At 41.6% G+C, this 144,179-nt stretch overlaps 1 protein-coding gene across 1 annotated transcript; it reads left to right on the forward strand.

The window, feature by feature from the left end:
* The first annotated feature begins 11,823 nt into the window (after nucleotides 1-11,823).
* Nucleotides 11,824-116,179, forward strand: LOC306873194 (uncharacterized protein). The gene is made up of 3 exons (XM_079422303.1): nucleotides 11,824-11,926; nucleotides 111,173-112,266; nucleotides 115,268-116,179. Exons 1-2 carry the CDS (start codon nucleotides 11,854-11,856, stop codon nucleotides 112,261-112,263), a joined length of 1,164 nt encoding a protein of 387 aa, XP_079278429.1. The 5' UTR covers nucleotides 11,824-11,853; the 3' UTR covers nucleotides 112,264-112,266; nucleotides 115,268-116,179.
* The last annotated feature ends 28,000 nt before the right edge of the window (nucleotides 116,180-144,179 follow it).

Raw genomic sequence — 144,179 nt, forward strand, 5'->3', positions numbered from 1 at the left:
TTACTGTGACTGCTCAGTGACGGTCTCAGTTCACCTCACACTGGTCTCTGAGTGTAACTGCTTCCTGGGGCTCTGCTCCATCTGTGTAGACCTGGAGCACAATCAAAGGTGCCGCAGTGCGTGTTACCTCAGAGACCCCCTTCCCACTCACAAACACCACCTACATGGAAATGCATCTGTTCCTCTCCTCTCCACACACACGTACATGACACCCATCTAACCTAGTCTTCTCCAGACAAACACAGCCTGTGAAATTTCAGCTATATGTCTCCATCTTTCACCCTGATCACGAAACCTAGGAGAATATTCTGACATACTGTGTGAACGTGTGAATAGTAACTATACTGTGAGGATCAAAGAGCAGCTTGATCTTATTCAATCCCCCAACAGGCCTTGGCCGCTAACATGGTGTCCTGTGTGCACTAGAGAGCCCAAAAATAGTTGCAAACATGCCCATCTATTGAAAGAGAAACCTGAGTCATGTTTGGTAACTGACATCTAGCATATTGCATCAGATGGTCATTGGACTAAAAACAGAAAGTCTATCGTTAAGCCTCTCAGTCGGGAATCAGCTGCACCGGGACTGTTATGATGTAAAAGGAATGTCCTACAGATAAATCTCTGTTAGATGCCATGGTGTTGTTTTTTTTTTCATTGGAACTTGTGCTACTTGCACAACATGTAATTGTAGCCCTTCACCAATCTTCATTCAAAAAGTTGTATTTTAATGTTATTATGTATATGCAGAAATAAATTGCCTTCAGAAAGTTGTTCACAAAGAGCTGCTGAAGACAGTTTTGTTTTGTTTTGTTTCTGTTATAATTGTATAATTGTGTATGTGACGAATAACAAATCTTGAATCTTGATTTATAAAGTATCATGTTATGATTTAAGAAAGTGCTGCAAATGATTTAGTGTGTGAGTGAACTCTCCAAATGAATCAAACAGAATCACAAACCTTTTTGCAAACTTGTTGAGTGATTAAATTAATTAGCAAAATAATCTTGTTATGAGACCAGGGGTTAATGCATATAATTTTGCAGTAGTTTTTATGTCTTTTCGGGGTTTTGCGGTATACAGGCTTTTCTTGATCACTCAGTGAGCCTCCAAGAAATGGTAAAAATTACTGTTGCGCAATTAATTAAATTGGATGGATGGATGGATGGATGGACGGACGGACGGACGGACGGACGGATTGATTGATTGATTGATTGATTGATTGATTGATTGATTGATTGATTGATTGACTGATCCACCCAGAACATGCAAATTAATTTTTTTAATTCTATCATTTCTTAGAACTCTTATATAATGGCCTTGTGAATGTGACTCTCACTGGCACTCTTGTTCAGTTGTGACAAGCAGTGTTTAAGTGTTGAGTCAGATCACAACTGACTCCCTGTGGTGCTGATTTGGAGCAGCTGAGGTCATGTCATATGACTCAAGGCTAACAGCATGAGAATGACTTCAGCGTTTCTGCTGGACTTCTAATGAACATACTGTCCAAACATGCCCTCAGTATTACTAAAACAACGTCAGACCAACTGCCTGTTCTAACATATATAATGTATGTGGGTTTGAATCTGGGTAGCAACATATCCTGTTCCTACCTCTTTTATCTATTATTTATGTCATCTCTCCACAGTTGTTCACTAATAAAAATACCAAACCATACAGAAAGTAGACATTACTCTTTCATTAATAAATAATTACAGCAGAAACTATTGCAGTTGGCCTCACATACATATTAAATGTTGCATTAGTCTGCATCAGGTAAACAATAACGCCATAAACTAGCCAACAAGGATCTGTTCAGTCAAAGTCAATGAAAAAGATGTCTCAGTATACTGAATAATTTGCTTTTTTAGACAAAAGTTTGTCATATGATAAAAAGATGGGTGCTAATCAGGATTTATTCATATTGCTACTTTCCTAGTTTCCAGTTACTGACTGCCATAAGACTCTGAAAAAGTTTCAAATCTGTGGTTGAAGTCATTATAAACAATCAGATTGAATAACCACATGCAAATTATATGTATATAATAAAGATAAGATGTGTGTTCTAATTATATACAATGGGCAATTTTTTCCAGTTAATCATTTCAGTCTCTGTTTAGTTTGTTTTGCTATTTGCAATATTTATTTAAAAATAAATGATACATAAGACAAATACATAAGTTGTTTTTAATTAATTGTCATTGAATAATTTATGGCCTGCAATGTAATTAGAATCATTAGAATCAGGCTTATTAATGTCATAGGAGTGTTTTATCAATACTATGTTTCACTTGAATTTTGCAATATGCAGAACTGTATAACTTTAATGATATGAATTATTTAAAGAGACTGTTTCTGCCTTTTGCATATTGCATTTGTTAGTTCATTTCATTTAGTTACAAGTGGACCATGACCTTTTATTAATAATTTCAGCAGTAATCAGCAATGCTGTATTTACATTCTGTATTAATATTGTGTGTTCAAGAATACTTGAAAATTACAAGCAGGTGTGTTGAAACAAGGTACAATTCTGCAGGACCATCTGCAGGAGCAGAGTTTGACTCCTCTGCTTTGAAGTGTAGTGCATTTCCTGTAAAGATGTCCCAACTGCATGTGTGTTTCAGTGCAGATGTAGTGTACAGAGAGGCTTTTAGGAATAGCAGACATAATCTAAACACACATCCAGCGATTCCCATCTCAATTGAAACTCATTCAGAGATGGGGGAGCATAATAAACAAAACCATGCATTATCTTTCTCCTTCAGGGCATAAAGTGTAAAATTGCTATTACATTTAATTCAAATTCAACCTTTAGCTTCTCTCTTGCTGGAGTTGCCCTCTAAGTGAAAGCAAGGCTGCCGTCTTCTTTTATTCATTTCTCTCTCTCATGTTTTGACCAAGAGCACTTTAGCCAGCTTTTATAGGGAAAAGAGAAAATCCAGATGGAGAAATTCTTTTGAGATTATGTAAAAGCATCGCTTGCCACTTAAATCAGACTCTACAAAGGCAAGTAGAAGAACAGAAGATAGAAACCTGGAGGTGGAGATGAGCCTTATCATAACGATGAAAATATCTTACTTTTCTCATTTCCTTTACTTCATGTACTCTGTGTTTTTCTTTTAACAAACCAGACACATTTTAATAAGACAGGGATGAGTGGGGATGTTTTGACACTTTTAGCTGTAGTTCCCTATCAGTCGGTCACTCCGAGTCACGTCGGTGACCGACGAATTGGGATCTCGCTTAGAGAGACCAATCCCCTACGAGAGTATCTAAACAAGCCAATGGATATTGGCATGCGATTATTGCATCCAGCTGCCGCTAATCACAATGTGAGTATAAGTAGGCAGCGGGTGCAGCGCATATTCAGCTTTTCGCTTCGGAGCCGAGCGTTCTTCGTTCTGCTCCTGACCAACTCTTCAAAGTGTCTGCAAGTCAGTGTGTTGGTGTGACGGCGCGTCAGCGGTGGTGGTCTCCCTTTGTCGAGTGGGTTGCACACATCGGATTGCACTACCCTCTGATCGTGCTGCAAGCGGCCATCTCCCCTGTGCGCTTCAGCACACTAAAAGAGTGCTTTTCTCTAAAAGAGCATTCACGGGTGGAACGTCTTTTTAAAGACGCGTCTTTTTCAAGATGCCTTTCCACCCGTGCGTTTCTGGATGCGGTCGTTACCTGGCGCCGGGTGATGGTCACGATCGTTGCCTCTCGTGTCTGGGCTTTGATCACGCTGAGGCAGCTTTCGTGGATGAGTCATGCTCTCACTGCGGGAGTATGAACATCGCGGAGTTGCGGACCAGGCTCCGTTTCCTGCAAAGGGGCGGAGTGCCCGTGCCCCTGCCTAGATCTAGGGCTCCCCCTGGCGGCAGCCGAGGGACCACTACCTCTGACAGTGGCCGGACTGGTCTTACGGTGACAGTGAGGAATTCCCCTCAGGGGGGGGTTCTTTTTGCCACCGGCACTTCGCAGCCTGTGGAGCTGCCAAGGGAGCATGCTGGACCCTCTCATGGAGTACCAGCTGTATCCTTTGGTGCTCCCCTCGACGACCAGATGTCAATCGCTGCATCGGAGGGTGAGTCTGACCACTCTGGGGATGATGATTCGGCACCGTTGCCACCCTCTGGGTGGTCAACGGTTCCGGATTCGGATCCAGAGATGGTGGCTATGCTTGCCCGGGCCGCCGAAAGGGTCGGGCTCGAGTGGAATCCTCCACCGCGTCCCGAACCCTCTAGGTTGGACGATTGGTTTCTCAGGGTGGCTCGCGCTGGTTCTCAGGGCCCCACCCCGGTGCCTTTCTTCCCGGAGGTGCATGATGAGCTCACTAGATCATGGAAGGCACCTTTCACTGCCCGAAACCGGTCTGGTGGTTCGTCCTCCCTCACCACCCTTGATGGTGGGGTAGCGCGGGGGTATGCGGGCATCCCGTCAGTGGAGCGGTCAGTTGCGATGCAACTGTGTCCAACTACTGCTACCACTTGGCGTGGGGTTCCGTTGCTACCCTCCCAGGCCTGTAGGCACTCGTCGGCCCTGACCGGCAGTGCGTATACGGCTTGTGGTGAAGCTGCTTCCGCCTTACACGCTATGGCGTTGTTGCAGGTCCATCAGGCTAAGGCACTGAGAGACCTGCACGAGGGTGGTCACGACCCAGAAGTTCTCAGAGAACTTCGTACCGCCACGGACCTCGCGCTACGGGCGACGAAGATTACGGCGCGGTCTCTGGGCCGTGCGATGTCCACTATGGTGGTCCAGGAGCGCCATCTCTGGCTGTGTCTGGCGGACATGAGGGAGGCAGAAAAGAGACAGTTCTTGAATGCCCCTCTGTCCCAGGCCGGCCTTTTCGGTGACACAGTGGAGAACTTTGCCCAGCAGTTCTCCGCTGCACAGAGACAGACTGAGGCCATCAGGCACATCCTGCCCCGGCGTGCAGCTGCTGCCTCCACCCGGCCGCCGGTGGCAGCGCCTCAGCCTGCTCGTCACCGAGGGCGGCCGCCTGCCGCCGCCCCCGCTCCCGCGCTGCAAACGCAGCAGCCTCCAGCAAAGCAGCGCCGTGGAGCCGGCCGCAGGGCAGCCGCCCCGCCCGTCCAGGCCCCCGCCAAACCTGGTGGTAAGCGTAAGAGCAAGCGGCCCTGAGACGGGCGACCCGGAGATGGGGGGGGATGCTCTTCGGGAGATGGTGAACGCACCACTCCCTCCCCCGGAGGAGGGCCGGGCGGAGAATCTTTTGTTTCTTTTTTCCCCGCCACTGACCTCTCGCTGGTGCCACTTGTACGGTTTCTGGGGGCCTGGTTAGGGCTTCCCAGTCTGTCTCGTTGGCTCCGCCAGACCATCAGACTCGGCTATGCGATTCAGTTCGCCCGGCGTCCTCCCAAGTTCAGGGGCGTCCACTGCACGTCAGTGAAAGCGTTAGATGCTCCTGTCTTGCGCGCGGAGATCGCAGTCCTACTGGCGAAGGATGCGATAGAGCCGGTCCCTCCAGCCGATATGAGGTCGGGGTTTTACAGCCCCTACTTCATTGTACCCAAGAAAGGCGGTGGGTTGAGACCGATCTTGGATCTGCGTCTCTTGAACCGGGCTCTTCACAAGCTTCCGTTCAAGATGCTCACGCAGAAACGCATCTTCGGGTGCGTCCGTCCCCGAGATTGGTTTGCAGCGAAGGACGCGTACTTCCATGTGTCGATCCTTCCGCGCCACAGGCCATTCCTGCGGTTTGCGTTCGAAGGACGGGCATATCAGTACAAGGTCCTGCCCTTCGGGCTGTCCCTGTCGCCCCGTGTCTTCACGAAAGTTGCGGAGGCAGCCCTAGTTCCCATGAGAGAACAGGGCGTTCGTATTCTCAACTACCTGGACGACTGGCTCATACTGGCTCAGTCTCAGGACCAGTTGTGCGAACACAGGGATTTGGTGCTCTCACACCTCAGCCAGTTGGGCCTTCGGGTCAACTGGGAAAAGAGCAAACTCTCCCCGACGCAGAGGATCTCTTTTCTCGGTATGGAGTTGGATTCGGTCAGCCAGACAGCACGCCTCACGCAGGAACGTGCTCAGTCGGTGTTGAACTGCTTGAATGCGTTCAAGAGCAGGACAACGGCCCCACTGAAACAATTTCAGAGGCTCCTGGGGCATATGGCAGCTGCAGCGGCAGTCACGCCGCTGGGGCTGCTTCATATGAGGCCGCTTCAACACTGGCTCCATGGCCGAGTCCCGAGGTGGGCGTGGCAGCGCGGCACTCACCGGGTCCAAGTCACACCGGCCTGCCGCCGAACCCTCACCCCGTGGTCAGACCTTTCGTTTCTGCGGGCAGGAGTGCCCCTGGAACAGGTCTCCAGGCATGCTGTGGTTTTCACGGATGCCTCCACCACCGGCTGGGGTGCCACGTTCGACGGGCTTGCAGTGTCGGGGGTTTGGACGGGCCCCCAACTGCACTGGCACATCAATTGCCTAGAGTTGCTAGCGGTACGTCTGGCCTTGATCCGTCTCAGAAGGCGCTTACGAGGCAAACACGTATTGGTCCGCACGGACAACACTGCGACCGTTGCGTACATCAACCGACAAGGTGGTCTGCGCTCCCGTCGCATGTCGCAACTTGCCCGCCACCTCCTCCTCTGGAGTCAGAAGCATCTGAGGTCGCTTCGCGCCATTCATATTCCGGGCTTGCTCAACCGGGCAGCCGACGAGCTGTCACGAGCTGCGCTCCCCGGAGAGTGGAGACTCCATCCCCAGACGGTCCAGCTGATTTGGAGACGTTTCGGACCCGCTCAGGTAGACCTGTTTGCGTCCCTAGAAACCTCTCATTGCCAGTTGTTTTACTCCCTGACCGACGGAACACTCGGCACGGATGCACTGGCACACAGCTGGCCGCGGGGCCTTCGCAAGTATGCGTTTCCCCCAGTGAGCCTTCTCGCACAAACAATATGCAAGATCAGGGAGGACGAGGAGCAGGTCCTGCTCGTGGCGCCGTACTGGCCCACTCGGACTTGGTTCTCAGAGCTAATGCTCCTCGTGACAGCCCCTCCTTGGCAGATTCCTCTGAGGAAGGATCTACTGACTCAGAGACGGGGCACCTTATGGCACCCGCGTCCAGACCTCTGGAAGCTACATGTCTGGTCCCTGGATGGGACGCGGAGGTTCTAGGTGACCTACCCCAAGGGGTAGTTGACACCATCACTTCGGCTAGAGCGCCGTCCACGAGACAGGCCTACGCCTTGAAATGGAACCTGTTCGTCGAGTGGTGTTCTTCTCACCGAGAAAACCCCCGAAAGTGCCCGATCAGAGTCGTGCTTTCCTTTTTGCAGCAGGGGTTGGAGCGAAGGCTGTCTCCCTCCACCCTTAAAGTCTATGTGGCTGCCATTGCTGCCAACCATGACCCCGTGGAAGGGAAGTCGGTGGGTAAGCATGACTTGGTCATCAGGTTCCTTAGGGGGGCAAGAAGGTTAAATCCTCCACGGCCCCCCTCTATACCCTCTTGGGACCTGTCTCTGGTGCTCAAAGCACTACAGCAGGCCCCATTCGAGCCTTTGCAGTCAGTTGAGCTGCAGTTTCTTTCAATGAAGACTCTGCTCCTGCTTGCATTGGCCTCCATCAAGAGGGTAGGGGACCTGCACGCATTTTCGGTCGACGATTCGTGCCTAGAGTTTGGGCCGGCTGACTCCCAGGTAATCCTGAGGCCCCGGCCTGGCTACGTGCCCAAGGTTCCCACTACTCCCTTCAGGGACCAGGTGGTGAGCCTGCGAGCGCTGCCCTCGGTGGAGGCAGACCCAGCCCTTGCTTTGCTTTGTCCCATCCGAGCGCTAAGATGCTACGTTGACAGGACACAAAGCTTCAGGACCTCAGACCAGCTCTTTGTCTGTCACGGAGGTCGGCAGAAGGGGAAGGCCGTCTCCAAGCAGAGGATGGCCCACTGGATAGTGGACGCCATCACCCTGGCTTATCAGGTACAGGGTGTGCCCTGCCCGTTCAGGTTGAGAGCTCACTCTACTAGAGCTGTTGCATCCTCCTGGGCGTTGGCTCGTGGCGCCTCGCTGGCAGATATTTGTAGAGCTGCGGGCTGGGCGACCCCTAACACGTTCGCTAGGTTCTATAGCCTTCGTGTGGAACCGGTTTCCTCCTGTGTTCTCACCTCAAACGGGTAGAAGCACTGAGAGGTTCCGTTTTCGGGTCGGCTTGCTAAAACTGCTCCAGAGAGTCCGTACTGTAGACCCTGTCGAGTTCCTCCGTCCCCTCGGCAGTCAGATGTGGCGGAGCATCTGACGCCAGGCCCTCACTCGCTGAATCCATGAGAACCGGTAGAGGGCTGGGTTCCATATGAAAGGCCTTTTGGACCCCATATGTGTATAGTCCACGGTATAGCCTGAGAGCCCGTGTTTCCCCGGCAGGTCTTCTGCCAATCTCCATGAGGTACAATTTCCTCTATTCTCCATATGCGCCTAAGGTTGATCATATGCGTAATTGCTCCGAACCTCCTACGGGAAGGGCGAGCTTCCGTAGCGTCCGGTTCCAACTAGAACGGGTACGTTTCCCAGTGTTATCCAGTCTTACTGAGTGGGTAGTGCCATGGCAGCAGTAGCTGGTCTTCTGCGGTAGCCCTGACCTGCGCCAAAAAATAGGGGCTCAGGAGGCTTCCACAGGACACTGGAAGGGGCAGTACCCGTGGCCTTTTGGTAGGGATCCCAATTCGTCGGTCACCGACGTGACTCGGAGTGACCGACTGATAGGGAACGTCTCGGTTACGTATGTAACCCTCGTTCCCTGAAGAAGGGAACGGAGACGTCACGTCCCGTCGCCACGGCTGCTGTACCACCGCTGAGCGGCCGGGTCACCGGCTCGGTTCCTCAGCGAAAACCTGAATATGCGCTGCACCCGCTGCCTACTTATACTCACATTGTGATTAGCGGCAGCTGGATGCAATAATCGCATGCCAATATCCATTGGCTTGTTTAGATACTCTCGTAGGGGATTGGTCTCTCTAAGCGAGATCCCAATTCGTCGGTCACCGACGTGACGTCTCCGTTCCCTTCTTCAGGGAACGAGGGTTACATACGTAACCGAGACGTTACGTATGTTTACGAACATCAAGACATTTCCATTAAATGTTTTAAGTTGCTAAATTTCTATGATGGCGTATATAGTGTGCTGATATTTGAACAGCATGACTAGAGTGATAGAGTTAATATATAATGGTTCAATAAACAAGAAGTTGATTCTGAGTAATTTACATTTTAGACACAGTATTCCCAGTCACTTTGTCTGTTTATGACCCATCATAAAAATAATTAAAACAAAGCCACAACACAACTGTTGCGTATCTCTGAGCAACACATTGTGGTGTTTTTTTTTCCTCAATGAATAAGCGAGAATGAATCACAGTAAATTATTCCTTTACTCACTCATAAAGACTTGTTTCATTCCTGAATGTATCAGCATTTTAAATGAATCAGTTGAATATAATGACACTGAAACATGTTTACATGCACTCATTTTGTCAATAAGAATGATTTAAATCTGATTTCAGATTCTGAAAGTCCTGTTTATTTGAACCCTTATGTTGCATTCTGATTCACTTATTTGTTTACATGTGCATTACATGCATTCCCAACAAAACTTCAGAATATTAGTGCCCAATTGCCACAGAACCTGAGAAAGCCACTGCATCAACAGATCTACTGCCAGCATAATTGCCTTTTTTGTCTTAGGACATATCTAAACATAAAGTTACTGTGTATCAGAAGAGGTTTTTAGCACTGAGTTGAGTTAGGTTTTCTTGCTCATTTCAAATGTAAGTTCACTGATCTGCACTTGAACATATTGACCAAAATATACTGTTGCATCAGATGCTGCAGCTCTCAGACTCAGTCTAAACACATTCTTTCCTGCAGGGACTTATTATATCTTATCTTCTTCTGTGTGCAAAAGTACATTATTGTCATGGCTTGTCGTCACACCTAAAGTGCATATATTTTAGCCCTAGCCCCTTATTTTTGAATGTGTCATAGCATTTTTTTTTTTAATGGATCACCAGTGCCTATTTTTAAAAGCATCTCTGGAGGTTTTAAGCAGCCTATGTATAATGAAGTCCTCTTTATACACACACATACAGTTCATTTTCTTTTTATGTTCTTCACTGCCTCTATGCAAACCAAAATGTGCTGTATGACAGCATGGCTCAATAGGGTAATTAAGACAACAGCACTATGGAACTGTGGGTAGCTTAGGTTTCAACAGCAGCCGCATCAAAAGATTGGATCGTGCTAGTGGCAAAAACAGCTGACATGTACACAAAATTAGATATGTAGGGGAAAACACATCTCCCTAACTAATTTCATATAGTTTGGAGACTATGAGTATTATTGGTAAATTCAAATACAAATGATGTAAACCTGTTCACGTAAACAGGAAAGCACACACATCCAATCTGCTAGTTTATAAGACAGAATCCCAATTTACCTTAAACTCTCAACTATGCGTTTTTGTTGGTGGGAATTCTCTCGAGATCTCACAATCTCAGGAAACATCTGTTATTTGTATGTATTCTACTTCATGCTGTTTCAAATCAACACAAAAAGAGAATGTTAGGCAGGTTGTTCTTTTCTGTAAGATGTAAGAAGTCTTCAGTGTGCGCATATTTAATTATAGTGTACTGAAATCAGACACATACGAACCACATTTGGCATCAAGGAAATATGTGTATGTGAATGAAATTTAAGAGCTACCACAGTGGAACATGATATTATATAGTTATATAGTATAGTAGGTTACTATATATATAGTATTTTTTTTTTTTTAATTCGACAAGGATGCGTTAAATTATCCTAAAGTGACAGTACGTAAATACATTTATATTGTTACAAAAATGTATATCTCAAATAAATGTTCTTCTTTTGAACTTTATATTCATTAAAGAATATTTTGGGAAAATGATGGTTTCCACAAATAATATTAACCAGCTGTTTATAACCGTTTTCAACATAAATAATAAGAAATGTTTGATCACCAAATAAGCATATTAGAATGATTTCTGAAGGATCATGTGACAGTGAAGACTGGAGTAATGGCAGCTGAAAAATACATAAATAAATTGAATTTTAACATATATAAATTAGAGAAGAGCTTTTTAATGTAATTATTTTACTGTATTTTTGTTCAAATAAATTCAGCTTTGGTGAGTTTAAGAGACACAAAAACATTTTAAAAAACTTACCCCACATTTGTGAACAGTATATATATTTTTAATAGATCCTTGTTAACGTTTAATTTTTTAATTTAAATGTAAATATAAAGGCAACTGGGACATTCTTCAAAACATCTTTTGTATTCCACAGAAAAAAGTCAGTCACACAGTTTGGAACAACGTAAGTAAACGATGAGATACAAGAGCAATTTCTTTAAATATTGCTGTCCATTGAGGTGGCAGCATGATTACATTCTATTCTGAGCCTGGGATCAGAGGTCAACAGCTGGAGTTTCTCTCAACCCACTCTCTTGATTATTACGTACAGCTGAATGGACTCCTTTGTCCCATGTGTTCCCTGGCAGTTCATAGCAGTATCTATGAGCAGATCTGTGTGTCTAATCTGAGTGTCCATGTACACACATTCAGACTCTCTCCGCTCTTTCTTCCAGTGTCGACACTGATTTTGGCACCGCGTTTAACATGGCTTGACTTCCCCACCTTTCGCTCTGTCAATCAAAGCATTTGATTGCTCAACTGATTGCCTTCACTGCTGCGCTAATGCACTTGGGAACTACAATAGAGTTCAGGAACTGCAGATTACAATTCTGTTTCCGAGGGGAGGCTTTATTATGCACCGACATTTACCTCAGTGGTTACTTGGAAATCAGATGTGTGTGTGTGTGTGTGTGTGAAGAATGAATGTCCACAGGCGCATAGGAGGATGTAGCACTCACCAGGGGGCATCAGTCGGAACACATGGCGGAGGAAGTAAGTGGATTCATAGATTTTTCTAAGAGTTTCTCAATAATGATACAGCAAACATGCAATACACCAGTGGTTCTCAACAGGTGGGAATCAGTTCTGTTTTCACTGGCAGATAGCAGGGAGAAAACAATGTTTGAGGCAAATTATAATTGGTAGCTAACCTAATATAAATATAACAGCCATGCAGCTTTTTAAAAAAGTGCTGCTGATTTGCTAAAAAAGACCTAATATTACCTAATTTGATGATGTCTTTCCATCAAACACTCTAAAACAGATGTAGCAGTAAACATCTGGATCATGTTTACATTTTCTTCTGTTACTGGCCATAAGTCTAACCTTGAAATCAGGATTATGCATAAAATAATGTCTTCAGAATGATTTGTATATGTGGAAATCAGCTGAGAATTGAAACAATAGTTGTAACATAATTCTTATCATCCTCGGAGCTATGTCTTTGTTGCAATTTTTCTGGTGAATAAGGGATAATATAGAGATAATCTTCTTCAACTTACAAATGGTTGTTGAAAGCAAAAATGCCATGAAATGCACATCATATTTTGTGAGAAAATGTGGCATGCTGCAAGAAATACATGGCACTTTTGGAATATGCACCCCAAAATTAGTAAGGCACAAGTATTGTCTTGTAAGGCTTAAAAGGGAGGATGAAATACTGATTTGTTAATATCCAAGACCATGCATTCAGAAAAACTCAGTGATATTTTGGTGTAAATTCCTGTCTCACTTGAAAGAAGCTAAACAAACGAGGCCAACGCCAGCATGAAGTTGCATGAAATGTCCTCCTCCTTAAAAACAATTAGCAAAACAAGGCACAAAAAAAAAAAATGTAAATCAAGTAAACAGATGAGATTAAATTGGGGTTTACTTGCAATGAGCATATTAAATATTAATATTATAATATATATATATATATATGTGTGTGTGTGTGTGTGTGTGTGTGTGTGTGTTTTAAAGACATTTGTGTTTAATTTTATGTGATAGATATTTTTGGTGTAGTGTTGGGTTGCCATTTGGTGTCTAAAGTAAGTTCTGAAGCAACACTACTGCTCTAAAAGTCTCTAAACAGCATAAACATACATGAAACTAAAGTAAATGTAGGGCACTCAGGTTAGAGATGCAAATATCTATGCATGTCTCTTCAATATTGCTTAATCAATACTGATAATAATATGACATGGTGCATGACCCTGTAAAGACTGATTACAAATACAGACTGTAACCTGACAGAACAAATTAACATCCAGTTATCAAGGAGTTTTCACAAGTTAATAACTGACATAAAGTAGGCACAAACAAACATTGCACACTGCGGTCTGACTCACAAGGTCATGTTCAGTTATGATCAGCCATACTGGAACACATGTGAAAAGCTTACTATTAATATATAGCCTATAAAGTTAATAACTTTCACAACATGGAAGTTCATAAAAGTCTGTATATACTTGCCTGGCTATGTTGGAAAAATGAAAGTACAAAGAGAAACTGTTAGGAGACTACTTTAACCAAATGGAAACACTTTTTTATATAAAGAGATTTGTTTTTCTAAAGAAAATGGCATAATTTCTGAGTGTTTTTTTTTTTTTTTGTATTGCTCTAGTTGCTGCTAAATTAATAAATGTGAATGTAATTGTAAAATGTAAATTAATGAAGGATATTGACCTCTATTCATTTGTAAGCATTTATAGAGTTGGCGTAAAGAGTGATTCACAAAAAATCTAGACCTGATGAACTTCTGTCATTATGACGTCTTTGCTCTTTTGTGTTTTACTGTATCATTTGTCTCACTAATGTTTTTAAGTGGGCCCACACAGATAGAGGTTAGCGATATCCCTTACCTTTGTCGAGTAGAGGTGAAACCACCACATACATGCATTAACATTAAAAGCACTTTAACAGACTTACAACTGAAATATCTAGATCAACACATAATCATTTTGTCTCAATAATGTTGAAGCAAGCATAATATGAAACTCTTGTTTGACACACAGATATATATTTATTTCAGTCACTTGAGACACTCCAACTGGTGTCATACATTTGGAGCTTACTTTTTCACAAGCTGGTCTCAATTTTTAAGCCCAGACCACAGCATGTGTGATAAAGTGTGCTACGCTTTTCAAGCCTTTACAGAACCTTTTAAGATCATATAAAAGGATGTCATAAGTGGCCTACTTCTAAAAGTTCAAAGCAGCTGTGGTAAAAGGGACATTTTTGAGAAGCCAACGTGTCTGAAAGGTTAAAATTTTGTGCTTGACATTGAGACACTACCCCAGATCTGATGTTATATTGTGATTTTTAGTTTTATGCATATATTGTGATTGGGTGTCTTTTTGTTGTTGTATGAATAACCAGGCTTTTTAGGGTTTTTTTTTTATATCCATACCGTATTTTATATCCTCCTTCCGTTTCCACTGTAGATTTTGGCAGTTAATTCACACCCCAGCCAGATTAAACAGAATCTAGCTGAGAAGACTAACATCATCTAGGGACAAGTCAGTGCAGAAGAATGACTGAAATCTTTGTGTTAACTTCCTAGCCTTGCCTTTACAAGGTAAAGTGTTCATGATTTCATAATTTAACAAGGTATGTGGAGGAGGGTCAACCAGCAGTCAAAATACTCCATCATCTGAAGCTACAGTTTACATTGGATGGGTGTTTATTATTCATGTGTGGCTGTAGAAAACTGCTAACATCTTAAAAAGAGACGGAACAAATACAGACCTCACTTCTCAGTCTCTCTTCCTGAAATTCCTTTTTTCCCTCTCCCTTTTGTTTTCTGAGGGGAGATTTCATCCTTGGGGTTTTCTGGAATTCCGTTTGAAAGAGTCAATACATCAGCATTTGAAATGACACTTCAGGAGTCTCCTGCCTGCAGAAAATAATAAAAATTTAACGAGTCCTTCATGATAAATTAGTATGGCAACTGTGATTTAACTAACTCTGAGGACAGCATAGATCAGTCTATGCATTAGTTGTGGAGATTTTTTCATTGACACCAGTCAGTTGTTAAGTAGGTTGTCACAAATTATCTTCACGAGTGAATCATTGATGCATTCATTCATCCAATTTGTGCAAAAATGTGGATTAATTTAGAAACAAAAGAAGAGGCTACTTTAATGAAGCAGCAAATGACTGTCTGGTGAGTCACTGAATGATTCAATTAACCGTTTTGTTCAAAAACTCTAAATCATTTGTTTACCAAAACACCACTACTGTGTTATGCAGTGTTCTGCTTTGGCTTTGTTTGGAAATATTTTCACCAATCAAAGTTAGACAAACTGTCCATATTGTTTATAGTATTTGAGTTACTCAATATTAACTTTTTGTTTATTGAACTTTTCTATAAAAGAAGTATCACTGCATCTTTAACTTCTCAGAACCAAACCATGGACAAACATATCTTTTGAACAAGCAAATCACACTCACAAGAATGTGTTGTAGCTATTCAGACAGTGTGATATACCCTCAATTATACTTGTCATAATTCGTAAAATGTATATGGTATGTTTTGTTATGTTAATAGTGATGAAATTAAGATATAAAAGTAACTGGTTTACCAAATTTATTTATGCATCAAAACCAGACCAAATTTGGTCAGTGAATGATATGAGTAATAATTGCTTATATTTTTCCTTATCCTTTTTTTTCCCTTTTTTATTTGCTTTTTACATTTTCTGTTATTAAAGGGACTTAAATCTATAGATCTGACTTACCAGAGATACACGTAATTTGTCTGAAATTAATCACATTAGGAAGTAATTTTATTTATAAATGTGATTCCTCCCCAACCCTACTAAGAAATAAACAAAGCATCTCAGGTTATGTATGTAACCATGGTTCGCCGAAGGGAAGGAGACGCTGCATCGAGACACTTTGGGAACGCCTCCAGTGTGACCGCGCTCTGAATCACATGTGTAATCTGTCCAATGGAAGGGCGAGACATCACGGGCAGGTGACGTATTCGACCAGAAAGCATAAAAGCACGTGCGGTAGAACCAGCGTCAGCTTCTAGGTTGCTTCTAGGAAGCAACCGCTCGCAGGAATGCTGGAAGTATAGCCCCGAGATGCAGCATCTCGTTTCCTTCAGATAACCATGGTTACATACGTAACCTGAGACGTTCCACTTCAGGAACTCGAGCTGTGTCGAGACGCTTTGGGAACGAGGTACCCACACCGCCAGACTGACAAATCCCTGCATAGTGTGGAAGGAGCACAGCTAGGGTGAGAGAAAAGGCTGGGACTGCATCCCAAAGGCCAACTTCTGAGGAGTGAGTCTTGATACCGAAGAGGGGGAGAGCAGAGGACTCGAGGCTATGGAATAGCATTCTGTTCCACCACATAGCATATGCTCTCTGGCCGAAGGCCTCAGCCTCAGGAAACATGTACTTGGGGGTGTCTAACCACTGAAAGGCCACCAAGAAGGGTGCGGTAGGCCGGTATAACCGCCACATAGACCCTCAGGGTAGAGTGGATTAACCCTGTGGAGGAATAGGCCTGCACGAACCCCAGAACTGTACCGATCGGGCAGTTGGCTGGGTCGAGCTGGCAACCTTCGCACCGTGAAGTGAAGAGCTTCCACTTTCGGCATACAGTTTCCTCGTTGATGGCTCTTAGGTCTGGGAGAGGTGTTTGAGTTGATCGAAACACGGCCAGCATCTCCAGGCAGTTGAAGTGCTATGTGAGATGGCGACTACTCCAGACTGCGGGCAGGGTGGCCATCCATGACTGCTCCAACCGGTGAGGGATGAGTCCATCGCTAGCATTACGCAGCGACAAGGAACTCCCAACACCGGTCCCTGAGACAAGAACCAAGATTGTTTCCACATGTATAAGGCACGTAGGCATCGCCGCGTGACCTTGATCATGCGAAGTGGGTTTCCCCCTCGGGGAGAACCCCTTGGTTCCAAGCCACCACTGTAGGGTTCTCATGTACAGCAGGCCAAGAGGTATCAGACCCAGCAGTCTTTGAAACTGCTTGACAGTGAGTGACTGACCTTCTCTCACTCTCTTGACTGACGTGAGGATCGACGCAGTCCAAGCAGGGAACATGTGTGCCTGCATCGTGATCGAATCCCACACCACGCCTAGATAAGTGGTTCCCTGTACTGGAGAGAGCACACTTTTCTTAGCGTTTAGTTCCAACCCCAGCTCTTTCATGTGCGCGAGAATGACATCTTAATGTCGAATCACCAGTTGTTCCGATTGAGCTAGAATCAACCAATCGTTTTTTTAAAACTGCAGGGTGAGAGTGCAATGCCTAAGGCAAGAAACCGATATTGGTAAGCTTTGCCCCCAAAGCAAACCTCAGGGACTGATGAAGGAAGGATGGAGGGGTGGAAGTGTGCGTCCTTAGATCAATCGTGATAGACCAGTCCCTTCTCTCAGACAGATCTGAGACACGACCTGTTTGGAAGCATCTTGAACTTCAGTTGCATGACTGAGCGGTTCAACTGACGCAGATCTAAAATGGGACGCAGCCCTCCATCCTTCTTTGGAACTATGAAGTACAGGCTGCAGAACCCAGACTCCCTTACGTGAGGAGGGACCACCTCGATGGCCTCCTTCCTCAAGAGAGTGTCTACTTCTTGTTCCATAACCAGCACACCATCAAGTGTCTACTGAGGGAACCAGTCTCTCAAGACTGGCCTCTGGTGTACCTAGAGCTGCTAGCTTGGTGGCCTGAAGCAGCGGACCGGCAGGAGATGGTTGAACTAGCTGCTCTAGAGACCCCCAGAGGGGCGGCAAGCTTCTCAGCTCCGCTACGTTTCCGGGCGGAAATAACTGAGAGAAGCGCTCGCTGGAGACCGCTGCATCCTGGAACTCTGGCAGGGTTAGCAGACCGATCTCCCGAGGGCACTGAGAAGAGACGGGCATCGTATAATGCGATGTACACTGCTCCTCCATAGAGGGGCCGGCCCTCAGAAGTCCTGGCCCATGGGTTACAGGACTATCTTAGCTGAAGTCTTCTATTGAAACAACGGTCCTCAGACCCACGTCGACTCCTAGGAAGACTAGACTGGTAAAACCAGAGCCTGCACAGGCAGGGCCCAAAGAGACACACTTGGCAGGGGCTCCTACACGCCAAGTGCCTACTAAGGGAACCAGTCTCTCAAGACTGGCCTCTGGTGTGCTTAGAGCTGCTAGCTCAGTGCCCTGAAGTGGAAGAGCGGCAAAGGACGGCCGCTCTAGCTACTCTAAAGACTCCCAAAGGGGCTGCGAGCCTCTCAGTTCCGCTATGTTTCCGGGCGGAAGTAACTGAGAGAAGCGCTCGCTGGAGACCGCTGCACCCTGGAACACTGGCAGGGTTGGCAGACCGATCTCCTGAGGGCACTGAGGAGAGACTGGCACCGTGTAATGCTGGTGCTCAGAAGTCCTGGGCCATAGGCAGCAGGACGTTTTAGCCAAAGACTATCCAGCGAGAATGACAGTCTGCAGATCCACCTTCTGCTAGAAGCCTTTGGCCCGGGAGCGCCACTCTGACTCCAATATTCTGGGGAATATGAAAAGTGACGCTCCCTAAATAAAGAGCTGGAACACAGTTGGGGCTGCTCTTCCCAGCAGCCCCTCTCTCACTCGAGAATATCCCAAGAGGCTCCTATACACACACACACATATATATATTATATAGACACATATATACACATCTAACTTCTCCTGGATAGATTAAATAGACCATTTAATTCCTCAAAATGAAATGCAGAAAAACAATCAGACAAGTAAACACGGTCTGATATGAAAAGGATTCATAGAATGAATGAGAATGACGTAATGCACATGTCGTCTCGGCAACGCACGCTGCGTTGAGCTTCCAGCCCCGCGTGAGAGAGCTAGATCTGGGTAATGCAGGTGGAGATAGGGCAAACCCGTCTCCAACCCGTCCGCCAGATCCAAGTTGCGATACCCACGATCTCACTCGCTGCCGTGCCTCAGCAGCGGTGGGACCGGAACCACGAGATTATACGGCAAGGAGAAGCACAATCAGCCCCTTATCGCTCTAGAGCTGACAGCGCGAACTCCGTTTCTATGCAGGAACGCTGCTATAATGATATCGTCATTCATAATATGCTTGTGCAAACACTGCAGCTTTACAAAGCAGCTTCTAAGGTTTCAGACACCTTTAGTAAGAGGGTGCGGATCAGTGGTAAAAGGGATAGTTTTCCTTGACTTACTTTGTCCTCCTTATTTTTCAGCAACCTTACATAAAAAAAAGTAAAAACCTGAGAGGCAGGCGTTGTTACAGAGGTGTATTATTTTAGATTAAAGCCAGAAAACAACTGAATTTAAAATAAATGTAATATTGGTTCTATGCTCTGTAGCCTGAATAAGGGAAATTGTAGATTTCCTCTGTTCTTCTTTCTCTTCTGAGAGCTTCCATTTAGCTCAGGAGAACGGATCAATGGAGCTCTTGCGTAGCTTCAGGCTGTGATCACCAGGCAATGGAACAGCATCTATAGTGTGTTCAAGTAGTTATGTGTTTCTGCTATATACATTTGTGTGTGTCCTTTCATGCTTTGCCAGAAACAAAGTACAGATTCCAAGCTGCCTTTTGATGTTAATGCAACATCTGAATGTGAAATGCCAGTAATGACAAATAAACAAAGCGCGAAAGAGGGTTAGAGTGAGCGAGATGGTGGTGTTTACCTTTTTGGTGTTTCCATTTTCTTTATGTTGCTCTTTCATCTGGTCTGACTAAATTACAAACTCTCTCGACTTCCATCACCAGGGTCTTACCACCCACCATCAGCGTAATGAGCCTGCAGGATGTTGGTGGCTGAGTTTTCTCCCTCTGTTGCACTGTGATGTTCCTGCATAGTTTCCTCTGTCTTTGCCCATCCATCCAAAGTTTCTTTTAACTTACTAGTTGAAAGATATGATATTGATGCAGAATGTAAAACAATACCTGTCTAAAAGCCTTTACACCAAGGGAACTTGCATTTTCAATACATGAGAGCAAAAATAGCCAGGGTTAAGTGCAAGCACCATAAATTGGATAAAGCTTATATCAAAGATAAAATCAATCGAAAATGGGAGAGATTTGTGTGCAGTTCTGCAGGTCCAGACCAGTGTAATGTGGTATAAATTGCTACTCTGCAGGATTGCAGAAACCTAAATTGGCTCTTTTAAATTTGATTTTAATACATTTTTGTTACTGTCTTCTTTATGGGCGGTAATAGGCCTAGTGATGCATTTACACAGTATTTGCATTATGAGTATAAAAAACTTTTGCATTGAGAGTAAAAAAAATTAATAATGTACATTTGTAACTTTATACTTGGCATTAAATTACAATATCACAGGTAACTACTGGTATTGGGTATTTTCTCCAGAATGCTAGAACTATATATATATATATATATATATATATATATATATATATATATATATATATATATATATATATATATATATATATATATATATATATATATATGTATACAGTGGTGTGAAAAAGTGTTGGTCCTGATTTTTTATTTTTTTGCATGTTTGTCACACTTTAATGTTTCAGATCATCAAACAAATTTAAATATTAATCAACAATAACACAAGTAAACACAACATGCAGTTTTTAAATGAAGGGGGGGGGGGGGGGGGGGGGGGGGTTTATGAAAGGAAAACAAAATCCAAACCCACATGGTCATGTGTGAAAAAGTGTTTTTGTGTGAAAAAGACGAAAACCGCTGCTGAGCAAAAAGAACATAAAGGCTCATCTCAGTTTTGCCAGAAAACATCTTGATGATCCCCAAAACTTTTGGGAAAATACTCTGTGAACTGACGAGACAAAAGTTTAACTTTTTGTAAGGTGTGTGTCCCATTACATCTGGCATAAAAGTAACACAGCATTTCAGAAAAAGAACATCATACCAACAGTAAAATATGGTGGTGGTAGTGTGATGGTCTGGGGCTGTTTTGCTGTTTTTCATGGAAAATGTTGTGTTTACTTGTGTTATCTTTGATTAATATTTAAATTTGTTTGATGATCTGAAGCATTAAAGTGTGACAAACATGCAAAAAAATAAAGAATTAGGAAGGGGGCCAACACTTTTTCACACCACTGTATATATAGGGATTTCTGGGTAATTTTACATGCCAGCACTTGAGCAAACATTCAAAGAAAGCTGCCTGAACTATTATTTGGACTGTATAATAGCTGAAATGCAAATCCAATACATCGTGATTAAGAAGTGCGATTGTTAATCAAGGAGCTCATATTTCTCTGTCATGGCAGGTTTTGTTGACTGACTGAACATAGCTGAAGGGAGCGCTCGTTATTGAGTTAGAACATACTCTCTCAGTCATCTGATAATTGCGTGGGCTGTACAAAGACTTATTGCAATTATGTTGTTATCATCTTTTAATCATAATAACCTTAAAATACATTGCTTTTGCCATGACATGCTCCAAGACTTCTTGTTAATTTACTGCTTTTCAGTCTTCAAAAAAAAAAGAAAAAGAAAACTGAAAAAGCGGTTTATTTATTATCTTTTCAACTGGATGTCACATGTTCCACTAAAGCAGATTATCAACAAATAAAAGAAAGGTTTTCAACAAAGAAAGTACAGTTTTTATATCCTAGTCATTATTTCATGAGACAATAAAGCAACTATCGCCATTTTCTCTGCATTCTGTCTGTCTGATTATTGATTCAGGGTACAACACGACCACATATTGAATACTATAGTGACAAAAAATGTTCTATTGCTTCACAAACGCAGAACTAGATGGTCGTTTGTAATGCTGAAAGTACTGAATTATACAGGCAGGCAGAATGGCCCAGAAGAGCAGTGTGTGTGTATGTGTGTATGATATCAGCAAGAAGCAGCTGCAACATCAATGAAACTGTAAACTTGCTCAAGGCTCTGCACATACTCAGTGTGTGTGTGTTTGGCCGAGTTGAGATCTGCTATGGCTTAAAATGTTAGCTATTCAGTCATTTTTACTTTAGTATTTCCTTTCGTACAATGACAGTATCTTTTATTGGGATGAAGGCAAACATGAGAATTTTGTATAAAGCATTTGGAACCTCTAGAGTATCTGAACCTCAGATTATTTGGAAAAAGAATGAAAGAAAAAAACCCTTGATGAGAGGTAAACAGTGGGACAGTTACAGTGTTATAGTACTGAATATTTGTTTGTTTTGCCTGCCTGATCGAGTCGCTCTTTGGAGAAGAGGAACAGATGCACTTCCATGCAGGAAGTGTGAGGTAGCAAAATCTCTGAGGTAACATACTGGGGGTTCTTGGTCCTCTTCCAAGTCTGTGCAGATGGACCAAAACACTAGGGAGACATCACAATAACAAACCAATCACATGGAGACACGATAACCCAGATCAATCAGTGGCTGTTGTCCTGAAGCAGTGCTTATTGTCATATTACTACTGACAGGTGTATTTTAATTTCACAGTTTCCTCTTCCTAAGATAATCATAACTCAACATACAGTACTGTTTGTTAATTTATTTATTTATTTATTCATACATTTATTGCTAGTTAACAAGTCTTGCTACTGTGTAGTGACATTCCATGTTTCTGGAAATGACCCATACCATAGGTTTTATGGTAGATCTTTTAATGCTTATTGAACATTTTATGTTAACTAAATACTAAATACAGTACCACAGTTCTTTCAGAACCACTATCACCAAAGGTGATTGTTAATGGTATTAATGTTCTGAGGAAAGTTCTTAATGACAATTTAATGTAACAACATAATTCAAGTTAAATGTATGATTCAGTGGATTCAGAGGAATATCAGAAGCCCAATACCTGAATGTGGATGAAAAGATGAGTTGGGGATGGAGCTCCTGAGCAATGCCAATAAGATGTCAGTGAGAAGAGGACAAAATTCACACAATTCAAACCATGCAAATGAAGAGAAAGGTAACAGAATTGAAAAGAATGATTTAATCAATGAAGAGAGAGAATATAGCCTATTTTTTAATGTCCATGATTGCATTTCAAAGTGTATCATTTTTGGTCCCCTGTAGGAGGATGCAACTATCAGTCAGTGCACAGGACACACACATCTAACGAATAACAATCATTTTTAAATACTTGTCTTTGTAGTGCCTTGTTATATCTGTGGTTCACATTTAGGATGCTACTGTTGGTACACAGATGATTCAAACTGTCATAAACGCTAAAGCTTCTAACCGGAGATAACCTTGAACACACTCTGGCACATTAATATTCCTCCACCAACAATTCTTGCACAAACAAATGGTTTCTTTTATTAAACCCCAAAGATTAAGAGCATTATTGAAAACTAAATGTGGCATTCCCTTGCTGTATAATCATATCCACTCTCAGATTTATTGATGAGACACACAAACAATTTAGTTGTTGCGAGGATTCTAAATTATCTTCAAACAGCTATAAAGGGAGAAAGTAGAAACATGTATGCACATGTGGCCTGTATATGTTTAACCTCAATATAGTATAGTCCGTATAGTATAATACTGTATAGTCCATATTTGCATGTTAAAATTAGTAATAGAGCTAATGAATGAAAAGGCAGTCAATAAGCAGATCTAAGTTTGGGTAGAAACTCTCTGACCTAACAGGGAGTCATTAGGGTATTATGAGGTAGGAAGAGTGAATTATACTCAGTGGGTATGTGTAAGTGAATTGATTGCTAAATTCTTAGCAATCGATACAATTATGACAAATTTATCCCAGTGGCTTGTACTCCTGTAGGCGACAGGGGTTCAATTCTCAATTTTAATTTTCTGAGTCTGTGCTTTTTGTTCGTTTGTTTGCTATAAAATACAAACAAGAAGCAAAAGCTAATAGGCTAAGAGAGTTATTTGTGCGTGCACCTTGATAATTTTGGATTGTATATATTTTTATTTAAAGGACAGGCATGCGTTTGTTATTCACTCACCTTTTAAGGTTGTAATGCTGTCAGATTTATGCATTGTTATAAGGAGAATGGATTTTTTTTTTTTCGAACACTCTGAGTGATTGCTAAATGCTACAAAGTGTGCTTGTAAGTGCACAAACGGCTGTTAGCTCTGCATGGTAAGAGGTAATCAGCGGCTTCATCCAGGTGGTAAAATACGTTTTCTTAAAAGCCTCTTTGTGCAAAGACCACTCAGAAAAGCCTGGAATGGACTTTTTTTTAGAATAAAACTCTCTATTGTTAAACATTCAAGGTCATTTTAACATGCACAGAAAATGTTTTGTAGTCTACTATTTTATACTAGCTGTTGGAAATTCTGAAGTTTTAAAGCTGTTTTCAACTTCATATGACGTCAAACAATTTTTAAAGTTTTAATAGATGTTGGTCTTTGCATAAAATATTTAGATATGTACAGGATTAATCCCAAGACTGCCACCTATTCTCAGGAAGTTGATGATATGTGGATGCTTTCATGTAAATAGCAATTTGGTTCCGTTCCGTGGGAACATCGAACTGCATCCTCTAGCGGTCGCTGTGGGGAACGCCTTCGGCGTGACCGGTGTCTGAAGCATACATCTAAACATAACAATGACATTGGCCGGTGACAGCCTATGATGTCATTACCGGCGCACCCACAGTATAAAAGGACCATCATCCTCTTCTTAGTCTTCAAGAGATTTTTTAGTTTGAAGCGTGCATTCCGGTAAGAACGATTATTCTTCTTTACCATGGTGAGCACTAGTAAGGTTTTTAAGAAGTGTGTGGATTCGTGTCCTCATTATTTGCAGGACCTCTCATTCCTCCTGACCTGCGTACACTGAGCTGCTTGAGGTTATGGAACGCGCCATGGCGAGGCTTGACTTGCCGTGAAAGCAGGCCAAGAAAGTGGCACCTTGGGGTCGTCTCAATGAGTGTTATCTTTCTGACCAAAGCTCTCCAGTTCAAGTGAGCCTTCCATTTCTTCCCGATCATTGATCATTACCAGGCTGACCTTCTGAAAGACCTGGACAAGGGTCAGGGTCTATCCCCTCACTGCACCACAGATCTCGCTCTCCGCCACTAAACAGACCACCACTGCCATTCCTAGATCAATGGTGGCCATGGTGGTTAAGGAGAGACATCTGTAGGTGAACCTTACAAATATCGGGACGAAAGAGAATGGCTTTCTCCTTGATGCGCTGGTTTTTGCCTTCTGAGATTTTCGGCACTTCCGTCAAGACAGTGGTTGAAAAGTCTAAAGGCCAAAGTATACTTCGGCCATCCGTGTCTGTGCACCATCTGCATTACGTCATTTTCGTCATCAGGAGGGCTCGCGGACAGCCCGTCCGTGTACAGCCAATTTTTTGAGACTGTGCGGACGGTGCGCGTACAACATCTCATGCGCGAGGAGAATGTTGAGACAGCGCAAGTCAAGTAGGTGGTACTGCGCATGTGTCGAGCTTGTCCGTCCGCACTCATCCGCGGTTGAGTATATTTTCAAAGCTGACGGCATGCGGTTATGCGCGAGACGGAACGGAACGCGGAAAGTGAAGAATACCTGGGTCTTAAGGAGGTGAAGGCACGCTCAGCTGCCTTTAGGTCTTTCATCTGTGAACTTGAGTCATGTGCAGGAGCCGTGGTGGGTGAGTACGATTCATTTCATCTCTCTATTGCTAGGTTTATGTGGACTCACTAACTGGCTTTTCTCCGTACTGGATCCAGGCTGGATGATAGCCCTACATCTTTGGCTTCATGCTTGCTGGATCGTGTAGCCAAGTCGCTAGGCTTCTGCGGGAGCCTCCTTGGTCATCAGGTCCCCAGTATAGCGCTGTAACCTCAGGACTTGCGGGTCCTCCATTCAGGTTGAGCATATCGGAGTGTAATGACGTCCTCCCTGATGTCCTGGCTGGATATTTGCTTCAAGACGCTACCCCGGCTAGGACGCGCTACTCAGGTCTCGCCCTGAGGGGCCTCCTGAGATTTGAGTAATCCGCTCAACCATCATGCACATTCTGAGTTAGAGCTCCTCTCACTGAGGCATTGAGTGGCTTCCTACCTTAACTCTACTCTGCAGGTTTGATAGATGGTTAGGCTCAATTGTACCTCCCTGTCTCACTGCCCTTGTGGTCAAATCAGTGAGTCACCCCTCCAGTGAGTGGGCTTGAGTTCACTGCTTTTCCTAAGGTATGAGTGAGATGTGTTTCTGCGGAAAGCCTTTCTGAGTGCTTCGGCTCTGAGGAGCGGTAGCCCTTCATGCATGAATGGGTTATTGGGTCGCGTTGTTTGTACAGGTTCTTTCGGGTCTGGTTAAATGGGAGAGCTGAGAGAGCTGAGAACTCCATATGCAACCATACCGAGTTGTTAAGCCTGTCTCTGTCATGGTACCCTGTCGTTGTTGGAATGTGTGTTCCCCTTCTAAACTGGATCCCATTTCTGATCTCCTATTTGTGGTCCCTCACTGCGGGAGAGTCTTTTATGAGCTCGCCGCTCCTGGGCAGTTCATGAGAGTCCTCTTCTCTCTAAAGAGCTTAGAACTTTGCCACAGGGCTATTGATCGCTCACCTCGTCGGTGACCCCTTAATAACGGTCTTTCTAGAATCCTTGTTATGGTAAGTGCACACACTAAGCTTCTGTGCACTTTCTAAAACCTACATTGTGGTAAGTGTGCAAGCTAAGCATTCTGCACACTTGAGCAAGCTCATGCAGAGCTGGTGGTAACCCCCTGGGTGACAGGCCAGGGTCCGGTTTTATTGTCCTAGACGCTTAGCCGTATCTCCTTACAGGAATCTCTTTGTTTCTGAGTCCAAGCCTTCAAGCTCTACAGACAACTAGTTGTTCATTCCTGACAGACAGGAAACCAGAATTACGAGTTGAGTAGCCTATATGAAATGTATGACTTATCCACAAACCTCAAGTAATTTCTTGATAAATCTGTGGAAATGCTTTCACCTCCCTTGCCAAAAGCAATGTGAATATTTGACAGATTATCTTGGTGAAAGCGTAATAATAAGAATTGCTAAAACCAAATTGCTATTCCCATGAAAGTATCCACATATCGTCAGCTTTTCTGAATATAGGTGGCAGTCTTGTGATTAATCCAGTACAAATATGATGTGTTTATGCAAAGACCAACATTTATTCCAACTTTAAAAATTGTTTGACATCATTTGAAGTTGAAAACAGCTTTAAATTTCAGAATTTCCAATAGCTAGTATCAAATAAGCAGAAACAGAATATGCAGAAATCCGGTGTCAACAAACACATGGGGAAAAGACTGAACAAATATGAAACTAAATAAATACAAGATTATAATCATATATGATTTGTGCAAGTTCTTCAAGCAGTGTCTGGTATTTTCATAACCATATGTGTACTTATAATGGCGATGGATATCATACATAGCCTTTAGCATTGCATAAAATAGGTTTCTGGCTCATACATTGATCAGAATTCCCATCGGGTTACAATCGTCAGTCTTTTCAGACACTCACTGGTGTCTGAAAGTGAGTTTTGTCATTTGAATTGTTTTAAATGTCCTAAATGTTGATGTTAGCTGGTAGCTTGATATGAAAACATGAGAAATGAACAGTGGTTCTGACCGTTTCAAACTTAGACAAACGGTTTTGTTCATGACCACTCCTCTAGCCCCACTTGGCCCACTTTGACTGAAGGCAATCCTGGCCTTTGGCTCACTTTTGGTCCAACAGTGAAAACGTGGCTATACACTGCTTTTTTTCCTGAAATACCTTTTCATCCACAAGCAAAACTTTGGAGTGTTCCGTTCCTTTGTCCTTAATCTTAACTTCTTTTTGAGAAGACCTCTGCACCGCACCCAAACCACTGTCAATGATTTATTGCTTTGTCCCAACAGGCCCATGCCTGGAAAAAAAAAAAAAAAAGCTTTCATGACCTAGTACCATGGAACACATCCCTTGAGTACCAATACCAGGGTTTCTGACTAGGTTTACATTTCTCATCGTCACATGCTTCTATTCTGATTCTAGTCAGAGCAGGAGTGAGGGCAGTGTATAGGTGCTGCTACATTTCTGTTTGATCTTAAAGATGATGTTGACTGGTCCGTTTGGATGCTATGCTTAACATAAATACCACCCCAGAATTCACACTGTGCTAATGACTTCAGCAGCTGCATGATAAATTTAGCTGGTGTGTCTTGAAATGGTTCATATGCAGCGAAATACATATGCTGAACCTTTTATTCAACTAAAAATGAGGTCTGCAATTCAGTGTGACTCACAATAACCTGAACTTTAATTTAACTGAATTAAATACTAAATTTAATTCACATTAAAGATATGCATTATATTTGAAACAACACACACAATAAAATGCAAAATCTAAAACTCTCACATTAAAATGCTCATTAAATGCTAGGAAGCTTCCTTAAGTTTATGAGTAATTGCTTGCCTGTGTACTTAGTACAATGTGTCTGACTCACGCAGAGAAGAGTTATGTGTTTATTTTTGTTTATTCAAATTGCGGCCCTTAATTTCACCAAGAACAATTATCCTCATGTCATGCACACATTAATTAATTAAGACCTTATTGACATTCACTGTTAAAAGCACTGAAGAAATAAATGGACTTTTACAAAAGAAGTGCCAACAAATGTTAAATGTTATTTACTTTTTTTATGCATTAAAGGGATAGTTCACCCAAAAATGAAAATTATGTCATTAATTACTCAACCCTCATGTTGTTCCAAACCCGTAAGACCTCCGTTCATCTTCGGAATACAAATTAAGATATTTTTGATGGATTCTGACAGCTCTCAGGCCCTCCATAGACAGCAAGGGTCCTTACACGAACAAGGTCCAGAAACGTAACAAGGAGATCGGTAAAATAATCCATGTGACATCAGGGGTTCAATCGTAATTTTACGAAGCTACGAGAGTATTCGTCTCCTCCGTGTCACCCTAGCACCATTTTGGAGAATATTCGCTGAAAGCAAAGTGTGTACTCTTCTGTGTCAGCTGTGCCACATGGATATGTTGTTTTCATTCAAATCAAAGTGTATGTAAAGGAGACGAATTTGAATAAAGTTTTTAAAATATAAACTATATGAAATACACAGGAAGTATAGAGACTTGTATAGGACATATAAAATGGAACAGAGTTACATCCAGAAAGTTTAATCCTTTCATCTTTTTATTTAGTTTTGACACACTTCTGGTTTAGATGCCTGCTTCTACACGAATACAGATACAGAAACAGATAATTTTGTCATTACAGAAGGTAAAGATACTCATAATGGTCAGGATGACATTTCAAAAAGAGGAACTTTATGCAGGAACCAGCAGTTTACTAGAACAATGCTCATAAGTGTTGCTTCCCACTTTGGAACGAGTGGGAAGTATTAAATTGTGCCACTGCATAATGCACTACTATAACTGAATTGGCTAGTGACTTTAACAAGTGTAGTTTGTAAAACTCAAGACAGATTTGGTTGCAATGCCCTTGGACTGAACCCAAACAGATTTTCCTTGCAGTCGGGATCTTAAGAGCTCAATTCAGGCACCTGTAATCACAGCATCTGTTAAAGACCATTTGAGGAAAAATCAATTGAACACATACTGTTTAGCTAAACATCTGCTGATCATGTCTTTACCTGCACAGTATGAACTGAACCAATGCTGGGCTCTACATTTGGCTCCTCACACACACACACACACATCCACATCCCTTCACAGTCCAAACCATCTGTCTGCACATCTGGGACTGAGACCACCTATCCAATTGGCCACCACAAAATTGTTAAAAATCCAATAGTGTGTGTTGGATTTGTACCATGTCAGTAGGACAACCCATCTGTGGAGGTGTATTTTTTTAACCAAAGGATTTGAATGACTTAACAAAGAACACCAAGTCACAAGCACTATGAACACAGACACAGCCAACAAAATTTTGCATTCATGTCATACTCATCACAAATACTCAGGATGAAGTAAAGACAACCAGCTGAAGGTCTTAACACCACTTTAGCCTGTCTTATCTGAAAAATTCATATACAAATGTACTGAAAAATACATCACTCAGACACACACAAAAATACAGGCCTGTTAGGCTTGTCATTATCAGGGATTATTATAGGAACAAGGACAGGGAATGTTTCTATATACTAGGCAGATTAAGAATGACCTGCTTTACATGACAATAGCAATAACATTTTATTTCCAGCCAGATTATTGGATTAAATGCAGGATCTCACTTAGGCCATGCACAATGCTTTGAGAACCCCTGACCTGAAAAGGCTTTAGCTCTCCTGAATACCAATGTGAAACCATCACAGTCCTGTCTCATGTGAGTGAGTCACTGAATCTTTCTGAACAGATTCGTTCAAAAACATTGAATCATTCATGCCTGAAAAGGGTGGATGAGGGAATTTCATATAGACAAACCTTTGACCCCTTGATTTTGACAGAGGAAATGAGTCTATTGACACGTACACTTCAGGCAGTTCCACAAACCATAATGCAACATGATTGTGACATCACAGTGTCAGACTTTTGTCCCCGTGTCTTGTGTTTCCACGTGTTGCCAGTGTTTCCATGTCCTTATTTGGTTAGTTCCTTTTCCTGTCCCCATTCAGTTCATTCAGTCCCAGCCGTGTCTGATCTGTTTCCAGGTGTGTCTTGTTTTCCCTTCGTTAGTTCTGTCTATTTATAGTTTGTTCTGCCCCTTGTTTCCTGTCGGCTGTTATACGTCATGTGCTCTGTGTGTGACTCCTGTCTACCCCGTGTTGGATGAATAAAGTGAATTCTCCTGCGTGTCTACGTTCCTTTCTCCACATTCCCCGCTCCTCACAGTGCTAGTCGTGATACACAGCATGTTGCACTTAATTTAACCCCACACAACTTCAATGTATAATACAGTCATGGCCAAAAATATCGGCACCCTTGGTAAATATGATCAAAAAAGGCTGTGAAAATTATCCTGCATTGTTAATCCTTTTGATATTTTATTTAAAAAATTCACAAAAATCTAACCTGTCATTGGATAATAAGAAATTAAAATGGGGGGGAAATATCATTATGAAATAAATGTTTTTCCCAAATACACGTTGGACACAATTATTGGCACCCGCTAGAAATTTTTATGAGTAAAATATCTCTATCTTCCCATTTATATTCACAATTTTGAGCACTCCAGGGTGATTATGAACATGAAATTATCCAGCCATGGCTTCCTGTTTCACAGAAATATAAAAAGGAAGGGAAAACAAAGCCCAAATTCCCTTAATCATCCATCACAATGAGAAAAAACAAATAATATATTTCTGATGTGCAGCAAAAGATAATTGAGCTTCACAAATTAGTGAAGTGACTTTAAGAAAAGAGCTAGAGCAGTGAAAATTCCCATTTTCACCATCAGGGCAATACTTAAGAATTTCCAATGAAATAATGTTACGAAACTGCCTGGAAGAGGATGTGTGTCTATATCACTCAATGCATGGTGAGAAGGAGAGTTTGAGTAGCTAAAGACTCTCCAAGGACCACAGCTGGAGAATTGCAGAAAATAGTCGAGTCTCAGGGTCAGAAAACCTTAAAAAAAATGTCAAACAGCAGCTACATCACCACATGTTGTTTGGGAGGGATTCAAGAAAAATTATTCTAGCTCATCCAAAAACAATCTCCAGCATATTCAGTTATCAGACACGACTGGAACTTCAAATGGGACTGGTTTCTATGGTCAGATGAAACTAAAGAATTGCAAACACTCAAGATGGGTTTGGTGACCACAGGGATAAAAAGTACCCCATGTGTACAATGAAATATACTGCAGTATTTTTGATGTTGTGGGCCTATATTTCTGGTGGAGGTGCTGGACATCTTGATTAGACACATGACATCATGGATTCTATCAAATACCAACAGATAAAAAAATCAATAAGTGACTGATTCTGTTAGAAATCTTATAATGGGCCACGTTTGGATCTTCCAACCATACAATAATCCAAACACAAACCTCAAAAACAACACAAAAACGGGTCACTGAGCACAAAACTAAGCTTCTGCTATGGCCATTCCAGTCCTCTGACCTGAACCCTATAGAAAATGAGTGGGGTGAACTGAAGAGAAGAAACACCAACATGCTTCAACATGCTGGAGCTGGGAATTTAAAGGGTCTGGAGTGATTCTGAATGAAGGAATGGTCTCTGATCTCTTGTCAGGTGTTCTCTAACCTCATCAGATATTATAGGAAAAAAATTAGAGCTGTTAAACTGGCAAATGGAAGTTTAAAAAATATTGAATAAAAGGGTGCCATTAATTGTGGCCAGTGTGTATTAGAGAAAAACATTTATTTCATAATGATATTTCCTCCCATTTTGAATTCTTATTATCCAATGAAAGGTTAGATTTTTGTGACTTTTTAAAATAAAAGATCAAAAGGATTAACAATACAGATTAATTTTCACAGCCTTCTTTGATCATATTTACCAAGGGTGTCAATATTTTGGCCATAATTCTATATAAGGCATTTATTTATTATTTTTTAGTTTTAACTTCATGATACATTAAGCACACTTTTGTGAATAATAAATACACTACTTAGTGGATTTCAGGGCTTAAGATATTCTAAATCAGCCTAATGCAAAGGTTCCACCAGTAGTGGATGCTCATGCAGCGTAATAAATGACAAAAAAGCGAGTCAATGAGATAGAGGTAAGTTAGAAAGGAGAAGGCATAAAAAAAGTGAAGTGGGGTGCATCAATAAATGGTCTTAATGGGTAAGTCATTGAATCTTTAATTTGACCGATTTGTTAAAACATTCTGATTCATTCAGGAACAAAAACACCATTACTGCGAATTTAGTATGCCTTGAAGCAGTTGTGTTTGGAGAAAAAACATAACTTTGCAATATTTTGTCATAAATACTCAATATTTAGCTCTTGTTTATTTAACTGGTGTATACAAACAATATCAAAACATGCTACCACTGTGCGAACAGTAACTTTTCTGAAAGTCAGCGTTGCTAATGAAGTTTTAGTAATGGAGACTTGCATACGTTTTGGACAAGGAATCCATGATAAATGTTTTCCTTCATGACTTGTGCATATAGTTACCTATATTATAACAGATTATTTTTCCTTTCTTCACTTAATACAGGCAGTCGGGCAACAGAGATTTTAAACAGTCTTTAGTTGTTTCTTCTTCTTCTTCTTTCCTTGCATTGATAACACATTTTATATTTTATGAGATACAAGCTGTTCCTCTGTGATTGTGCTCGATGTATGCTAAAAGACTTTCAAGGACATTGGCTGTAATGTTGGGCTTTTAAGAGAAGTCACAGAGATCTAGAGTAAATGGTTGTCCTCCTCATCGTCTCAAACACTAGTCCTATCTGAAAGTGTGTGTTTTACGCTGTAATTTCCGCCAAAGGTGCAAAGTGTTTTTTTTTTTTTCTGCCTTATTCTTTTTTTTCTTTTTATCTTAAATTGACCTTAAATGGAGCAGTAAAAAGCATCTCGCGGAGGACATTTCAGTGTCCATGAGCAATACTCTGTGTGCGTTCGGCTGCATAAGTGCATGTAAACATTTACCAATGTCAGTGTGAGTCCATCTTTGAACTCTGAGTCCATCTGTGTGTTAGAGAATAAAACAAATAATACCTTGCACTGAATTGCATCACAAAATCAAAGTTTTCCGAATTACTCAGTTTGTGGTTCCAAAGTTAAGGTTTATTAGAAGGTTTACTTTCTGCTAGCTGGTGTTTCATTATCTTTGCTTAAATTTGACTTCTTATTATTTTGTTTTACAGAGAACAGATCTGTGCTCTATAATCTTTAATATAATGTCATACTCTAATATGAGGTGATGATATCAGTCATAAATTATGAAGAGAGTTGTTGCTGACAGCAAAGTAAAATATTGCTGAAATAAAAGCCCAAAGGAAAATTTCTAGAGAAATTCTCTTTCATTGCTTCTAAGACTTAATGGGGTGACAATAAAATAAACTTCTCCTAAAATTCCTTAAAGGAAATAAAAAATGGGAACAAATGTGAGAGTTGTTGACACATATGATTAGAGAGCTATAAAATGAATGTGAACACCCTAACTCAGAAGTGCTTGAATATGATTTTTGATTGTAGATTTTAGTATCTTAGCAAATTTGTGCACAGAGTGAGACACTGTTTAGATCTCTTCTGAAACTGTAGATGAAATGGGACTTTTCTTCTGAGCTGGAGATTTAAGCAAATATGCCCATTTGATCTCAATTTATTCCCATTTTATGTCTATCAAAGTGATGTTTCTCTTCTTCGAGAGCTCTATGACTAAACTTTTCCGTTGGAGATAAAACACATACAAATCGTCTGGTGTGACTGCATGTTCACATCCGCTAGAATTTCAGAGCTTCTTGGTAGGTCGACCACACCTTCGGTGGAAACAAGCATTCTCCGTCTGACCACAAGGTCTCCATTTATGCTCTGAAGACATTTGGAAGCCACAGCATTTGGCTGGCAGATTAACAGTGCCATGCTTTCATCCAAAGTGGTCGTCTGCTTGGCAGGACAGAGTCTGTCTGCAGGATAGGCTGACCATGACCCTTGGCACAAAAATACAGAGAAAAGAAATGGGAAGAGGGCAAGGAAAAAGTCTGTAAACATTGGCAATAATAGCATAATTTAAATACGTATTTGCAGAGAAGATCAAGAATAGTTGTAAAGAGTCTGTTTATTTATACACATCTTGTCTAATCACACTTGCATCAACAGTATTACTTTAGCAGGATAACAAACATCACATGTGGATTAATGTCAGTTGCTGAGAGCTAAACACTGAGGAAATTGTGTTCAGTCATTATAAGTTACATGGCATTCCTGTGCTTATGTGGAGACAGCTAATAAGTGTGTATGTGTGTGTGTGTGTGTGTGTGTGTGTGTGTGTGCGTGTGCGTGTGCATACCTGTGTGTGTGTGTGAGAGAGAGAGAGAGAGAGAGAGAGAGACTCATACACATTATTTATACTTGTATGTTGTATTTCATCAAATCTGTCCAGACGTCCCTGCCCAAGAATTTCATTATTCACACTGTCTGACTCTAGACGCCTAGACTGACGTTTATTTTTCAATGAAAGAAGAGAAAGAGGGTGAGAGGATGAGAAAGAACAAATGTCTCTCCTCTTTTGTTCATCCAACAGTAAAGGCTGTGACAGTTCATTGGATTTAACAGTGCATTTCATTGTAAAGACATTTAGCAGTTCACTCTTTGAGCAGTCAATAAAGAGCATTGCTGATGTTCCTCCACTCAATATAAAGGAAAGTATATGGTAAGATAGAGAAAGTGGGCCTGACCACTTCCTATGATGAAAATATTGGGTGTGATTTATCAATGTGATAAATAAAAAACATTTTGCTTTCTGTAATGTCACCATCAATATTCTAATACCCATTGCTCAGCCATGTTGAACCGTAATTAACAAAATTAGAGCATCATTAAAAAGATCACTATTTCCTAGACCACTGAGAGAACTGTGCAGGAAATCCATAATGAAGGATTTCCTGCAGTGATGTAGTGGGATTAGCTGTAAATATCTACATGTAACTTAAATATTAGTCCCCACCGCCACCAGTCCAGTTGGAGTAATATGTACGCTTCTTAAATTATTTATATATTTTTATTCATTCAGCTTTTTAAATCTCACTCCACTACCTAAACATACTATGGAGATTTTTTTTTCCCCTTGACATTCACCTTTGGCTGGCTCACTGGGATTGTTTAAATTAATTTCTTTCTATATATATTTTTTTTTAAAACTTGTTTTGAAACAATTTCGGAAAGCACTATACAAAAATGAACTTGACATAAGACCTCATACCAATAAAGGAATTATTCACCCAAATCTCAACATTTACTCACTTTCATGTCATATCAAACCTGTGAACGAAATGGAAGGAGCTATTTTGTCAAATGCAACAGACATTCTTTTCCAGATAAAAAAGAACCAATGATATTGATTGTTTTGATATTGAAGTTCATACATATGGAAAGTGTTGTTATCAAAAATTATATAGTTTATTCACTGTATACATTTTATTTGTCCATGAGTTCCCTGGGAAATTGGACAATGTTGGTGTTGTTAGTGCTACCAGTTGATCTACCACAGGAACATGGCATGTCTTGAGGATATTTGAAATAATACAGACCACTTTTATGTTGCTGTTTGTGTGCTAAAATATTGTCCATTCCCTTTGTTTGAATGTAAAACAGCAGCCATGACATTCTGCCTGTTGATCTCCTTTTGTGTTCCAAGAAAGAAAGGAAGTCATGCAGGTTTGGAACAACATGAGGATGAGTAAATGATGACAAAATGTTCCTGATTTTCCCAAGGAATAAAACAAATATTTATATGTAGTACACAGTCAGAAACAATGTTTCTATTGTTCCAGATTTTCATTACACTACTCAATTTTTCTGTTTTACAAACTTTGTTAATGCCACAGTATAAGTAAACCAAGTCAGATATGAAGTGCTAATGAAAAGTTTCCTACAAGTGCCATTGTTCAAAGTCTTCGACTGAGATCAAACTTTAAGGAGACTCTTGACAGGAATTGGTTAGTGTGAGATACAGACACGCACTTTCTGAATTTCAAACAGACTGTTGGGTTTTTGATATGTGCAGGCTGCTGTTAGTGATGCTGAGGTTTGCAATCAATGAGAGTTTGTCTTTTCTTTTCCCATTTCTTTTGCAATTATTTCTGTCTGCATCATCAAATGAGTGTTTGATTTGTCTGTTTCATAGGTTTGTATCTTAGATGCAGACCTGAGGAGCAGGTGGAATAACAGTCATTATTCACCTCAAGACAGCTTAGGGGTTGTACTGCTAACTGAATTGTCATCCACCCTACTTTCCACTAGCACTGTGCAAAGTTTCAGTTTAGTTTGATAGTTGTCACTGATGGTTTATTTAAATCTGAAATGGCATATGTAGTATTGAAGAGTGTCCCTTAATTTCCTAAAAATCAAATGAAGCAACCCTAGCTGGAATATCAAAGGCTGCAAACAGCTAAACCCATTTCACACTCCAAAAATTGGGCAAGTCTATTGGGCACTGGTAAAGGATCTATAGTGAAAGTGAAGTGACATGTGGCCAAGTATGGTGACCCATACTCAGAATTTGTGCTCTGCATTTAACCCATCCAAGTGCACACAAACAGCAGTAAACACACACACACCCAGAGCAGTGGGCAACCAATGCTGCGGCGCCTGGGAAGCAGTTGGGGGTTTGGTGCATTGCTCAAGGGTATCACCTCAGTCGTAGTATTGAGGGTGGGGAGAGCACTGAGCATTCACTCACCCCACTGACAAGCCCTGCCGGACCTGAGACTCGAACCCACGACCTTTGGGTTATAAGTCCGACTCTCTATCCATTAGGCCATGACTGCCCCAATCTATTATAATAATGAAGCTGTCAATGGAGTTTGCTGAATCGTTATGGGATCTACCAACAGGGGTCCAGTTGTCATTTATCATCATATGATACTGGAACAAGATGAGGGTAAATGATGACAAAACTATCCCTTTTTTATTGTGTAGTTATTTTGTATGTATGAATTTATTTATTTTTTACTTGATTTACTTAATTTTGTGTACAGAAGTTGTAGAAGACATTTAGATAGATGGATAGTTCACTCAAAAATGAAAATGTGCTAAAAACTAGTTTGTTACTTTATCAGAACAGATTTAGTGAAATTTAGAATTACATCGCTTGCTCACCAATGGATCCCCTCAAAGTAAAAACATCTTGATGGACATCTTTATTACAAACAAGCAGCTTTCACTTCACAATACAATAATTGATGAGCTGTACCTTTTAGTATAGTGTATACTCCATTGAGTATAGCAATTAAGATTGTCAATGAGTATTTTTTTAATCTTAATAACATGATTTGCTTATTAATTAATCTAATTAGTCACAAATAATTATTTATCAATATTTGCTGAGAAAAAAACCCTAAATGTCCCAAATAAACAATTAAGTTTAATTATCCTTAGACAGTGATGTTGAATAGACAACACAAAAAAATGGCCTTTCAAAACATTAATATTGTATGTTTTAATTCTATTACTCTCCTCGTTAATTCTTGTATTCTGTCTGGAATATGTTTTAGCCTCTGCATCACATCTTGCTATTCAAAGGAATAGTTCATCCAAAAATGAAAATTCTCTCATCATTTACTCTCATGTTGTCCCAGATGTTTATGACTTTCTACAGATGAACACAATCAAATATTTTTAGGGGACAGGACCACTTCAGAAACCACACAAAGTTAACACGACGGTCAAGTTTAAAATATTGGTATTTGTATTTTTTGTATTTATCCTTTCACTTAAGAAGACACTGATTCATTAACAGGGGTTGTATGAGTTACTGTCCGTCATATTCATTTTTGGAACGTCCCATAAACTTGCATTAAACAACAAGCTTTTTCTAAAACTCTTAGTTTGTGTTCATCTCATAAATGAAAGTCATATATATATTGGATGGCATGAGGGTGGAAAGGATAGATTCCTCTTCAGGAACTCGAGCTGCGTCGACAACGCTTTGGGGAACGCCAACAGCGTAACCGGCTCTGAATACCAATCAAATCTGTCCAGAAATGGGAAGGGACGTCACGGGCGAGGTGACGTAATGACCAGCTGGTATAAAAGCACGTGCGGGGAAACCGGCATCAGCTTTCTGTCATTCAGCTAAGCGCTCTGTGTCTTGTGAGTCATATTTACCGTTGTCTGTCTGTGAATGATGTCCAAACGTGGTTGCAAAACCAAGTATGGGAGAGAGAGTGAGGCGCAATACAGGCTGTGTGTTCCTCCGTGCAAACGCTATTTGTGTGCGGAGGACACACACAGCCTGTGTGTGCTTTGCTTGGGAGCGAGGCACGCGGCGGCAGCCCTCGAGGGGGCTGACTGTCCGCACTGCGAGGGTTTTCCTCTACGTGTGCTTCGCTCCCGAAAGGCTCTTTTCTCAGGAGAAGGGTCTTTCATTAGCTCTCCCCGCGGTGCTGGCCCCGCTTCCGCTGAGGCGGAGCGTAGGCGGCGTTCGTGGGGTTCGCAACGGGATCTGGCAGAGGGATCGGAGACGAGCGAGTCTTTTTCTCCGTCCAAGCACGCCTGGCGGTTTCTTCCCCTCGGGCAGCGGCCGCGGCGCTTCTCTTGTCTTCCTCTGAGGAGGTTGACGTGGGAGGCGCCGAACGTGTCGCACCCCCTCTTTCACCCCAGTATGAGGAGCTTGTGGAGGTGATCACTCGTGCTGTAGCCAAGCTCTGTATTGACTGGCCGGCCGAGCGTTCGGTTGAACCGCAGAGAGGCAATCTAGAGGAGCGTTTCCTGCGGTTCCAGATCTCACCTCCACACCGGAGCCTGCCGTTTTTTCCCGACCTCCACACTGAGGTGTCGAGGTCATGGGGAAAACCATTCTCGGCCCGCCTCTTCACCCCCTCACCTGGTTATTACGGCAGTGTGATGGGGACGAGGGAGCGTGGCTACGGGGCCATGCTGCGTGTGGAGCAGACGCTTGCGAGCTATCTGTCTCCTGACGCGGCATCGTCCCTGAAGGCTCCGACCTTGCCCACCAAGCCGCTGCGTACATCATCGGTGCTGGTGGGCAAGGGGTACGTGGCAGCAGGTCTGGCTGGTTCTTGCCTGCACACCATGGCGGTGTTGCAGGCATACCAGGCGGACCTGCTCAAAGATCTGGACGAGGGCGAGGGAATTTCTGCGGAGGACGTTCGCGAACTCCGCAGAACCGCTGATTTGTCTCTCCGCGCCACCAAGGAGACCGCCCGTGCCATTGGGCGGTCTATGGCAGCCTTGGTGGCGGCGGAGAGGCACTTGTGGTTGACCCTGTCCGACATTAAAGAACGTGACAGGGTCTTCCTCTTGGACGCCCCGCTGTCGCCTGCTGGCCTATTTGGTGATGCTGTTGACTCGGTTGTCAGCAGACACCGGGAGGCCAGGAGGCAGGCGGCGGCGTTCCAGCGGTTTCTCCCTCGCCGCGCTCCGGTTCTCGGGGCTGCTGGGCGAGAGCAGCCCCTGCCGCGTGCTGGCTCCTCACGTAGGGAGGCGCAGAAGGAGAGCGTGGCCACCCGTGCGCCTCCTCATAAGCGGGGGTAGAAGGTAGGGTGCGCGGCCGGGGACCTCTCAGCCTAAGCAGGATCTGAGGACCATGCTTCAGGCGAGGAGGTCTTCGGCCAAGAGGCCCTGATGGTGGTGTGCCAGGGCCTATGAGGGTAGCCCCCGCTGGGGTAGAGCAACGGTCGCTGCAATACACAGCGATCGCCGCCCTCCGGCGCCCTCAGGAGATTGTTCTGCCAACCCTGCCACCTACGGTGCTTCAGGACGCAGCGATCTCCAGCGAGCGCGTGTCTCAGTTTCTTCCGCCCGGGACCGTAGCGGAGCTGAGGTGCTCGCCACCCCTTCGGGGGTCTCTGGAGCCGCTAGTTCGGTTGTTCCCTGCCGGATTACACCAGAGGCCAGTCTCGAGAGACTGGTTCCCTTAGTAGACTATTTCGCAGCGTGGAAACTTCTGCCAAATGTGTCTCGATGGGTCCTGCGCACTGTAGAAAGAGGCTACAGAATCTAGTTTGGTTCTCGTCCACCTCAATTTCACGGGGTGATTTCCACGTCAGTGGGCCCCGAGCAGGCTCTGGTAATGGAACAGGAGGTACATACTCTCTTAAGGAAGGAGGCTATCGAGGTGGTTCCTCCTCTCTCGAGAGAGAGAGTCCGGGTTCTACAACCGGTACTTCATAGTTCCAAAGAAGGATGGAGGTTTGCGTCCTATTTTAGATCTGAGGCATCTGAACCACTCAGTCAACAGACTAAAGTTCAAGATGCTCACGCTCAGGCAGGTCGCGTCTCAAATCAAGTCCGAGGACTGGTTTGTCGCGATCGATCTGAAGGACGCATTCTTCCCTCTCACAGGAGGTTCCTGAGGTTTGCTTTCGGGGGCGAAGCTTACCGGTATCGGGTACTTCCTTTTGGACTAGCACTCTCACCCCGCACTTTCACGAAGTGTGTGGACGCCGCGTTAGCTCCGTTGAGACTTCGGGGCGTCCGCATATTCAATTACATTGATGATTGTTTGATTCTCGCTCGGTCAGAGCGGAGGGCGGTTCAGCATCGAGGTGCTGTTCTCGCCCACATGAAAGTGTTGGGGTTAAGACTAAACGCCAAGAAAATTGTTCTTTCTCCAGTACAGAGAACCAATTATCTGAGGGTGGTGTGGGATTCGACCACGATGCAGGCACGTATGTCCCCTGCTCGGATCGAGTCGATCCTCACAGAAGTCGAGAGAGTGAGAGAAGGCCAGTCACTCACTGTAAAGCAGTTTCAGAGACTGCTGGGTCTGATGGCGGCTGCGTCCAACGTTTTACCTATTGGCCTGCTGTACATGAGACCCCTACAGTGGTGGCTCAAGACCAAGGGGTTCTCCCCGAGGGGAAACACGCTTTGCATGATCAAGGTCACGCAGCGGTGCCTACGTGCCTTGGACATGTGGAGACAACCTTGGTTCTTGTCCCAGGGCCTGGTGTTGGGAGCTCCTTGTCGCCGCATAACGCTAGCGACGGACGCATCCCTCACCGGTTGGGGAGCGGTCATGAGTGGCCACCCTGCCCACGGTCGGTGGAGAGGTCGTCATCTCGCCTGGCACATCAACAGACTCGAGATGTTGGCCGTGTTTCAGGCTTTGAAACACTTTCTCCTAGACTTGAGAGGTCACCATGTGTTAGTTCGCACCGACAACACATCAGTGGTCTCCTACATCAACCACCAAGGAGGTCTGCGGTTCGCGCCCCCTGTACAGGTTGGCACACCAGATCCTTGTGTGGGCCCAGGGCAAACTCCTCTCATGAGAGCTGTATTTTTTTTTTTTTTTTTTCGTGACGTATTGTCAAGTATGGTGACCCATACTCTAAATTGGTGCTCTGCGTTTAACCCATCCAAGTGCACACACACAGCAGTGAGTAGTGAACAAATGCACACACACACACACTGTGAACACACAACCGGAGCAGTGGGCAGCCATGCTGCGGCGCCCGGGGAGCAATTGGGGGTTCGGTGCCTTGCTCAAGGGCACCTCAGTCGTGGTATTGAGGGTGGAGAGAGCGCTGTACATTCACTCCCCCCACCTACAATCCCTGCCGGCCGGGGACTCGAACCCGCAACCTTTCGATTACGAGTCCTCTAACCATTAGGCCACGACTTCCCCCCACGTTTACATCCCTGGGCATCTCAATGTGGGAGCAGACACCCTGTTGAGGCAGGGGCTGTTATCCGGGGAATGGATGCTTCACACCGAGGTGGTGGAGCAGATCTGGGAGTATTTGGCCAGGCTCAGGTGGACCTCTTCGCTACTGACAGCGCAATGTCCCCTCTGGTACTCTCTACGTCGTCCAGCTCCCCTGGGGCTGGATGCCATGGTACAGACGTGGCCGAGGCTGTGTCTGTACGCCTTTCCCCCGATCGCTCTGCTCCCTGGAGTTCTGGAGAGAGTGCGCCGGGACGGACACCGGCTGCTATTGGTAGCCCCGTTCTGGCCGGGCCGAGTATGGTTCTCGGACCTGATTTTCCTCCTCGACGGCTCCCCTTGGGAGATTTCAGTCAGGATGGATCTCCTCTCACAGGCAGGAGGCACCCTTGTGCACCCCTGCCCGGAGTTGTGGAAGCTGTGGGTGTGGCCCCTGAGGGGGCACAGCTGATAGCTTCCGGTCTCTCAACCGAGGTTGTGGAGACCATTCTCCAGTCCAGAGCTCCCTCTACGAGGAAACTGTACGCCCTGAAGTGGAGACTCTTCACTTCATAGTGCGGAGATCGCCAGCTCGACCCAGTTAACTGCCCAGTAGGTACAGTGCTGGAGTTCCTGCAGGCTCGACTCTCCGCAGGGTTAGCCCACTCCACCTTGAAGGTCTATGTGGCGGCAATTTCTGCTTACCACACCCCTCTGGGTGGATCGACAGTAGGCGCACAACCCCTAGTTACACGTTTCCTCCGTGGTGCACTGAGGCTAAGGCCTCCGGTACGGTCCCGGTTCCCACCTTTGGACTTGGCTGTCACACCACAGCCTTTCGTACTGCAGGCCCTTAGTCCTCCTCCCTTTCGGGAGCCTGACCAGCTGAAGCTAAACCGTATGTGTCCAGTGCGAGCACTGGACGCGTACGTCCACAGAGCTGCCATGTGGAGAAGGACGGACCAGTTGCTAGTGTGCTACGGTCCTCCTAAGAGGTGTCTGCCTGCTTCCAAGCAGACCCTCAGTCGGTGGATTGTGGATGCCATTCACATGGCTTATAAGTCCTCTGACCTCCCCTCGCCGATGGGAGTCAGGGCTCATTCCACTAGGAGTGTGGTGGCCTCCAAGGCCTTTCTCGCAGGTGTCCCTTCCAGGACATCTGCAACGCTGCGGGTTGGTCCACGCCTCTGACCTTCGTCAGCTTCTATGGCCTGGACATGCGAGCCACTCCAGGTTCTTCCGTTCTCTTGCCCTAGCTGTGCGTCTTTTTTTGGACACACAGGGCAGGGGTGCGGAAGTCTGGAGCCGTTGGTATCTCGTTCCCCAAAGCGTCGTCGACGCAGCTCGAGTTCCTGAAGAGGAACGTCTTAGGTTACTTGTGTAACCCTAGTTCCTCGAGGGAACGAGACGCTGCGTCACGGAGCCACACTTGCTTCATTCTAGAAGCTGATGCCGGTTTCCCCGCACGTGCTTTTATACCAGCTGGTCATTACGTCACCTCGCCCGTGACGTCCCTTCCCATTTCTGGACAGATTTGATTGGTATTCAGAGCCAGTTACGCTGTTGGCGTTCCCCAAAGCGTCGTTGACGCAGCGTCTCGTTCCCTCGAGGAACTAGGGTTACACAAGTAACCTAAGACGGTTTCCTTTTAATCCCTTTCCCTATATTTGTGTGTGTGTGTGTGTTCCACTGTGCTGCATTTTAAATGTTGTTGTTGCACTAGATGTATGTTTTTGACCTGTGCATTTTGTTTTGTTGTCTCCCTTTAACAGAACTTCTGTAGATCTGTTATAAAAATATGTATATGTACAGCGCTCTCTCCACCCTCAATACCACGACTGAGGTGCCCTTGAGCAAGGCACCGAACCCCCAACTGCTCCCCGGGCGCTGCAGCATGGCTGCCCACTGCTCCGGGTGTGTGTTCACGGTGTGTGTGTGTGCATTTGTTCACTACTCACTGCTGTGTGTGTGCACTTGGATGGGTTAAACGCAGAGCACCAATTTCGAGTATGGGTCACCATACTTGACAATACGTCACGACTTTACTTTACTTTTTAAAAAAAAAGGAATTCTACTTTTTTAATACTTGAGTACAATTTAAAGTTATACTTTTTTACTTTTACTCAAGTATGTTTTTGGCCAAATACTTGTACTTTTAATTTAATAAAATTTTCACTAAGTATCTGTACTTTCACTTGAGTAAAAATTTTGGGTAACACTTTATAATAATGTCCAGTTATAAGTAATTTATAAGTGATTAGTTAATGATTAACTAATCGTTTACAAAACATTCATAAGCAATTAATAAGTGATATGCTAACAATTTGTGTATGTTTTGTTAATTCATTTAAAAGTCATTTACAAGTAATTAGCTAATGATGAACTAATCATTTACAAAACATGACTATGCATTCATAGATGATTAATAATTGATATGTTAATATTTTTATCTATGTTTTGCAAAGCTTTCTGCATCCCCTAATCTAAAGTGTAAACTAATCATCAGTTGTAAATGTTTTACGAACTTTATGGTTTCCAGTCGTGTGTGCGTAAATATATATATATATTCACAAACAACCTGTAACCTGGAAGGTTTGTAAAACATTTACAACTGATGAGTAGTTTACACTTTAGATTAGGGGATGCAGAAAGCTTTGTAAATGATTTATAATGTTTATTGAGATAATAGTACAATGTTGACATTTCAATGATTTATAAGTGATTAATAATATATTAACTAGTAACTATTAACCATTAAGGATGTGTTTAATTATTTCATGATGCTATTTATAAAGATAACTTATGACAGATTTATAAATCGTTAGCATATTACTTAATCATTTGTGAATGTATAGTTATGTTTTGTAAATGATTAGTTCATCATTAGCTAATTACTTGTAAATGACTTTTAAATGAATTAACAAAGCATACACAAATTGTTATCATATCACTTATTAATCGCTTATGAATGTTTTGTAAATGATTAGTTAATCATTAACTAATCACATATAAATGACTTATAACTGGACGTTATTATAAAGTGTTACCAAATTTTGAGTACTTTTTACACGTCTGCTTGTAGTAGGTCGTTCAGGTTTTCTAACGCTACAGAATTGTAGTATGGTAGTATGATTTTTGACAATAGAAACAAGTATGTTTACTAAAACACATGCTGGTTAAAATCTTGTGATAACTATAAATATGCAGTCTGTTCTTACAAAAGGTTGACCTTCAGCATGATTGAAAAAAGGAATTAAGTAGTTAGACGTATTTCCATGTCTCTCACATAAGGAGGGAGCAACAAATATACTTGATTGGATTCAAGTCATTTTGTAATTCCTGTTTGATTTTAGGACGGCCTTAATTAGATCCATGCTCATTTATATGATAATGAGCACTGCAATATGAACACTGATTTCAGCCACTAAGAGCGACCACGATCATTTAACATCAAACAAGGTTTTAGTTTTCCACATTCCAATGGGTTATAAAGGAAATTCAATGCACTTTAGTGCTATAATGGCTTCCTGACTAGCCTTAAAGGTGCTGTATGTGATGTTAACCAATTCACTTCATATCAGGAAACCCAGCCCTTTCAAAATGACTGACAGAGAGCTCAAAATGACTGACAGAACTTCTGATAAACAATGGATTGTTAAACAATAGATTCTCCTGTGCTGTTTACAGAGCCTAGGGCTGTCACAGTGACAGGTCTGATATCTCATGACATCTATTTCAGTGATATCTGTCAGGCTGTAGGGATTTTTTTTCTGAATGATTTTCCATAAAATAATCACAGCACGTTTAAACCAAAGCTCAGATGAGATTCATTTTACTAAACTTGTGTTTATCTCTAATTGTATGCAATCTTATATCTTTTTCTTAATTATTATTATTATTTGAAGAAGAGACAGCTATGAATATTCATTGTGTTTTGGATGTATTCACTTACCAAAGAATATGGTTTAGCCAGCTAGAATGCACATCGCCAGAAGGGAGATTTCATGTTGTACCTGTTTATGATTCCTGGCAGAATGTTTCTCTCACAACCAAAACCTGACATTACAGTGCACGTGTGGAGCTGGAGGGGGCAAGAAAGGTGACACACATCCTCTGACTGGCCTGAACTAATCTGATCCAGAAAGGGCTGAAAGCATTCACTCACTCTTTCTGCCCGCCAGCTGGTATGTGTGAGAGTGAGAGAGTGAAGGAAACACAGAGAGTGCCCAACTGTTAATCCAATCCCACAAAGAGAATTTTTCAACTGAGTCCAGTTCATGCCCTGTGGTGACACACTTACAACCAATAATTACTTTCATCCTGCAAAGTCATTTTTCAAAATGTGCGGTTAATATGTTTCAACTGGCAAAATCGTGTTAGATGATACCAGTACCACTGAATAACAACACGTTATATTATCTTTGACAGACATTTGTACATGTAGCTTGAAGGCCTAGGATATCAATATCTATGGTAATATTTCATTAGTTTGTAGCAGATCAGCACTTTATAATTCCATTACGTTGGATATGCCATGTCTTTAAGGAACAGCTCACCCAAAAATTAAAATTTGCTTAAAATGTAGTCACCCTCAGACCATCCAAAATGTAGATGGGTTTGTTTCTTCAACTAAACAGATTTGGAGAAAAACCATTGCATCACTTTCTCACCAATAATGAATGGGTGCCATCAAAATGCAAATGTACAAAAACAGCTGATAAAAACATCATAAATATTCCAGATTACTTCAGCCCATCAATGAATGTCACATGAAAAGCTGTTTGTAAACAAATCCATCATTAAGGTGTTTTAATTGTAATACATCTGGCAAAAATACTAGTCTATAATCCATAACAACGCTTCCTCCACTGAAAGAGTCCATCCTCTGTTGTCCTCTCTACTCCTCTAGTAGCTAAGATGCTTTTTGTGGTTGTTTTTATATCAATTGTAATGTACTTTCTTTTGTTATAAGTTTATTGGATTGTTGTCATCTCCAGGAAAAAAAAAAAAATCAATTAGAAAAGTAATAGTATCTTTGCTCATTAATATTATTTGCCATGTCGTTCATGTTCGTATAGCACACATTCTATGGAATAACATATTTGGAGGTTTAATACTAATAGTTAGGGGCTTGTTACTGTAAGTATGAGCTCTTGACATTTATAGTCATCTAGTACACAACAGTCTTGTATAATCATAGCACCAACTAGTCTAAGTAGACCAAAATTAAACATAATGGGATTGAAATGGGGCTTTTGTCTCTATTGGCCCTTGACATAAAGAACTTTGAATGCTTAATGCCAGGGGGACCATGCAGCTTTAAGAAAAGTAGTGAGCCTGTAGAGCTTTCAGTTTTATAATGTATTCTCTTGTTAACACTCTTCTTCTAAGAGCTACCCTTCTGACAATTATAATGAGCTCCCAGCGAGTTTATAATATATGTTAAAAACAGATGCAAAGGTGTGCAGCTCTCAATAATCTTTTAATCGCATTAATGCAATTTTGCCTGTATGTTTTACTAATTTTTATGCTTTCTCTCTTTCTATCTTTCTTGCTCTCTCTCTGAAGTTAGCAACCCAGAACGATATGCAGCAAACTTTAACAGGTTTAATAGGACTAAATGCCTTGATCTCGTTAGCATAATTGAGGTTTCTGAAAGGAATTCAAGGATCGTGGCTTGCAGCTCAGGGGCTGTAGGAAAAAATTAATGAGCCATAAACATGGTAATTCAACGAGCCCCTGGAAATGCATATTTTTATGCAAAATGTCCTGCAACAATGTTTATCGCAATTATGTGCTACAGTAAAGAGAGGAAACGGGAATAAGCAGAAATTGCTTTTGCTGTTTGCAAGCTGTTTATTGCTTGTGTCATTAGATTGAAGGAAAAACACAAAAGTGGTGTGAAGGAAAAGCATAAAATAAGTGGATAAACTATAAATGAACAATATGCTTGCCAGTACAAAGGGGCCAATTCACTTAACATTAGACCACAAGTGTTTTTGTAAATAAATAAATACATTTCTAACTTTCTATTTGCAAAATTTAGACTCTAAAACAGCATGTGCAAATAAACAATGTTATCAGTAGGCACAATCCCCCTAGTGAGCGCAATAGATTTTTCCAATCTCATGTGCATCACACAAACAGCAATAAATCACTATTTCTGCCATCTTGTGGCTTTCCACCTTGCCTGTTTAAAGTTTCAACAGCCTTTTATTTTCTTCAAAAGTAGCACAGCACTATAAATCTAAATTTATACACTCAACCAAAATGTTTTATTGTCCTGATGGGTCTCGAGATGTGGTAAAAACCATTCTTGAAAACATTTCAAACTGCTCCAATGTTATCAGAGTGTCACAGGACACTGGATTCGGTCTTTTCATGGCTGTGTGTATGTGTGCGTGTCTCCTCTATCTCTTTGTAAAAGCGAACGGTCTGTGTGTATGTGCTCACCGATAAGGCTTTAGTTCCGCATCCAAATGTTCCATTCTGGCTCCGGTCTGACACCCCATTCATGTCTATTTCAGCCACATGCAGTCAATTAGGCAACAAAGGCGCTGTGCCTTCACCCTGCAGCTGCTAGATGTGCCACTAGTAAAAATCTGCACATCCATTATGGCTCTCTTTGCATGAAGATGTATTTTCCTTTGAATGTGCATCAAGGGATATGTTGCCCCTAGTTTATGCTGCTGTATTCGGAAATGGTTGAAAAAATGATCAAGAGGAGTGCAAATTTACAAATGCATAGTGCATTGTGTGTAATATATACATCCTTCAAAGCAATATTATGCTTTCCTTCTCATTTCTCTCATTTCACTATAGAGAGTTTTTGTTGTTGTTTTGTTTTTTTTGTTGGATTTTTTTTACCAAGGTTGCACAGCATTCGGAATTTCACTAATTCTAAATTTGATCTAAATTTAGTTCCTTAATTTGAATCATATTTAATACATACTGATGTACTGTAGCACATAGGATGCAAAACTGTAGTTAAAATATGAATGTAATGTAAGTGGAATTAAAATGAAAATTCTTGTCTGTCTGACTGACTTACATAATTACTTACTTACTTTCTTTCTTTCAATACAAGCTTTAAATCTTGCCTGGAATTTTTTTAAGTCATTACAGTCTTGAAATGTAAAGGTATATAAGCCTTGAAATAGAAATGTGTATATTTTTATTTTATGATTTATTTATATTATAGGTTTTATGTAGGTTTTTAAATATTTTTATTTATATGTTTTATTCATATTGTATTTATATTGTAGGAATACTTAATTTCCCAGAATGCATTAACTTTACTGAGGTTTTTGTTTTGTTTTGTTTTGTTTTGCTTTTTTTTTTTTTAATTACATTGAATGTTTTTTTTATCCTACACAGCAAAAAAAATATATATATAATATTATATATATAGATAGATAGATAGATAGATAGATAGATAGATAGATAGATAGATAGATAGATAGATAGATAGATAGATAGATAGATAGATAGATAGATAGATAGATAGATAGATAGTAGATTTCCTTTTTTTCAGCTTGGCTTTAGTTTCCCATGAGAGAAACATTTGGCTTTTTCTATTTCTGTCAGAGAGAGTGTTAAATTTGGCTGTTTGACTCCACAGCTGAAAATATCAGTCAGAGGGTTTAAATGGTTGAGGAAAAGAGAGATAGAGAGAGAGGTGGATGAATATGTTTTGCACTGCTGGAGAGTGGAGCAATAACAGTAGTCAGACCTTCAGAAAGGTATGGTTCTCCACACTGCAATTTCAGGAGGCTAAAAAAAAAAAAAAAAAAAAAAAACTCTTAGAATCCAAATGTGAATTATTCGGAAAATGCAACAAAAATTCAGTGATTTATAGGATTTAATGAACTCCAGATCCACACTATTACCCTCTATTGTGTAAATACTATTGCAAATTATTGTTATATATATATATTAAATATTATCATTAAATATTTTTTTATCACATCACACTTTTTAAATATTATATTTACATACAATATACTTTTTAACTTAATAGAATAATAACACACGACAAAGAATTCAAAATAAAAGGCTATGTAACAGATCCTTGAAATCGGAGTACAGAACGAGGGGAGACTGATATCTGTAACCACATGGGAAATGTTCTGTCAGACTGCAGCTCATATGTCAATTCCTGTTGTTACAGATGTTGTATTCAAGGTTGCGGATGAGATGATGGAGGATATTGCACAGGGACATCAAACTCTGTCCAGCAGCACACGCAGAGGTTCAGGGCACAGCAAAATGTTCATAGGGTCTGCCATCTCGACTCTTTAGAGATACGGCACAAGGCTGTCTTAGACAGATCAAATTCATCTTCATGCTCTCCATTCCTTTCACACACACTTGTCTTCACTGACTTATGATTGCAAAATGGACACTCAATTATACTGTCATGTCTCACTTACAGTAAGCTCTTCATGTGCTTAAGAGCTCCTGAGTTATTCTGTGTAGTACGATGAACTCTTGAGGAAAGTGAAAGAACAATCTAAATATCTTGAAACATTATCATACCTGCAGCAATTCTAATTTAACATTTAGCAGTTCTTGACTTTTTACCTTTTTTGCTGTGCTGAAAATCCTTTGCCTACTCTGTTTAATATAGCTTGTAAATCTCTTGTTGTACTGTATTATTGCCAAAACTTGGATTCAATCTTTTTGTCAACATGGTTTTTTTTTCAATTAGCAAAGGCTTTGTATTTCTTTTTGGAACTGGTTGATCATAGGCCTCATTATGGCAAAAAAAAAATCTACAAATAATACTATACATGTTCATATCTGCAATATGTTGTATCACTGAATACCAGCACACGTCTATTAGGTGTGCTTGGCAATTGGTTTAAAACTCCAATCTGAATGAAAATGCTCTATGTGAACACCTAAATTGTAATAAAAATACCCACACTGATTAAAATTTCAATTGGCTTGAGATGGGTGGGATAAATAATTTTCTAATCCAGACATGTAAACTTGATTGGATGGAAAAGTGAAACTGGAAAATGTTGTGCATGTGCATTGATGTACAAATGACTTAATGACGTATCTAGTGCATGGAACGAGTTGATGTTGTTGTTAAATATAATAAATTACATTTGTGTCAATCTAAAATTCTCTTTCCACTCATCGTCTGAGGTGCAGGGTAACATCTGCAGACTGTTATCGGAACAGGAATGGGAATTTTTTACTGCTTGATTCCTATAAGCATCATTACAAAGCTTTGTGTGCTTGTCATCTCCTAATTAGGACCGAAATAGAAAAATATTAAGTCTGCTTTTTAAAAACACAGAAAAAGAGGATGGTTAGTATACTCAGTATATTTGTGCAGTGTATGCAAAGATGCATATCAACCCGATTACTTTATTCAGTGTTCATGTAAACATTACAGTATATTCAGATCCATCCATCTGAATGATTTCAAAGTAATCACAACAAACAAAGAAATTACTAATGGAATTTCTTGACAAAGATTTTGAGAGCTGTTGTGTCTGCATGTTTTTGGTTTTGAGTGTTTCACTCTAGATTTTGTCTTCATGCCTAATGCATGAAATACAAAAACATAGAAATTACGTGTTATTACTCAAAGTGATTCTCCGCTAGCATCTTCACTTTCTTTGTCATACTATAATGCTTTGTAATGGATTTGTACACATACATGCTCATTTGTGATTAATTCCAGGACTGTGCCATGATTAGAGCGTTGCTCTAAATCAACCTCACCCAGTTCCTCACTTCTGTCTCGTTCAATGGAATCACAGGAATATTTAATTAACTCTGGGTTAATTGCCTCCAAGGACACCCGGCTTGCTGTTATGTACTCTGCATGAAATAGTGAGGATATTTTGCCATGGAGATGCTGGTCATTGCTTGTGACTTTGCATTAATGGCAGCAGTGGCTTGTTTGGAATTAATTACTAACAAGAGGGGAGAGCAGATTTGCCCAGATGCTTTGTAATTACACAGAAATGTAAATGATGATCGTCATAGCACCATGATGTTGGGGAGGCTTTGATGTGTGTAACAGTAGACACCACATCAGTCAGGAAGAATTTATTGGAGCTTAAAATGTGTTGAGTTAACGTTCCTTTGAGTAAAGAAGAAGGATGTTTACAGAACGCTGTGTTATCATTCAGGCTCCTGGCATGAATATTGTGCAATCACACTTTTAAAGTGATAGTTCACCCAAAAAAAAAAAAAAAAGACTTGTCATTTATTCAGCGTCATTCCAAACCCATCAAACTTTTGTTCATTTCTGAAACTCAAATAAAGGTATTTTGTATTGAAATCTGAGCGATTTCTGTCCTTCTGTTAAAAATCAATTCACACAAAACTTTGACGCTCTTAAGACAAAAACAAATGCGGAAATAACGCGGACAATTTAATCCAAGTCTTCTGAAGAGAGTCTATTGAAACGATATGATAAACAGATTTAATTTAGACTTAAATTAAATATTGATATATGCAGCACATAAACTGAAGCTCAACCATACTTAAATGTTTAAAAAATATGTTCATTTGTGTTTTGAAGATGAACAAAAGTGAACAAGCAACATGAGGGTGAGTTAATGAAGACAAATGAACATCACTTTAATGCTAGTAAGGATATTTCTCGCTTTTATTTCTTTAGATTTCAAATATATCTGGACTGTTGTATTAGCTATAACGTTTTTTTGAAGGTCATGTTGAAGAATCTGGGAATTAATTAGGTGTTAGAAATTAAAAAGGTCATTTGGGTTTACTAGACATTGGTTTACATGGTATGAGCACTTAATGAGAAGAATTTTTCAATTAATAATGCATTAATAATGCAGTCTGTTTCTGACACAAAAATGAATCATTCCTATGCAGTATATTTTCCTTTATTACAGTTTTTTACAATCACTTTGCTACTATTTTCAGAGCAGGGGCGTAGCCATCATTTCAAAAGTGGGGGGGACGGAATGTCTAGTGTTATACCTGTTTTTTTTTTCAGTTAACCCTTGTCTAATTGACAGGTTTTATTTTTAATCATACCTTTTTGCTTAATATGCTTTATGATTATATTATTATATATGATTAGAAAACAGAAGGAAAGGAAGAGAGAAAAAAAAAAAAAAAGAAATACAACAGCTTGTCACTGGGACAGTACCCTTAAAAGGACATCTTTGTACCTTATTTATCCCAAAAAGTATTGTAGTTGTACATTAGATTCAAGATTTTTATTCGTCACATACACCATTATACAGAGTATAACCAGCAGTGAAATATAAGTCAAACGGTACAAAAGTCATTACGGTACATATTGGTACTCTAAGGTACTAATATGCACCTTTTTGAGTATAAGTTACAAAAATGTCCTTATAAGGGTACTATTATTTACATATTTCAAATTGTATTTTGTGTGTTGTATGTACAGTACATGGCACACAGTAATGGATACTTGCACATTCACATACTCCTTTATTCTGTTCTATTATACATTTGTCACGGTGCACACACGAGGGAGGAACCAGGAACACGCAGACGAGGATATAAACTCAAATAACATACTTTACTGAAGAACATCAAGGCAGGGCAAGACAAGGCAGGACCAAAACACAGACAGGAACACCGGGGAGTAACGAGTAGACCAGACGACACGAAACTGAACAGACAGAACTTAAATACACACGCTAATGAGACGAACACGGCTAGACAAGAATTAACTGATGATTACATATGACAAGGACAGGAAATAAACCAAATATGGGCACAAGGGGCAGGAACACATGACAGACACACAACAGTTCCCTGACATAACTCCCCCCTCCCGAAAGGCTCGTCCCGAGCCTTAACAGTTCCATCGGGGAGGGGGGGTGGGCGCTCTGGAGGCCTCTCAGGACAGACACGGACCACAGGACGGGGACCTCCAGAGCGGAACAGACAGACAGGACCCATGGCGGAGCAGGGAGCTCAGGAGGCCATGGCAGGTGGTAACTGTGGCCATGGCATCCTTCTTCGGCCCACCCACTCCACCCAGAGCTCTACTACCCCCCCCCAAAATTTCCATGGGGAATCCAGGGGGTATCAGGAGCCCTCCGGGGCTAGACAGACAAAACAGTACAAGACACGACAGAAACCCTCCAGGGTCAGACAAACACGACAGGACATCCCACAGGAACCAGAAGCCCTCCTGGGCTGGCTAGGAAGCTGAGGCTTCCTCTGGGCATGACGAGGAGTCAGGGGCCCTCACAGGGTCCCTCAGCGACCTCCTCCACTTCTGCGACAGGGGGGGCAAGCGGCTGCGACTGGCCTCCATGGCCACAACTCAAGGAGCCGCCTGCCCCAGACGAGTCTCCATGGACAAGACATGACATGGTAAGTTAAAATGTTCCTGTGGGCACAACGAGACATACATACGGCACTCCTGGCCGTGACGTGTGGACTTCATCCACGGAGAGGGTCATGGCGGCCGATGGGCATGAGTCAGCGGCAATCCGGCGGGCTTGAGTCAGTGGCAATCCAGTGGGCCTTGAGTCAGAGGCTGGCCGGCGGGCATTGAGTCAGAGGCGGATCGGCGGCGTGCACAGGGGAGCCGCGGACGGCGGCGTGAACAGGGGAGCCGCCGACGGTGGGTGGGCTTTCCCCACGGACGGCGACGTGATCTCCCGCGAACGGCGGGGTCGGTGAGCCGCGGAAAGCGGCGTGATCTCCCGCGAACGGTGGGCTCGGTGAGCCGCGAATGGCGGCGTGACTTGGGGAAGCCGCCGACGGTGGGTTGGCTTTCCCCACGGACGGCGGACTTGGGTGAGCGGCAGGCTGGGAGCCGCGGACGGCGGCGGATATCTCCCACGATCGGCGGGTTGGATGAGCCGCGGACAACGGCGAACTTCTCCCGCGATCGGCTGACAGACTGGTCGGCTCGCGGCCAGCGGACTCGCGGTACTCGCGGCGATCCCGCCGAACTCCCACGACCACTTGACGCGGGCTAAGGCAGGATGACGAGCGGCGACTTCCATGCCGCGAGGGACAGACAAACAGGAACAAACAAAAGACTTTTAAAAAACGGAAAACAAAATGAGGTGAAGGGGCGCCGCTTACTGTTTAGGTCTGGTCTTCTGTCACGGTGCACACACGAGGGAGGAACCAGGAACACGCAGACGAGGATATAAACTCAAATAACATACTTTACTGAAGAACATCAAGGCAGGGCAAGACAAGGCAGGACCAAAACACAGACAGGAACACCGGGGAGTAACGAGTAGACCAGACGACACGAAACTGAACAGACAGAACTTAAATACACACGCTAATGAGACGAACACGGCTAGACAAGAATTAACTGATGATTACATATGACAAGGACAGGAAATAAACCAAATATGGGCACAAGGGGCAGGAACACATGACAGACACACAACAGTTCCCTGACAACATTAGTCTGATTAGTCTATGTTAAAAGAAATATCTTATCATAGACAATGCAGTAAATAATCTTTACCTCTGAAGCGTCACTGAAACCTTCTGCCTCATTCACTCTCAACTGTATTCACTTCTGCCTCCATCTATAGCAAATAAAACAGTGTTTGAAACATGTACATAGAGGGAATAGTGACATGCAGAAGAAAATAACACATTAAGTACACTGCTGGACAATAACCAGTCATTTGTATCCTAAATTATTTTTTAACACTTTAGAATGATAAACACATATTCACTATTAACTATGACTTTTGCCTCAATAAACTCTTCATTTACTGTTTATTAATAGCTTGTAAAGTAGTCGTTGTAGTTGTTAAGTTTAGGTATTAATCAAATCAAATCAAATCAAATCACTTTTATTGTCACATCACCACAGCACGTGTGCCTTCGTGAGTGAAATTCTTGAGAGCGTGCTCCAGACACTGCAGAAACAATTTACATATAGACAATTTACATATAAACAATTTACATATAGACATTACCATACATACGTACAGACTTATACAGATGACAATGTGTAATATACACATACATATACTCAGTACACATAGTGTACTATTAGACAGACATACAGTTACCGATACACATTATACACAGTATGTAGTACACATTCTACGTTATATACACACAGTAATATGCGAAGATGCAGCAGATTATATATAAACCGGATGTGCAAATGCCATGGATGTGCATTGGATGGTATCCAGTGCTGGCAAAAAGATTGTTGTATTTGTGCAGTAGTGTACTGGTAGTCCAGTTTGAACTGTATTGGAATTAAAGTGCAGTGTGTGGTATATTGTAAAGTGGGAGTGTGCTGTAGGGTGTATTAGTTTTTACTGTTCATTAGCCTGATAGCCTGAGGAAAAAAGCTATCCCTCAGTCGGCTAGTGCGGGATCGGATGCTGCGGAGACGTCTTCCTGAGGGCAGCAGAGAGAGCAGTCTGTGGGACGGGTGGCTGGAGTCATTGATGATCCTCCGGGCTTTCTTTATACACCGCCTGGTGTAGATGTCCTGGAGGGAGGGAAGCTCACCTCCAACAATGTGACGGGCAGTTCGCACGACCCTTTGCAGAGCTTTGCGGTTGCCAGCAGTGCTGTTTCCAAACCAGGCGGTGATGCAGCCTGTCAGGATGCTCTCCACAGTGCAGGTGTAGAATGATCTGAGGATGCTGGGGCTCATTCCAAACTTCCTCAGCCGTCTCAGGAAGAAGAGGCGTTGGTGTGTCTTCTTCAGCACTGCATCTGTATGAGCGGACCATGTGAGATCCTCAGTGATGTGAACACCGAGGAATTTGAAGCTATTTACTCGCTCCACAGGTGTCATGTCGATGGTGATGGGTGTGTGTTCTCTGCTCTGTCTCCTGAAATCCACCACCAGCTCCTTGGTCTTGTCGATGTTGAGTGAGAGGTGGTTCTCTTGACACCATTTAGTCAGGGTTCTCACCTCCTCTCTGTAGGCTGTCTCATCGTTGTCAGTGATCAGGCCTATCACCGTTGTGTCGTCAGCAAATTTGACGATGACGTTGGAGCTGTGTGTTGCTGTACAGTCGTGTGTGTACAGGGAGTACAGGAGTGGGCTGAGGACGCAGCCCTGAGGAGCACCAGTGTTGAGGGTCAACGGGGATGAAGTGTTGTTGCCCATTCTGACCACCTGACATCTGCCTGTCAGGAAGTCCAGGATCCAGCTGCACAGAGATCCGTTTAGTCCCAGAGTCTGGAGCTTCTCAACCAGTGTGGCAGGCACTATGGTATTGAATGCTGAGCTGTAGTCCACAAACAGCATTCTCACATAGGTGTTCTTATTTTCCAGGTGGGAGAGAGCAGTGTGCAGGGTGAAGGCAATAGCGTCGTCTGTGGAACGGTTTCTGCGATATGCAAATTGTAGGGGATCCAGTGAGTCAGGCAGCACAGAGCAGATGTAGTCTCTGATGAGTTTCTCAAAGCATTTGCTGAAGATGGGTGTCAGAGCAATGGGCCTCCAGTCATTCAAGCATGTGATTTTATTTTTCTTTGGTATGGGCACAATGGTGGATTTTTTGAAGCATGCGGGAACCACAGACAGAGAGAGGGAAAGGTTAAAAATGTCTGTGAAAACCCCGGCCAGTTGGAATGCGCATGCTCGGAGCACACGGCCTGGGATGCCATCGGGACCCACAGCCTTGCGGATGTTCACCCGTCGGAAGGATCGGGTTACATCTGCGACAGAAAAGGAAAGTGCGCTCGCCTCTTCTGCTACAGCCGCGGGAGCGCGCTCTGTGTGGGCGGTGTTGTGAGCCTCGAAACGAGCATAAAACTGATTAAGTTCGTCCGGTACAGAGGCGGCAATGTTCACAGTAGCTGGTTTATTCCCTCTGAAATCTGTGATGTTATTGATACCCTGCCACATGCTTCTTGCGTTGTTGGTTTTGAATTGTTCTTCAACTTTGTTTTTATATTGTCGTTTGGCAGCTTTGATTGATTTCCTGAGATCGTAACTGGCTTGTTTGTGATCGTCAGAGTTTCCGGATTTAAAGGCAGATGTCCGCGCTGACAAGGCTGCTCGAACATCGCTGTTAATCCACGGTTTTTGGTTTTGGTAGATGCGGATTGTTTTTGTCGGTACTACATCCTCTACACACTTCCTGATGAAACACGTTACAGTATCTGAGTACGCCTCTATGTCGTCATCAGACGCTGCCCGGAACATGTCCCAGTCCACGTGATCAAAACAGTCCTGTAGTATAGCGTCTGATTGGTCCGACCAGCATTGAATTGTCCTGAGGGCGGGTGCTTCTCGTTTCAGTTTTTGCCTATAAGCAGGCAGGAGCAGAACGGAAGTGTGATCCGATTTGCCGAAAGGTGGGCGGGGGAGCGATTTGTAGGCGTCCCGGAATGGAGAGTAGCAGTGGTCAAGTACACGATCACCACGCGTGTTGATGGTGATGTGTTGGAAGTATTTTGGAGCTATTGTTCTGAAGTTGGCTTTGTTGAAGTCCCCCGTAACAATAAACGCTGCGTCTGGGTACGCGGTTTCCTGCTCACTTATATTCCTGTACAGTTCCTTGAGTGCCTGGTCTGTGTTGGCTTGAGGGGGAATGTAAACAGCTGTGATTATGATCGCTGTAAATTCCCTCGGTAGCCAGAATGGTCGACACAGAAGCATATGAAATTCCAGATCAGGGGAGCAGGAGGATTTAATAGAGTGTAGGTTCCGTTCATCACACCACGAGTTGTTGATAAATAAACAGACGCCCCCACCTCTGCTTTTCCCTGTGAGCTCTTTCGTTCTGTCCGAGCGGTGCACGGAGAACCCCGTAAGCTCGATGGCTGAGTCTGGAACCACTGCAGACATCCAGGTTTCTGTGAGGCAAATAATGCAGCAGTCCCTTGTTTCCCGTTGGTATGAGATGCGTGCCCGCAGTTCACAGAGTTTGTTGTCCAGTGACTGAACGTTAGCCAGCAAAATAGTTGGGAGAGGAGGTCGGAGGGGACGGCGTCTGAGTCTGACAAGGACGCCGGCTCTCTTCCCCCTTTTCCGGCGGCGTTTCCTCGGTCGCGATCGTGCGGCCCAGACAAAGGGCTCTGATGCGGTGTCTGTAAACAAGGCGCCGGCGTTCAGGAACTCAAAGTCCGGTTTGCGTTGCGCGACGAAGGAACCAATATTTAAAAGCGTGTGTCTATCGTAGACAGTTATACTGACAACATCTAACACGTGAAACAACAAAATAACAAATAAAACATAAGAAACATAAGAAAAACTGCAGAGTTTTCTTGGAGCTCGCAACACGGCTGCCATGCTCGGCGCCATCTTGGTTATATAACCAAGATAATATAACCTAATATAATTATATTAGGTATAATTATGGGATGCAGAATATGGTCATGAAGAATACAGAATTAATATGTGCTTAAGTACTAATAAACAACCAAATATGCAAGCTAATAATTACATACTGTAGTTAAAAATGATAGCTGAGAAGTTGTTCATCATACTAATGTTATTTTTTATTTTTCTATATTTGACTAATTATTTTCTATGATTGGTCCATATATAATCCTACAAACGCTTGTGTATTAATAGATTTTATACAATATAAAAACAGCCATTTTTTTTATACAAAAAAAAAAAAAAGTGTATCAGTTCTTCTCACCTGTTAAGTTTGTTTTTCTTGTGTGTCGTCCTGATTCTGTCCTAACAAACTAAACCTAGGCTGACTGTTTCTTGTTCATTCTTGACAACACATAAAAACGTCAAATTAGTGCACTAATGACAGAGTACCCCTAAATGAAGATCGATCCTGTATCAGATCAGTGCTTGGATAAGTTATTTGATTGAAATACATCATGTAGATTTGGCAGCGTTAAACATGTCACAATGCTGCAAACGCTGTAAAATCTCAGTTCAACATTATCTTTATTCTTATTTGAAGGGTTCTGATAACATACATACGTGTTAAAATAAAAGACGTTACAAAAGAGTTACGGAAAAATACACTGAAAATAAATAAGTGCAGCTTTTTTCCCCTCCATATAATGAACATCAAAACTTGCTAATTATTCAACAAGAGAAATAGGCAGAGTCACTGAACACCGTGCAACACTATTCGGATCCCACATGACAACTTACGCTGCTTGACTTCTTCGTAAAAAAAGGATTGAAGAGTTTTTTGTCGCTTTGAACTCATCTCGACCTCTAATGAATGATGGATATAGCGCGGGACCGCGGGCGCGAGCCTGGACATGTCGTGACGTCACAAACTGAGTGACTGATTGCCATGGAAACGTAAACGTCATGTATAAATTATCTTGTCTTTTTGAATTTTAAATCATTCTGCATTTATATACATTGCTCCATTAAAACCTCAACATGTCGAGAACACAACTGTCCAATGAAAAAGTGCGGGGGACGACTTTACTTTTTATAAAAAGTGGGGGGGACACATCCCGCGCGTCCCCCGCGTAATCTACGCCCCTGTTTCAGAGCCTTGATGTCATTTTTCACAACTCTAGACACAAAACTCACAACCAATGATCAAAATGCACATTTTTCAAAACTCTAACCATTTTCTCAATTGCTTGGATACAATACACATAAAACTTAGATCATTTGTTCATTCAACAAAAATCACCTGTTCAATATGACACAATTTAACATGAAAGTACTACTATTTCAAAAGGCAATTCACACATTACATTTCAAATGAGTGTCTATTAATTTCCTTATGATCTAACTATCAATTGATACAACTGCTCAAAATGATAAGTAACTGTTGCATTACTCTTAATGCATAGTTGTATGGAAACAGACAAACAATCTTCCCTGTTTAAATCATGAAAGTTTCAAGATACTTTAACGAGATTCATTGTCACCAATTAGCGTGGAGCATGAACCAATTAGACTACAATATCCATGGATGTAGCCTAATATTTTATCATAATGCTTCATCAGACACTGTGTCTATGGTCCCAAATACTGTACCACCTTTTCAGATTATTTACAGTATTGACAGTACTGCACTGTATAGATGCAGGCCCTTGTAATTGCTTGTCCAATTCTGCCAACTCGTTACTGATGATTGAGTGCACATTGTGGAATGAGTATATAAAGAGTTGATTGGGATCCAATTGCAAGAGCATAGTGATACGTAACATGGAGCCAGCAGGTGATCCAGGTCACAATGGAGGTCAAGCAGTGGTGGGAGGAAGATGAGGAAGACGTGTTGGTCAAAGGAATGGCAGGGGACAGGCACCCCTTCTGAGAGGTGGTCGTGGGCCTCGTTTGAGAGGTGTGGGGGAACGTGGTAGAGGACAGGCACCCCTTCTGAGAGGTGGTCGTGGGCCTCGTTTGAGAGGTGTGGGGGAACGTGGTAGAGGACAAGGCCACGGACCAAGACAGCGGCAGCAACAGCATAGAGTGTCCAATGAAATTCGGGCAATAGTTGTAGACCATGTCATTAATCATGGCATGACAATGACTGAGGCGGCTACAATGATACAACCAAACCTCAGAAGGTCAACCGTGGCCTCAATAATCAGAACTTTCCGCAATGAGAACCGTTAAGTTATCAGCATGCACTAAACATTATGCTACTCTCAATTGTCAAATGACTGCATACCAATGTGTATCACAGAATAGGTGATGTGATCAAGTGTCTTCTTACTCTAATGTTCCCTGTAGAATTGTGACCAGGCCAAATAGTGGAGGCAGATGCAAAATTCTAACTGACCAACAAGAGCAGGCTGTGGTCGATTTGGTTCGGGCCAGAAATGATATTCGCCTTACAGAAATTCGCCAGCATATCTTGGACAATGAAGACCTGTTCAACAATGTGGGATCCATAAGTTTGCCGACTATTGCACGCATACTGAAAACATTGTACAGTAATCTCTAAATCTCTTTCTAATTAATTTTTAGAGCGTGATTGAGCTGGATGCTGATGACGACCACCACAAATTCATATATTTGGATGAGGCAGGTTTTAATCTGGCCAACACAAGGAGGAGAGGTCGGAATTTCATTGGCCAGCGGGCAACCATCCAAGTACCTGTACAACGTGGGGCCAACATTACCATGTGTGCGGCTATATCAGAAGATGGTGTGGTAGGACGCAGACCTCATATTGGACCATATAATGCAGCTCTCCTTGTCACCTTTCTTGATGAGCTCGATCAGGTTTGTAGAGCTGAAGGTGTGACCTATGTCATTGTGTGGGACAATGTCAGGTTCCATCATGCTCATGTGGTGCAAGCATGGTTTCAGGCCCATGCACAATTTAGGCATGGATTGTCAGGCCTGGATTGTCACAGATGTTTGGCTAATGAAAACATCCATTGTGACCAAATCCATAACGCAGAGTTGATGACAATGTAGAAGTACAGTAATCACTCCTGTTTTGTTTCTTACAGTACAAGCAAGTTGGGGAACACTGCATTTGATGTTTTACAGTACTGTCTTTTCTATTTCATAGCCAATTACTGTATTTTTGCTTTTGATTCAAATAAGCCTATGTTGTGATTGTACTGTAGTGTTTTGCATCAATATATTACAAACTTTGTAAAATATATTACAAACTTTGTTCAATGATCCCACTGTGTCTGTAGTATTCGCTCTACTACTGCAGTACTTTTACAGAGATGTATTTACTGTCAGTGTTGGGGGTAACGCATTACAAGTAATGCGAGTTACGTAATAATATAACTTTTTTCAAGAAACTAGTAAAGTAACGCATTACTTTTTAATTTACAAGAAAATATCTGAGTTACTTTTTCAAAAAAGTAACGCCAGTTACTTTTTCCCCATTTATTGACTGACAGTGCGCTGTGTGAGCATGCTGTTACTATAGATCTAAATGTGAATGTGCATGAATTCATCCCACTCGCAAAAAACAGATTTAGTATTCATCAAAATGAATTAAAACAGTGAAATGCAAACTCAGAATATTAATTAAATATGTTAAATAACACAAATGTATCTAATCCCATTTTATTAACCAGTGTCTTTGCTGCTGACCTTTGATGATCCAGTTCAACCATACTAATAAACAAAAATGACTTTAGATAAACTAACAATTGTGCTTCATTGTTTTTTATTGCCGAAGAGTGTTAAACCTTCTTATCCTGAGTTTTACTTTACAGACGTGAATTTACTTTTCCTTCACAAGATACAGGGCTTTTACATTTGTATTCATGTAATTTCTTGTATTAAAAACAATCAAGCCCTGCTCATATTTAAAAAGTAACGCAAAAGTAACGTAACGCATTACTTTCCATAAAAAGTAGCTAAGTAACGTAATTAGTTACTTTTTTAGGGAGTAACGCAATATTGTAATGCATTACTTTTAAAAGTAACTTTCCCCAACACTGTTTACTGTACATGTAGTACCATAATGAAACTTATATCACCTATTTTGTTCTACAATATTTAATGATTGTACGAACAATGACACCGTGAAACTATCGGTTGCTTGTGTGTGGGTGATCTATAGTTATGTTTCAATGGTATTTCACAGTAAATTTGTTTTTTGAACCAATGATTGTGCAAGTGCAAGATTTCTTTAAAGATGTGAATGCACAATGCAATGTTTTGAACATTAGACAGCCTGTGTTACAAGTGATAACCGTTTTGAGTTTTGTGTGTAGAGTTGTGAAAAATCACATCAAGATTCTGAAAATAGTAGCAAAGTGATTGTAAAAAACTGTACATATTTTAATTTACTAGATAAAATATTTTATTTTTAAAATATTTAAAATTTTAGATGGAAATCTTGGATGAATTCAATCAGTTTCAAAAAATAGATATATTCTATTGTCACAATATTGTAACCGAATGAAACCTTTAATTGAACATCCCCCGTGTGTGTGTGTGTGTGTGTGTGCATGTTTATGTGGTTTATGAGGACACAAATTTGTATAATGACATGGACACTGCCTATGTCCCCGTAATTCAAAAGGCTTAAAAAACATACTAAATGGTGTTTTTTTGAAAATCTAAAAATGCACAAAGTCTCCTGTGAGGGCTAAGTTTAGGTGTAGGGCAATAGCACACACAGTTTGTTCAGTATAAGAACCATTACGCCTATGGAGAGTCCCCATAAACCACAAAAACCAATGTTTGTGTGTGTGTGTGTGTGTGTGTGCAAAAAACTAAACACTTTTACAATGATACTACTTCATTTTTCCACATTTCAAAGAGTTTCAAAGAAAACATTAATTGTATAGCTTTTGTGTTTGTAAAAGATGTTAAAAAAAATAATAATTTGCTAAAATGCTAGTTGCAGGATTGCAGCTCTTGTCCAGCTCCTCAAATGTGTAAATCGGCATTATGTTATTTAAAACATTGTTTTTAATTATTTTTAATTATATCTTTTAAAACACAAAATACCTTTTAAACGTGTGTGTCCCACAAGAATACTACCAGTAAATTTTGAACATGTGGGAATTTTTGGTCCCCTTGAGGAAACAAGCTTATAAAATACACAGAATATATCAAATACAGTTTATATAGGATTATAATCCTATATATTTATATTCGCCTATTGAGGAGTCTGTACGTTTTTTTGTTTTGTTTTGTTTTTGTTTTTTGACACTGATCAATGTTATTTTGGGCTCAGTGTGTCGGGTGCTGATAAACAGACAGCAGAGCATGAGAGGTGGAGTGCTGTGTCTTAACCTCTCATTGCCCTCTTCTGACATCTAACATTCATTTACTGACACCTTCAAAGAACTTCATCCTGATAACCAAACACAACTAATGAGCCTGCGGAGCATCAAAGCTAATGTCTCCTCCTTGATCAGCTTGCTCTTGTCTCTTTATTTCTTTGTCTTGATCCCCCTCTCACCCCATTTCTCTGTGTGTGTCTATCAGCTAATGCTGCAGGATAAATAGGACTTCCATTCCTGCAGCTGTCATATTTGAGCATTGTGATGCTTCTATTAAAAATACGATTTGCTCTGTATGATGGAACTGCAGAGAGACTGCAGTATATTGAGTGTTATGATTTCTCATTTTCTGCAGTGTATTCATGTATGTACGTTTTAGTGTTGGTTAGTCACCACAGTACAATTAATCAAGAAAATCATTTAAGAAGAAGTTGTTCTATTATAAACAATATTGCTTCTTCGGCTACAAGTGCGTTTTCAGTTTAAAAATAACTGTTAAAGTGAACGTGCTTGAGAGATGTGCTAAATAAATTAAGAAGGATCCAGACGCTAATTAAAATAGTGTTTCATCTCCTCATGTGTTTGCAACTTGACAAGAGAAAAGTTATTTAGGCTCACACTCCTGTTAGCAAATGTTTAGTAAAGGGACATGTTTTTATAATCTGTTTTTTTTACTAAAGCAGGAAGTCAGTTGAAGGAAAGGCACTATTATTTACATCTCAGAAGATTGCATTCGTAAGTGTACACAGCTCATAAGAATCAACAAAATTAAATTGATTGATTTAATACGCAGCATCATACAGAACAGAACTGAAATTTGCTGAAATTCCAGCTTAAAATCCCATCACTTCCTGAAAATTTAATTCCTAAATAATTATTTTTTATACCATATTACAATTTGAAATTCAGTTTTCGTTCAATTTTTCATATTACTCATATGTCGGATATTCGCAGAAACATTACATAGAATAGATTAAATTGTCAGACTTCAATATTTATTTATTTAAAGTTACCGTGGTGGATTTTTTGTGGTGCTGTTTGGCAGAATTACAATTGTTTTGATGGCTGGTTTTATTCAAATATATATATTTATCAATTGTTTCACAATTTTTTTTCACAATTTTCAACAAATCAATTTTTTTTTTGTTAAATCAGGTAAAAATAGACATAATTAGTAATTTTTTTGTTTTTAATTTGTGCCTTATTTGTGTTGTGCCCAATTCAATTTAAACTCAAACTCATTATTTATTTTATTATTTTTATTTATTTTATTTTTTAGACAATTTAAGATTAAATATATGATTAATCCGTGTAATCGTTGTTGATCATGGAGCAACATGTCAATCAATCAGATTTTAGTGTTAGGTTTAGAATTAGGATTAGGGTTTAGTTTTAGGAACCTCAACAGCATTCTTATCGACATGAAAATCATTTACTTCTGATTGTAATTCTAAACTATGATAGATGCAGGACTATGGATGTGTGTTTCATGTCGTACTCGTCTGCAGAAAATTACATATCCATGTGAGTCAGTATGTATAAATGATTTAACAAAGAGGGCAGTGAACATTAATGTAATACAACCTAGAATATGTGTACTGACCTTTTGGGAACATTGAGATCTGTGATTGAGATGTCGAATCTTATTATCCATTCTGCATATTCAAGCAGGCATATAACATTTGGTTAAGGCACATCAAACTCAAGATGGCATGTGTGTGAATTAAACACGAATGCAAATGAGATTTGTGAGCAAGATTATCATTAAACAATGGTCTGTTCTTCATGCAAATGGCTTCAGTAAACAATGACAAAATGTAAAGATTTTTGAGTGAGCTATTTATGTTGGTTACAATAACATGATGTGTACATGCAGCAACTATCCAGTATTAAGGTTTAAATCAGAAATCACCTTAGCCAGGTCAAAGGTCAAGGTTTCTGAGGCTAGTAGAGTGTGAATGTGTGTAGTGTTATTTGTGTATGCATGTTCATGTGTCAGTATGTGTGTTTTAGCCTATTTGTTTACTAGTCCTTATAACACAATCCCTTTTCATCCTCTCAGGGCTGCTTCTAAAACCTGGCGGAGAACTAGGCTTAAGCTGACCGTTCCCTGTTTCGCTTCTCCGATCAATTTTCCAATATGGCTGAAACAGCAAAGCCTCGTCCGAATTCACACGAGGAGAGATTAATCTGTGCCACCTGCTGATATAGAAGCCAGCTTTGCTGGAACTTGTATTTAGTACTTTCTCTATTACATCTCTCAAAGTGTTTTTCATGATAACAGGTGCTTGTAAGATAAGAGAGAGACGGAAAAATAATAATTTGTTCTGAGGAGCTGTCAAATTGCTGGCAAGCGTAAGGGGTTGGTGTTAAAAACACGACTGATATTTTTAGAGCGTGATAAACTAGGCTGATTTAACCACACCATAACAGGCTTTGGCTGAAAGCATAATTACCGATCTGCAGTAGGTTGCAGTGGTTGTTGTTTTTTAGAGTGCTGCCGATTATTTCTGAGATCTGCCATTGTGCCCTTGAGCAAAGCCACTTAAACTCAGGTTGCTCTGGGGGTTTGCCCCTGTAATAAATTCATGGTGTTCTTTTATGGTGACATTGTGTGAAAGTCATGGAAAGGTATTGCACCAGTCCTAGTACACCTCCTATCTGTATAAGAAACTCATGATCATTGGAAATGAGTGACAACAATTCTGCAAAAACTATGTAACTATAATTGACAGAAGTGTCCAGCTAAAAAGAACACTAGAGGCAGTAAAACACTGACAACTTTTATTCCTTTTAACATACAGTACAGTATGATTACTAGGGCAAATTATAATTTTGTTTCATCTTTTTGCACAATACTATGCCATGACCTCAGAACACTTTTACCATAACTCATGATTTGTAAACTAATCAATTTTGAAGTTTGCATCACATAACCAGCTGCATATGTATGGCTCTTCTGATATAGTAAACTTGCTTGGTAGCTCACCTGATTACAAAATCATCTTTATCTCACTGTTTTTGTTAACACTATCAGTTTGATTTAGGGTAGAGTTTTTAGTGTAGGGGGTACGTTATTTTGCAAACAGGACAGAGCATTACATTTTTGGTACTAATCACAGACACTTCTGAACTGCCGTAATATGAATAATAACCAACATAATAAATCATTGCCACAACCACATTTACATTTTCGAGCAAATTGAACTTGCTATTTTATGGCACTGAGTTTAATAAACCTGCATCTGCAATGGAGGGAAAAAAGTACATTATTATAGTATTTATTAATATTTTGATTTAGCATTAGCTTTGATTTTTTTATTTGCATATTTTCTGTTTTTATTTATTTATTTATTGGCCATTAGGGAAAAAAACACTCTTCTCACTCTTACTAATTTAGTTGCAGGTTTTTACAATTGCTTACACACTAAAATTAAAAATAACACACAATTAGTGAAACCTGACACCCAAGGAGCGAAAACCAAATCTGCACAACTATAAGCACATTCTCAGCCAGTGGGGATTTCTTTAAGACTGCAAGGGAAGCTCGGCTTCCCCTATAATGTCAAAAAATTAATGGTCAAATATGTACTATTGTGTTAACATTTTATTGATTAAAAATGCGTTAGAACACGTTCATCTCGAAGACGAGTTCGTTCAGAATCAGCTACATGTAGCAGGTGACTCGATTTCTTTCTCATATATTCCCGTAGCGTCACAGTGTATTTCCCTGTTGAAGCCTAGCGTCCATTGACTTCAATGGGGCTGCTTTGAACAGTTTTTTTCAGTGCTTCGAAACTAGACAGTCATTGGATAAATTCTGCGATTATGTCTGGACTGGACTTATGGCTGGACTCCGGGTTTCTGCGTGATGATTGCAGGGTCTGTCGAAAGACTGCATCTCCTTTTGACTGACAGCGATTTTGTACTATAAGAAGTCGCTGATGCTGAAGCTATTCGAGCTCAGTCCCATAGTGGACTTTGCAAGTGTAGTCAAAAGACAAACTGCTGCAACCTATTTCTTGATATTTGCTTGGCGAAATTGCTAGCCAATTTTCATTATACATTTCACACAATTATACACCACATTCCTTGTTTCAGTTTAACCTAATTCCCACATTTCCTCCGTCAAGTTTAATATCTTTTTTTAGATCGTTTGTTCATTCATTCATTCATTCATACAGTAGGCCAGGCTAGTGTCGTAGGGGTGAACTTGCCAGCTAGCAAACTGCACACATAGGGCAGAATTTACGTATAGATAAATGGACAATTTTTATGATGTAGGCCAAAAAGAGCTTCCCCTCTTTGAAAGACCAGCAGCCGCCACTGTTCTCAGCCTCACACTTTTTGCAAAACACTACACACATTGTTTTGCAAGACACTAAACACACTTCTCAACATTAGACACAGAAATCTAACATGTTGTCACTTCTTTGCCATTTTAAGGCACTGCTTTCCAAAATACTACACATATGAACCAACTGATCAAACACGGCCATCAGGTGTGCAGACATTTAGGTGCTTAACTGTAAACTCAACAATCAAGGGGTAAGCACTATAAAAAGGCAACAGGTGAATTTTTGTCTTCAACAAAAATGAAAGGCAGTGGTGCAGGAAGAGGAAGAGGAATAAGGAGAAACATTTTTGGCCACAGAACTATTTTGAATATCCCGGGTCCATGTGGTGGTAACATCACAATATATTCTGCAATCACGCAGAATGGGGTCCTCCATGGAGGCATGCCAAAATAGCTCCTTACAACACTGACTGTGTACTCACATTTTTAGACAGACTAAGCAGACTAAGTATTGGACAGACAAGGCACCTCCCATAGGTGACCCATACTCGGAATTTGTGCTCTGCATTTAAGTATACACACAGTAGTGAACACACACCCGGAGCAGTGGGCAGCCATTGCTGCGGCGCCCAGGGAGCAGTTGGGGTTTCGGTGCCTCACCTCAGTCGTGGTATTGAGGGTGGAGAGAGTGTTGGTTATTTACTCCCCCACCTACAATCCCTGCCAGACCTGAGACTCGAACCCACAACCTTCGGGTTACAAGTCCAACTCTCTATCCATTTGGCCACGACTGCCTCAGAGAAGTCACATAGAAGATTCTTCCCTTGCTGTTTTGCGAGGGAAGACATTGCCTGTGATGTGGACGAAGTGGCTATATCCAGCTACATGAAGAGATGATGCTAAGGTGTTTTTTTGTTTGTTTGTTTTTTAGTAGTTTATGTATTATATTTAAAGTTTATGCAATATATTGTATTTAGAATATGTTCTGATTTTCAGCCCAATTGTAATGATGAACTGAAGGATTTTACAATGTGGTGAGAAATAAATACTTTCATCAGTGTGCAACACTTGTCTTGAGTATTGTGTTTGGTAAATTCATATTCTTTAACAATATCTCAAAAAAATCAAAATAAAAAAATCAAACCCAGACTGTATCATTAGTACGGAAGTTCTAAGCGGCCATGCATTATTATAATTTTTCTGTCTTGTTTTCTCATGATCACAACTTAATTTTCTCGTGATCACGACATAACGAGTTGTTTTGTCGTAATCACGACTTAATTTTCTTGTGATCTCGACATAACGAAAGTTGTTTTGTCGTTATCATGACTTAATTTTCTTGTGATCTCGACATAAAGTTTTTGATCTCAACGTAAAAAAACGTTTTCTCACGACGTAATTGTCGCTATATTGTCTTCCACGATAAAGTTGCAGACCCGACAGCCTCCTTCTCAAGTGTCGAACACTTATGTGTAAGTCGTCAATCACTGACAGACACATAGCTATTTCAGTTTGAGTGAGTCCCTGATCAAAGTAAAAGCGAATATGATCATCCATGATGCTGCGATGATGCTGCTTCTATAGCATTTTCTCATGCCGAATACACAGAGAAAACTAAGTCGTGATAACAACAAAACATCTTTCGTTATGTCAAGATCACTACAAAATGAAGTCGTGATAACGACAAAACAACTTTCGTTATGTCGAGATCACGACAAAATTAAGTCGTGATAACGACAAAGCAACTTTCGTTATGTCGAGATCACGAGAAAATTAAGTCGTGATCACGAGAAAACAAGACAGAAAAATTATAATAATGCATGGCCGCTTAGAACTTCCATACATTAGAAAGGTAGAAATGTAACAAATGTTTAAAATTGAGCAGAGCAGTGTGTAAGTGGTTCAAACAGAATCTGACTGTATGAATCATGTGTGTATCATATGGTACTGAAACTGGGTTTTGTTAAATTATTGTAAAGATCATTTTGCAAAAGATCTGAGATGTTCTGCTACTTGAGTGTGTAGATGTGTGAACTGTGTGTAGCGTTTTGACAAAATGAGCCTTGTGTTTAAAAGCGTGCCTAAGCAATCGTAAAAAAACTGTAAATTGTCAACTAAAAAGCTGAACAGTGTAAAATAAATAAATAAATAAATGAAATCGAAGCACCTCTTATGGATGTGTCACCTGAAAAGGACAGATTAATGTACCCAGAGTAACGTATCTCAGGTTTTGTAGAAAAGTAGGCAAAGTCACATATTTTTTAGTGAGCCTGGGTTGCATATATAACAGTATGTGACTTCAGTTAAAGGTTAAAGTTTCAAGATTAAATGATTCGCCCAAAAATTACAATTCTCTCATTATTTGTTCATTCTCATGTCATTCCAAACCTGTATTATATTCTTTCTTTCTTTATCTTTCTTTCTTTCTTTCTTTAAACATAAAATAAATTTTTTGACAAATGTGGAATTTTCTAATGTAATTATGATGGATGAGGACAGGTACCTTCAAGGTGGCAAGAGCATCATAAAGTGGTCGATACAACTTGTTCCAAGCATTGTGTGAAAAACATTCAATGGTAATAATCTAATCCATATGCTGTTAACTTTTGTGATCGCTTATTGAGTTTAGCCGCCTGGTTTGTGAACGAACGATTCAGGGGTGTGTTTTCCAAAAGCATCGTTAGTTAATTGTGTTGGTAAGTTCCATTGAACTCTATTGGGAACAACGGAACTTGCGACCAAAGTTGCTTTTGGGAAATACACCCCAGATTAGTTTTATGAACTCAATCAAATGATTTGTTTATGAATAGGACTTTGATTCTATCCTCATGCTACAATGAATTTCAAAATTTTCAATCTTTTTATGTTCCCTTCCAGGAACTTCGAGCTGCGTCGAAAACGCATATGGGAACGCCTTCAGCGTGACCAGACTCTGAATATGATGTGTAATCAGTCAAACAAGGGCGAGGCGTCACGGGCGGGGTGACGTCACGACCAGGAAGCATATAAGCACGTGCGGCGGAGCCGGCTTCAGCTTTTTGTCATTCAGCGAAGCGCTCTGTGTGTGTCAGTCTTATTTACTGTTGTTTGTCCTAGTTTTAAGTGGAAAGCATTCAGTATCATGCCAAAGCCAAGGGCAAGCTCAGGGGTGAAGCTTTCAGAACATGTTTTGAGTCGTGTGTGCATCCTTGCCCTCGCTATATCATGAGCGAGGACACACACGATTTGCGCGTGGTCTGCCTGGGTGCGGAGCACGCAAAATCGGTCTCCGCACCCGGAGGGCTCTCTTCGAGAAGGGAGCCTTCGCGAGCTCCCCACGCGGTGCCGGTCCGCGGCGGCTGCACTCGTGGGGCTCGCAGGCTGATCTGGCTGGCGAGTGTGAGACGGGCATGCCCCTATCTACTCCCGTATCAGCCAGATCTGGCGCCCCGTCTCTCGGTGTGGAAGCTGTCTCTTCCCCCGAGACGAGGGCTCAATGCTTCGTCTCTCTTCCTCTGAGGAGGTTGATGTGACAAGCGTTCACGAGGTTTCGCCGCCTCTGTCACCCCAATATGATATAACTATGAAAGCTTTGTAAGCTGCAGTGTTTGCACAAGCATAAAATGAATAAAGCCGGTCCCGCTTCTGCCTTTAAATCAGAAAAAAAGGCAGAGCGGCGGCTACGCTCGCGGGGCTTGCGGAGAGAAAAAAAAGAGAAAAAGGCTGATCTGGCTGGCGAGAGTCAGACGGGCATGTCCCTATCTCCTCCCGCGCCTGATCTGGCGCCCCGTCTCTCGGTTCGGAAGCGGTCTCTTCCCCCGAGACGAGGGCTTGACGCTGCGTCCTCCGAGGAGGTTGATGTGACGAGCATTGACGAGGTTTCGCCGCCTCTCTCGCCCCAGAGAGCTACTTCTACACAGGAGCCTTCCGTTTTCCCCGATCTCCTCACCGAGGTGTCGAGATCGCGGGTGAAATCTTTTCGTCCCGGCCAGTCGTTCCCGCGGGAACTGAATGAGCGCGGGTATGCGGCAATGATGCCGCGGGTTGAACAGACGCTTGCGAGCTATCTGTCTCCCTCCACGGCATCGCCTTTGAAGGCTCCTGCTCTGCTTACAACATCTTTGGTGGGCAGAGGGTATGCACGCTCTCTAAACTCAGGTGGCTGCTGGGCAGCCTCCTCCACATACCAGCTCCTCGCGCAAAAGGTCCTGACGGGCGAGCCCCAGGACCGCAGAGGGCGACCCCTACTGGGGTGGAGTGGCTTGCACCGCCGCACTCGGTGACCACTTCACCTCGGTGCCCTCCAGGGACTTGTCTGCTGACCCTGCCGCTGTTCCAGGGCACAGCCGGTCCCAGCGAGTATATTTCTCAGGTTTGTCCATCCGGCAGCGCGGAGCCGAGAAACTCGCCTCAGCCGCCAGATTACGCGTCTCATTCCGGTGCGCCGCATCGAGACAGCGGTCTGGCCGCTTCTCTGAACCCAGAGGTTAGTCTCGAGAGACTGATTCCCTTAGAAGATCATTGGGCAGTGAGCTGCTGAATGTGTCTCTTTGGGTCCTGCCTTGCAGGGTCTGGTTCGTTCAGAGGTCCTGACGGGTGAGCCCCAGGACTACGGAGGACGACCCCTACTGGGGTGGAGCGGCTTACACCGCGGCACACGGTGACCGTCTCCCCTCGGTGCCCTCCAGGGACTTGTCTGCTGACCCTGCCGCTGTTCCAGGGCACAGCCGGTCCCAGCGAGTATATTTCTCAGGTTTGTCCGCCCGGCAGCGCGGAGCCGAGAAACTGGCCTCAGCCGCCAGATTACGCGTCTCCTGCCGGTGCGCCGCTTCAAGACAGCGGTCTGGCTGCGCCAGAGGTCAGTCTCGAGAGACTGATTCCCTTAGTAGAGCATTTGACAGCCTGGCAGCGGCTGCCGAATGTGTCTCCTTGGGTCCTGCAGACCGTAGCGAAAGGCTATCGTATTCAGTTCGGCGGGCCACCCCCGCCGTTCTGCGGGGTTGTTATGACTGCGGTCCGCCCCGGGCAGGCTCTGGTTTTGGAACAGGAAGTGGTACTCTGCTGAGGAAGGAAGCCATCGAGTTGGTTCCTCCTCACGAGACCCAGTCCGGTTTCTACAGCCGGTACTTCATTGTTCCGAAGAAGGATGGAGGGCTGAGGCCCATACTGGATCTGCGTCTACTGAACCGCTCAGTCAGAAAGCTGAAGTTCAGGATGCTTACTATCAAGCAGGTCGTGACTCAAATCAGGTCCGAGGACTGGTTTGTCACGATAGATCTCAAAGACGCATATTTCCATGTTTCCATCCTTCCTTCTCACAGGAAGTTCCTGAGGTTCGCCTTTGGGGGCAAAGCATACCAATATCGGGTTCTTCCCTTCGGCCTAGCACTTTCACCCCGCACTTTCACCAAGTGTGTGGATGCGGCACTGGCCCCGTTGCGGCTTCAGGGCATCCGCATACTCAATTATATCGACGAATGGTTGATCCTCGCTCAATCAGAGCGGTTGGCGGTTCGGCATCGAGATGTCGTTCTCGCCCACATGAAAGAACTGGGGTTGAGACTGAACGCCAAGAAAAATGTGCTTTCTCCGGTTCTGAGAATCACTTATCTAGGCGTGGTGTGGGATTCGACCACGATGCAGGCACGATTGTCCCCTGCTCGGATCGAGTCGATCCTTACTACAGTCAGGAGAGTGTGAGAAGGCCAGTCACTCACTGTCAAGCAGTTTCAGAGACTGCTGGGGCTCATGGCAGCTGCGTCCAGCGTGATACCTTCTGGCCTGCTGTACATGAGGCCCCTACAGTGGTGGCTCAAGACCAAGGGGGTCTCCCTGAGGGGAAACTCACTTCGCGCTGTCAAAGTGTCACGCCGTTGTGTCCGTGCCTTCGACATGTGGAGGAATCCTTGGTTCTTGTCCCAGGGCCCGGTGTTGGGAGCTCCTTGTCGCCGCGTCTCGCTAGCGCCGGACGCTTCCCTCACCGGTTGGGGTGCGGTCATGAGTGGCCACCCTGCCCGCGGTCTGTGGAGAGGTTGCCACCTGACGTGGCATATCAATCAGCTAGAGATGTTAGCGGTGTTCCGTGCACTCAAGCACTTCCTCCCAGACCTGAGAGATCACCACGTGCTGGTGCGCACCGACAGCACGGCAGTGGTCTCTTACATCAACCACCAAGGAGGTCTGCGGTCGCGCCCCTTGTACAAGCTGGCACACCAGATCCTTGTGTGGTCCCAGGGCAAGCTCTTATCTCTGAGAGCTATGCACATACCTGGGCATCTCAATGTGGGAGCAGACATCCTGTCGAGGCAGGGGCTGAGGCCCGGGGAATGGAGGCTTCACCCCGAGGTGGTGAAGCAGATTTGGGGTATTTTCGGCCAGGCCCAGGTGGACCTCTTTGCGACTCAAGAGTCAGCACAATGTCCTCTCGGGTTCTCGCTGACCCCTCCAGCTCCTCCGGGACTGGACGCTATGGTACAGACGTGGCCGAGGCTCCGTCTGTACGCCTTCCCCCCGATCGCTCTGCTCCCTGGAGTTCTGGCGAGAGTGCGCCGGGACGAGGTCAGTCTACTGTTAGTAGCACCGTTCTGGCCGGGCCGAGTATGGTTCTCGGACCTGATATCTCTCCTCGACGGCACTCCATGGGAAGTGCCCGTCAGGAGGGACCTCCTCTCACAGGCCGGGGGCACCGAGGTGCACCCTCGCCCGGAGTGATGGAAGCTGTTGGTGTGACCCCTGAGGGGGCACAGCTCATAGCTTCCGGTCTGTCAACCGAGGTTGTCGAGACCATCCTCCAATCCAGAGCTCCCTCTACGAGGAAACTGTACGCCTTGAAGTGGAGGCTCTTCACTTCTTGGTGCGGGGACCGCCAGCTCGACCCAGTCAACTGCCCCGTTGGTGCAGTACTGGAGTCCCTGCAGGCCCATTTCTCCACAGGGGTAACCCATTACACTGTTAAGGTCTACGTGGCAGCTATTTCATCATACCACGCCCTTACCGGTGGCCAGTCAGTGGGTAGACACCCCCTGGTTACACGTTTCCTCCGCGGTGCGCTGAGGCTGAGGCCTCCGGTACGATCTCGTCCCTACGTGGGATCTGGCTGTGGTTCTGGAGGCTCTGTGCAATGCATCTTTCGAGCCCATTCAGGAGATAACTGAGAGACTCCTCACTATCAAGACCGTTTTCTTATTGGCTATCACCTCTCTGAGGAGGGTGAGTGACCTTCAGGCCCTGACTACGGCCTCTATTCACTTTGCGCCCGGTTCGGCGAAAGTATTCCTCTACCCCCGCGTGGGGTATGTTCCGAAGGTCCCATCGGTCGTTCCACAGCCAGTCGTACTGCAGGCCTTCTGTCCTCCTCGCTTCGGGGACCCAGACCAGGAGAAGCACAACCGTATGTGTCCAGTGTGAGCACTAGACGCATACATCCACAGGTCCTCCCTGTGGAAAAAGCGGACCAGCTGCCCGTGTGCTATGGTCCGCCTAAGAGGGGTCTTCCTGCCCTCCTCTTAGTAGGTGGATTGTGGGTGCCATGGCTTTGGCATACGAGGCCTCTGAGCTCCCCCCGCCGGTGGGAGTCAGAGCGCACTCAACCCGAGGTGTGGCGGCCTCCGAGGCCTTCTGGGCAGGTGTTCCATGCAGGACATCTGCAACGCAGCTGGGTGGTCCACGCCCCTGACTTTCGTTAGGTTCTATGACCTCGACATCCGAGCCACTCCCGGCTCCTCTGTCCTTTCGTCCTGACACCAGGCAGGGACTTGTCAGTCTGGCGGCGTTGGTATCTCGTTCCCATATGCGTTTTCGACGCAGCTCGAAGTTCCTGGAAGGGAACGTCTCAGGTTACGTATGTAACCATGGTTCCCTGAAGGGAAAGAGACGCTGCGTCGCGTTGCCACACTTCCGGCATCCCTGCCAGCGCTTGCTTCATGACTTGAAGCTGAAGCCGGCTCCGCCGCACATGCTTATATGCTTCCTGGTCGTGACGTCACCCCGCCCGTGACGCCTCGCCCTTGTTTGACTGATTACACATCATATTCAGAGTCTGGTCACGCTGAAGGCGTTCCCATATGCGTTTTCGACGCAGCGTCTCGTTCCCTTCAGGGAACCATGGTTACATACGTAACCTGAGACGTTTTCCTCACACAAAGCTATATCATGCAAAAGAGCGACTGATACATTCTTCACAATTTCTCTGCTTTTGTTCCATGGAAGAAAGAATGTCAAACACATTTGTAACAACATGAGCATGCAAAAATTATTTTAAGTTTTGGGTGAACAGCTTCATAAAATAGGTTGGAGCTTATATTTTACAGCAATCAGTCCTGTAAATGCTTATGAAGTGTAAGTTATTTAGGTCTGCTGCAAATTTTGCCTCGAGGGTTCTTCCTTTGACAGCTCTCTAAGAGGCTTCCAACAGGTTAAATACTCTACAACACTGCTACCAGGGAGATCACCATGGTGAGCAACACTGCGTCAGCGACAAAGTCTTTTGTGGATGAGGTGTCAGTACAGTCAGGTCCATTCAAATAGAGGGCTGAACATTTAAAGTGACACCATGTTGATGTAAAAATTTCCTTTTGTTGAGCCAGGCTGTCAAGCAGCCATGAAACAGATCATGTAAGCATGTTTTAACAGAGCAGAGAGTTGTATAAATATTTTAGGGTGTAAGCATAGCCTCTCTTTTCAGGGAAAATAATTTTTTTAAGATGAAAAATCACTAGCGCATTAAAATGATTTGCATTTATTGTGACTACCTGGTCTGTGTGGTGCAGTTAACTAATGAGAAAAAGACATTTAAATTGGATATATTTCTCAAAGTTTACAAAGAAAACTGCAGTGTTGCTACATGATTTCTTACCAACAAATTGATTTGAAAGAGGAAATGGCCCATTTCTTCAGAAAATTAGACTTTTGTTGCTGTTACAGTTTAATTGGCCTGGTTTACAGCTCATTAGAGCTGACTTGACTTTTTCTTAGATGAGAAGTTATTTGGAATAATCTTCATATCATATTAAGGGAATAGTTTACCCAAAAATGAAAATTTTGTACTTACCATCATGGTGTTTCAAAGCAGTATGCTGTATGTTATTTTGTCTGAAACACACAATTTTTTAGAACTTTTCCATACAACCAAAGTTCATAGTGACAAGACAAGCTCTACAAAGGCACGTTAAAAGTAGTCCATATGACTTGCTTACTATATACTGTAACAAGTCTCCCGAAGTTATACGAAATACTAACAGATAACTTTGGGAATAAACACTAGAAACTACTTTAAATTTGCAAAAAATATTGTGTTTGGCGAAACATTGCAAAGGCATATTGAGCTCCAGGTGGACATGACCTGTCAGAAATTTCCACTGTTGCTGCAAGCTTCATGAAATGTGCATGTGAGTGTGTGCTTGTGTGTATTTTGTCCACAGTCCACAAACTAATCTTGCTGAATGTGATTTTTGCAAGCTCTGGTTTACATTGAATTTTTTTAATATGTAAAGCTACTGTTATCATAACTGTTATCATAACATCTGCTAATGTGTTATTATTTTAGTATTATCTATACATAAAATTACCTCTCTCTCTCTCTCTCTCTCTCTATTTATATATATATATTTATATATATATATATATATAATCCCATCTCTTTTAGAAAACTATAGACCGGTTTCCCTTCTTTCTTTATTTGCAAAAACACTTTAACAAGCTGTGTTCAACCAAGTTTCGGTCCTTTCTCATACAGAACAACATCCTCGACAGCAACCAGTCTGGTTTCAGTAGTGGACATTCAACCGAGACTGCCTTGCTCTCAGTTGTTGAAGCCCTAAGACTAGCAAGAGCAGATTCCAAATCTTCAATACTTATCTTGCTGGATCTGTCTGCTGCTTTTGACACTGTTAACTACCAGATACTCCTGTCAACCCTATTGGCAAAGGGAATCTCAGGAACCGCACTCAAGTGGTTTGAATCTTACCAGATAGGTCCTTCAAAGTATCTTGGAGAGGTGAGGTGTTGAAGTCGCAACATCTAACTACTGGGGTGCCTCAGGGCTCAGTTCTTGGACCACTTCTCTTCTCTGTCTACATGTCATCACTAGGTTCTGTCATTCAGAAACATGGCTTTTCTTATCACTGCTATGCTAATGACACTCAACTCTATCTCTCGTTCCATCCTGATGATCCGACAATTGCTGCTCGCATCTCAGCTTGTCTAACAGACATTTCTTGCTGGATGAAGGACCATCACCTTCAACTCAACCTTGCCAAGACAGAACTGCTTGTGGTTCCATCAAACCCATCGTTTCATCACAATTTCACCATCCAGTTCGGCACATCAACCATAATTCCTTCAAAAATAAATAAAATTAATAAAATTCACAGCATTAATGTTTGCCTACAAAACCAACACTGGCTCTGCACCCCTTTACATAAATTCATTACTTCAGACTTATGTACCCTCTAGAATGAACGTTGCTGTATTGTCATCTCAAAGAGGCACAAAATTACTTTTACCGACTTTTAAAGGACGTTTAAATTAAATGTTCCTTCCTGGTGGAATGACCTGCCCAACTCAATCCGAGCAGCTGAGTCCTTACCCATCTTCAAGAATCGGCTTAAAACACATCTCTTCCATCTTTATTTGACCCTCTAACACTAGCACTCTCTTTTCTAATTCTATTCTTTTTAAAAAATATAGCACTATCTTTTCTAATCTTTTTGTATTTTATTTGTTTTCTCTTTGTTTATTATACAATTAACAAAAGCAAAAAATGCCTCTAACACTAGCTTGCTCTATTCTTTTTCTAAAAAAAAATGCCATTTTCACCACATCTCATGCTACTGTACATATCTTATTTCATAGTATCCTTTGGTTGAAGTGACATTTTAAGCAAAATGGAATAAATGATCTGGCCCCTTTATCACTATGGCTAATTTCATAGCTAGAATTTTTTATTAATTTTTTTTTTATTAAATTTGTTTTATTAAATTGTATCCCAAATATACACCTTTAAATAATTTTTACACCGGCTTTCCATAATTTGACACAATACAATTATCCTGTTTAAAATGGATATTAACATAATTTTTTCTTCATAACATGAATATATCACATCTCATATATCTCAAGCTTTTCACTGACACTGTGGTCACAATAATAACCAGGTAGACTATTTGATAATAATAATAATAATAATAATAATAATACCTTATTGGAAAAATTGTTGGGGAAAAATATGATAAAAAATTTAAACAGCTTTTATAATGAATTCACTTCTATTAATGTTTTCAGCTTGATATCAGGCTCGAAGTTATGAGAAAATGCCTTTTTAATATTTTCTTAGTAATATTTTAATAAAAACATTTAATTTTACTTTCTTGATATTACTTTAAAACTGTTCAAAACTGAACCAATGTGAGTGATAATGTTTAATTCACCATAACAGTAACAGGAAGTAATGGCCTTCGCTCAGATCAAGGCATCAGGCAGCCATAAACAGCAGACACAGAGAGCATGAAACTGTCATTCACTTATGTCCTCACTCATCAATTATTCTCACTGCTGTTCCCTATTCATGTTCATAATATATGAGCCAACTCAAACATGAGCTGTGTCAGACTCTTATGAGATGTTACGATTGCCTATATTTATTATTATTCTGGCAAACACATGGAGTTATATCATTCAGTAGACCATCATTTGATATTGGTTTATTGACATCAAAGGCCTCCATTTTCTGATGACACAAGTACAAACTACAAGGGCTGTTTAATGATTGGTCAAGAAGCCAGTTGTGCTGCTGATTATTTATTTTAGCCTTTTAGCCTATTCATCACAATCTTCGTCAATGCTGAGTCATTTTTGTTTATTGAGTGGCTTAGTAATTGTTATTTATGAAGTGTTTTTTTGTTTTTTACTGACAATATATATGATAGGATTTTCTTATAATCCTAAATAATAAATGGATCAGTACACTAAATTAAATCAGTATCTCCCATATGAGATATATACCTTTTTTATTTTATTTTATTTTATTTTATTTTATTTTATTTTATTTTATTTTATTTTATATGTTATGTTATGTTATTTTTATTTTATTTTACCCCAAGAAGACTAGTGACATGAAGTTAATAAGAAATGAGAAAAAATAAATAAAGAAAACAATATATCAAGACATCACATAGCAGCTACATAACAACAACTACAACTTTTCACAGTCACTTTTAGGTTAAAAAGAGGTAAAAGCAACTCTAAAACCCCTCTATTTTTCTCTAACTGACCTCTTGTTCTCCACTTAACATTTTTTGTTTCCTCTTAGTGCACAATCGTTCTCTCCTCTTAGGAGAAAAGAGTGTTTTTAACTCCCTTTGGAGCACCTCTGTTTGTCAAAAGACCTTGAAAGAGCAAACATAAACAACGACAGATCGATTCTGACCTCTGCTGTGAGCCACTTTTTTTTTCTTTTTTTTGTCTTTATGGCAGGGTGAGAAAGAAATATTTCTAAATTTGCTAAAAAAAAAAAAATCTCCACCAAAAATGCAGATAAAGTGGCTATGATTTATCAAGCTCCATGGAGAAGCGCTGTCTCAGTGGGAAATGCTAAAGATCTGGGGTTAGCATCCCGCTAAGTGCTAATTATTACAGATAAGGAGATACTGTGATGCCTAATGAGGGTCTGATTCATTATTCATAGTTTCTGGTTACAGTGTTGGAGGTTGGTAAACCAGAATGTCTGTGAGAATAAAATGTCACCTGTTGGTGGTGATTCCTTGCATTTCTGCCGAATGGATTTACTGTGAATAAGTTGTGTGGGTTTCTAATGTCTAATAGATTTTACTGACTTGGTGCTAATACTTAATGCTTATATTTATTTAGATCTGTTTATTGGAATTGTTATATATGTTTGTTAGTTTCATGTGAGTGGTCCGACATTTCCTTTACAGGATTAAAAACATTTTTACCTTACCTTACCATACCTTAACTTAAACATAGTAAAAATGTGTTAAATGAAGCAAAATAATGCTGTTATTGATAGCACAAAGATGATTCAAATTAGCAATATATTTAATAAACAGTATCTATTAAATATTTTAAAAATATAAAATAAAGTTAGATCATATACTGTAAAGTCAAGGTTTGGTAGCATGAGAAGCATTTTTTTTCTCTCTATTGTTTACTATTCAGAAGAAGAGGTATGTTGAGGACTTTTTGTGTACTTTAAGGAAAGTTCCCTTCCAGGAACTCGAGCTGTGTCGAAAGCGCAAGGGGAACGTCTCCAGAGTGACCGCACTCTGAACCAGAGTGTAATCTGTCCAATGGATGGGCGAGACGTCATAGGCGGGTCACGTCACCGACCGGGAAGCATAAAAGCATGTGCGGTGGAGCCGGCGTTTGCTTTTTGTCATTCAGCAACCGCTACTCTGTCTGTGTGTCTGTCGATTTGTGTTGTGAGTCTTATTTAGTGTTGTTTGTCCTAGCACAATCACTTGAATTTGGCTCCAGCAATATGTGCAAGCACTTGGGCGATAGCAGATCACATTACGGGCTGTGTGTTCCTCCCTACACACGTTATATCACTGCTGGGGATACACGCAGTCTGTGTGTGGTCTGCTTGAGAGCAGAGCAAGCAGATTCATCTCTCGAGGGAGACTGCCCTGACTGCCCGTTTTGTGCTTGTCCCCTGAAGTGAGCTATCACTAGTGTGGAATGAAGACGGGCGAGGCCCTATCTTCTTCCCTTCCCTAAGACCTGTCTTCCTCCGAGGAGGTGGACGCATCAATGAAACAGTGTTTGCACAAGCATATTATGAATGAGAACGGCGCGCAGTCAGCTCTAAAAAAAAAGGGGCTGATTGTGCTTCTCCCGCTGTGCATCTTGCATTCCCGCCGCTGCTGAGGCATGGCTGCGAGTGAGATTGCGGGGATCGCAACATGGATCTGGCGAACGGGTTGGAGACGGGTTCGCCCTATCTCCTCCTGCATTACCCAGATCTAGCGCCCTTTGAGTGAGAGCTCGCTGTTGCGGCTCATTCATATCAGAGAGCGATGCCCGAGTGGAACAGACGCTCGCGAGCTATCTGTTCCCTTGCGTGGCGTTGTCTCTGAAGGCTCGCGGCTGCAGGTCAGGCTGGTGCTTGTCTGCACACCATGGCAGTGTTACAGGCACACCAAGTTGACGTACCTGCTTAGAGAGCTGGATGAGGGATAGGGGCTCAATTTGATTGAAATATAAGCTGATCTCTGAGCTCCCTAGAAACGCTGTCTGTGGCTGTTCTCATGGACGCCCCGCTTGCGCCTTCTGGCCTGTTCGGCGACGCTGTCAATTACGTCGTCAGCAGGTACCAGCAGGTACCAGGTCGTAGACAAGCGGCGGCGTTTCAGCGGTTTCTCCCTTGCCTATCTCTAGCTCAGGGGGCTGCTGGGCGGGAGCAGCCCTCGCCGCGTGCCAGCCCCTCTTCAGAGAGGCACTAAACAGAGCGTGGCTACTCGCACCCCACCGAGGTGGGGTCGTGGAGGCAAGCGTTCTGCATCGGGGACCTCTAAAGCTAAGCCGGATCTGAGGACCGCTCTTAAGTCTAAGAGGTCCTCGGCTAAGAAGCCCTGACGGGCGTGGCCGGGGCTTACGAGGGCAGACCCCTCTAGGGCAGATCGGGTGTCCGTCTCCCCCCAGTGCCCTCGGGAGACCAGTCTGCTAACCCTGCCAGAGTTCCAGGGCGCAGCTGGCTCCAGCAAGCAATATTCTCAGTTTCTTCCGCCCCGAAGTGTAGCGGAGCTGAGAAGCTTGCCACCCCTGCAGGGGTCTCTAGGGCATCCGCTTCAGGGCACCGAGCCAGCAGCTCTGGGTACATCAGAGGCCAGTCTCGAGAGACTGGTTCCCTTAGTAGACCATTTAGGCAGCGTGGAAACAACTGCCAAATGGATCTCACTGGGTCCTGCGTACTGTAGAGAAAGGCCTTTGTGTTCAGTTCGGCGCTCCGCCACCGCCTTTCAACGGGGTGATTCCCACGTGCGTGGGCCCCCAGCAGGCTCTGATCATGTAACAGGAAGTAGACACTCTCTTGAGGAAGGAGGCCATCGAGGTGGTCCCTCCTCACGGAAGAGAGTCCGGGTTCTACAGCCGGTACTTCATTGTTCCAAAGAAGGATCTGCGTCAGTTGAACCGCTCAGTCATGTGACTGAAGTTCAGGGTGCTTACACTCTTCAGTCGTGTCTCAGGCCAAGTCCGAGGACTGGTTTGTCACGATAGATCTGAGGACGCATATTTCATGTCTCCATCCTTCCCTCTCATGGGAAGTCCCTGAGGTTTGCTTTTTTTTTACCAATATTGGGTTCTTCCCGTTGGCTTTGCACTCTCACCCCGCACTTTTACATCAACGATTGGTTGATTCTAGCTCGATCAGAGCAGATGGCAATTCGGCATCGAGATGTCGTTCTCGCGCACATGTAGGGGTTGAGACTGAACGCCAGGACAGTGTGCTTTCTCCAGTATAGAGAGCCACTTATCTAGGCATGGTGTGGGATTCGACCACGATGCAGGCATGTATGTCTCCCGCTCGGATCGAGTCGATCCTCACCTCAGTCAAGAGAGTGAAAGAGGGCCAGTCACTCACTGTCAAGCACTTTCAGAAACTGCTGGGGCTCATGGCAGCTGCGACCAATGTGATAACTTTTGGCCTGCTGTACATGAGACCCCTACAGTGGTGGCTCGAGACCAAGGGGTTCTTCCCGAGGGCAAACCCGCTTCGCATGATCAAGGTCACGCGGCGATGCCTACGTGCCTTAGACATGTGGAGACAAGCTTGGTTCTTGTCTCAGGGCCCGGTGCTGGGAGCTTCTTGTCGCAGCGTAATGCTAGTGATGGACGCATCCCTCATCGGTTGGGGAGCGGTCATGAGTGGCATCTGTGGAGTGGTCGCCATCTAACGTGGCATATCAATTGTTTGGAAATGTTGACCGTGTTTCGTGCACTCAAGCACTTTCTCCCAGACCTAAGAGATCACCATGTGTTGGTGCGCACCAACAGCACAGCGGTGGTCTATTACATCAACCACCAGGGAGGTCTGCCTTTGCGCCCCTTATACAGCTGGCGCACCTTACAGTGGGTCTACACCCCCTGGTTACATGTTTCCTCCATGGTGCGCTGAGGCCTCCTGTACGACGTGTCCCTATGGGGACCTGGCTGTGGTTTTAGAAGCTCTCTGTAACCTCCATTCGAGCCTATTGAAGAGATTTTTGATCGCATTCTCACTTTGAGACTTCCTTTTGGCGATATCTTCTCTTAAGAGAGTAGGGATTTGCAGGCCCTTCATGGCCCCTTCTTATCTCGTCTTTGCCCCTGGTCTGGCCAAAGAGCTTATCTACCCTCGAGCAGGTTATTTCCTAGGTCCCCTCTTCTATACCACGGCCTGTCGTGCTGCAGGCCTTCAGTCCTCCTCCCTTTGGGGAGCCCGACCAGAAGCTTAATTGTATGTGCCAAGCGGGCTCTGCCTGCTTCTAAGCAGACCCTTAGTCGGTGGATTGTGGATACTATTTCTCTGCTTATGAATCCTCGGGTCTTCCCTCGCCTATGGGGGTTAAAACCCATTCCACCAGGAGTATGGCGGCCTCCAAGGCCTTTCTGGCAGGGGTTTCGATGCAGGATGTCTGCAATGCTGCGGGTTGGTACACGCCCCTCACCTTTGTTTGGTTCTATGACCTTGATCTTAGGGCCACTCCAGGCTCTTCTGTTCTTTCGCCCTCGCTGTGCTCCTAGTGATACACACAGGGCAGGTACTTGGAAGTCTGGTGGCGTGGGCATCTCGTTCCCCTAGCGCTTTCGACGCAGCTCGAGTTCCTGGAAGGGAACGTCTCGGGTTACGTATGTACACGCTGTGTCTCGAAGCCATACTTCCTGTATCCCTGCGAGCGGTTGCTTCATTCCTAGAAGCAAACGCCGGCTCCACCACACGTGCTTTTATGCTTCTCGGTCGGTGACGTCACCCGCTTATGACGTCTCGCCCATCCATTGGACAGATTACACTCTGCTTCAGAGCGCGGTCACGCTGGAGGGGTTCCCCTAGCGCTTTCGACGCAGCATCTCGTTCTCTTCAGGGAACCAGGGTTACATACGTAACCCGAGACGATATGTTTGCATAATCGCTCTCTCCAGATACTATAGACTATAGTACTATAGTACTAAAGATTTTATGTGCATACTTCATTAAAGCAGTCAGGCATGCTGTGTAATACTGATAAAGTATTTGTGAATTCTTTATGTTAGTTTTTCTTTATTTTGTCCAAAGGCAAACTTTTTTATCTCAAATAAAACAGTAATGAATAAAGAAAACTGTTCATAATCAGTTGCCTTAAACATGAAAAATAGAAAAAGACACTTTAAAGAGTTCTGAATATGTGCAAGACTAGTATATTTCTCTTTTAAGCCCTTTCCCATATTTCAAGGAACGAATTACAGTTAAGTATGATAATTCTATATAAATAAATAAATATTTGGTTACATAAAAAAACAATCAGTCCACTTCAACACTTGCTTGTGCATTTCATAGGTACACATTTCACTGGATTAGTTGTTAATTAAAATATCTAGAATACAAATCATTTGAACTGCGAATCTGTTCATCTTGAAATATTTATGTACAGTCACAATTCTCTAGTATTATAATTTGCCTCGGCAGAAGTTGAAATGATATGTAATCGTGTGTGACACTTTAGTATGACAAGTTCATTTATTTTCATTTATTAACAGATGCAATGAAGTTGCATGTCAGAAAAATGAAATCAAAGTGATTATGTAATTCAGTCAAGCATATTTTACGCATTTGTAGCTGCAGGAATAAACTGTGACTGCATAACCTTTGTTGTTTGTTTACAGTATGGTCAATTGTGACCTGTCACCAGTAGTTTACTTACATCTCAAGTGATGTATGGTGTAAAGAAATGGGGAGCATTCCTTTATTTTTAATCTGCTGAAGTTGGCTTGAGCTGATGTTTAATTAGCTTTGTTCACAGCCTTTGCGTTGTGTACAAAGCTAATTGTTTTTTTTTTTTTTTTAAATCCACTTTTTTATCACGAAGAAAGGGTGCAGAAAATATAATATGCAAATATTGTGCAGAAAAAAAAATAAGATTTACATAAAAAGAACCTAGTTTAAGCCTCAGAATTTATGCCCACAGACTGTTGGCTGACCATCTGATGCATAAGGCATGCAAAATGTTGTCATGAGATTGTTTGAATTCTGCTGCATTCTTTAACTATAGCGACGCCAAATCACCCCATGGAAGAAGAATGCTGTTGTGGTTATAACTGTACCAATGAGTGCTTATCAGATCAACAAAATTATGGATTTTCAAATGCATTTTAAGTTAACAATGATTGAAAAAGACATTCTGAATGAATCAGTAATTTATCAACTTCACATTTTCGTTGTAAATTGAATCTAGTCTTGTTTGCAAAAAGGTTGCAAACAAGTTTATCATTGAATCACTTGAAATTACTGCTCTGGGAATCATCCTACAGGTCTGCATAATTTTTTTTTTTTTTGTATTTGTCTATATATGTATATCAGGATTTGGTTTCAGTTTTAGTATACCAAATTCAGCTCTTCGGTTTGTATAGAGCTCAGGAGGTTGACGTCATGTAATCTAAACTGCACCATTTTGGCAGGCCATCAGGAGACCACTAGAGCGGCTGTAGCATTGATATCGACAGTGGTCGAACAATAATTTAGAACCAGACTATTTAGACTTTATTAACCTTATTATTTCAACATGGTGGACAGCTGCTGTGTGCCAGGATGCCAGAACAGGCATGGGAAAGCTAGGGTTGCCAACCATCCCATGTTAGCCGGGACGTCTTGGCTTAATTTATGTGTCCTGTACGTGACCTCCCTTGGCCCGTTTCTTGCCCTCTCATGCAGTATTTGTTAAGTAAATCAGAAAACCCTGAACATAACTGTTCGAAGAAGGCTACAATAGCCTCTGCCCGCATGTCAAGGAGTGCTCGCTCTAACGTCAATTCCGTGTGTGTTTTGACTTCAGTAAATCAGTTTTGGCAAATACAAACAACGTGATTATCTTTCATGAGTCCAACATCCAGCCGCGTTAGAAAACATGAAATCTACCCGAGACATGATTAATAAGGGAAGCAGTCTTTCACTATTGCAAAATAAAGAAAAAACATTACATTTAAGTAACTAATAGCTTCTTAACCTTATTCGTAAAACACAAAATGACCAATAAAAATAAAAACAAATAAAAAAGCGTCAAGCACCAAAAGCAGCCCATATCAAATACGCATATGTGAAGATATATACGCAATTGTCCCATAAAGCAAAGGGAAAATCATTATCGTATTCCTAAGGATCCCGATAGATGGTGGGGCAGGGTGGAAGGAACACGTGACAAGCAGAGCTCAGGTTGAGGCTCCGGAGGGTGGATTTTATTAACAAATAGGTGAATACGTGGGCGGTTCTTGCTTGTGGCGGTGCTCTCGATTGTGTCCAGGTGCGGGTGAATCCGTGCAGTGCTCGTGGCGGTGCTGATCGGTCACACACTGCTGTCTGGAACAGGATAGAGAAAGAGAGTTAGTTTGCTGTCTCATGGAGAGGCTTCTCAGCCTTCCTCTGTGAGCACGCTGCTTAAGTGCAGCCAGGCTGACGAGCCACAGGTGTGGCCGATCAGCCCGTGATGAGCTGTGAGCAGGTGCTCCTCGTGAATTTCCAGGGCAACGCTGATGTGGACTCGGGACGCATGGTGGTAGTAGGGGTGGGTGGGGAGTGACCCCGGACAGACCTGCGAAAGCTGACCAGATCCGGGAGAGATCCAGCCCGATGTTGCACTTCAAAGTGGAAGTCTCCAGGACCGCCCATTTGATGGCTAGAGCTTTCTTTTCTACGGTGGTGTAGTTCTTCTCGGCCGGGGTCAGCTTTCTGCTGATGTACAGGACAGGATGCTCCTCACCTTCCTGAACCTGGGACAGGACGGCTCCAAGTTCTGTGTCGGAGGCATCTGATTGCAGCAGGAAGGGGCAGCTGAAGTCCGGGGCTCGCAGGACCGGCTCCGAAGTAAGTGCCATCTTCACCCTCCTAAAAGCCTCCATTGCTTCAGGTGTCTAGCACACCTTCTCTGACTGCCCTTTCCTGGTCAGGTCTGTAAGGGGGGCGGCTGAGGAGAAGTTAGGGATGAAACCGCGATAGTACCCTGCCAACCAGGGATTGAAATTAACTTTTTCACCCACCAGCCAATTTGGCTACTAAATTTTTAAGTTACCGGCCATTCACAACTTCTACTAGCCAAAAACACAAAACAAAAACCCAACAGAAATAAACCAACAGCCTGAGGCTGTCTACACTGGAAGTGACAAAGCGACGTTGCAAATCATTTTGCATCAGTACTAGGGATGTGCAATACTAACAAAAATAATCTCAACTTTTTCTGGGATTTTAATCGATAAAGATAATTAGACGATATTTTGCTGAGTGTGTTATTGTGCTGGTATCTTAAGGACTGCCGTGGACAGCTGACTCCTAAAGTTTTTGATATTCTGTGTGGTCAGTTCACAGCAGTGACAGAAATTAATCATTTCCAATAAGTTTAAATTGATTTGACCTTTCATGGGCATTTTTACCTTTATAAAATTATTTTTATAAAAGTGTGCATCATCTTTTGAGTCAAATTCTTACATTTAATTAGTCAATTATAATAATAAATTTAGGCTGTTACTAAACAAATGAAATCAGTATCAATAAAATGTATCTTTACAGAAGATGCATGTGAAGTGCCTACACGGCTACAGAGCAGGAAGAGCTCACGGGCGATGGACTTGGCGGTGGCCTTTCGGAGGGGCACTGCTTCCGGGTGGTGTAATCCACAATCACCAGGATGTGTTCATGGCCCTGGGCAGACTTGGGCAACGGCCCTACTAGGTCCATTCCGATGCGCTCGAAGGGCACCTCAATGATGGCCAGTGGAATCAGCGGGCTGGGGGGAGGTGTCCGCAGAGACATTCTTTTGCAGGTTGGGCGGGCCTGACAGAACCGTTTGACTTTGGCATCTGTCCCTGGCCAGTGGAAACGGTCACGGATTAGTTGGGTGGTGCTTTCAGTCCCAAGGTGGCCCACCAGGGGGTGCGAGTGGGCCAACTCTAGCACCGTCTCCGTCCGGGCCACCACCAGTAATGTTTTTTCCTCCCCCCTTCGCTGCACGACACAGTAGAGCAGGCCATTTCGGACAAGGAAATGCGGGAGAGGATGGGGCCCCGGTTGAGTCTCCTTTTCCTCCACCATGCGCACTTGAGCCCAGCAATGCTTTAGCCGGTCGTCCTCACGCTGCTCCTTGGCGAATGACCCGCCTCTGGTCACCTGCTGAAATAGGTCATGGTAGAGGTTAGAATTAGGTTGAGGGGACTCACCATCTCTCCCGCTGTCCGAGGCCAGCAAGGCGGGGCAACAACGTGCTCCTTTCGCCGGCCTTTTCCAGCGCCAGCTCCCTTTTGTGCTGACAGGCTGTACGGCAGCAGCAAGCAAGTGGTCAAACCCTGGCCAGCGGCTTGGGCTCGGGCTGGGAGGTGGGTTTTATACTCCCAGTTGTGGAAGTACTGGGCCACGCAGACCGAAGAAAGCCCCAGCCGGGCAAGGATTTCCTTTTTCAGCTCGCCGTATTTGCTTGAGACTTCGGACGGCAGGGCGATGTAGGCTCACTGAGCCTCACTGGTGAGGAGGGGTGCCACCAATCGCGCCCAGTCATCACTCTCCCAGCCCTCCTGGGTCACTGTGTTCTCAAACATCTGGAGAGAAGCCTCAACATCGTCATCAGCCATCATCTTAGGCAACAGTTGCGTTACTTTTGTCCGCAGGTTTATTCATCAAATAATTAGATTGCGTCCATTTGTACCCCCTCTGGGCTTTTGTCGGCTTTTAAAGAGTCTCTGGAGTAGGACAAGGGAAAGTTGATGTAGATATCAGAATACTGCAGGTCAGGAAACCTATCCGTTCCTTTATTGATATTTACGTTAAAAGCACCCCAGGGGCATTATAGGGATTTGTTATGTTTAATCTATGTTTAATCTATTAAATTTTGCTATGTACAGGTCTATATCTTTTGAATTAAAGTGTGCAGTGAACTCTGTTGCCTTGAAACTCATGCTGGCGCCATTCATTTCATATTCGCTTCCGGCTGTCCCTGCCTGCCAGCATGGTGGTGTAAACAGAATGGGTCACGTGACATCCAGAGCTCTATTATAGTTCTCAAGAACTGGTTCATCAAATACGGATTTTGTTTTGGATTGGTCTAGGAGTGGGAAACACTGCATTAGAGATATTACTATTAGTTTTATTCATACATACAGACACAGAGGCTACTAAAACTGTCCTAAAATTGGAATACATTTGTCCCTCAGGACCTTAAGGAAATTCAGGTAACTGCAACGGCTTGTGTCAAAATATAAGATTGTAGAAGTATGTGTCAGTCTGCTCACTAAATGAGTTTTGATGGGTTCAGGGTCCCCTCATTTTAACTGATATGCTCCAGTGACACAGTCCCAGGGGACATGGCGCCGGCCCTGAGATAAAGGATGATGATAGAGGCATGTGATAGCATCGGCAAGATTCACTCCACTGTCCTTATGGGAACTTAAAGCATTGTGGAGTGTGACAAGTTTCCTTGAGGAAGAGAGTGACTAGCATCATTAAGGTGTGAGTTTGTGTTCCTGTGTGTGTGTGCATGCATGTGTACATGGGACATGAAGGAATTCATAGGACAGAAACTGCAGAGTAACAGTAGTCTGCAGACTATGTAATTGAAGTGTTCCTACCTGGGTATGAAGACATTTGTTTTCAATAGATAAGTGTGTGTAGGCTGTCGATAGTGCGGGATTATGGGTCAATGACAAAGAGTGTCCATGAAAAAAAAGAAGAAAAATCTCATTTAAAACACTCTCTTAGACATGTACACACTCTATTCACACTGATTTTGCATTTTCAAGAGATTTAAAGACTCTAACATATGGTGTAATCGTGATATTGTAAATGATACAATGCATACAAGCATACATAATGCAATAATGCATATGAGCATTGTGCATATTTTATTATTTTTACATTTTTATTTATTTATTTATTGCACTACATGACATTCACTAGCTGAACTACCCTAGCCTTTGAAAAATTAATTATCTGATATTTTACTTACTGACCTTGCCTTTTTTCACATTTCTGTATGAAATGTAAAATTATATAATATATATTTTCATATGTATTTTATACATATACACATACATATCATGGGGTCTACTACACCAGCACAGTTCTTTTGATACAACACTCTTCGACACAAAACAAACAGGCAATGTTCACAGTCTCTAATTCTCACTATACTGTAACCATATACTGTAACCATTAACACAAACTCTGTACAAATCAAACTGATTGGAATGCAAGATGGCTGCCGAGGAATGATGCCAAGATGTTGTGATTTTTAAAGCACTGTGCACCAATCAGGAGACAGCAACCATAAGCATGCAGGAGCCAATCCAATAATGTTTCCAATAACACTCCCAACACAATGGAGAAATAACAGAACAAACCATTGGGCCATAACAATATGCACATACAGTGAGATGGACATGTGCTTTGAATTAAAAATTTAAATTTAATTAGTTATTTCTAAAAATCAAAATGCCTGGGTCAGACCATACAGTACAACTGACCTCATATTATAATAAAATATCACATTAAAAGAATAAAATTACTGAAAGGAAACTTCATAATTCACATCTTTAGTATTTTTAGTAGAAATATAGACTTACATTCACCGCTGCCTCACAACAGCAATACTGCTTGTACTAAAGTGTTTAACTTTTGTCTATATTTCAACTGAACCATATCAAACCATTTTGAAAGAGTTTGAACTGCCATTGCAGAACTTCCACTTGTGGCTTCATGTTCACACGAATGTTCTGTAACAGTTCTCAAACTGAGGTGTTTGGGATCACTTACGTCACAGTAAAGGCTAACATTTTCTCCTATATGTCAGGGTGTTTGGAGAAGTGAAAGATGGCGAGTATTAACTCGAGCAGAGGGGGAAGTCTTATCCTGGATTACCATTTGAGGAGCCATCAAAGAAACCATTTATATCCCGTTGCGCTCTGCCTATCTCAGCCGGCCAATTACCGTGCCGTGAAAAGATGTATCTCCGGTTCTCCGACAAGCATGGAAATGTTCTCTTGCTTTTCATCTTCATGATCGATGGTGCTTAGAACCATGTAATGTATCATGCAACATGGGTTTAATTTTCACCACTCTGCTTTGGTTGCGATTTGAAGGTAGGTGTTGGCTGAATAGTTGCGTAATGAATGAGCGAGCAATGGTGGATGACTTGTGTGCCACCTGAGGTCTGCTTTTATTTCGCTATCAACTTTAACATATAGTTAATTTAACGGCTGTGCTTTTTACGATGTACACATTACTAAACTGATCAATAGTCCCAAATGGCTGGTTCAAGACCAAAAAGAGATTCTGTGCACTAACTGACCTTTCATTAAATATATTTCAGATCAAAACCAAGCTAAATCTTCTGGAGTGACATTATTCCTTCTTAGAAAGGTATTTTAATGGTCTGGATTACTGCATTATTCCCTGCTGAATAACTACCACAGCCAGGCCACTGATCTTTAGAGTCTAGTCTGTCTCATAGCAGACCATTCGCATGTTGTAATATTCATTAAATGTTCTTCCTTAATATAAAACTGTGAAGATGTGGGAGGAGATGTCATGTAATTTTACTGCCCCTGTCACAAACCTATGATCTCAGTCCCTCCAAAGACTAAAACCTGCCATTGATATATGGTGTCCAGTCACCTTATGACCAGATGAGCATCTCTGATCACCAGCACATTGGACTCCACTTAAGCATTTGGTAGACTGTAGGTCTGGCACCGTCATCCTTAGAGACTCATTAGTTTGTCTCAAGTTGACAATAATTAATATTTATAAAGGAAAGGTGAAAGTACTGATCTGGTGGAAGTTTAAAGCTATCGTCTTGTTTCGCTCATCATCGATCTGAAATGTGGAGACGTCATCTGGCCTTTTGTGTGTGAGAGGGTGGAGGTGGTTAAAGTTGCAGATTAATTAAATATATGTATAGCCAACTACACCACCTTGGGAATTTCACCCAAGAAAATAAACTGTTATAGACCTCATGCAAAACAAGTGTGCAGCCATCTTTAGAATTTTGTCTCTGAACTTCTGTTTTTGCGGTAGCTCTATAGCATCACTGTTGAAGAGCAATTAGCTGGTAAAGTGTGTTTATTGTAGAGTTAATGGAAGTTATCATGTGCATTGTAAATGTTCAAAGCAGATGTCATAACAAATGCCACTAGACCGGGATGATTTTAAAAAGTTATTTTACAAATTCGGACAACCTTACCTTCATGCTGCGGAAATACAAACTGGAACAGAAAAGACAGCTACACAAGAATATATACAGTATATATGATTATCATCAGAGAAAAATAGATGGGTTATGTAATCACCACATTATTTAAATCTCCACAATTAATAATAATAAATTATAGTTAATAATAAATAAGTTAAATATTAGAATAGAGCGTTTTATTCTTTTTAAATTATATTTTAAGGATTTTATACTTTTATTTATTAAATTGTTTAAGTGCATTAAAATGATCAAAAGTGACAGTAAAAACCATTTAGAATGTTACAAAAGATTTCTATTTCTAATAAATGTTTTTTTTTTTTTTGTTTGTTTGTTTGTTTGTTTGTTTTTGACTGTCTATTCATCAAAGAATCCTGAAAAAATTGTAGCATGGTTTCCACAAAAACATATTAAGCAAGACAGCTGTTTTCAACATTGATCATTCCTGAGCACCACATCAGCATATTAGAATGATTTATGAAGGATCATCTGACATTGAAGACTGGAGTAATGACTGCTGAAAATTCAGCTTTGTCATCACAGGAATAAATAAAATTTTTAAAAAGTAGAAAGTAGGTTTGTCAAATGGTAATAATATTATACAATTATAATGTTTTTATTATGTTTTTGAACTAATAATACTATACATACTATACACTATATTAAAAATTAAGACTTGGTTACATCTAAACAGAGTACTTGGAATATCGGGCATGAACAAGAGATGCCACACACACCAACAAATGCACATGTGCTTATAGGTCAAAATTGTTGGTTGCATCTGGTTATCTTACTGATGCTCCCTTTACTTGTATCGAGGCTTGTGCTTTTAAGGGAGTTTCAGCCTTTTCTCACATGAACTAATCTGTTACACCTGTCACCAGTGAATCCTCAAATAATGGAACACAAAAAGAGCGAAGCTGTCCCAGTCATGTGAACAACGATTCCCACAGGAGTCCTAGTTTTCTTAGGAACTGACTAGACTTGGCAGACTATTGTTCCATGACCACCCTGCTTGCCTGACACATCCACAACATACCTGCACATCAGCACACTCCAGCAAACACCTGAGCCACTTATCCTTTAGGGGGAATCTGGATCTTTTGTTTGCGCATCATTCATCTGCCAGAATGCATGTAAAGATGCTGTTCAGCAGCTTCAGTTTGTATAATATAATTCCAGTCTGTCTGTCATACTCTAGAGCAATTATTAGAACAGCAAATGACAGGGCTATAAATCACCCTCAAGCCAAAGTTCAGGCACTAACAGAGAACAAGTATAGTGTTGTGTGTGTAAAGCCTATAATGACATGGCAGATTGGGGGCCTGAGAGAAAATGCACAGGACACATTTACAGTACACATACAGGTGCATCTCAATAAATTAGAATGTCGTGGAAAAGTTCATTTTTTCTTGTAACATTTCAAAAAGTGAAACTTTCATATATTTTAGATTCATTACATGTAAAGTAAAACATTTCAAAAGTTTTTTTTTGTTTTAATTTTGATGATTAGCGCTTACAGCTCATGAAAGTCAAAAATCGGTATCTCAAAATATTAGAATATTTACATTTGAGTTTCAATAAATTACCATCCATACAGTATAAATTCCGGGTATCCCTTGTTCTTTGGAACCACAATAATGGAGAAGACTGCTGACTTGGAAATGATCCAGAAGATGAACATTGACGCCCTCCACAAAGAGGGTCATTACTGAAAGGTGTAGCTGTTTACAGAGTGCTGTATCAAAGCATATTGAATGCAAAATTGACTGGAAGTCAGCATTTGGGTAGGAAAAGGTGCACAAGCAACAGGGATGACCGCAAGCTTAAGAATATTGTCAAGCAAAGCTGATTCAAACACTTGGGAGAGCTTCACAAAGAGTGGACTGAAGCTGGAGTCACCAGGAGTCACCACGCTCAGACGTCTTCAGGAAAAGGGCTACCAAGCCACTTCTGAACCAGAGACAATGTCAGAAGCGTCTTACGTGGGCTGCGGAGAAAAAGATAATAATACATAAGGGACACATTTGAAGTGGTATTTTTTTGCTGTTTGTTTTGTTGCATGCCAGACCATTGTGTTCTCGGTAGTTGGTCTTTATTGTAGCGTTGTTGATATCACTAGTAGCTACTCTAGTTGTGTTGCATTCTATTAGTAGTAGGCCTACAAAAATTCCAAAAATGAAAAATCTAGAAATTGTAGGAAGTCAGAAAATGAATAAGTTAGAAGTTGAGGATTTAAAAAAATATATTGTTAAAAAATATAAAACAAAAACATGGCGAGCTCTCACTTATAGTTGATGATGTGTCATTTGTTCATGAGTTTCATTCCTCTGCATTGCTTTGTTCTCTGCTGGCTGTAGGTAATGGATTTTGCTCCCTAAACAATTAGTCATGTCATTTTCCCATTTATACGATCTGTAGAGAGCCGCAAGCTTGAATATTTCTCTGCGTTATTGATCTGAATACATTATGAGTTCCATTTCATATCACATGTCTAATAACCATGCAAATGATGGAAAACAATGGTGACTACGGTGAAGCTTTGCGTAAGCCGAAAGTGGTGCTGCAGTATAAATACAACAGCAGGCTTGCATTTGGCTTTCACACTGACAGCCTTCCACACTGCTGCGTAAGGCCATTCCTACACCAGTACGAGTATAAATAATTGTTGAAAATATGTACCAGTAAAGTATCTCTGTCTAAATGTCAGTTATATTCTGCACAAAGCCTCTGCTGAAATAACAAAGAAGGCCAGTCATAACAATGGAAAATCAGGAACATCAGCCTTGAAATATCTGAAAATCTCTGGAGGACAAACACAACGTCACAGTACACTTCAAACCCAACAACATTCAATGACAGATGCCTGTACACCCTTAGCAGCTCCAAAACAAGTACATAGTAATGCTTTTTAAATATTTTCCTCACCGATGAAGCAGAGGTAATTGTAGCCTTTTTTATGTTGTTTTTTTTCAATAAATACACTATATTGCCAAAAGTATTGGGTCACCCCCTTCTAATGAACATGTTTGACTACTTTAGTCATTTCTATGAGTACAAATCTTAATGTTTATGCATATAATTATATTCTAGGGAATTGTGTGCTTCTAATTTTATAGCAACAGTTTGGACAGGACATGACAGTGTCTCTGTGTATAAGGCAAGGTTCAAAAAGTGTGACTTTAAATGCAGACCTTGAGCCAAAAACTCATCACCAAACACCAATGACTTGTACATAAGGGTACTGTCACTTTAGACACGTCCAAAACTGTTGTAACAGAGATGGAAATACAATTTTTAAATACATGAATTATGTTTCCATCTTTGTTGCCACAGTTTTGTTAGTGTCTTTTTCTGTTCTAAAGAAGGGGGTGTCCCATTACTTTTGTCCTTATAGTGTCTATACAAGTCGTTGGTGTTTGGTGATGAGTTTTTGGCTCAAGGTCTGCATATAAAGTCACACCAGAGGTGTTCAGCTAGGATTAGGACTTGGCTTTATGCAGACCAGTCAAGTTCTTCCACACTGACTGAATCAATCATATCTTTTTGAACCGTGCCTTATACACAGAGGCATTGTCATGTTAGAATAGAAAAGGGTCCTGTCCGGACTGTTGCTATAAAATTAGAAGCACACAATTCCGTAGAATATCATTATATGCTTAAACATTAAGATTTGTACTCATAGAAATTACTAAAGTAGTCAAACATGTTGGCAATACTTTTGGCAATATAGTGTATATATCTTTGACTTTCAGCAGTCATTATGCATGTCAATTAGCCTAATCGAGTCGGATACAGTTTAACGAGAAGTATGTAAAGGTCAATGTTAAAATCATAACACCAGACTATATCGTGAATGAAAATGCTCTAATGTCCATTGCTCAAATATCTAATGCATTTTAAGTGTACAATAAATACCAATTTACCATTCTCAAGATATTGTATGGATTTCTATATTGAAAGTAAATACTTAAAATGACACTCTGACATCTCTGCAGTGGCAGTTTTGCTCCACGCTTGCACATGTGAATGTGATTCACAGCATCGGAGAAGTGACTCCCTCAGCGACTATGATTCACACATTTACTGAGGTGACTCCCACAGCAATTTGTAAACTGCATGATAATGTTAAATGCTTATGATATTCCCATGATCCAATCCAATGAATCCATTCGGTTGAATGGTGAAACAAATAATGACAATTCAAATTCAGAAATTATGAATTGATACTCTAAACTTGCAAAATACACTTTTATAGTTGAAAATAAAATAGAACATTATCATTGCCTTGTACATATATATTCCAAACACAATACTATTATTTAACAAGGTAAAGTAATGAGCAGTGCATTCTTAAGAATTGTGTAAATCAGTTTAACCAGTTGAAGTAGCCTTCCCAATGTCTAAAGTCATATATTGAAATGCTACTGAGATAAAATTTTAGATCAATTATCCTTTTCACTTAAAATCATAATACAATTAACATGTTTTCCATTGTGTTATTCAGCACTCCCACAATTGGATCATAATTATATGTGCAAATAAATTTAGTCAAAATTAAACAACAGTGAAGTCAGCAGCAACCAACAATTAAAATGATTCACAAGGCCGTGAGACCTATTTGACTAATTAATTGTCCAATTGACTCACAGAAGTGAGTGCTGTGTACAGAGTTAAAGGCCCTAATTAAAATCTGGAGCTGATAATTAAGTGATTCAGGGAAGGATGTTGATTTAGGGGAAGCAGATTAAGAGAATCACTTGAGAATGAGGTCGCTTTTTAAGGTTACATCCCAACTGAAAACAAAAAAATAGCTTTCATTTCAGGTTAAGTGTACAAGAAGATTGGTGTACATTGATTGGGCCTCATTCACGAAACACAAGCAGAACGATTTCTGTGTAAATCAGTTGTAAAGACATTCTTAGGTAAATTAGTAATAATTTAATGCCATTATTTACATAAAGGATTTATCAACAATTTACACACAAATTAAATTAATAATTAATTTCATTAAGTTTATATTATTAGCACACACGAAAACAAACTTGTTTACCATTGCTATAGAAAAAGATTAGATAAGTGCAGGTATTGCAGTTTCTTTTGGAGTTCTTCAACTTCACATTCTTCCAAATTCAGTTGTTTGTTTGCTTGTTTGTTATTAATATTGTAATGTATAGTACAACAACATTATAATACGTAATAAATATTAATACACAATTCATAATAAACTTGATTTTGATTTTAATAATCAGCATATTCAGTCACTTAAACATTTAAATCGATTGACAGCTGTATTACTGCACATTCTTCTTTATGTCTGTGTTCATGGGGGCCGGATTGAACCATGCAAAGTCGAACATGAGCAGCCCTGGAATTAAATTATCCCAGCTTTGTTCTTCTTCTGTCAGTCTCTTTTTTCTCTTTGATGTACTATCCTTCAGCACCAAAGCTGACAGGCAACTGCTTGATGGAAAAACTGGATTTTTAACCTCATTTTCAATCAGATGTTGTACCTTCTCTATGTACTTTTCTTTTTCTTTTCCTTTTTGCTTCAAAGATATTTCAATGCATGAGTTTTGTTCAAACTGAATGAAACACCAGAAGTTTCAAATGGAATGTGATCTTGCCTTTATAAGGTGAGTCATTTTTCTCATAGTCACGAACAATATGAAAGTTTGGCCTCATACAGAATTAGCCATTTTTTGCAGATTATTTTCATTAAATGCCCTTTTCAACTGGGGAAATATTTGTTCAAATTACACCTAAAGGTATAGTTGACCCAAAAATGAAAAAATGCTGAAAATGTACTTACCCTCAGGCCATCCAAGATGTAGATGAGTTTGTTTCTTCATCAGAATAAATTTGTAGAAATTTAGCATAACATCACTTGCTCACCAGTGGATCTTTTGCAGTGAATGGGTGCCGTCAGAATGACAGTTCAAACGGCTGATAAAAACATTGTGAGAATCCTCAAGTAATCCACACGACTCCGGTCCATAAATTAATGTCTTGTGAACTGAGCTGCATGTGTGTAGTTATTAAAACTTTTTAAGTTTAGACCACTGCTTCTGGCCAAAATAAAATTCCATAATCCATAATAATGCTTCCTCCAGTGAAAACGTCCCTGTTGTGCTGTCACATCAAAATCTACAAACATGTTTGTTTAGAACCGTTTTGGACTATTTTTGCTTTGAAACAATGCTTAGTCCGTGCCCATTTCTCTTCCTTATTGAGGCGAGACAACTTTTTCATTGAAGACTTTCCATTTTTAACAGAAGCAACAAGATAAAATGATGGATTTCTTTATTACAAGCTAGTAGCTTTTTGCTTCACAAGATGTTAATTGATGGACTAGAGTCTGTTGATTACTTGTGGATTTTAATGTTTTTTATCAGCTTTTTGAACTCTTATTCTGAAGGCACCCATTCACTGCAGAATATATGGATGAGCATGTGAACCACTCAAGTCTGAGGGTAAATTGTCAGCATTTTCTTTTCTTGTTTCTTTTTATTTTTATTTTTGGGTGAACTGTTCCTTTATTTTATTTTAAACAATCAAAGTCAAACTGATATCTCATGGCTTTAAGAGCCCTTTAAACATGTATTCCTTCATCAAAAAGAACATTTAATAATGTAGAACTACATGGAAATATAAATAATTTAGTAGTAGAATTATAAAATTGAACTCATTTTTAAACGTAAAATAAAATAAGAGTCGGTCAGGGCTAAAGTAAGCCCAGCATCCCGACAGCACTGCCAGCTAAAATCCCTGAAGGCCCAGTGGAGTGGAGCCCAGCATCACATGTTGAGGAAAAAGATAATTACAACCTCTCAAAATAGAAAACCCTTCATTTTCATTTTTGACTTGGGGAAACCACACACCGATGGAGAGAGAAAAGGAGGAAACGGGGGGGTTGTTTCAGACAGCACATGTCCTCACAGGGCAATTTTCTTGTCAGGAGCGAACCATTCAGAGAAACATTTAGATGACATCCTAACGGCATCATGTCATTCATTATGCAGTTTGTGTTTAAATTCAAATGTATTTTTAAAGCATAAAGAAACTACTACAAAGTCAAGCACAGACTGCTTTCTTGTCTCTCCTGGTCTAAATAATGGTTACCTTTTTAACATGATGTGTTTTATCTTCTCTTATATTTGCTTATACTTTTTATGATCTTGACCTGTTTTTCAAAGAACAGATTAACTTTACATAATCACTTCAATAAAATGCTTTATACTGTTATGGAGACAACTATGACTAAACCAATTTAGGCTTATTTGTAGCAGAGCAATCAAAATATGGCTCTGTTTGTCATGCTGCATCAGCTGGACTATCTGTTTGTCCGACCAATGAAGGCCTGGGAATATCTGAAAAACCTGCAATTACATGATTTGATGATGCACATTTCCCCTTTTTGAAAGTATTTGCTTTTATATAAGCATGCAAATGCTTCCTGAAAAAACAAATCTTACATTAATGCACAGCACTTATCTTTACAATAAATACTGGTGTAGAACGATCACATGAACATCATTTTTAATGTTAGTATAATTCAAAATGTCAAACCTTTCACTTCCTGCCCTTTCATCACAAAAGAAGTTGTTGTTTTGTTTTTTTTATCCCCATTCATTTGGATGTATTTTATAATGCAGAGACTGAAAAGGTATGTTTTGAATCTAGTTATGTTTCTTTAACAAGCATGTGCAAAAACAAATTTGTTTTCCATTACTATAGGCAAAAGATCCGAAGTGTGCCGATATTGCAGATTTTTAGGGGTTCTTCAACTTCAGATTCTTCAATTACTATATTTATATGACAAATTCAGTGTCTATTTATATTTGTCTTTGCCAGTTTATATTGAATAAAATAAAAGTAATATTTATTAATATTGTAACATATATATATATAATAAATAATACACACAAAAATATATATATATATATTAAACAAAGATTTAAAAAATGCATTTGCAAATAAATAATCAGTCAATCAATCAATCTTCCGTATCTTGATTTGGGGACTTTCCTCTGCAAGTGTTAATATGCAGTAAATGGTGATATGTATAATTGATCAGAATATCATGTAATTCATCTTTTTAAATGTATTAGCAATGTATAGCATGCAATTGCTTCCTTTAAAAAAAGTGTTACATTAATACACAGCACTTATAATGCTTACTTAAAATAAAAAAATATTATTATAAATATTATTATTATTACTTAAAATGAATATTAACATAGAAAGATCATTTAAGCTAGCTGAGGAAAGGAGTTGTCTCCAAAATATGAATATGAAAGAGTATGAATAAGCCCTCTGCATGCAATTATTATTTCTCAGACTTTTTTTTCAAGACCTCTGGCCATCTCATCTTGATGTGTCACCATCTGTAAACCTAATCTTTTCTAATAGAACAGATGAAATTGCTTCTTAAACCCAACCCTATCACTCTGCTGCTGCAATCTGTATCAGTGGACACGAGAAACAGTTTTCTAACCATTTAGAGTGCTAATGTGGTTATTAGAAAGTCATAATCCTGAAATATGCCCCTGCACCCCCACCCCGACACACACACACACACAGTGACTGAGAAGAATATTTGTGTAAATCATTGCTTGAAGAAACACATTATATGCTGTTTAGTTTTTGATTGAGAGAGTACTGGGGTATGTTTACAATCTTGATCTTGTTGATAGAATTTTGTTTTCTTTGAATTTTTGTGGCCATTATATGTAATTGTCAAGTGACTGTTCGTGAGATCTAATAATGACTATACAAGTCCTAATTCATTACATATGCCTAATTAAAGAATGCTTTGGAGAATATAACAGATTTCTGTTTCTCATTAAAGTTTTCCTCCGATTAAAAAAAAAAGTCAGCTGCAAAGTAAAAAGTTATTTAACAAGCATAGTAAAACTGTTTGAGGTTAATTGCTGACATTCATTTGTCCAAGACACAATTCCCTTAAGAGACCTGAACAAGCAATCATGCCTTCATTGTTTAACTTTTGTTTTCTTACAATTATGATACTTGTGCATCAAAGCCTTTAGTGTGTGGTAATTTTGACCAATTATGCTTATTTATTCGCTGATGTAAAAAATACATTTTCCTAAACTGAACTGATTAAAAAATTTTGTGATAAAATATCTTTGTATTTTGCACTGTACTTCTCTGTTCATATAATTAAACACATGAACAAAAAATATATTATGCAGAGTCCCCTGTATGGTAGGATGACCTTCATATAACTGTTCATTGGTGGTGTAATATGCAAGAAATATCATGCTTTTCTTATGAAAACCTTTGACATCAAACATGCTCTTGATGTGCTAAAGTCAATGCAGCTTATTCAAAACTAAGCTACCCTGCAGTCACAGTCACAGAGCTGCAAATATAGAGGTCTCTTGCTTGACCTATTTCAGTCACTAGGTCAAAAATAATAGCTACTCGTAACACATCCACACGCATGATGCTTGTAAAGTCAAAGCAAATGAAAGTGTGTTGTGTGATGAATCTATTTATGGCATTTATACCACATACACATGCAAGCTACTCAATTTAAAGCTGAATCTCATTTCTGGTGCTTTATGCACCTGAACCATAGCAGAAAGGTTAATCAGCCACTGGCCATGCATGCTCAAGGGACACAGAGAGACAACCTACAACCCAGAGCGGTGAGGTAGCAAGGCCTCAGGAGGCAGGACTGCTTGTCTTTCCCAGGCACATCCGCCTTCCAGTGCTTCCAAGAATCACTGTGGAGAATCAACAGAGCAGCTGCTGGCAGAAATGCCTGACAGAAATGCATGGAGACAGAGAATTTGCAAGAGAATGGATTTGTTTAAAACATTAGATGTCTTGAAATGGTTTTTCAACTTAGATTTATTGCTCTTCCTCAGTTCAGCATCTTTTGGAAAAAAAAATAAAAAAGCCCTTTCCTGTAGATCAATAGCATAGCAAAATCTGATAATGTGCTTTTCAAAAAGATTTTAAAAAAGTAAAAAAAATCAAATAAATCAAAAAATCAAAATATCATGGCAACATGGTGCTAAAGATTTCTTTACACTTCTCAACTTTGACATTGAACATTTTGACCTTTCCTCAGCTTATGAACTTCATGCACTAAGATTTTTGAGTGCTCTCAACATGTGTATTTCTCCTCATAATAATTGGGTTTATTTGTTGACTGAATGTCTGCTTCATCTGATAAACTTTCGTCACTGTATTTCTCTTTCAACAATGTTTATTATTAGCAATACATGAAATTTAAATGTTTTCTTATGTACAGCCTTTTTAAGAAGAGAATATCATACAAGCTATTTGCCTGTACCCTTACGAAAAAGAAGTTTATTTAAGTGTGTTATTATACGTCTTTTAAACAAAAAAATCGGAAAGTCTACTTTTAGTCTACTTTTTATGTACTTCTCAGAAATGGGCTTTATGTACTTCTCAGAAATATACTTAAAATGGCATTTAAGTATACTTGACTGAAAGTCTAAATATATTTGAGCTATACTTGCGCTCCTAGAATCCGTGTTTTCATTGTTATATGGTAGGGGGCACTAGTGCACATCTACTGTATAGAATTTCCCCAAAAACACAAGTGAAGAAGAAACCTAAACAACAGATGCTTCCACGGCTGTTTCTCAAACGGAAGGCTCCATCCTCCGGAGGTCGCATTTGTAGGCTGCATACGTCATAAAGAAGACCTTATTTTAGGATATTAACAGTTTTAAATTTGACCATTATTCTTAGTTAAGTGTAAGTTGTAATATGCTTTTGACTCGCGAATGTAATTCTCAGTTAACTGAAATAAACCAGGCTTGATGATTTATGCAGCCTACAAATGCGACCTCCGAAGGATGCAGCCTTCAGTTTGAGAAACGGCCCACATGTAATCTGACACGATCATCAGACATAAAACAGCATCAAAACTGTGTAATGTTATGGAATAAAATGTTGACCAATGAAGAGGTAATAATGACTGTCAAGCTTTGGGGTGTTGATCAACTCCATCTACGTCTTGATTATCATTCTGAATCCAATTCATAGTCTTCCTTCAGATTTTTGTTCAAAATGTTGTTTATTTCTTTATTTTTAATTTATGCAACTTACCCACATTCGTGTTTAAAAAAAGAATGCATGAAGCTAGAATAAAATGTTTTTTGTTTAAAAGCAAATACCCTGTTCTTTCTTTGGATGTTTTGTATGATCAGAAATTCATATAACAAAATATACAAATTAATACCTAAATAGAGACATAGTAGTATACTTAAAGTATGATGTAAAGTTCACTTAAAGAAAACTTATGGGTAAACTTGCAGTATAAAACTACTAAACTAGTAGTTTCCTGAGACTATACTTCAAAGTGTACTAAAAATGCTGCTACGAGTATTTAATTAGTAAACTATCAGTATACCTATAAGTTCACGTTTAGTATAGTTGCAGTACAACCTAAAAACTTTGATGTAAACTAGTTGTGTACTCAAAGTTTACTACTGGTATACTTAAAGTATACTTAAATGTATATTTTATATACTAGAAAGTGGGCCAATTTAGTCCCAAGGAGTATTGAAATAGTACACTTACGAGTATACTACTAGTGCACTGATATTTGTATACTTACTACAAACAGTATACTTAAAAATATACTTGAACTTTACTTAAGCATAGTTAATAAAATAAACTTGTAGTATACTACTTTTTGGTAAGGGTAATGGAGAATATAAAAGTATGATGTAAAATGATTTCGAATTTAAAAAAAAGATTCATGTAAAATATGAGTTCAGTCTTTCTGCTTCAAAATATCATGTTTAATTCAAAGTATTAGTTGATTCTATCTTTGTAATTATTTGTGAAATGTTTCAAAGTAAATCCTAAACCAAATTTCTTTCAATCAGACCAAAAAATGACAGCATAAAAGAAAAATAGTATGCATATATATAACTACGTATTTTGTGGACATTGTCTACAGAAAAGCTGGAAATGTACGGGTAGTTTTCAAAAAAAGAAAAAACCAAAGACTGTGCTATTATTTTAGAGGGAGGCAATGAATCATCTTTATATCACAGAATATGCCAAAATTTTACAGCTATAATGACTCTTAAGATCACTCCATTTTTTTTGTCATACATTTTCATTCACATTTCTTTCCCACCTAATGAAGTAAGAGTGCTCTTGAGAACATTTAATTTGCTGCATTTGTAAATTAAGAGCACAGTGAATCTCCAGCTCCTGGGTGAGACACAGAAAGCTTCTTATTAAGATTTGAAGAGCTTTTAAAAGCAAGCTCACCACTTATGGTTAGCTGTCCGTGAGTATACCGTTCTCCTTACTCAAGCAGCATCAGAAGCTGCGCTTTTGTACCTGACGCTTCCGATCCTCCCAAGCCGTGAGTGATGACGGTGTCATTATCTTGTCACTCCACAGGCTAAACATGAACAGAATAAATGACTTGTTCCCTTGGGAGGACAGGGAAAGCAGAAACATTTTTGCATTCATTATTGCACATTCGTGGCAATCTCAGAATTTCATAAACCAAGAACCTCCAAGAGTCTCATTAGATGCAGTATCATTGATCCCTTAATGGTTTTCCATTCCCAAAATTCCAATTTTTAGCAGTTGCCACAACCATTTCCAAATGAGTGTAGCAGGAAGTGCTCATTTGCTCTTCACCTTGCTGTCAGTAAATACATCCACATCATTATTCCAGTGGTGAGGTTTGGTGACTGAGTAACTGACTGCTGGAGAAGAGCATTCTAATGAAGCACAACACTGTGGGAGCCTATCTACACATGATTAGAAAGGATTTACTAGATGAAGTCCAATTACTGAGCGTATTTTTATTTTAGCCCCTTGGGCTAGTTCTAAAATAAACCATTTTATGTCAAAATATGTCTTATATGTTGATGCCCCTAAACTGCTAAGATTCTGAGCACACTGTACTGTATATATAAATGTGATTTGATACTAGAGTAGGCTTTTTTCCACAGTTTTTGAAGTATATTTTTATGTCTTAAGGGTTAAGAATAGAAGAGCAAAGCCTGTCCTTTCAATTTTGTTCAATTCGTTTCAAATGAAACCCAATGAAGTGACTATTTTGCTACTACTGTAGAATATTATTGTCATCAAATGTTGAATACAAATTTGAAAGAGAAGTGTGATTCACAGGTCACGTTACTTAAATCAAAGTGGGATGAGTGTCATGTGTGAAAAGTCTGATGTCTTCTAGTTGTTATGGCAACAATAATGCTATGCAGCAGCGTTGCCAAAGCAGATAGCATTCCTACTGTGAGCCTGTTACACAGATATGGAGCACTATATATAAAAAAACAACAACACACACACACACACACATATTTAAGCAGCTATCTGTAACTTTGATATGCAGTGGTTCGTAGTATGGGTGAAAATATGTTTATTTTGACATGTTCTAGTAGGTTATGTATTATAATAGCATAAGAGTATGTAGTATTTCATTGTTAATGTATAGTGACTGTAGCACTAATCATCTGCTTCACGACATGATTTCAGGAAAAGGAGAAACATATCTAGAAATGTCCTCATTCAGCTTATTTTTGTCAGATTCTGCAGACATGTTCACTTATTAAGCATTACACCAATTTTTTGTTTTAATTAATTTATTACTTAATTCGGGTTTTTTTGGTACTTAGATGTCTTATCATAAGAAATATTATTTAATTGATATTCTATATCCATTAGTTAAAGTTAGTATAAATAAAGGACGACATAACAACAATGCCTAAACAATATTAAGAAGAATAAGAAAGCTGCAAAATGTGGTAATATTTATTTGTTTGTTTGTTTGTTTGTTTCCTATTGTACCCCCTGTCTGTTGATCTATTGTACTTTTGTAAATCTTTAAAACCTAATAATAATAATGAAACATTTACAGAAATACTGTACACTAAATGCAACTTAATATTTTTAAAAAAAATATAGCAGAAAACATGAATGCTGGTGTGATCTTCCTTTTATAAAGCAGTTAAATAATAAGAATGCTGAGCAACTTACATGTTAGACACAATAACATAAGTCTCAGAAAAGTAAGAGCCTTAGTCTACACAGACAGTGAAGGTTTATATTTACTAAATGTCATAAGGCACTGAATCTAGTTTTTGAAATGTTTTCAGCAAAACAAAGAATCAATGCTATACTAGAAAAACATTCACGTCTTATTGTTAGCGAATACTTAAAGTTCATTAAGTTGAGTGTTTGTTTTCATGTGTGTCAATTGATTCTTCCTTTTTATTCATTGAGCATCATAACTTCCCTGTGTGCTTTGACATTAGAGAGAACGCCGCTGAATTATGTTAATGAGTAAGAAATCAATGCGAATAAATAATTAACTAATTAATAAACTGCCACTCAAACTTGTCAACGCACACCTTGTGGCTGTCAAAATGCTATATTCAATCATAATGACATTTCTTGCTTTCGTATGAAAGGAACCTTGAAAAGTTATCTTAAGAAACCATGAAAGAGAAATACCAAATAATGAAGGCTTTATTAATTTTGAAATGAGGAATTCATTATTTAATATGGTTTAGCACTCAAAATGTGCAAGCATATATAATGTAAACTGCACAAGAACTGATAAAAGCCTCGGATAAAGATGCTGATCTTCCACCCTCCATGATTCTTCATGGCATTTTCTACAACACATTTATGCACCTGTTACTTCCTTTCACATAGTACATTCTGCTTGCTCATACCGTCACATGCCAGCTCAAATTGAACAAAATTAGAAAGTCTGTCCATAATAGCAAAGCTGAAAGGATTCAGTAAACCAATACATCACTGCAACAACCTTGAAATGGGTAAATGCTACAATAGGCAGCCAAAATAAATGACCTTGTCTGGGGTTAAACAGAGCTTAGGAACGCTTCAAATAAACACATTTCTGTTTCACCTAGGCAAAAAAAAAAAAAAGATTATCAGGCCATTGCTGGAATCTTAATTCAGTTGCTGCGGAAGGAAATAACATGCTTTTCATTATGTGTTGTATCGGGTCAATAGATGTCACAAACAGCCAATTTCCTGTTGAGAAACCTTATATAAACTTACTGACAAGTTTGAATGATTACCTTAAAATTTAGCACTGTGAAAAGCAGTGGATATATTTCATTGCTGAATAATTTCTATTGGAGGAACCTTTCCCACTGAACAGTCTTAGCAAATTTATGATGACTGAAGAACAAATTAAACCCCCCTTTTTCACTCTGATAACCCTTCACACAAGCTCATGAGGCTGAACATTAAAGTGAAAATTAGCCCTTGAAATGCTGTCACGGATAATTGTTTTTGTGTGTGTGTGTGTGTGTGTGTGAAAGGCCTGGAGGTATGTCATGTACAGTGCAGGGTTTTCTGTGTCAGCATTAGTCTGGATGGTCCTGATGGTTGGTAATGTTCTGCCTAGAGCTTGAGGGTGTACTGGGAGTCTGGGAAATATGTGGAGGAGCACAGAGAAAAATGATTCATAAAAGATTTTGTTCTTACATCAAGAGATCTGTGCAGAAAAGAGATTTTACACATTTTTACTCATGCAGTAAAAAGTTATACTTTATTTCCATGTAAATAACCATTTAGGTATTAAAAGAATACAACATGAATGAACATAATTTCGCTATCATTTCATCATTACCTGAATGTCATTATTTACTCACCTTCATAGTGCTCCAGCTTTGTTTTGGTGCCAATGACGGTAACCATTCTTGAATCAGAGCACAAATGAGAATTCAGAGTTTTAGTAAAGGGGAACATTATAATCTATATATTGAACAATGATTTAATTTATTTTCTTTCTTTACTTTCCACAAAGATATCTTTGGCTTCTGAAGTCTTATGTAGACTATTTTTAAGGGCATAGGCTCATTGGAAAAACATGCCTCTATCTAAATTTTTAATTCTAAATTTTAAAGTCTAAAATGTACAGGCCTTTACATACAATTCAATGCAGTTTCCAGGTAAAATGAATACTAGAGGCAATAAAAATAAACAACTTTTATTCCTTTTCATAAAAACTGTGACTGGGCAGATTATCAATTAATAAAAGACTCAATACTGTGTTAAGACCTCAAAATAGTGTATGATTTGTAAGCTAATACATGTTGACATTAGCATTACTCTTGCATATTTATGGCTTCTCTTAAACTTGTTCAGTCTCCTGATACAACATTCACAATCTGCAACTCTCGGATTCCAGCTCCGGGAAACATGAGTAATGGTAAAAAGACTTGTAGAAATAAGCTAAAATGCCATTGTCCCCGGCCACCAGAGGACGCTTGCCACCAGAGAACGCTTCCCCTTCCGGCACACACCCAGACTGAGATCACACACACACACAGGGCCTTGCCCTTTTCGTTTTGTTTTTTTCCTCCGTGATCCCGTTTGCCACTGAACCTGCTTTAACGACGACAGTGGGGCTTTGACAGCCTTAGTCAAACGGGTTGGCGCGTTTGGTCGGGTTGTTAGTTAGTGCGCTATATTGAACCGTTTGCCACTGAACCTGCTTTAACGACGACAGTGGGGCTTCGACTGCCTTATTCAAACGGCTTTTCTATAACGTGTGAATATATCCACTATAGCGTTCTATAACAAATCCGATCAGAGCGCCTGTTTATCACTAGTTTTATCACTAGTTTTATTCTGATTCTCGAGTCTGCTATTAGCTTATAGCCCGTTAGCATCGGCAGCGTGGCAGCCGCTAATCTCGCTTACATTGCAAATCCTCTATTCACACACATTACTATCGTTTCACTGTTACTTGCTTAAATGGCGGATTTGTGTCTACCTCTGAGTGCAGGTGAGGACACGTTCGAGCTGCATTCGGTGCAGCTGGAGCTGGAGGCCGTGGAGAAACAGATCCGCGACCTGCTGGAGAAAAAGGCCCATCTGAAGGAACGAAGAGCTGCGCTGGAAACATCCCGGGCTGTCGCTCACAAGTCCGGGGTAAGTATACAGCACGATGCTAACACTCCCACCACCTCTACTCCGTGTGTTTCTCTACACAGACCCTGTGCACCCAGGACTCGATCTTCCCAGATGTCCTTCACTCCGGCGCCGGGACACCACGGACCCTGGATGCTGCAGCAGCGGAGGACGCGAGCCAGGCCTCGGGTGACGACTTCTCCCCCCCCTGTCTTCGAGATCTCCACAAGGAACAAATTCGCCCCCCTCCGCGAGAAAGAACGCGACGTTGTGATAGTTGGAGACTCCATTGTCCGGCACGTCCGTGCTACGCTAGCTGAAGGTAAAGTACACGCTTCTAACATCCCCACCACCTCTACTCCGTGTGTTTCTTTGCACAGACCCTGTGCACCCAGAACGCGATCTTCCCAGATGTCCTTCATCTCCACCCGGAACCGCTTCGCCCCCCTCCGCGAGACGGAACGCGATGCTGTGGTCGTGGGAAGCTCCATCGTCCGGCACGTCCGTGCTACGTCAGCTGAAGGTAAAGTGCACACTCACTGTTTCCCCAGTGCACGTGTTCTCGATGTTTCTGCGCAGATACCTGCGATCCTGAAGGGCAACGAGAACATCGGTGCTGTCGTGCTGCACGCGGGGGCCAACGACATCAAGCTGCGGCAGACGGAGACACTGAAGAGGGACTACAAGAGCCTGATCGAGACGGTACGCAGCACATCGCCCGCGGCGACGATCATCGTGTCAGGACCGCTTCCCACGTATCGACAAGGAAACGAAAGGTTCAGTAGACTTTTTGCTTTAAACGAATGGTTATCGTCATGGTGTAAAGAACAGAAACTGCTCTTTGTTGATAATTGGAATCTTTTCTGGGAGCGTCCTAGGCTTTTCCGTGCTGATGGCCTGCACCCCAGCAGAGTCGGAGCGGAACTCCTGTCGGACAACATCTCCAGGACGCTACGCTCCATCTGACTAGTAAGCCAATTCTCAAATAACTGCTATGACAACTTTTGTTCTACCCACTTAAAAAATAGAAGTAATTGTGTTGTCCAATCTATACAGACTGTGTCTGTTCCCCGAATAGCGAGATCAAAATATAAATTTAATGCAGGATCTAGAAAAAATCTGACCGTGATTAAACCAGAAAAACGCAAAATAAATGAACAAAAACAATTTTTAAAACTTGGGCTCTTAAACATTAGATCACTCGCACCCAAAGCAGTTATTGTAAATGAAATGATCACAGATAATCATTTTGATGTACTCTGCCTGACTGAAACCTGGCTTAGACCAAATGAATATTTTGGTCTAAATGAGTCTACTCCACCAAGCTACTGTTATAAACATGAGCCCCGTCAGACTGGTCGTGGTGGCGGTGTGGCAACAATATATAGTGATATTCTCAATGTTACTCAGAAAACAGGATACAGGAGGTTTAAATCATTCGAAATACTTCTGCTTAATGTTACACTGTTAGATATGCAAAAGAAATCTCTCCTATCTCTTGCTCTGGCTACTGTGTATAGACCGCCAGGGCCATATACAGATTTCCTAAAAGAATTTGCAGATTTCCTCTCAGATCTACTAGTTAATGTTGATAAACTGCTAATTGTCGGAGATTTTAACATTCACGTTGATAATACAAATGATGCGTTAGGACTTGCGTTTACTGACCTAATAAACTCTTTTGGAGTCAAGCAAAACGTCACCGGGCCCACTCATCGTTTTAATCATACGCTAGATTTAATTATATCGCATGGACTTGATCTTACTGATATAGATATAGTACCTAAAAGTGACGATGTTACTGATCATTTCCTTGTATCGTGCATGCTGCCTATTACTGATATTAGTTATATGGCTCCGCGTTATCGTCTGGGCAGAACTATTGTTCCAGCCACCAAAGACAGATTCACAAATAACCTGCCTGATTTATCTCAACTGCTCTGTGTACCCATAAATACGCATGAACTAGACGAAATGACTAGCAACATGGGCACTATCTTCTCTAATACATTAGAAGCTGTTGCCCCCCTCAAATTGAAAAAGGTTAGAGAAAAACGTACTGCGCCATGGTACAACAGTTATACCCATTCTCTCAAGAAGGAAACTCGTATTCTTGAGCGCAAATGGAGAAAAACTAAATTAGAAGTTTTTAGAATTGCGTGGAAAAACAGTATGTCCAGCTATAGACAGGCTCTAAAAGCTGCCAGGGTAGAGCATATCCGCAAACTCATAGATAATAACCAAAACAATCCAAGGTTCTTATTTAGCACAGTGGCTAGATTAACAAATAAACAGACGCCACCCGATCTAAACATTGCCTCACAGTTTAATAGTAATGACTTTATGAATTTCTTTACTGATAAAATAGATAACATCAGAAATACAATAACAAATGTAGATTCTACTGCGTCTAGTATTTCAGCTTCATTCATCGCACCTAAAGAAAAACTGCAGTGCTTTACAACTATAGGACAGGAAGAGCTAAATAAACTTATCAGTGCATCTAAACCAACAACGTGTTTATTAGATCCTGTACCCACTAAACTACTAAAAGTTGTGTCTACTCAATTATGCTCCTTTTTGCAAATAAATGATCTCTATGAAGAATTTCAATCAGGTTTCAGGCCCAATCATAGTACAGAAACTGCACTTGTTAAAATGACGAATGACTTACTACTTGCTTCAGATCAAGGCTGCACCTCATTGCTAGTATTACTTGATCTTAGTGCTGCGTTTGACACTATAGACCATAATATACTCATAGATCGATTACAAAAATATATTGGTATTCAAGGACAGGCTTTAAGATGGTTTAGATCCTACCTGTCCGATCGCTACCACTTTGTCCATTTAAATGGGGAGCCATCTCAATTATCACCAGTAAAGTATGGAGTACCACAAGGATCTGTCCTAGGTCCTCTGCTATTTTCAATTTACATGTTGCCCCTTGGAAATATTATTAGAAAACACGGGATAAGTTTTCATTGCTATGCTGATGATACTCAATTATATATCTCAACAAGACCAGATGAAACTTCTCAACTATCTAAGCTAATAGATTGTGTAAAAAGTGTAAAAGATTGGATGACCAATAATTTCCTCCTACTAAATTCAGATAAGACAGAGATATTACTTATTGGACCAAAAAACCGTACACAGAATCTCGTGGATTATAATTTTCAACTAGACGGATGCACTGTCACGTCCTCTAAAGTCAAAAATCTGGGTGTTATTTTAGACAGCAACTTGTCCTTTGAAAATCATATTTCCCATGTTACAAAAACAGCATTCTTCCATCTTAGAAACATTGCCAAGCTTCGAAGCATGCTACCTGTTTCTGATGCAGAAAAGCTAGTTCATGCATTCATGACCTCTAGACTGGACTATTGTAATGCACTGTTAGCTGGTTGTCCTGCATCTTCAATAAACAAGCTACAGATAGTCCAAAATGCAGCGGCTAGAGTTCTTACCAGATCAAGAAAATATGATCATATTACTCCAATTTTACAGTCTCTGCACTGGCTACCTATTAAGTTCCGTATCATTTACAAATTACTTGCCTATAAGGCCCTAAATGGTTTAGCACCTGCGTATCTAACTTGTCTTCCACCACGCTATAATCCAACCCGCTCTCTAAGGTCGCAAAACTCTGGACTTTTGGTAGTACCTAGGATAGCAAAGTCCACTAAAGGAGGTAGAGCTTTTTCACATTTGGCTCCCAAACTCTGGAATAGCCTTCCTGATAACATTCGGGGTTCAGACACACTCTCTCTGTTTAAATCTAGATTAAAGACACATCTCTTTAGCCAAGCATACACATAATGCATTTTATAATCTTGTACTGCAGTTATATCTGATCAAATGTACATTATTATTATTCTTTAGCTTGGGTTGAACAATTTATTTTTGCTTAGATGGAACAGCAGCTACGCTAATCATGTCTCTGCTTGTCTCTACGTTTCCAACGTAGCCAGGAATTACAGAACTCCAGTCTGGATCTAACCATTACATGATCTGAGATGACCGAACACCTGAGATGGAGGATCAGCGCCGGGAGATGACGTATGTGTCCCTGATCGTAGGCAGAGGCCAAACACCTGGATGAACGCCAGAGACAGATCCCCATTGAGGACCCCGCCACTTAGACAGCCATCGGAAAAGACCATTGGAACCAGCTGAGCCCATTCAACCTGACTTGCTGCAGTTTGGAACTGAACTGCTGGTTTGTTTGGCCAGAGGAGAATTGGCCCCCCGACTGAGCCTGGTTTCTCCCAAGGTTTTTTCTCTATTCTGTCACCGATGGAGTTTTGGTTCCTTGCCGCTGTCGCCTCTGGCTTGCTTAGTTGGGGACGCTTCATTTCCAGCGATATCGCCGACCTTATTGCAAAGACACTATTCAAACTTATTGACACTTTATTTTCCTTTTTTGATATTGTGCAGTGCTTTGACACAATTTGCATTGTAAAAAGCGCTATATAAGTAAGGTGACTTGACTTGACTTGATTGTTTCTTAAGTAGATGCAGTTATTGGTTAGGTTTTTCCAATGAGCCTCGTTTTTTTTTTTTTTTTTATGGGGTTTTTGTTTGGATCATTATGCATTATGCATTCAAGAAAATGAAATTCAGCATGCAGCGTGGATTTGGAGTGATGTGAGAGTAAAATGACAGAATGCTTACTTTTGACTAAGCTATTTAATTAATTTATGATTTATCTTATTACACTTTTGTGAAAAACACTTATTTGTATTATTGTAGCATTTTAATAGTTTAGACTGTTCCTTACATGGTTCCCCGAGATAATATGGCTTGTTTGACTTTTTACGCTGTGATTTGATTCGAACTGGATTTTCCACTCACTGCTCATATGTTTGCATAATATGATTGGCTGAACTGAATGTCTCATTTTCTGTGATTTAAGTCTATAGTGGAGTGCTGGAATGAAAACAAAAGACTGTCAGCAGGCTGCCAACCGAATACACTAATACCACAGGGCACCAAATACAAAGGCCACAACATAAAACAGCTCCATAATTATTTGTTGTTTAATAAACACTCAATAAACACAGTTTATTTTTAATACTGTGATGTTTTGTTCTTTCATTCAAAGAGTGTTGTGCTGAAGTGGCAGCACTGGTTCTCTAAGAGCCCTCCTACAGTCAGTCCTCAAATCAAATAGGTGATCGCCATGCACTTCTATACCCGCATTTGAAGAGCTACGTGTATGCCTGTCAACAAGAACACAGTAGGGGTTTGATTGTGAATTTAGGTTTAGGCCTGTGATTCTGAAATAAACATCTCCCCACTTTACGTTTCCCCCAATCAATATGTCCCAAAGAGACTGTGCAATTCTTTCCAATCGCTTTTCAACATCCTGTAGGCTCATCAATACTTCCCCATTGTAGCACACACAAACACAGACAGAAGTCCAGAGAGTTTCTCAATGCCATTAATCAAGACGGCCAAATAGCTCTCTTTTACTCTATCTTAGTCTAGAAGTTCTTACCGTAGTTTACATTAACACCCGAAAAACACATTATCACATTATTACCAAAGCTGATGAGTGCAATTAATCTGCTGCATGTGAAGCTGCATTTTTAATCCGTTTTCTTTCCTCATTAGCTGCACTGACTAATTCTGTAGGTCACAGAAAAAGAGAAATGGAAACAGTAAAAAGGGTGAACTAGAGGAGAACTTCTACCATTTTCAGGCCAAGAACCCCTCTGTGGATATAAAAAATATTAGAGAAGAGATTTTCTGTAAATTTGAGTGTTGAGTTTTAGAAAACATGAACAATACTCTGTGTAGCGTAGTTCAAAATAGCACAAAGGACGAGGAAGTCAGGGGTGGCGAGCAGGGTGTCTTTTTAATGAAAATAACGGAAAAAATAAACCAACAAATAATCTGTAGTCGAGACACATAAGGCAAACACGCATTCCGTACTCCTCCGGCTCTGCCGCTCACTCTCCCCCTCTCAATGATCTGCGGGCGCTTTTCAGTCATCTCTCCCCAATCACTGGAACCAGACACAGGTGTTAGTCATCATTCACTTGACCTTCTTTTTACCACTCGTCTCCGTACTCGTTCTCCCGCCGCAGCCGACGTCTTCCCACGCCCCCCTCGCCACACTCTGCTCATGATTTTAAATAACCCATGCACAATATGCAAGATTTTAATTTTAACAAAATGGGAGGGGTTATAAAAATTGCTGTAAAAAAAGTTGTTATTTAGTACTGTCCTGAATAAGTTTAGAAGACAAGATAACTGCATTTACACATGAGGATGAGTTCAAAAGTTTACATATACTCTTGAGTCTTAATACTGTGTTGTTACCAGCTAAAATGCCCAGTGGTCTTCAGAAAAAAAAAAAAAAAAAAATCTTTCTTTTGTTTTCTAGAAACTTCTGTATATATGAATCCTTTCTGAGAGTGACTGTATTATTTTGAGATCCATCTTGAGGACAGTTGAGGGATACATAATTACATGCAGTGATGCTCAAGAAGGCAACATGTAGATGAGATTCTTTCTTCATCAGAACACATTTGGAGAAATTCAGCATTACATTGCTTGGTCACCAATGGATCCTCTGCAGTGAATGGGTGCCATCAGAACGAGTGTCCAAACAGCTGATAAAAACATGATAGAATTCTGCATGTTTGTAAGACACAACTCCATCATTAAGGCATTTTAACTACCTTATATCTGTAAGGGGGCGAACGAGACATGAGGCGTGCAGATCCATGTGCAAGCTAAATAGACACAGAACAATACAGGAAACTGAACACAAAAACAAACACGGAAAGGCTTGGTAAGTAGCTAACACTAGGAGAGTGCTAAACACTAGACAATACTTGGCAATCTGTGAAAGGAAGTCCATGGTTTAAGTAGGGTGTGTGATTGTGTGATAATTCTCAGGTGTGAGCGTATAATAGTTAAATGACTGTGTGATCAGTGCATTCAGCTCTGTCTGTGCAATCAATGCAATCAGCTGTGTGTCATCAGTGCAATGGATGATGGGAAATGCAGTCCAGTGTGATGTGTGGTGTGAGAGTCAATATGATGGCGAGCCGACCTCTTGTGGCAATCGGACAGAAGGCCACGAACCAGATTCGTGACAGAGCCACCCCCCTACCCCCCAGAGCGGAGCAGATGGAGCAGGAGCCCACCAGAGCAGAGCAGAAGACCACCCCGATGGAGCAGGAGCCCACCAGTACAGAGAAGACAGGGCAGAAGACCTCCACAGCGGAGCAGACAGAGCAGGAGCACACCAGTGCGGAGCAGATGGTTCTGGAGACCACAGCAGGAAACGGGACCTAGTGAACACTGAGACACACGAGACAGACAGAGCATTTATGGCCCCAAGGTCCAAGGCAGGGAACACAAAGTTCATCAGAAGTTTCTCTGGTAACAAATGCATTGGTTGGAAAAGGATTGGCAGATAGTTCACAATCAAGTGCATTGACAAAGGCTGTAGTAGGCAGTTCATTATTAGTTGTCTTAACTGAAGCTGGACTGGTAGACATTTCAGTGACTGAATCTGGACAGACAGACAATTCATACTCAGATTTGATTGCAAATTTTAAACCAACAGACAGTTCGCAGTTGGATGCATTGATTGACACTGGATTGGCAGACCGTTCAGTGTTTGAAGCTGGATACACAGAAGGTTCAACATTAAACTTACTGACTGAAACTGGACTGACAAGGTTCAAAATCCGGTTGTATAGGTAGGTAGACAGTTCATAATCAGATTCATTGGTAGAAATGGGACAGACAGATAGTTCAGAAGTCAACTCATTGACTGACAGAGGATGAATAGGCTGTTCATTAGCGACCTCCTTGGCAATGACAGGGTTAATAGAGCATACAGAAAGTTCATTTAAGGCTTCCATGGACATGACAGGCAGGGATGGGAGTTCCAGGACGGCCCTTGTAACCACAACAGAACAGTCAGGAAGTTCAGAGACAGCATCCATAGCCGTGACAGGACTGGCCAGTCAGTGGAAACCAGACTAGGATACTGAAGGACTGACCTTGGATATCTGGGTGTGGCAGACAGAACGTGACAAGACTCTGGATGATCAGTTGTGACGTGAAGAGATTCTGGTCAGCGGTGACATGAAGAGACTCTGGATGGTCAGCGGTGACGTGAAGAGATTCTGGATGGCCAGCGGAGATGTAACTTGACTTGTGAAGATTAACTGTGACTGGACTTGTGAAGATTAGCTGTGATTGGCTTGACTCGTGACGATCAACTGTGACTTGGCTGGACTCTGGCAGATCATACGAGACATACACAGGCTCTGATGCAGCACCCGTGATGTTAATGGGTTCTCTGGTGGCAGCAATGACATGACGGGGTGTTGTTGTGGCCGCCATTTTGTGAACGGGATCCGCTGTTGCCACCATTTTGTGAGAGTGCTCTAACGCAGCTGCTATCTCGGTCATAGATGCAGCGTCGCGTTCTTCCTCCGCAACACCCACAATAAACAAAGAGCCAACAGTCAACAAAGCATAATCCATAAACTGAGCGCGTGATGAGCGCGGACCCTCGCGTCTAAATTCAGACTGTAAAGGCCTATTTAACCCATCACAGAAAATCTCAATCAAAATAATGTCCGATAAATCTAAATAGTTGGCGATGCTAAAAACGCTCTAATATGGTTCTCCAGTGATATTGGGCATTGTTTAAGGGCAAACAATATTCTTGTTGTGTCCATACCTGACAAATGTCCATTTTAAAAGCTGCTGGATCCTTGTTTGGCCGAGTATTCTGTAACGGGGCGAACGAGACATGAGGCGTGCGGATCCATGTGCAAGCTTTTATTAATATACATGGTCAAAAACACAGGCAGGGTCGAACAAATGGCAAACAGGTATATTGAGGGCAAGACAGATGAGTACTCAAGTAAACAGGCGTGGTCTTCGATCGGCGGACAATATCCAGTGGGCTTGACAAGAGGGATAATCCAGGTGCACGAGCAATGGTAGGGGCAAACAGAGTCCAAATGGAAGGTAAAGGGTTAATCCAAGGTACAAGGCAGAAGATCAGGAACCAGACAGCAAGGCAACATGAAAAGACTAGACTTAAACTAAAATATGAAACGGTAACTAGGAATGGCTCCGTAAGGCAGTTAACACTCGGAGAGTGATAAACGCAGAACAATACAGGAGACTGAACACAAAAACAAACACGGAAAGGCTTGGTAAGTAGCTAACACTAGGCGAGTGCTGAACACTAGACAATACTCGGTGATTTGTGAAAGGAAGACCATGGTTTAAGTAGGGTGTGTGATTGTGTGATAATTCTCAGGTGTGAGCGTGTGATAGTTAAATGGCTGTGTGATCAGTGCAATCAGCTGTGTGTGTCATCAGTGCAATAGATGATGGGAAATGCAGTCCTGTGTGGTGTGAGAGTCAATATGATGGAGAGGCGACCTCTTGTGGCAGTCGGATGGAAGGCCACGAACTAGATTCGTGACAATAAACCATTTCAGACCATCCAGGTAACAAAACACAATAAGATTCAGAGGTATAAATCTTTTACCGGTTCCTTTGTGTGAATTCAGTTATTTTGTCTTGTGGACTCTATGTAAACAACTGTTATGTGAAACAACTTATTTACTAAATAAAAAAAAATAGCATGCATTTTTACGATCCCTCATTTTGTTTAATTTTACTAAATGCTTTTTAAAGGGGTCGTCGGATGCGACATGCACTTTTACAAGTTGTTTGAACTGAAGTCTGCTGGCAGTGTGTGTACACAACCACCTTATAATGATAAAGATCAACCCAGTGTTTCTCATTAAATCATCTCATAAACTCATATCAAGCCATTCTCAGATGCCTGTCTGTGTGACGTCACACAGACCCAGGCCCCTCCCACGATTGTTCATTGACACTAGTGTTTTAGACCCCCCCCCCCCCCCCCCCCCCCCGGATCTACCTAAATGTGTTTATGTTCGTGATCTCACCTCACCTACAGAAGAAGTGAGTATAAGGTTATTTTATGAATAACTTTTAACCAAAGTGTGTTATAGACTCTTCATTAAGAATCATACCAACTTGTGGAAATTGCTCTAGTGTCTGTGTCTGTGTCTGTGTCTAGTGTCACGTCCCAATCCAATTTTTCTATAATATCATATCTACTAAAATGCCTTCTAGTTCATCTAGTTCACACTTCTATATTTTTATGACTCAATTTCTGAGGAATAAAGATTGCAGTTTTAAAAGGGATGGCTCACCCCCAAAAAAATAAACATTTTACCATCGTTCACTCACGCTCATGTTCTTCCAAACCTCTATGCATTTTTCATTCTGCCGAACATAAATATATTTTGAATAATGCTGGTAACCATTTTGGTAATTATTGATTTCCATTGTACAGACAAAAAAAATAAAAATAAATATAATAAAACAATATCAGAATATATTTTATGTTTAACAGAAGAAAGAAAACCATACAGGTTTGAAATCTCTTTAAATATCCATTGGTTCTGTAGTTAGATCATTATAGGTTGTTATTATGCTTTGAAATGCAGTCTAAAAACAGTTTGCTAGGTCCAGGAGCTCTGACTCTGGACTGCTCCGGTAAAGATGCTCTGACTATTTGTCTTTGTTCTCATCTGCACCAATCATAGAATTCTATAAAATACGCAGCAGCTTTTGGAGATTTAATCAGAGTGAATGTTTTTCAGAGATTATTTATATCAATTAGAGCACCAGTAAAGCAGCTTAAATATACTAATATTTACAAATGCACACACAATAATTGAATACAGCTACAGAAAATGCTCAAACTCATGTATAATCAAGATGTTTCATTTATATGGTGTGAACATGATGGTTGACTGCTTTATTTGAATATGAAGCTGAAGTCACAGTGAATGGGAGTCTTGCTGGTATTAACATTCTGCTCTGACTTTGTCTCCACCTCCTCTCTTTCTCCTTTTGTCTCTCATCTCTTTGTTTGCCATCCAGGACAGAAGCTTCATTGCATTACATACTGTGTTAATGCTACCACAGCATAAATTCTGAAAGCGAGAGTGACGGCAAGAAAGAGGTCACCTCTACACACCCTCCATTAGTTCATAAAATGAAAGCTGTCAACATTTACTCACCCTTGGGTCATTTCAAACCCATATGAGTTTCTTCCTTCTTAAAAGGATAAATTTTAAAGAATATCATGCATGGTCACTGAATTTTCTGTTTGACAAGTCCTCAAAATTTATATTTTTGTATTCTAAAAAGGCTTATACTTTTTTTTTTTTTTTTTTTTTTGGGAGGGGTGGGGTTATCCATCAGAAAATCCATATACTGTAATAACGGATGGATGATTACTGATGTGTGTTCAGGGTTATATGGCATAATTGGACCCTTATAAATCATTTTCATCAGAGATGAACTACTAAAATCAAACAATCTTATAGGCAAAAACATAAAAGTGTTTTAAAAGATGTAATCTGCTATACCTTTATAAAGTACATGCCACTGTAAAGACATGCCTCTGTTTCTATCAGCCTCATTTTCATCTAAGTAAAATTTTATATGGCGTCTACTCTGATTAAGGTCCATAAACAACCAAGCAAACAATTACAGTGCTTCTTTTATATTGTATGCAGAAACACATTAAAATGTATATAACGTTATAAAACCGATCCGAGATCAGGTAAAAACCTCATAGATTGGTTCACAGAAGTTGCCTTCTATCAGAAAACCATTGAAATTTTGAAACGTTTCAAAACAGTTGATGTAACAACGCCTCATTTATTGAAATCATGAGACTTTGGCTGTTTTATACACGCTCCAAATCACTGGTTCTAAACAAATGATTTGCAAAAGTTTACGAAGCTTCACAAACCAGTGTTTGAAATTGTCTGCCACTAACAGAATTAAGCTCCACTCAGCCCAATGTTTGCTGACATGCGTGCACATTTTATATACTTGGACTCCTTAAACTACTCTTTAAAGTACTTTGTTTTGTCTGGTACAAGTTTCATACCAGAAATATTTTGCCATTACTTTCATAGCAAGGAATGTTTTCCTCTTGTACTCCTCCACATAAACACAAATCCACATGAACCCACCCTTAACTTCCTGTCTGTAAGACTCTTCCTCTGCCACACAGTGAGAAACAGCAGAAGAAGAACGATGAGTAAGCAGCTCTCCAACTGGACGCTGTTGGGCAACTCCCCATCATCCCTTTATAATGACTCTGGCCCCTGACCAGCCAGGAGGAGGGTTAGACACACACTCACAAATATATCTAAAATCAGCATTAACAACCACCAGGGCTCATCCTATATGACCACCTACATCTCAGCATGCTGTCCCACCCAATCCACTCCAAATGCTCTCTGAGCTTGAGGCATACGGTTTACAACAAAATCAATGTTCTGTGCAAAGAACCGTCAACAGCAATGCATTCTGCGATGCTCCTTTAATCTAATCACATGTCCAGAGTGAGCCATAAAGTGATATTTCATAAGGCTTGTTGATGTTGAAGGGGAACAAAAAGCCATCCAAATGTAACTCAGCTCTCTCAAAGAGCAGACTGATAGAGTCCTAGCTGCTTTAAGAGACACATCAACACAGTAATAGCTTCTGAGGGTCTGTGTGCTCTACGAGGGGCAGCTGCATTTGAGGTCTAAGTGAGCTTTTGTTTGCTTGTGTTTTTATTGATTTGTGCTTATTAAGAGTGTGTGAATGTAAGAGAAAGTTCAGGAGCACTATACTGCCATGGTGCTCAGAAGAAAAGCTTAAGAGGCAGTTTTGCTGACACTTACAGTACCATGGTTATTTGACATCGTTAAGGTGCACTCTCACTGAATATTTCTTCATGTAGAATCAGAAATAGTGGTGCTTATTTACATCTCTCCCAATTAAGAACATTCTACACTCCAAAAAGGTGCAGCTTGATCCACTATATGTTTCGGTAGTGGCAATTTTAGATACTTTTGAATCTAACTAAAAGATTATAATCAGCACATGGTTAGCTAGTACAGTTCTGAACAAGGGTGTACATATAAAAACTAAATGGTATGGGGGAAAAAAATGTGCTTAACTGCAAAAAGAAAGGTGTTCGATAGTGACGTTCCTTAAAGTTACACACAAACTTGAACACATTTACCTCAAAATGATGAGACATATCTCACACACACCTTGTAGTTATATGAGAAAGGGGGACAGAAGGATATTTCTTGATCATAAATTTATGGGTTTAGATAAAATCAGTCTCGGCCAATGGACTTAAACATACACTATTTTAGTAGTGACATGAAAAATGCAATACATTTTTTTTTTTTTATAAAGTTTCATAATTTACAAAGAAAATATTAAATAAATATTGTGACGAGTCGGCTGCCTCCCCCCTGTCCATCATCACCACCCCGTCCCGTATTCGCCGCCCTTCACCAGGCTCCCGACGGGAGTGGGTGTGTGAGAGAGGAGGGGCGCTGAACACGCAGGGCTGGCGGCGTGTGATGAGGCGCACCTGACGTGAATGGAGCTTCATCACCGCCGCCGTTTAAACGCCGAGCGCGCCTCTCCTCGAGAGACCGGTCTCTTCCCCGTGCATGCACGCTGGTGTCCTCGTGGGTCCAGGAAAGGGGGCGTAGAGGGAACTACCTGCCGCCGTCAGAGACGCGAGCGGCCGGACCCGCAGTCCGGCCGACACTGCACCCGCGATACGGCCGTCGGGCAAGGACGCCGGGCCGTGGAATCCCGTCGAGCACCCGGGGATGAAGGAGTTGGACGAAGCCGCCGTCACCCGCGCCCCGGGACCTCCAGACGGGAGCGCGTGCGGCCGCCGGACTCCGCCCCTTACCTGGACCCTTCCCTCCTGAACACTGCCCTCCTTCACGAGCCCCGCAGCACAACGAGGACACCAGATCCCTGTTTATTTTGGACACTTTTCCCCCTTTGGACACTTTATCTTAAATATTGTTTAATAAAAACCTCTCTGAGGCTTGACGCCACGCCCACTGTGTCTGTCGTTGGCTCCTCCCGCCACAATATGTTTTGGAACTTATGGAAAGAATTAAAAAGATACTTTTCAAAAATTATTTCAATAACCTTTTTTAAATTTAGGGGTTAGGGTTCGAAGCAGCCACCTCCCAATTGAAAGGACCGAATAAATTATTATATATATATATATATATATATATATATTAAGCTTACTATTTTAAAAATTATTGTGGGTTTCAATAGATAATAGAAGGATCTTAATAAACATCTAACATTTTAAATGTGTTATCACCAAAATGAAATGTTAGCAATACTTTTGTATGCCCATTATAATGAATAAAAATAATTATTGAATTTTAAACATTTTCATATTTTGTCATAAAATAATGTCTTACATCTTAAACCAAGCATTTTGACATGTCCCTGAGCCACTTCACTAAGTTTGTACTTAGAAAATTATAAACAAAATGTGCAGTTTTTATGATTTTGGGCAATAATGTAAGCATTAATTTGTGTTCCTTTCTTGTGAAAAATATTTTTCTATAAAAAAGACATTTTATTGAAATAAAAATATTAATTGACTATTTATTTTAAAATAATGGTTTAAGTCATGGTTTCAGTAGATTTATACTTAATTTATATTACTGATTACGCTGATTAATTAATTAATCTATAATAAGCCTAATTTATATTGAAAAATATATATATATTTCTGGGTGGTTACTGTGTTGAAGTACAGAATGCAAAATGACTTAATTTTTCAGTGAATTCACCCTTCAGACTCTGAAGCTCTGTTGTTGATTACAAAGTTCCAGAATCTGTAGTTAGAGAACAAGATGTACTTTTAGCATAAAGAGTTTTGCACTTTCAGCAATGGCACTTCTTGCACTCACTCTCACAAAAAAATTGTTTCAGAAAAGTTTAAATAAAAGCAGTGATTGAGTAGTCCATGTACCCTTGAAAGTGAGAAAAATGTGTAATTGTGGACTTTGCAGAGAGAGGTGCTTCTCTGCCTCCTTGCTTTTAAGAGATTTTTCAAGTGAGACAAACAAACCTTTGATTGTACAGTGTGAGAGAGAGAGAGAGATGTCTTGCTGATAGTAGTGCTGTACTGAAAAATAAGCTCTGGGTAATTGTAGTGCCAAGAGAACAAAGGATGGGTGCATGTGTGAGATGCAGTGCTCATTCATTCATTCATTCACTCTTCTTCTCCTCAGAGATATAGCTACCTCTATTGTGCACTCCTGGAATCACTTTCCATTTTAAAACCTCGATGATTTTCCAGTCACATCCTCCAGCTTCTGTCTGACTTCCCTGATATGATTTCCGATTCACAAGTACAGCCGTTTACTTTCCATCAGTGGTGACATGGTTCATGACCCGCAAGACTTGCTATAGCATCACAGGAATTTCTTTAAATTGCTTATTATTTCTTCAGTTGACATAAGATATTTATTTTCGAAGCTGGGTGTCCTTCTGAGGTAAATTAGCTCGGTGCGATCATGAGCAACCCTGCGGACTGTTATTATTTCACTTCCCACAGAAGTCGATACCATTTTCGTTTACGGAGCCGGACAGAAGCAGCGGACAGCGTTGCTATATTAGATGGAGTTGGTATAAAGGTCATTCAATTTATTTCATACAGATTTCCTTTTCTCACTTTCACTCACCCTGCATGCTGATAGGATGACTATGCAGAGCTCCCAAAGTCAGTGCTTTGTTCTGTATCCTCTCTTTTTATCTTTCTTTTTTATCTCATTCTGTCTCTCCCTCAGCCAAGACATCTTTATCATTCAACCAATTAAGCATAAACTAAGAGTAATGTGACTGTCAGCAGTATGTCAGTCCTTGACAGGAACCACCTACCAACCAATTATAGACTAATGTAAGCAGTGTAATGTTCTGATGAAATCTGTGTGGTGGCAGTTTCAACTTTAAAGGTAAAGAAATGGAAATGGTATTGTGATTTCTATTTTATTAGGTAAGACTTTACGTTTATTGGAGATACAGAGCAGTTGATAGAAAACAATGGAATTTTCATAAGATAAAGTTGACAGTGTCATAGGCTGCATCAGTAGTGCATTAAGCTACAAGCTACTCATTGTAATTTTCAAACGTATTGCCTCAGACAAAATGTAGGTTGGTTGTGCAATTAAAATATTTTAACGCCATTAACACAGTGGCCCCGCCCCCAGACCTGTATGTCAGCTTACATTTCATACAGTTGACTCACTCAGAGCCGTAGACTCTCCGGCTTTGAGTTGACTGTTGACAAATATGATGCAGGGCAACAACTCCATAAATGTAGTTGTGCCCTAAAATTCAAGATATTGGGGCAAAAATGCTCCTGTATGAGTTTTTGTCTCATATTTATATCATATGATATGATAGGCGATAACACACGAGCAGCTAGACCATCACACAGTGCTGTTTGTCCCGAATAGCACGATTGCAAATGTGATTTTATACAGCAGTTCAGTAAATAAGAAGTTAATGTTGTGTTATATTTTAAACACAATGTCGGTTTTTGCTCAGTTCTGCCAACAAAAATATGACCTATAAACAGAGGCGGACAGTCACTAAGTACATTTACTTGAGTACTGTACTTAAGTACACGTTTTGAGTATCTGTACTTCATTTGAGTATTATTGTTTCTGGAAAATTATGACTTTAACTTCACTACATTTGAAAGACAAATATTATACTTTTCACTCCACTACATTTCTATCAAGATCACAGACCAGTTGAAAATTTATATTTATTTACAACAATACAATAATAAAAAGTTAATAATGTAGTATATATTAGACACAATATTGTCTGATTTTGCTAAATTGTGTATGTGAAAATATTATAGAGCCACAGAAGAACTGTTGTGCGTCTCCTAATAAAACACAATAGGTGTTGGGACCGTCCTGTGTGTGACAAAGCACTGCGAGAGCGATTAGACAGCATTTTTTTATTATTTTGTTTTGATGTCAAATTAGTCTTGCTGTTTTGCTTTTTTTTTAAAGCAGTGATGCTGTTGTAAATTTATACAGCTGCATTTTTTTGCTGGGTTTTAAAGCCGGTTTGATTTTTTTTTTCTTCCTTATCACTCTGTATTTACACAATTTCACTGTCCACTCTGTTCAAATGTGGATGAATGGCTACATATAGATGTGTGCACACACTGTCAGAGCTGTATGAGATCACTATACCATCCTGCTTTTGTAGGGGTGGGTAGGGGTTTTAAATAATATATATATATATATATATATATATATATATATATATCCCCATAGGTTCTTAACATTCTGAAAATGATCTTTATTCCAAAGATACTACAAGCTAGTCAGTATTCAGTAGGTGTAATGTATTGTAAGTTGCTTCAGAGGTATTGCAAGTATTACGTACAACAATAATAAAACAGTGCATTGACAGAAAAAAAGGAAATTTACTTTTGGTACTTCTGTACTTTTACTTAAAGCTGCAGTCCGTAAGTTTTGCCTTTTTGTCACCATCTCTGTTGAGAAGCTGGTATTGCAGCCAGGTATGTAATTATCTTTATTACGTGGGCTGTACTCTGGCATGGCTTCAGCGCCGATGAATCTAATGTTTTGAAGTGAATGTGTAGCTGTCAGTCGCCACACCAGTGCGAATCAAACACTTAGTAATCACAGATTCTAGCCTACGTCTCGGAATATATGACCCAAATCAGAATTTTCACTGTATATTGTCATCTGAACAAGTAACAAGTCTGCCACATTTGTTCTGCCCAACTGAGGAAAAAAGCATTAAAATAAATCGCTATCAACAGTGATTAAATCAAACGATCGGTTAGCTCATATCACATCAAACCATGCAAAGTATTATTATTGTTCTACTTTATTCTCAAATTATTAATGTTAACAACATCAGCATTGCGCGACTATGGGTATAATGTGTATTAACCTGTAGATTTCAATTTCTGTACAGTCTAATCTAATTGTCATACCATCGAATTTCATTTTAAGAAATTCATTTAACCCCAAATGCAAACTATGCTCCCTTCTAAATGGTTTTCTTTCATTTCATTTAATTCACATGTGTTTCATAAACATTTAATCAGTTCTGGATCAAAATCCGCCATCAAAATACATTTAATTATTCTAGTTGCTGTGAGAAAAGGCTATAAATGAGCCGCCACCCGCAGCATCTGCACGTGCCACAGCCTACTAGTCGGGAAAACTTCTTTATGTTTGCAGACGTGACGTAATGACGCAGTACCATGCTCGAATTTCCTGCGAAAACCTACCAGTACCACTCAAATTAGAAAACATTATTATAAGCTAACCGTTGTGAATAGAACTAAAGGTGATAGTTTTGAACACTGGCTGGTTATGTACTTTCTCAAATATTTATTTCGTTTTTAACACAAAAAAGTTACAGACTGCAGCTTTAAGTAAAAGTCTGTCTTTACTAATTTTACTTGTGTTACGTACCCCGTTTTAAAGTGCTCATAGGGAAGGGGTTAAGCAACATAACAAGGACACGTGAGACCACAGATATTGATCAAACTTTTTATTAACAGATCGTCTCGGTTACGTATGTAACCCTCGTTCCCTGAAGAAGGGAACGGAGACGTCACGTCGGTGACCGACGAATTGGGATCTCGCTTAGAGAGACCAATCCCCTACGAGAGTATCTAAACGAGCCAATGCACATTGGCATGCGATTATTGCATCCAGCTGCCGCTAATCACAGCGTGAGTATAATTAGGCAGCGGGTGCAGCGCATATTCAGGTTTTCGCTGAGGAGCCGAGCCGGTGACCCGGCCGCTCAGCGGTGGTACAGCAGCCGTGGCGACGGGACGTGACGTCTCCGTTCCCTTCTTCAGGGACGAGGGTTACATATGTAACCGAGACGTTCCCTATCAGTCGGTCACTCCGAGTCACGTCGGTGACCGACGAATTGGGATCCCTACCAAAAGGCCACGGGTACTGCCCCTTCCAGTGTCCTGTGGAAGCCTCCTGAGCCCCTATTTTTTGGCGCAGGTCAGGGCTACCGCAGAAGACCAGCTACTGCTGCCATGGCACTACCCACTCAGTAAGACTGGATAACACTGGGAAAACGTACCCATTCCAGTTGGAACCGGACGCTACGGAAGCTCGCCCTTCCCGTAGGAGGTTCGGAGCAATTACGCATATGATCAACCTTAGGCGCATATGGAGGATTAGAGGAATTTGTACCTCATGGAGATTGGCAGAAGACCTGCCGGGGAAACACGGGCTCTCAGGCTATACCGTGGACTATACACATATGGGGTCCAAAAGGCCTTTCATATGGAACCCAGCCCTCTACCGGTTCTCATGGATTCAGCGAGGGGATGGAGGAACTCGACAGGGTCTACAGTACGGACTCTCTGGAGCAGTTTTAGCAAGCCGACCCGAAAACGGGACCTCTCAGTGCTTCTACCCGTTTGAGGTGAGAACACAGGAGGAAACCGGTTCCACACGAAGGCTATAGAACCTAGCGAACGTGTTGGGGGTCGCCCAGCCCGCAGCTCTACAAATATCTGCCAGCGAGGCGCCACGAGCCAACGCCCAGGAGGATGCAACAGCTCTAGTAGAGTGAGCTCTCAACCTGAACGGGCAGGGCACACCCTGTACCTGATAAGCCAGGGTGATGGCGTCCACTATCCAGTGGGCCATCCTCTGCTTGGAGACGGCCTTCCCCTTCTGCCGGCCTCCGTGACAGACAAAGAGCTGGTCTGAGGTCCTGAAGCTTTGTGTCCTGTCAACGTAGCATCTCCGCGCTCGGACGGGACAAAGCAAAGCAAGGGCTGGGTCTGCCTCCTCCGAGGGCAGCGCTTGCAGGCTCACCACCTGGTCCCTGAAGGGAGTAGTGGGAACCTTGGGCACGTAGCCAGGCCGGGGCCTCAGGATTACCTGGGAGTCAGCCGGCCCAAACTCTAGGCACGAATCGTCGACCGAAAATACGTGCAGGTCCCCTACCCTCTTGATGGAGGCCAATGCAAGCAGGAGCAGAGTCTTCGTTGAAATAAACTGCAGCTCAACTGACTGCAAAGGCTCAAATGGGGCCTGCTGTAGTGCTTTCAGCACTAGAGACAGGTCCCAAGAGGGTATAGAGGGGGGCCGTGGAGGATTTAACCTTCTTGCCCCCCTAAGGAACCTGATGACCAAGTCATGCTTACCCACCGACTTCCCTTCCACGGGGTCATGGTTGGCAGCAATCGCAGCCACATAGACTTTAAGGGTGGAGGGAGACAGCCTTAGCTCCAACCCCTGCTGCAAAAAGGAAAGCACGACTCTGATCGGGCACTTTCGGGGGTCTTCTCGGTGAGAAGAACACCACTCGACGAACAGGTTCCATTTCAAGGCGTAGGCCTGTCTCGTGGACGGCGCTCTAGCCGAAGTGATGGTGTCAACTACCCCTTGGGGTAGGTCACCTAGAACCTCCGCGTCCCGTCCAGGGACCAGACATGAAGTTTCCAGCTTCTTAGGTCTGGACGCGGGTGCAAAAAGGTGCCCCGTCTCTGAGTCAGTAGATCCTTCCTCAGAGGAATCTGTCAGGGAGGGGCTGTCACGAGGAGCATCAGTTCTGAGAACCAAGTCCGAGTGGGCCAGTACGGCGCCACGAGCAGGACCTGCTGCTCGTCCCCCCTGATCTTGCATAGTATCTGTTTTTGCGAGAAGGCTCACTGGGGGAGACGCATACTTGCGAAGGCCCCGTGGCCAGCTGAGCTGGACCGTCTGGGGATGGAGTCTCCATTCTCCGGGGAGCGCAGCTCGTGACAGCTCGTCGGCTGCCCGGTTGAGCAAGCCCGGAATATGAATGGCACGAAGCGACCTCAGATGCTTCTGACTCCAGAGGAGGAGGTGGCGGGCGAGTTGCGACATGCGACGGGAGCGCAGACCACCTTGTCGGTTGATGTACGCAACGGTCGCAGTGTTGTCCGTGCGGACCAGTACGTGTTTGCCTCGTAAACGCCTTCTGAGACGGACCAAGGCCAGACGTACCACTAGCAACTCTAGGCAATTGATGTGCCAGTGCGGTTGGGGGCCCGTCCAAACCCCCGACACCGCAAGCCCGTCGAACGTGGCACCTCAGCCGGTGGTGGAGGCATCCGTGAAAATCACAGCATGCCTGGACACCTGTTCCAGGGGCACTCCTGCCCGCAGAAACGAAAGGTCTGACCACGGGGTGAGGGTTCGGCGGCAGGCCAGTGTGACTTGGACCCGGTGAGTGCTGCGCTGCCACGCCCACCTCGGGACTCGGCCATGGAGCCAGTGTTGAAGCGGCCTCATATGAAGCAGCCCCAGCGGCGTGACTGCCGCTGCAGCTGTCATATGCCCCAGGAGCCTCTGAAATTGTTTCAGTGGGGCCGCTGTCCTGCTCTTGAACGCATTCAAGCAGTTCAACACCGACTGAGCACGTTCCTACGTGAGGCGTGCTGTCTGACTGACCGAATCCAACTCCATACCGAGAAAAGAGATCCTCTGCATCGGGGAGAGTTTGCTCTTTTCCCAGTTGACCTGAAGGCCCAACTGGCTGAGGTGTGACACCAAATCCCTGTGTTCGCACAACTGGTCCTGAGACTGAGCCAGTATGGGCCAGTCGTTGAGGTAGTTGAAAATGCGAACGCCCTGTTCTCTCATGGGAACAAGGGCTGCCTCCGCAACTTTCGTGAAGACACGGGGTAACAGGGACAGCCCGAAGGGCAGGACCTTGTACTGATATGCCCGTCCTTCAACGCAAACTGCAGGAATGGTCTGTGGCGCGGAAGGAATCGACACATGGACGTACACGTCCTTCAGGTCGACCGCTGCAAACCAATCTCGGGGACGGATGCACCCAAAGATGCGTTTCTGCGTGAGCGTCTTGAACGAAAGCCTGTGAAGGGCCCAGTTCCAGACACGCAGATCCAAGATTGGTCGTAACCCACCGCTTTCTTGGGCACAATGAAGTAAGGGTTGCAAGCCCTGTCTTCATATCGGCTGGAGGGACCGGCTCCATCGCGTCCTCCGCCAGTAGGACAGCGATCTCTCCACACAAAACATGAGCATCAGCTGCCTTCACTGCTGTGAGGTGGATGCCCCTGAACTTGGGAGGAAACTGAACCGCATAGCCGAGTCAGATGGTCCACTGGAGCCAGCAAGACGGGCTGGGTAGACAGGCACCCAGACACCGTACAAGCGGAGCAGCGGGACCACCGACGTACTCGCGGTGGGGCAGCGAGGTGGAACACAGGAACACGGCCCGTGGCGGACCAAGGGGTCTGAGTGTGCGGTGCACGCTTACCTGGTTCCCAGGTTTGGCAGAGGGTGCGTGAGTAGGGCCTTTGATGACGCTCTCGAACCGCCCACTGCTGCCAGCTGGCGAAGAGGAGGATGAGCGCGGTCCGGAGTTGGTCCGTCCGCGACTCTCCATGCCCTCTTGGGACCCAGGGCAGAGACAACCGTTTCTTGTCGAGATTTTTGAAATAGGAGAATCTCCACCCGGCCCTCCACCGGGGGAGGGGGAGGCGCATCCGCCACCTCCCAAAGCAGTCCTCTCTCTCTCTCTCTGGGTCGCCCGTCCTGTGCCTCTTGCTCTTCCGCTCACCGCCAGGTTTGACAGGGGCCAGGACGGGCGGGGCGGCCTGCCTACGCCCAGCTCAACGGCACCGCTTCTGGAAGCTGCTGCGGATGCGGTGCGGGAGCAGGGACGGATGCAGGGGCCGCCCTCGGCGACAAGCAGGCTGGGGCGCTGCAGCCGGCGGACGGGTGGAGGCAGCAGCTGCCCGCCGGGGCAGGAGGTGTTGGATCGCCTCAACCTGCTCGTGAGCAGCCGAGAACTGCTGGGCCATGTTCTCGACTGCGTCGCCGCAGAGGCCAGCCTGGGACACAGGGCCCTTGAGGAACCGATACTTTGTCGGTGTCCCCATGTCGACCAGACACAGCCAGGGGTGAATGTCCTGGACCACAAGTGTGGACATCGCACGACCCAGAGACCGCGTCACCTTCGTCGCTCGTAGCGCGAGGCCCGAGGTACAAGCTCTCAGAGCTTCCGGATCGTAACCACGCCCGTGCATGTCCTCAGTGCTTTTAGCCTGAGGACCCTGCAGTAACGCCGTAGCGAAAGGTGGAGGCAGCTTCCCCACAGGCCATATAAGCCCCGCCGGACAGACCAGACGAGTACCTACAGGCCCGGAAGGGGAGGCACGGTTCGCCCCGCCGAGTGGAGACGGTATTAGGACACAACTGCATCGCAACCGACCGCTCCACCGGGGGGACCTCCGTATACCCCCTAGCTGCGCCACCGAGGGTGGTGAGGGGGAGGAGTTAGCAGGGCGGTTTCTGGCAGTAAAAGGTGCCGTCCACGACCTGGTAAGCTCCCCATGCACCTCCGGGAGAGAGGCACTAGGGCAGGGCGCTGAGAACCAGCGCAAACTACCCCGAGAAACCAGTCGTCCAACCTCGAGGGCTCGGGACACGGTGGGATCTCCACTCGAGCCCTACCCTCTCAGTGGCCCGGGAAAGCATAGCCGTGATTTCTAGATCCGACTCAGGCACTGCTACTGCCGGAGCAGCAGCAGCCGAATCTTCTTGCCCAGAAATCTCCAGCTCACCCTCCGATGCAGCAGTCGACGTCTGGTGACCGGGAGGAGCGCCAGGGTAACTGCTGGTGCTCCCCTTGTAGAGGGCCCAGCACGCTCCACTGACAGCTCAACTGGTTTTGGAGCGCAAGAGGGGCGATGGTCCCTCAAGGGTTGGTTCCCTGGAGGGTTTGCCACCATGCCACCGCCTGAAATGGTCCCCGTCTGTCTGCAGCCAGAACGAGGGCCAAATCAAGGCAGGGGCAACAGAGCTCCGTCCCTTTGTCGAGGTATCGGAGCCTGGCCCGCAACTCCAAGATGATAACCTTCCCATGAGAAGATGCCTCATCCACGAACGCCACCTCCGCATGCTTACTGCCCAGGCATGTGAGGCAGTGATCATGACCATCACCCGGCCCCAGGTAACGACCGCATCCAGAAACGCACGGGTGACACGTTGTCTGAAGCAAGACCCAACTCGTCTTTACAAAGACGCAACGTCAAGTTTGCCAGATGCAACGTCGTCTTTAAAAAGACGCACCCGTGAATGCTCTTTTAGAGAAATCACTCTTTCAGTGTGCTGAAGCGCACAGGGGAGATGGCCACTTGCAACACAATCAGGGGGTAGTGCAGCCTGATGTGTGCAACCCACTCGACACAGGAAGAACCACCGCCGCTGAAGCGCCGTACCGCCAGCACGAGAGTCTCCCAAAGAGCGTGCTTAACTCGTTGAATTCACTCGTCAGCAGAGGTCAGGAGCAGAACAATGTAACCGCTCGGCTCCGAAGCGAAAAGCTGAATATGCGCTGCACCCGCTGCCTAATTATACTCACGCTGTGATTAGCGGCAGCTGGATGCAATAATCGCATGCCAATGTGCATTGGCTCGTTTAGATACTCTCGTAGGGGATTGGTCTCTCTAAGTGAGATCCCAATTCGTCGGTCACCGACGTGACTCGGAGTGACCGACTGATAGGGAACTAGACGGCTCACGTGCCACTTTCGGCAACAATTAACGTGCATTAAATCATTAATTCAAATAAACACAACACGAAACAACCATAGCAAAAACAAACCAATTAACAGCTCAACCAGAAAACACAAACAACAAACACACCGCTCATCCGAGGCTGACTTGCATTAAGACGGGCACGAAGCTCGCTGGAGACAGCGCTTCGTAAAAGGTGGCTGATCCGCGGGAACAAAGAGCTTCCAAACGAGTGCGAGTCTTGCTCTCAACCAAGCCAGGAAATCACTGTCCTGGCCATGCGCTGGAAACAGGGAGACGCCAACACAATCTCGATTCCCCCTCATATCCAATTCAGCGCTCACTAAACAGGCCACAGGTGTAACAGGGCGGAGCTCAACCTCGAGATGACAGAAAATAACCAGATTTATACAAAGAAAAACACAAAAATAAGGACAAAGTAACTTTGACCGTAACACCTCCCCCCTAAAGACAGAAGCAGTTTTTGTTATTTTCCCCTTCAACCTTTTAAAAAGTTTGAGAAACTGGTTCTGAGAAAAACAAAATTAACACCGTGATAAAGCATCCGCCACCACATTTTCAGATCCCTTTTTGTGCCGAATTTCTAAATTGTATGGCTGCACCATTAGTGCCCATCGCATCAAGCGCTGGTTGTGATTGTACATTTTGCCCAAAAAAACTAACGGGTTATGGTCAGTATAGACCGTAACAGGAAACATACTGCCCCCTACATACACATCAAAGTGCCTTAATGCCAATAAAAGTGATAAAGTTTCTTTCTCAATGGTCGAATAGTTTAACTGAGAACGGTTAAACTTAGCAGAGAAATAGGAAACTGGATGGAGTAACCCGTCAGCACCCTCCTGTAGAAGGACAGCTCCCCCTCCAACGGCACTAGCGTCAACCTCCAAGTGAAACGCACGGGACACCTCTGGAGCAGAGAGAACAGGAGCACTACAGAGAAGAGATTTGGCAGACAAAAATGCCTGGTGGCAGTCATTAGTCCAATTAAAATCAACTTTCGGACTACACAGTCTTGTCAATGGTGCAACGACACTGGAGAAATTTTTGCAAAAACAACGGTAGTATCCCACCATACCAAGGAACCTACGTAGCTCTCGCCTCGTTGTAGGGATTGGATATTCGAGTACAGCGGCGATCTTTCCGTCCAACAGTCTTACTTGGCCGTTCCCCACCTGTTTCCGCAGGTAAGTAACCGAAGCTTTAGCAAATTCGCACTTTTTAAGATTTAATGTAAGGGACGCAGCGGATAAACGACGGAACACTTCATATAAAGACAGCAAATGCTCATCCCAAGTGGACGAAAAGATGACTACATCATCTAAATAAATGTTACAATTCGGAACATCACCTAGAACTAAAGACATCAAGCGCTAAAATGTCGCGGGTGCGTTCCGTAAACCGAATGCCATACACGTATATTGAAATAAATATTGGTGAAAAAGTTACCAGCAGTAACTGTACTTTACTCAAGTGGAGTTGTGTACTTTGTCCGCCTCTGCCTATAAAGCCACAGCATAATTGTTGTTTTCACACATGATCACTGTGTACAGGTCATCAGTAAATGAGTGTGGCATTAAAATGGCAGTGTTTTCCAAATTAAACAAAAGGGCTGTTATAGTTTCGAATGATGTGTGTAATGTAGAGACCTGTGTTTAGAGTTTTGCAAAAAGTTTGTTTTACAATATCAAACTGAGTTTAAAGCACTGCAGACTTGGTCTAAAGATTAGGTGTATGAATGAAAGGTTCCACTAAATGGGCCTCAAGTATCACTTTTAGTGCCTAAGCAATTAAAAAAAAACGTAAGATAACTCGAAGTTAAGTACTCCCCATTAATGCACTGCTGTGCATATGAGCAGGGGATGAGTTTGGTTAGGTTGGAACACTTATAGTGCCATGGGGCTTAGTTTTGTGCTACATACTTTTGTGTAGGTGTAATGGCACATGAACACTCCCCTCAGTCTCCCTGCTGCTATGCACAGACTAACACACACACAGAGAACAGACCAGAGATGTTTAAAGCTGTTTATAGAATGACCTATAGTAATAATTCAGACTACTAACAAGACTACTCCGGAACAGGGTGCAATGTGTGTTAAACGTTTGTGTGTGTGTGTGTGTGTGTGTGTGTGTGCGCGATATGTGTTCATAAAGAGCAAGTGAGAAAGAAAGGGATGGAAAAGGGATGTTGGTAAAAAGCAAGTGATCAGGAAAGAAAACCTGAGTTCAGATTTATTTGTGCTCTTACTTTAGTTAGTATGATTTTATATACAAGTACAATGTCCATTATTCACATAACTCTCTAAGTGCTGCCAGGGGCTGGTTAAAGTGGTCTCATTACCTCCACTTATTCTGCAGCTGTCAGGTCATTTCACTGTGAAGACTTTACTGGTCAAGTGTAACAAGTTCTTTGGGAGTCTCTCTGCTGCACATTATTACTGTATTTTAAGTTAAGCAATAGATCCAAGAAGCCATGCAATTTCAATTGGACATAATGCCATTTATGTAACATCACAAATAATGCTGTTGGCAATAAATGCTGTGTAAAACTTTTTTACATTTTCCGCAGAAAATGAGAGTGCTTATCCATGCAAAACTTGCCACTGCGCTGCCAGGGTGCTCTGGATGGTTGCCAGAGCATTGGTGTGTGGTTGATAATGTGTGCTGAGTGCTTGTTATTGCATTGCTATGCTTTTGCTAAGTATTTGCTTACTTCAAAATAGCTCACTGTCATGTCTTATGATAATTTGGTCTATAGATTGGGCTGAGGTCCTTTCTCAATGTAAGACATTTTTTTAGCTTTATCCTCTGACAGAAAAAAGTCTAATAGCACACCTCTCCTACCAGCCACACTTTCATGTCCGCAGCACAAAAGGTGCAAGTTACAAAAACCCACAGTATTGTTGATGCTTGCCTTAGACCATTATCATCATCATCCCCATTGAATTGAATGATTGCAGACTATAGCCTTACTTTTCATATGATCTGAGCAAAGGTCAAGGGTCATTCTGACCTCAGCTGCAGTATGTACAGAGATTATGTACAGAGAGCCATATATGTGCACAGTAACAAAAACTAGTATAAGACATGCGGTCTTACATACATGGCATATACAAAGCACTTGTTATTTACACTCAAAACACAAGGTCTGGCAGAAGTGCTGTGTGCTGTGTTTAGAAAGTGTGTGTGTGTGTGTGTGTGTGTGTGTGTGTGTGTGTGTGTGTGTCTATTTAAAGAGCACTCAAGCAGACTTGCGGAGCCAAGTGAGGGGACTCTGGACAGGAGGGTAGGGTCAGAAACCTAACACACATACACACACTAACCCACTTACTCACACTCAAACACATAGGCCTATATATTATTTACAAGTCTATTGACTAAAAGACACAAATAAAAGAATGTCACAGTTGCAGTTTTTTCCTCTTTGCAAGTACCCAATTGCCCAAACATGCCCTAACTATATTCATTTGTAATTTGAGGAAGAACATTTCCAAATTTGGTTGAGCTGCACAATTCAGTTTAATTGTATGGAAAAATAGCCTGGGCATTCTGCTAAATTTCTTGTTTGTGTTCCACAAAAGAACATGAGTATGAGTTTATGATGAAAGAATTTGTTGCTCGTGCTCTTCACATACTTATCTCTTCACTGCAAATGGAATTGGATGATTTGCTATTGCTTTTCAGTGTGGTTTGGTACATAACAGCATGTTCTGAAATGTTAGTTCTGTTTCTCAGAAGGGTGAAATTACACACAATTACCTTTCTTTTATGTTTTTCCCTTATTTTCTAGTCAGGTTGAATGTTTTTTTTTTTTAGTAATGCTTTAGATTACAGCCCGCAATGTACTGCGTAATTAAACAGAATTTACAGCGTACTTATTTGTAACCATGGAGTACCTCCACAGTACCTACTCATAGGTATAAGGGAACAATATGCATCGTTTGGGGAATAAGGGGGGTAATAACCTGCGGAATTATAAAGCATTTATACTGTAAGTATTTTATAACTAAAGGGCACCTATTCTAAAATTACGTGTATGTAGAGACTGCGATTTTCCGGATAGATGATGTGGTTTCCATTATCCGGTGTTTAAACCATCACGTGAGAGTGCTCCTGGCTCTGTATGGCTTATAGCAGGGACTACAGCATGGCTTGCAAGTTTAACACTGCTGTTTTGCTTTTACATAATGTTAATTCATTTGTTTTTCTTTAATATCGTCTGGACTGTTATGTTTGGTACTAATTGATTTGCTTTGTCTTACTGTATGCTTTGCTTATAAGTGTTTCTGTTTTGTTTGTTTGGTTTGTATTTGGTTTGTATTCGTTACTTGTTTTGCTTTAATTTAGGTTTGGCATTTAAGTCTTTTTTTTTCGGCAGTCAATTTAGGTGATTGGCTTGCATTCGTTTATTTGTGTTGTTTAAATGCATGTGGGTTTTTTATTTTTGGTGTTTGTAGTTAATTTCTTTCTTTGGTTGTCATTCATTCTTTGTGGATTTGTATTTAATCATAATTTTTTTCCTCTTTATTATTGTTTTGTGGCAACAAGTTTATTGGTGTTATTTGTGGCTTAATTGTGTGTTTAATTTATTTTCTTTGTAGTTGTTTGGGGGAGCTGGGGCTTGGAGAAGGCAGGCTAGCTGTTTCCGTGCAGAAATATCCCTCTTCGCAAAGTGGTGTGGATTTGTAGTGATTTTTCTGGGGTGTAAGTGTGGTTTGGTGCATGTGTGGGTGTTTAGTAGTACGGGCCCTATTGAAGCCCAGTGTCTAGCCGCCTCCCTATTGCGAAGCCCCTGCTCTTTCTATGGTTGTTTGTTCCAGTTGTTGTGTATGATTTTCCTTTTGCTTATTGAATAAGATTCAGGTTACACTTTATTTCGATAGTCCACGTTAGACATTCTACTAACTATAAGCAAGTTTGTAACTACATATCAACTACATGTCAATTAATTATAATTAATTTGCAACTACATGCCTTCTAACTCTCAGAGTAGACTGTTAGGGTAGGTTTAGGGTTAGTAGAATAAGCTGACATATACTTGCAAAGTTTCTCATAGTCAGTATGTTGTATGTTGTGGACCCATCAAAGTAAAGTGTTAGAAGATAATAAACAGACAGTCTACTAATACTCTAATGACTGCTAATTGACATGTAGTTGACGTAGTTGCAAAATTACTTACTGTTAGTAGAATGTCTAAAGTGGACTATCGAAATAAAGTGTTACCAAGATTCAGTGTAATTTAGCAATTGTTTAATAAAGATCTGTTATTTTTATACAAGGTATTCATGCCTCTGGGTCATTTTGTGAGAAGGCGAACCTGTGGGTGTTTCCTGGGTGTTAATTCCCGGGTGGCGTAGTCATGATTGTGTGAGTTAGTAGCATAGTTTTAAAGTTGAAATTTCGTTAACCCTTTATATCATCGCCTCTCGTCACATTACAATAAGGCAAATTGTTCTAAATCATAATGTTGCCTAACACAGTAGGATATAAATACCACGTAATTCTAGAATAGTTACACCTTGCTTATGAAATACTAACAGTGTAAATACTTAAATTTTCCAAGTCATTACCCCCTTATTCCCCAATTGTTTCCGTTTACCTACATGTACATTCAGCTTTAAGTTATGCTGACGCGGAAAATTGCGGTCTCTACATACACGTAATTTTAGAATAGGTGCCCTTTAGTTATAAAATACTTACAGTATAAATGCTTTATAATTCCGCAGGTTATTACCCCCTTATTCCCCAAACGTTGCATATTGTTCCCTTATACCTATGAGTAGGTACTGTGGAGGTACTCTATAGTTACAAATAAGTACGCTGTAAATTCTGTTTAATTACGCGGTAACATTGCGGGCTGTAATCTAAAGCGTTACCTCTTTTTTTGGGGTGGGTGGGGGGGTCGGTTTCATAAAACAGTATATTGTATAATATTTTAGTGCACAAATGTTTTTTATTTATGTATTTGTTTGTTAGTTTGCTTGCCATAATTATGCATGATTATGTGGTTATTTGCATTGTTTTATTTGTACATTTATGGCTTTTTAATTTCTTAACCAGGAAATACTATTACTATTTATATTATTTTTTTTTATATTTTTAAGAATCAGTAGAATTTCTAGACAATTAGCACCGACAAACAATTTCACATTACCTGGTAGCAGGATCCTTCAATCTGCTGCCAATTTCTAATGATGCCAAATAAAACTTCCTTTCCACCAGTAAGAATGTACATTCTGCCCTAAACCCCTTTTAAAGACTGCCCTGCTAATATGAACATATTCAAACATGCAGTCCAAAATCCATTATGCACTTGAAAACAGATACACATAAGTGCTCTTTTGACCAGCTTTCTCATTCTGATGTGCATGTGTGTGTCTAAACTATTCCCTATTTTCACACATGGAAAATAAACATGTCCAGGTGTGCTGCAAATTAAAAGAGAAAAAATTAAGAGCACATCTTTGATTACCAAACTGTAGTCCAGAATGAGAGCATGCATAAGTTTTGAAATGTAATGTTTTAGACAGTACCAGTGGACACCTGGCTTTCAAATCACTTCCATTTACACCTGATAGCTGGGCAGCAGAGAAAGAGAGAGACCACATATCTTAATTACTGAACCATATGCTCACACTTTTTAATCATTTAGTCTCAAACACTCCACACACAGAGGTATTTTAATTAATAAACACATTTATACGAGAGTGGACAAATGTCTGCAGCAATGAACATCTGTGAAGCAGAGCTCCAAACTTTCATTAAACAGGGGCTTATTTGCTTTTTCTCCCCCCAATATGAAATCAAGAAAGGCATTTCGAACACAGCAGAGGATCAGCCCATTCAGTAAATTCTAGGCTATAGTATACAGTTTACTATTTGTATCAATGTCATGTAAGATATGTATGTTGTTGTAATACAATAAGTAGGCTACCCAGTACGTAGTGTAAAAATATGTTGCATCACATATTTTGTGTTATTACAATAAGGAAAATTGTTCTAAATCATAATGTTGCCTTACACAGTAGGATATAAATACCACGTAATCCTAGAATAGTTACACCTTGCTTATGAAATACTAACAGTGTAAATACTTAAATTTTCCAAGTCATTGCCCCCTTATTCCCCAATTGTTTCCGTTTACCTACATGTACATTCAGCTTTAAATTATGCTGACGCGGAAAATTGCGGTCTCTACATACACGTAATTTCAGAATAGGTGCCCTTTAGTTATAAAATACTTACAGTATAAATGCTTTATAATTCCGCAGGTTATTACCCCCTTATTCCACAAACGTTGCATATTGTTTCCTTATACCTATGAGTAGGTACTGTGGAGGTACTCCATAGTTACAAATAAGTACGCTTAAGGAGTGTGCTTGTCTCTCATGGACAGTTTCAGTACTCTCTATATAGGCTACGAGTGCTCCTCTGTCTGTCTTTCACCAAGGCTGCATCGATCAAAAACTGTAATATCAAATATAATTATACAACAGTTCTTTCTGGTACTCAAATCTGATTGGCTGAGAGGAGTGCAATATTCTAGTGATATTGGAACTCCAACCATTTCGCCGTTTGTCTATAGCTGCATTGTAATATTTGCACTTGTCATTGTTTTCATCAGAGCAGACCTGGGTTAAAACCAACCAGTTGAGAATCACACATAATTTCATTATAGGCTGTGAACAGCCGTATGTGGAAGGATGACCATCAATTTGATCTCAAAAGATGACCATCTCATCTTTTTATAGCCGGTATGTTTGTAAGGATCATTGTAGAGAAGAATGATATTCAGCCCTAAAGTCCTAAATTTTGGGGCTTTATAAAACATACTCAAACACTTTGTGATGAAAAAGGAATGTGAGAGAAAACACTAAGTGCACACTACAAGACTGAACCTCATTGGTTTTTGTATTAGTCAGACTGAGAAAAAAATAGCTCTGTTTTATCAGTTATACTAAATACTTTTTTATTTTATTTTATTTTATTTAAAGCAACATCTAAATCACAAATATTTTTCAAAACGGTACCAATTTTTATTCTTCATCAAAGTTAAATGTGGTTTCAGCTTTTCTGTGCTCAAGACATGTAAAAAAATAAAATGACTGAAAACTTAAACTCACACAGCTCTTTACAGCTCAGGCTGTGAGAAATTATAGCTAATTTTTGCTACGTTCTGCTAAGAACATAAATGTGAATGTAAAACGTACAGTAGGAGGCATTTCCCTCTGTGGTCAGTGATGCGCTAGAATGTATAAAAAGGCACATGTGTTTCTTTCTTTTGTATTTTTTATGATGACACCTACTGTAGTTACATTTCATTAAGGGGAACAAAAGGTGCAATACAAAGGCT

This window comes from Barbus barbus, assembly GCF_936440315.1.
Source record: "Barbus barbus genome assembly, chromosome: 7".
NCBI lineage: Eukaryota > Metazoa > Chordata > Actinopteri > Cypriniformes > Cyprinidae > Barbus > Barbus barbus.

Coding starts and splice junctions, on each gene's coding strand:
- LOC306873194 (XM_079422303.1), top strand. CDS start 11,854: ATGAATGTCCACAGGCGCATAGGAGGATGTAGCACTCACCAGGGGGCA. Junction 11,927..111,172: donor CGGAACACATGGCGGAGGAA/GTAAGTGGATTC, acceptor CTCTGAGTGCAG/GTGAGGACACGTTCGAGCTG.